The sequence below is a fragment of the Trachypithecus francoisi genome, unplaced genomic scaffold (assembly GCF_009764315.1).
Source record: "Trachypithecus francoisi isolate TF-2019V2 unplaced genomic scaffold, Tfra_2.0 Lachesis_group6, whole genome shotgun sequence".
NCBI classification, from domain to species: Eukaryota; Metazoa; Chordata; class Mammalia; order Primates; family Cercopithecidae; genus Trachypithecus; species Trachypithecus francoisi.
The window spans coordinates 18274030-18394907 of NW_022681471.1; the positions used below are offsets into that span (position 1 = coordinate 18274030).

The 120878-nt window shown below is 38.1% G+C and overlaps 1 protein-coding gene, 1 non-coding gene and 1 pseudogene across 2 annotated transcripts; 1 reads left to right on the forward strand and 2 right to left on the reverse strand.

The window, feature by feature from the left end:
• Positions 1-22449: 22449 nt before the first annotated feature.
• On the reverse strand, positions 22450-22567 carry LOC117078572 (annotated as a pseudogene).
• A 9481-nt stretch (positions 22568-32048) lies between these two features.
• On the reverse strand, positions 32049-109484 carry SMARCA1 (SWI/SNF related, matrix associated, actin dependent regulator of chromatin, subfamily a, member 1). The gene is given in 26 exon segments (XM_033201288.1): positions 32049-32779; positions 33872-33982; positions 49772-49984; positions 50096-50214; positions 53672-53804; positions 56127-56143; positions 56146-56248; positions 65859-65972; positions 66231-66341; positions 71709-71828; positions 73959-74107; positions 75066-75198; positions 76977-77129; positions 78064-78099; positions 82078-82199; positions 83468-83694; positions 85380-85489; positions 90518-90586; positions 92182-92313; positions 94024-94179; positions 97858-98037; positions 101551-101651; positions 101758-101858; positions 102201-102367; positions 104234-104320; positions 109145-109484. Coding segments are annotated over 26 exon segments (3210 nt in total). The 5' UTR covers positions 109319-109484; the 3' UTR covers positions 32049-32707.
• LOC117078673 lies at positions 104449-104520 on the forward strand. Its single transcript, XR_004435106.1, has one exon. It is a non-coding gene; the product is annotated as a small nucleolar RNA SNORD112 (small nucleolar RNA).
• Positions 109485-120878: the final 11394 nt, after the last annotated feature.

Consider the following 120878-nt stretch of genomic DNA (forward strand, 5'->3'; position numbering starts at 1 on the left):
TTGGAGACATTTTTCAGAAGATCTACCATCCAAAGGCTAAGGTGACTATTGATCAACTATCTCAGTTTGCCTGGGACTGCCCTTATTTTAGCCCTGAAAGTCTCAGATACTGAGTATCCCTCCATCTCCAGAAAATCGGCATGGTTGATTGCTCTACCTAAGTGGGAAGGGAAGACAAGAAGGCAACCACCACAGTCAGTAACATCTTCAGCCCCAGCCACACCCAGACCCCAGTACATCCATCCTGCTCTCCTCTCAGAGAGCTTGGCCATCTTAACTTGGGCAGGTGGCTAGAGGCAAGGCAACTCACTAAGTCACTGACCCCCAGACTGAGATTCCACTGGACTGATTCCACTGCTCCATGGGGGCAGCTGCCAACAGCAGAGCCTCCAACAAGTAGAAGAAGACTATGAGTCCTGGGCAGCAGTGAGAAGTGGCTGCCATAAGGGGAGGCAAGCTCTGGGAACAAAGAGGAGAACACAGACAGACGAATATGACCAAGACTTGGCCTCCAACATTTATATTGCTAGCCTACTTGAGCAGCGCTTGTGGGCCAGATTTGACCTGAGGGATATAGTTCACTGACCCCTGAAATATATCAATGCTTCACATTAGAGTGCCCCAAAGCAGATGTACATACATATGGGAACTTGGTATATAACAGAAGTAGCATTATAAATTAGTTGGGGAAATAATGGAGCATTCAATAAATGGTGCTGGGACAATTTGTTATCTGCAAAAGTAAAGGGAAATAAAAATTGATCCCTACCTTATATCCTACACAAAAATAAATTCCAGATGAATTAAAGACTTAAATGTGAAAAACAAATTTTCAAAAAATCTAGAATTAAGAAAGGGAGAATATCTTAATGACATAAAGGTATAAAATAAGTTATTAAACAGGGCACAATAAGCACAAACAAGAAAGAGTATCAACAACTGGGACTACATTAAATAGAAAACTTCTATATGATAAGACATCTTTAAAAAGTAAAAAGATAATCTACAGACAGGAAGAAGATATTTTCAATGTATAAAATCAATAACAGATTAATATACAGTGTATATTTTTAACTTCTACAAATCCATAAGAAAAAACAACAAACAGCCCAAATGAAAAGAATTGGACATGGAATGAATAGGCAGTTCCCAGAAGAGGACATCCCAATGGTTAACATAGGAAATATAAACAAGGATATACAAAGATGTTGATCAGAATAAGCTGGACTATGCTACAATAACAAATCATCCCCAAATCTCAGTGGCTTAACACATAAACATTTCTTATCCATAAAAAGTCAACTATAAATCAGGCACCTCTCCAAGACAGTAGTTCTCCACGAGGTGACTCAGGAATTAAGGCTGCTATGATCATGTGGCTCCATTTTCTCCATAGCCAACTTCCATGCCCCTGATCCAAGGGCAGGATGGTGGAGGAATGAGAGAAGGGAAGGATAGGACAGCATAGCGTAGCGTAGCATAGCATAGCATAGCATAGACTGCCTCAACCAGGAGGTGACCCACATCACTTCTGCTCACAATTTTATGGGCCAGAACTAGTCATATGGCCCTGCAAGGGGACTAGAAAGTAGAGTTTTCTGTTGTTTAGGAAGGAGAATATGAAACAGAATTTGGTAAATGCATAGCATTGTCTCTAGCGTTGTCTCTGCTATAAATGATCATTACAGTTTCTAAGACAAAAACAATATAGTTTGTAATGTAAAAAATTGAGAACGATATACCTATCCATCAAAGTGTTAAATAAAGTAGCAAGTGTATTCATTAGAATACTACAGGGAAAATGAATTAACTAGATCCGTATGTCTAATATGGGTAAATCTCAAAAATAAAATGTTGAGAAAACACAAAACCATAGATAGGAGGGATAAGCACCAACCTCTAGGTAATGGCTACCTCTGAAGTAGAAAGGAGGGAGGGAAGTGGCATAGGGAGAGGAGGGGGGTGATGAATCTTCAGAGGTATGATGTGACATTTTGTTTCTTTTTAAAATGATACGTAGAGTAAAATGGTGGTTAACAGAGGCTGGAAGGTGGGGGGAATGGGGCAACACTGGTCAAAGGGTAGAAAGCTGCCATTAGACAGAAGGGATAAATAGTAGGTATTTAAGTTAATGGATAGCTAATTCATTTGATTCGATCATTCCACACTGTATATCATATATATCATAACATCATATATCATATCACTGTATATGCCATAATTATATATGATTATAAGATGTTTACAAATAGGAATAAATAAGTAATAAAAATGATCTGTAAAGGCAAATTTATAGAGAAAGGAAATTGATTAGTAGTTGCCTGGGGCTGAGTGTGAAAATTGGGGAGTGACTACAAATAGACACGAGAGATTTTAGGAAGGTGATGAACGTCTTCAAAAATTGGATCATGGTGATGGTTGCACAGCTCTGTAAACCACTGAACTGTATACACTTAAAAAAGTGAATTTTATGGTATTTAAACTGTACCTAAGTAAAGCTATTTTATATCCATAGTCATACAATAGAACATTTTTCTATATCTGTAATAAATCCATATTTATCTGTAATAAATATACAAAAATGTTCTATTGTATGCCTCCATTAACATAAAAATAGATGTTTACATATACAATAAAAGCTTTATTTTTTAATGAGGGGGCATAGTAGCTGGTTTCTGCCTTAAAGGTCTCATGGCTCAAGTAAATTGCTTTTTGGAAAGAAAAGGACGTGAGACCTAAAGATGACATTGCTAAAGCAATAATAACTACTTAATATTATTCAATTTATTAATTTAGATAAATGCATATTTAAATTTTAAGTCAGCCACGTTGATTATCCACTCTAATTTCATAAAGCCTAATCAGTGTTTTCATCTTACTAGATCACTTTTTGCATCATCTAACATAATTTTCCAGAGCACAAAATTTTCACTTCCAAATAGCAGAAAACACAACATTTTTTAAATGCTTCTATGATGCTCTCTCTAGAAAAAAATCTTACCAGGCAACAATACCTATAGGCATAACATGCATAACACTTAGACTATTTTTTCCATTAATGGTTTAATATAATGATTAAAAGTATAGCTCTGAAGCTTGACCAGTTAACATTTATTGAGGAATTTCTATGCACCAAGCCAATCACCTTTCAAAGTAAGGCTCTGGGATAAATATCGTTATTAAGCCCATTTTTTACATGGAAAAACAAGGCTCAGAGAACTTGAGTAACTAACAGCTAGTGAGAATCTGATAGCAAAGCCTGAGTGCCTCTACTTTAGCTGTTCCTATCAAAAGTCTTACCTAGGGATGTGTTATAACATTAACCACAAGGATCTAGTGGAAGGAGAGTGTTGTCCAGAGTCCTTGTCAATGTTGTCAGAGCAAAACTTTCTGTTTTGAGTTTATTCAATGACTTCAGGTAATTTTAATACAAGGGGTTGCAGAGAATTCAGATGTTTTTGCAAGAGTTTTTCAGATTTTTTATTGATACACAATGTTTGTACATATTTATGAGATACATTTGATATTTTATTACATGCATAGCATGCATAATGATCAAGTCAGGGTATTTAAGGTATCCATCACCTCGAATATTCATCATTTCCATGAGTTGGAAACATTTCAAGTCCTCTTTTCTAGCTGTTTTGAAATATACAACGCATTGTTGTTAACTACAGTCACTCTAACCTGCTTTGAACATTAGAACTTATTCCTTCCATCTAACTGTATATTTGTACCCATTAACCAACTTCTCTTTGTTGACTCTCCTACACAACCCACACATTCTTCCCAGATTTCTAGTATCCATCATTCTTCTCTCTGCCTCCATGAGATCAATTTTTTTTCTCCTATATGAGAACATGCGATATATGTCTTTCTGTGCCTGGCTGTCTTCATGTAACAGAATGACATTCAGTTTCATCCATGTTGCTGAAATGACATTATTTCATTCTTTTATATGGCCAAATAGTATTTAATTGCATACATATATATGCTATATATATATATATATATACCTTATTATACTTTAAGTTCTGGGATACATGTGCATAATGTGCAGGTTTGTTACATAGGTATACATGTGTCATGGTGGTTTGCTGTACCCATTAACCCATCATCTACTTTAGGTATTTCTCCTAATGCTATCCCTCCCCTACCCCCCAACCCCGACAGGCCCCAGTGTGTGATGTTCCCCTCTCTGTGTCCATGTGTTCTCATTATTCAACTCTCACTTATGAGTGAGAACATGTAGTGTTTGGTTTTCTGTCCTTGGGTTAGTTTGCTGAGAATGATGGTTTCCAGCTTCATCCATGTCCCTGCAAAGGACATGAACTCATCTTTTTTTATGGCTGCATAGTATTCCATGGGGTATATGTGCCACATTTTCTTTATCCAGTCTATCATCGATGGGCATTTGGGTTGGTTCCAAGTCTTTGCTATTGTGAACAGTGCTGCAATAAACATACATGTGCATGTGTCTTTATATTAGAATGATTTCTAATCCTTGGGATATATACCCAGTAATGGGATTGCTGGGTTAAATGGTATTTCTGGTTCTAGATCCTTGAGGAATTGCCACGCTGTCTTCCACAATGGTTGAACTAATTTACACTTCCACCAACAGTGTGAAAGTGTTCCTATTTCTCCACATCTTCTCCAGCATCTATTGTTTCCTGACTTTTTAATGATTGCCATTCTAACTGGGGTGAGATGGTATCTCGTTGTGATTTTGATTTGCATTTCTCTAATGACCAGTGATGTTGAGCTTTTTTTCATGTTTGTGGACCACATAAATGTCTTCTTTTGAGAAGTGTCTGTTCATACCCTTTGCCTACTTTTTAATGGGGTTGTTGGGTTGTTTGTTTTTTTCTTGTAAATTTGTTTAAGTTCCTTGTAGATTCTGGATATTAGCCCTTTATCAGATGGATAGATTGCAAAAGTTTTCTCCCATTATATAGGTTGCCTGTTCACTCTGATTATAGTTTCTTCTGGTGTGCAGAAGCTCTTTAGCTTAATTAGATCCTGTTTGTCAATTTTGGCTTTTGTTGCCATTGCTTTTGGTGTTTTACTCATGAAGTCTTTGCCCAGGCCTATATCCTGAATGGTATTGCCTAGGTTTTCTTCTAGGGTTTTTATGGTTTTAGGTCTTATGTTTAAGTCTTTAATCCATCTTGAGTTAATTTTTGTATAAGTTCTAAGGAAGGGGTCCCGTTTCAGTTTTCTGCATATGGCTAGCCAGTTTTCCCAACACCATTTATTAAATAGGGAATCCTTTCCCCATTGCTTGTTTTTGTCAGGTTTGTCAAAGATCAGATGGTTGTAGATGTGTGGCATTATTTCTGAGGCTTCTGTTCTGTTCCATTGGTCTATATATCTGTTTTGATACAAGTACCATGCTGCTTTGGTTACTGTAGCCTTGTAGCATAGTTTGAAGTCAGGTAGTGTAAGGCCTCCATCTTTATTCTTTTTGCTTAGGCTTGTCTTGGCTATGTGGGCTCTTTTTTGGTCCCATATGAAATTTAAAGTAGTTTTTCCTAATTCTGTGAAGAAAGTCAATGGTAGCTTGATAGAGATAGCATTGAATCTTTAAATTACTTTGGGCAGTATGGCCCTTTTCATGATATTGATTCTTCCTATCCATGAGCATGGAATTTTTTTCCATTTGTTTGGGTCCTCTCTTATTTCCTTGAGCAGTAGTTTGTAGTGCTCCTTGAAGAGGTCCTTGATATCCCTTGTAAGTTGGATTCCTAGGTATTTTATTCTCTTGGTAGCAATTGTGAATGGGAGTTCACTCATGATTTGGCTCTCTGTTTGGCTATTATTGGTGTATAGGAATGCTTGTGATTTTTGCACTCATTGATTTTATATCCTGAGAATTTGCTGAAGTTGCTTATCAGCTTAAGGAGATTTTGGGCTGAGACGATGGGGTTTTCTAAATATACCATCATGTCATCTGCAAACAGAGACAATTTGACTTCCTCTCTTCCTATGTGAAGGCCCTCTATTACCTTCTCTTGCCTGATTGCCCTGGCCAGAACTTCCAATACTGTGTTGAATAGGAGTGGTGACAGAGGGCATCCTTGTCTTGTGCCGGTTTTCAAAGGGAATGCTTCCAGCTTTTGCCCACTCATTATTATCTTGGCTGTGGGTTTGTCATAATTCGCTCTTATTATTTTGAGATATGTTCCATCAATACCTACTTTATTGAGGGTTTTTAGCATGGAGTGTTGAATTTTATCAAAGGCCTTTTCTGCATCTATTGAAATAATCATATTGTTTTTGTCATTGGTTCTGTTTATGTGATGGATTACGTTTATTGATTTGTATATGTTGAACCAGCCTTGCATCCCAGGAATTAAGCCAACTTGATCGTGGTGGATAAGCTTTTTGATGTGCTCCTGGATTCGGTTTGCCAGTATTTTATTGAGGATTTTCACATTGATGTACATCAGGAATATTGGCCTGAAATTTTCTTTTTGTTGTTGTTGTGTCTCTGCCAGGTTTTGGTATCAGGATGATGCTGCCTCATAAAATTAGTTAGGGAGGAGTCCCTCTTTTTCAATTGTTTGGAATAGTTTCAGAAGGAATGGTAGAAGTTCCTCTTGGTAGAATTCGGCTGTGAATCTGTCTGGTCCTGGGCTTTTTTTGGTTGGTAGGCTATTAATTGCTGCCTCAATTTCAGAACTTGTTATTGGTCTATTCAAGGATTCGACTTCTTCCTGGTTTAGCCTTGGGAGGGTGTATGTGTCCAGGAAGTTATCCATTTCTTCTAGATTTTCTAGTTTACTTGCATAGAGGTGTTTATAGTATTCTCTGATGGTAGTTTGTATTTCTGTGGTATCGGTGGTGATATTCCCTTTATCATTTTTTATTGTGTCTATTTGATTCTTCTCTCTTTTCTTCTTTATCAGTCGGGCTAGTGGTCTATTTTGTTAATCTTTTCAAAAAATCAGCTCCTGGATTCCTTGATTTTTTGAAGGGTTTTTTCGTGTCTCTGTCTCCTTCAGTCTGCTCTGATCTTAGTTATTTCTTGTCTTCTGCTAGCTTTTGAATTTGTTTGCTCTGGCTTCTCTAGTTCTTTTAATTGTGATGTTAGGGTGTTGATTTTAGATCTTTCCCACTTTCTCCTGTGGGAATTTAGTGCTAGAAATTTCCCTCTAAACACTGCTTTAGCTGTGCCCCCAGAGATTCGGGTACGTTGTGTCTTTGTTCTCATTGGTTTCAAAGAACTTATTTATTTCTGCCTTAATTTCGTTATTTACTCAGTAGTCACTCAGGAGCAGGTTGCTCAGTTTCCATGTAGTTGTGCAGTTTTGAGTGGGTTTCTTAATCCTGAGTTCTAATTTGATTTCACTGTGGTCTGAGAGACTGTTATGATTTCCATTCTTTTGCATTTGCTGAGGAGTGTTTTACTTCCAATTTTGTGGTCAATTTTAGAATAAGTGCAATGTGGTGCTGAGAAGAATGTATATTCTGTTGATTTGGGGTGGAGAGTTCTGTAGATGTCTATTAGGTCGCTTGGTCCAGAGCTGAGTTCAAGTCCTGAATATCCTTGTTAATTTTCTGTCTTATAGATCTAATATTGACAGTGAATAAATACCACAGTTTTTAATCATTCGTCCATTGATGGACACTTAGGTTGATTCCATATCTTGACTATCGTGAATAGTGCTGCAATAAACATGGCAGTGCAAGTATCTTTTTGATATACTGATTTATTTTCTTTTGGATAAATACCCTGTAGTGGGATTGCTGGATCATAAGGAGTTCTATTTTTAGTTTTCCGAGAAATCGCCATACTATTTTCCATACTGGCTGTATTAATTTACATTCCCACCAAGAGTGTATAAGACTTCCCTTTTTTCTGCATCCTCGCCACCATCTGCTATTTACCATATTTTTAGTAATAGCCATTCTAACTGAGGATGATATCTCACTGTGGTTTTGATTTGCATTTTCCTGATGATTAATGACGTTGAGCATTTTTAATATGCCTATTTACCATTTGAATGTCTTCTTTTGAGAAATGTCTATTCATGTCATATGGTCACTGCTTAATGAGACTATTAGGGTTTTTACTGTTGAGTTCCTTGTATATTCTAAATGTTAGTCCCTTGTCACACGAATAGTTGATATTTTCTTCCAGTCAACAGGTGGTCTCTTCACTCTGTTGATTGTTTCCTTTGCTGTTCAAAACCTTTTTTGCTTATTACAGTCTAGTTTGTCTAGTTTTGTTTTTGTTGCTGCCTGTGCTTTTGAGCTCTTGGCCATAAAATCTTTGCCTAGACCAATGTCCTAAGATGTTTTCCCTATGTTTTCTTTTAGTAGTTTTATACTTTGGAGTCTTATGTTTAAATATTTAATCCATCTTGAGTTAATATTTGTATATGGTGAGAGATAAGGGTCCAGGTTAATTCTTCTGCATATGAATATCCAATTTTCACAGCATCATTTATTGAAAAGTGTTCTTTCCCCAGTGTATGTTCTTGGTACCTTTGTAAAAATCAGTTGGCAACAAATAAGTCAATTTATTTCTGGGTTCTCTGTTCCGTTCCATTGGTCTATGTGTCTATTTTTATACCAATACCATGCTGTCTTGGTAACCATAGTTTTGTAATATATTTTGAAATCAGGTAGTGTGATGACTCCAGTTTTGTTATTTTTGTTCAGGATTGCTAACTATTTGGGTCCTTTTTTGTTCCCATATAAATTTTAAGACTGTTTTCTCTATTTCTGTGAAAAATGAAATTGGTATTTTGATAGGTATTGCATTAAATCTGTATATTTCTTTGGGTACTATGGTCATTTTAATAATGGTAATTCTTCTAATCCATGAGCATGTAATGCCTATGCATTTGTCTGTGTCCCCTTTAATTTCTTTCATCAGAGTTTTGTAGATTTCCTCGTAGAGGTCTTTCACATCTCCTTATTAAACCTATTCCTAGGTATTTTAATGTTTGTACCTATTGTAAATGGGATTGCCTTCTTGATTTTTTTCCTCAGCTAACTCATTATCAATGTAAAGAAACACTACTGATTTCTGTATGTTGATTTCGTACCCTGTAACTTTACTGAATTTATTTATCAGATCTCAATTTTTTTTTTTGTGGAGTCTTTAAGTTTTCTATCTATAAGATCATGTCATCTCCAAAGAGGGACAATTTGCCCTCCCCTTTTTCAGTTTGGATGCCTTTTTTTTTTTTTTTAATCTCTTGCCTGATTGCTCTGGCTAGAATTTCCAGTACTATTTTGAATAGGAGTGGTGAAAGTGGGCATCCTTGTCTTATTCCAGTTCTTAGAGGAAAGGCTTTCAGCTTTTCCCCATTTAGTATAATGTTGGCTGTGGATTTATCATATATGGCCTTTATTATGTTGAGGTATGTTTCTTCTATGCCTAGTATGTTCGGAGTTTTTATCATGAAGGGATGTTGAATTTTGTCAAGTGCTTTTTCTGCATCTATTGAGATGATCACATGGTTTTTGTTCTTTCTGTTGATCTGATGTATCACATTTACTGATTTGCATATGTTGAACCAGCCTTGCATCTCTGGGATAAATCCCACTTAATCATGGTGTGCTATATTTTTTGTTGTGCTGATTCAGTTTACTAGTATTTTGTTTAGGATTTTTGCATCTATGTTCATCAGGGATATTGGCCTATAGTTTTATTTATTGTTATTGTGTCCTTTTCTGATTTTGGTATCAGGATATAATGCTGGCCTCATATAATGAGCTAGAGAGAATTCCCTTGTCTTCAAGTATTTTGAAATATTTTGAGGAAAACTGGTGTTAGTTCTTCTTTGTGAGTTTTGTAGAATTCATCAGTGAAGCCATTCGGTCCTGGGCTTTTAACTGTTGGGAGATATTTTATTACTGCTTCAATCTCATTACTCATTAATGGTCTGTTCAGGTTTTCTATTTCTTCTTGGTTCAATCTTGGTAGGTTGTATGTGTCCAGGAGTTTATCCATTTCCTCTAAGTTTTCCAGTTTGTTGATGTACAGTTGTTCATAATAGTGTCTGATGATCTTCTATGTTTCCGTGGTATAAGTTATAATGTCTCCTTTTGCATTTCTTTTATTATTTATTTATTTATTTATTTATTTATTTATTTAGCTGGAGTTTTGCTCGTATCACCCAGGCTGGAGTGCAATGGCACAATCTCGGCTCACTGCAAACTCTGCCTCCCGGATTCAAGTGATTCTCCTGCCTCAGCCTCCCGAGTAGCTGGGATTACAGGCGTCCACCACCACACCCAGCTAATTTTTGTATTTTTAGTAGAGATGGAGTTTCATCATGTTGGCCAGGCTGGTCTAGAACTACTGACCTCAGGCGATCCACCAGCCTGCCTCAGCCTCTCAAAGTGCTGGGATTACAGGAGGTGCCTGCCCTCCTTTTTTACTTCTGATTTTGTTTATTTGGGCTGTCCCTCTTTTTTTCTTGGTTAGTCTAGCTAGTGGTTATCAATTTTGTTTATCTTTTCACAAAACCAATTTTTTATTTTGTTGATCTTTTTTATTTTTTTTAAGTCTTTTTATTTAGTTCTGCTCAGATCCTTGTTACTACTTTCCTTCTACTAATTTTAGGTTTGGGTTCTTCTTGCATTTCTTTTTTTTTTTTTTTTCTTATGCAGAGTTCAGTTTATTTTAATTCTTAAAAATTGATTGACTTGCACATAATAAAATTAACTGAACTGAAATATTTGGCTAATTGGTCTGTCACTGTAGGAAATACAATCTGGCTAATAGATAGCTGCAAAAACCCTGAGATCTGTAAGTTCATTTCCATTTTTGCAACTAGAGTAGGAAATCAAGCTGAATTGCAAAAATCAGGTCTTTTATGATTTGAACTTCCATTCTTTGTGTCGGAATCTCTCACTTGATCTGAAAATTCTGGTAAATCATTAAGTTACCCTTTTTCCCAGCAGAACATCCTTCTTTTTTTTTTTTTTAATTTTTTTTTTATTATACTTTAAGTTCTAGGGTACATGTGCATAACGTGCAGGTTTGTTACATATGTATACTTGTGCCATGTTGGTGTGCTGCAACCATCAACTCGTCAGCACCCATCAATTCGTCATTTATATCAGGTATAACTCCCAATGCAATCCCTCCCCCCTCCCCCCTCCCCATGATAGGCCCCGGTGTGTGATGTTCCCCTTCCCGAGTCCAAGTGATCTCATTGTTCAGTTCCCACCTATGAGCGAGAACATGCGGTGTTTGGTTTTCTGTTCTTGTGATAGTTTGCTAAGAATGATGGTTTCCAGCTGCATCCATGTCCCTACAAAGGACGCAAACTCATCCTTTTTTATGGCTGCATAATATTCCATGGTGTATATGTGCCACATTTTCTTAATCCAGTCTGTCACAGATGGACATCTGGGTTGATTCCAAGTCTTTGCTATTGTGAATAGTGCCGCAATAAACATACGTGTGCATGTGTCTTTATAGCAGCATGATTTATAATCCTTTGGGTATATACCCAGTAGTGGGATGGCTGGGTCATATGGTACATCTAGTTCTAGATCCTTGAGGAATCTAGATCTAGATCCTTGAGGAATCGCCATACTGTTTTCCATAATGGTTGAACTAGTTTACAATCCCACCAACAGTGTAAAAGTGTTCCTATTTCTCCACATCCTCTCCAGCACCTGTTGTTTCCTGACTTTTTTATGATTGCCATTCTAACTGGTGTGAGATGGTATCTCATTGTGGTTTTGATTTGCATTTCTCTGATGGCCAGTGATGCTGAGCATTTTTTCATGTGTCTGTTGGCTGTATGAATGTCTTCTTTTGAGAAATGTCTGTTCATATCCTTTGCCCACTTTTTGATGGGGTTGTTTGATTTTTTCTTGTAAATTTGTTAGAGTTCTTTGTAGATTGTGGATATTAGCCCTTTGTCAGATGAGTAGATAGCAAAAATTTTCTCCCATTCTGTAGGTTGCCTGTTCACTCTGATGGTAGTTTCTTTTGTTGTGCAGAAGCTCTTTAGTTTAATCATATCCCATTTGTCAATTTTGGCTTTTGCTGCCGTTGCTTTTGGTGTTTTAGACATGAAGTCCTTGCCCATGCCTATGTCCTGAATGGTACTACCTAGGTTTTCTTCTAGGGTTTTTATGGTATTAGGTCTAACATTTAAGTCTCTAATCCATCTTGAATTAATTTTCGTATAAGGAGTAAGTAAACCCCATTGTCTCAGCCCATAATCTCCTTAAGCTGAGAAGCAACTTCAGCAAAGTCTCAGGATACAAAATTAATGTGCAAAAATCACAAGCATTCTTATACACCAGTAACAGACAAACAGAGAGCCAAACCATGAATGAACTTCCATTCACAATTGCTTCAAAGAGAATAAAATACCTAGGAATCCAACTTACAAGGGATGTAAAGGACCTCTTCAAGGAGAACTACAAAACACTGCTCAGTGAAATCAAAGAGGACACAAACAAATGGAAGAACATACCATGCTCATGGATAGGAAGAATCAATATCGTGAAAATGGCCATACTGCCCAAGGTTATTTCTAGATTCAATGCCATCCCCATCAAGCTACCAATGACTTTCTTCACAGAATTGGAAAAAACGGCTTTAAAGTTCATATGGAACCAAAAAAGAGCCCGCATTGCCAAGACAATCCTAAGTCAAAAGAACAAAGCTGGAGGCATCACGCTACCTGACTTCAAACTATGCTACAAGGCTACAGTAACCAAAACAGCATGGTACTGGTACCAAAACAGAGATATAGACCAATGGAACAGAACAGAGTCCTCAGAAATAATACCACACATCTACAGCCATCTGATCTTTGACAAACCTGAGAGAAACAAGAAATGGGGAAAGGACTCCCTATTTAATAAATGGTGCTGGGAAAATTGGCTAGCCATAAGTAGAAAGCTGAAACTGGATCTTCTTGCATTTCTAATTCCTCGAGATGCAATGTTATATTGTTCCTTTGAAATTTTTCTACTTTTTTGATATAGGCATTCACTGCTATAAACGTCCCTTGTTAACACTGCTTTTGCTGTATCTCATACGTTTTGGTATGTTGTGTTTCAATTCTTGTTTCAAGACTTTTTTAAAATTTCCTCCTTAATTTCTTCCTTGACCCAATGGTCATTCAGGCTCATATTGTTTAATTTCTACATATTTTTAAAGTTCCTAAAGTTACTCTTATTAATTTCTAGTTTTATTCCATTGTGGTCTGAGAAGATACTTGATATGATTTCAATTTTTAAAAATGTGTTGACACTTGTTTTCTGTCCTAGCATATGATCTATCCTGTAGAATGTTCCATGTGCTGATGAGAAGAATGTGTATTCTAGCACTGTTGGATAAAATGTTCTGTAAATGTCTGTTAGGTCCATTTGGTCTAAAGTGCAGTTTAAATCCAATGTTTCTCTGTTAATTTTCTTTCCAGATAATCTGTCTAACGCTGAGAGTGGGGTGTCACTTCTTCCAGTTTTTTGGAATTTGCTTTCATAGGGGAGGACTTATTCCTGAAGATGCATTTGCGGTATTGGTTGGTAGGGCATTTTGGCTTTGATTCTGAGCATGCGCAGTAGTGTAATCTCTGTATAATTTCTTCAGATGTAAAGCGTGTCAGTAGTGTCTGTGGTTTCCTCAGCAGCTTAGGGTGTGGTTTTTAGTGGTGGCTTTGTTGAAGTTTCACTGGGGATAGGTTTGTCAGGTGGGCCAGTCCTTGGACCACTGTGGTGGCAGTGGTGGACTGCACATACCTGTCCTTGGGCCCCAGTGTGGCATATACTGGCACTAGTATTAGCAGGTCGATGCAGGCCAATCATTTGGCCTCCAGGCAGCTTGCTTGAGTGTCATCAGTGGCAGTGATAGACCAGATGGTAGGGTGGGTCCTTGGGCCCTTGGGCAGTGGGTGTGTTGTGACTGACAGCAGTAGCAATGGTATGACAATCTACTGGCGCCCAAGTGTCTGCACAGGTGTTGGTGGTGGCTACAACAGGCTAAGTGGGCCAGTTCCCAGGCCCACAGGTGACGCATGCTGATGGGTTCCAGCTGTGGTGGTAGCATCATGTTGGGTGGGCCTGTCCTCAGGCCCCTAGGAGGAGTGCTCAGATGCCAATGATGGTGGATGGGGTAGGGCAATCCTCAAGCCTATAGATGGCATGCTTGTGCACCAGGGGAAGTGGAGCCAGGCTGAGTGGACATGTCCTCAGGCCCCCTACTGGTGCATACAGGTGCTGGCTGTGATAGGCAGGAGCAGGGTGATCCCCATGCTCCCAGCAGAATGCTCAGTTGGGGGTGGCAGCTGCTGGGGAGGGTGGTGTTACTTTCAGTGGCAGCAGCCATGAAGAAGTGGCTGAGGAGCACACACTTCAGTCCCAGGTGGTGGCTACAAGCAGGATAGCCTTTCCTCAGGCCCACCCAACATGATGCTACCACCACAGCTGGAACCCATCAGCATGCATCACCTGTGGGCCTGGGAACTGGCCCACTTAGCCTGTTGTAGCCACCACCACCACCTGTGCAGACACTTGGGCGCCAGTAGATTGTCATACCATTGCTACTGCTGTCGGTCACAATGTAAATGTACAGTGGCCCTGCTACTGGGGCCAGCAGATTTGCTGCCAATGATTTGCACTTCAGCCCTGGAAGTGGCATCTGGCTGTGGTGGAGATGTCAATGGGACTCTAGGAATATGAAGATGCAGGGACTGTTGGGCCTGACGGCAGAATGCACTCTGGTGGGAGCTGGGCTCTTAAAATGACACTATGCTGCAGTTTCTTGGAACTGGAAAGGGGTGAGGCACAGCAAGGTTGAACTCAGTGTGAGCTCCCTCTCTGTAACAATGCTGTTGCACAATCTCCAGGCAGTTAGTTCCCTGGGTTAGTCTCTTGGCCCACATGGATCCAGGGCTCTTCTGGGGCTAGGACTGCGGGAGTCTGCAGTAGGAATGTGAACCACAGGAATCACTCACTTACCCTTTTCCCTCATTGGGGAGCCTCTTCAGGCTCCCTGCCAATCCTGATGAGCTGGGAAGGCTGCCTCTTTCCCTCTTTTTCCTTGCCTTAGGTGTTTCCTGTCACTTATCTGTTGTATTCCAGCATTCTCTCTTAGGTGATCTATTTGAAGTATGATTATCTACACACTATTTTGGTTCTTCTTTGTGGAGGAGGCAAGTACCCAATCACTAGTCAGCCACCTTGAAGCCCCTCTCGATAGTCTTTTTAGGAAGGTTCCAAATTTACTAATCATGAATAATCCTCTGGGTGCTTCAGCTCCATAGATGACCCGGGAGTGTTGCTGACTCAATGACCAAGAAGCAGGAAGACTGATGCTCTAGAAGCACTGGAATTTTTTTAAAAAGGTATAAACTCCAAAATGAGGACAACAGTAAAGAGACCATCAGTATACCAGAGAAATCGGTGCATTTCTGAAGATAGAAAGCAGATGCAGGCATGGTAACTAATGAAGAAGCAATAACCTAAAGAATGCATAGAGAAGTACAGCCAAGAAAAGAGTCAGTGTGCCCTTTAGGATCCCAGAAAAGCTCAGAGTTCAGAAGGACCAGGTACAGCAAAAAGTAGAAGTGAAGTGTGGAACTGACAACACTGAGATTAATTAAAAGTCTGTATATGGAACAGTTGTCTCTCCTCAACCTCCAATTCCCCATACAAAAGAATATAATTACCAGGCTTCTATCCTAGGCAAGAAGAAGGAGGATTATTCTCCAGGGGAATTAAATAGTCCTAGAGCAAAGGCCTCTGCCTTATGTTCCTTGAGGGATCCCTACCAGATCAGCCTAAAGTGAAACCCACTAGTTGACAAGCTTTACCCAAGCACAGCTCTCTCAAGCAGTTGTTTATATTTTACTGCATTATTGTTATATATGAAGACATGCAGGGATCACCAGGTATTTGAAAAAAAAATCTGTAATGTAAATGAGATCAATAATAAACAGAAAAATGGTCCCAAGAGCAACTGCAACAGTTCAGGGAATAAAGAGAACTTAAACAGCAGTAAAACAAAACAATTTTAAGTAGTGTTCTCAGAGAGATTCGTGATATTGCATCCCCAAAACATGGACGAAATGTAATGATAAAGGACCAATCAGAGAACAAGAAAGAGGTTGTGTAAATTTAAAATGTGATTTTCGAAATAAAACTTAGTGACAAGTTTGAGCATAAGGGTGGGGAAATTTCCCAGAAAATAGAAGGAAAAGACAAAGAGATGGGAAATCTGAGCAAAAAGATAAAAGACATAGAGGGTCAATCCAAAAATTCCAAATCTAATTAACAATAGTTTCAGAAAAGAGACAGAGAAAGCAGAGAGGGAGAAATTATTGGAACAAATTATACAAGATAATTTTATAGAACTGCATGAAGAATAGAGTTTCTATATCAAAGGGATCCCCCTCAGTGCTCAATGCCACAAATCAAAAACACCTAACAAGCCACATCACTATGAATTCCAGGACACCAAAAATAAAACAGTGTTAAAAGCTTCCAAAAAGAAAAAAAAATGGTGATCTATAAAGGTACGAGAATTGGATTGGCATATTTCTCATTTGCAACATTGGATACCAGACGACAATTAAGCCATTCCTTCAAGTTCTGAAAGAAAAGTATTCAAATGAGAATTCTGCACCCACAAACTTATCAATCAAGCCTGAGAACAGAAACAAAACATTTTTAGAAACTTAAAACTCAGAAAGTTTATCTCACATATTCTTTCTTCTGAAATTACTTGAGGCTCTATTCCAGCCAGAAAAACTAGTAAACCAAAAAAGAAAACAATGAGATTCAAGAAACAGTGGTTCTATCCAAGGACTGCAGTTAAGAGAAGTCCTAGGATGACTGGTATCTATTAGGACTAGAGTGCAATCACACCAGATTGCAGCAAGGTGATGGAGGGTTCCAGGAGTAAGGTACCCATAGAAAACAATAGGAATCAAGATCATCTCCACTATACTTTAAAAACTGGAACAACCTAAGGAGATGGTAAAGGCAGACAATTCCTGTGAATTAGGAAAGCAACCAAGTAAGCAATAATTTGGGTAATATAGTTCCCATGGAAGCCTCTGGAAAGAACTGCGTGCGTAAGGATAAAATCCATCCAGGAAAGAGATAAGCAAAATAAAAAAATTTATAAATAAAGATTCTTTGGTAAAATGGACTGTTTTTCCAGGCATTAAATCTATGCAAATATAAAATGAAAACTAAGCAACTACGGAATTGAGGTCACAGGATTTGCTCACCTTGGGCAATGTGCTCAGTGGAAAAACTATATTCTTCAATCTCCCCTACAGATGAGGGATGTAATGAAATACAAATAGCAGTTGGGGCTGCTGGAAGTCTTTCTGACCTTCTCCCCTTCCGTTTCTTGCCTAGAATGTAGACATGATGAGTAGAACTCTAGCAGCCACCTCATAACCTTTAAAATGAAAGTCACACACTTAGCCTGGGAAATATGGAAGCCAGAGGAAGCTGGATCCCTATTGAGTTCATGGAACCTTCACCATGACTGACTCCCACCTCCAGTCTTCCTTCAGGTGAGAGACTAGATTCTTATGTGTTTAAGTCATTACTGTCAGGTCTCTATTAACTGCCAAACACAATTTCTAACTGATTCCTAGAACAGAAAGTATATGTTATTGATCTTGACAATGTAAGATAGGGAAAACATGTATGATTTCCTCATCTTTCATAGCAAAGTCAATCAATTATCACTTAAAATCAGAAAAAGAAGAAAAAATACAAGAACACCACCTCAATGTTTTTTTCATCAATTTTTTTTCCCCTCAACCTTAGAAGGATCTGTTAGAAACTGATATTTTTATGAGGAATAAATATTTTTCCAAAGTTTACGACTCCTTCCACTTTACTTCATTTTCTCTTTGTTAAATTCTAGTAAACATAAATTGAATAATTTTGATTAAAATATATATAATATTGCCAGGTGCAGTGGCTCATGCCTGTAATCCAAGCACTTTGGGAGGCTGAGGCAGGTGGATCACTTGAGGTCAGGAGTTCAAGACCAGCCTGGCCAACATGGTGAAACCCCATCTCTACTAAAAATACAAAAAGTCACGGGGTGTGGTGGTGGGCACCTGTAATCCAGCTACCGGGGAAGCTGAGGCAGGAGAATCACTTGAAGCTGGGAAGCAGAGGTTGCAGTGAGCTGAGATCACACCATTGCACTTCAGCCTGGGCATCACAGTGAGACTCCATCTCAGAAAAAAAAAAAAATTATATATATATATATATATATATATTCATCTATCACATGCAATGAGATATCTGGAACACTATAAATCTCATGCTAATGGACATTTATCAGGGTGGTGAGATTTGAGATGGTTTTAGCTCCCAACTTTTTACTTTGAATTACTAGAATTTTTGTAATGAACTTGTATCATTTTTAGAAAAATAAAGTCCTTTTGAAATAAGATGATTAGAGTCAAAGATCTCCAAAGATCTTCAAGCTCTAATAGTTTTAATAGATTTAATATTCCATGAAGCAAATGCATATCCATAATTCAAAGGCTCCACATTCTTTTTTTAAAAAACAATAATATCTCACTAAGTCATCTGAGTCTCCTTTGATCACTGATCTTTGTTGAGGCTCAAGGCCTGTTAGAAAAGCACTAGATGACTTCAGATAACTTTAGAGGACAGTGTGTTCTCATTAACCAAAAGCAATTTTTTTAACACAATGGAAATGTTTTAAATGGGAAGCATGCTATCTAATTAATCTAAGAAAAATGAAAAAACATTAACTTACACATAAAGTAGTTTTTTGTTTGTTTGGGATTTTTTTTGAAACAGGGTCTCACACTGTCCCCTCCCCCGGGCTGGAGTGCAACGGCGCAATTTCAGCTCACTGCAACCTCTGCCTCCCGGGTTGAAGCAGTTCTCCTGCCTCAGCCTCCTGAGTAGCTGGGATTACAGGCTCCTACTACCACACCTGGCTATTTTTTGTATTTTCAGTAGAGACGACGTTTCGCTAAGTTGGTTAGGCTCATCTGGAACTCCTGACCTCGTGATCCACTGCCTGGCTAATATTTTTTGTATTTTTAGTAGAGACGAGGTTTCGCTAAGTTGGCCAGGCTGGTCTCGAACTCTTGACCTCGTGATCCACTGCACCCAGCCCACATAAAGCAGTTTTAATATTTAGATGTAATTATGGTAAACTGTATACTTAAAGAGGCTATAAATATAACTTACATTGTCATCACTTTCTTCAATACCAAGAGTCCAAATATATTGTCTGGTTGGAGAACCCACTATTCCTCTAATCTCTCCCAGTTCTTTCATACCTCTCTGTCTTTGCACACATGCTAAGGCTTTCTCCGTCATCTCTATTTGGTCAAATGTCATTTATCCTTCAAAACTCAGTACCTCTACCACTACAGGCCTATAGCACCTGGGGTATACATCAGTTATAACATTCTCAAGGCCTTGTGTAATTGTGTAGGTTGTGCACTGCACAGGGCACACAGATGAGGGAGTAAGGGTGAGTTAAAATCCAGCCTGAGCTCAGCTGCTAAGTGAGCTGTACCTGCCTAGAGGAAGACTCTACTAAATCTGCACAAATGTTGACCTTACAGGTTCATGTTGACTCTCAGGGTTGTTTGGATTGAAATCAGAAGTTTACTGCTCCTCCTAGACTGTGAATGCATAAAAGGCAGGGACAGTGCCATGTTCACCCTTTTACCCCCAGCATCCTCAATGCCTAGCATAAAGTAGGAACTTCATATTTGTTTAATAGATCCTGAATAAATATAAGATATAAACAGTTCCTTAACCTCTTAACATTACAGTGATAACAAGTGCCAGAAATTTTTCTCTCACCTTTAGGTTGAAAAACATTTTTTAAAACTCATACAGGAAAATAAATAAAACTAATATTAAGTCAGTCGCATTTGTATGCCAGGAATTTCACATATATCATTTCATTTTATGCTTCCAATAACCCTACCCATTAAGTCCTCTTAGTAGTGATCATACTTAACATACTTAATCAACATACTTAACAACCAGTACAACATAGGCACCCACCAATCAGAGTGGACACTGATAGAGCTCAGCTATAAACAACTGTTCCACCCATGCTGGTAAGTATCAACTCAATGTCAGCCCTGTGTATGTCATCCTCACGTCAGAGATAGGCAAATGCATGCTCGGGAAAGTTAGATAATGTGTCAAACTCACATAGCTAGTTAAGTGGAAAAACCAGGCCTACAACCTGGCTGATTCCCAAAACATGTGCTCTTTCCCCCATACCATGATACCACTACATCATCTGTATATAGCCTAGCAGGCGTGTGGCAGCTTCGCCTGTTTCCTGACATCTGGTGCAATGTCTATTCACTAGAGTACTTCACCTTCCCAAAGAGGAATAATCATAGTTTATAACTCTAAAGTGATTACCTTGATTCCACAAGTCACACACAACTACTCATGTGGCTTTATAGTAATGCTCCATATCTTAATAAATCTGAGTGGTACATTTTTATTACTTCATACATTGAAGGGGTTAGGAACAGGCGACAATTCTTGATTAAGGCTCCTGGTTCCCTTTAAATTTGCTAAAGTTAATTTTCTTTAAACTTGGACTAAATAATGTAGTTCCTTTCCACAATTATACCTCAACTGCTTAAGATTATACCCAATGTAATTTTGTTCTGTGAAAGTTCGGGGCAGTACTTTGCATCCTACACATTTTACTATTGGTTAATGAATTCTAGCTTGTTTCAAGAGATCATATGTTCTATGAACATATGTTCATTTGGGGACCCTGTTATTTACTCAATCCTTGGACCATCCACCATATAGCCCTATGGCCAGACACTATACATAATGCCAAATCCCTACTAGGAATGAAAACACTGAACAGTGCTTGGTTTGTTTTGAGTTTGTTTTCCATTACAGCCCTGCAGGGAATTCTAATAAACTAGTTTATACTATTAAATCAGTTCTTCTCTGTAAAATAAAGGGGATTTTTTTCCCTTAGTTTAGTTTTACTGGAATGTAGTACTAACCTACAGACAAACTAATCATTCTGATTTGTGACCAAAATTTATTTTACTTGCAAGAAGACAGTGAACCTAAGGAAAGATTATCAGTTTTAAAATGCTTTTTAAAAGACATGTGTTCCCTTTTTTTTAAGCAAGACATGTTGAAATTGCTTTAGAACAAATCAACCAAACTATGAAATGCTTTATTTACAACTACATTGATGCAAGTACACATAGAAAATGTTGTACACATGCCTTCTGTAATACAACTTTTGGATCCTCTTTCCATCCAAATCATGGGGTGGCATTCAAAATAATTAGCAACCAGAATGGCAAAGACACAAGCCAATCAAAATGGAGGAGGCCAACCCTAGCCCTGAAGCAGAAGCCTGGAGTCCTCTGCTATGCCACAAAATAACCCTTTAGTTGTTGGGTAGTAAGAAGGTGTTGGGGGTCTCAGGAAGGGATCAAGTCAGTTGGGGTAAGAACGCATTCAAGAGGTTCAGGGAAGGAACTATTTACCAATCACTAAGAAGTATCAGTATTTTAATAACAAGTTTAGCGGTTATTAAATAATTGCCAGTATTGTTATATTCTAATTTATATTTTAATATTACAGTAATAGCAGTATAATTTAAAACACTATGGTGAGTACCATCTAAAAATCAATCTGCCAGTCAATACACTGTACTCGAAATGTCCATCAATGCCTGCCAGACCCCAGGCCCTTTGTCCACCTACTCTACTCTTAGCCCCTACTGTCTAGCAGCCATGTTATGTATTATATTAGTGTGCCTTTCATTGGACACAGCCAGTGAGACTCAGGATGAATTCACAACTCAAGGTCCAAAAATCCACAAGCCAGTCAGCAACCTTTGACATAGCTGGCACAAAAATAAACTGGCCAACTAATCAGACTCCCAATCTTGGGAATTTTGAGTTGGGAAGCATGGAAAGATTCACGCATGGGGCATTAGTCCTTCCTGGCAGGAAATGAGAATTCAAGAGGTGATCACAGAAGTATCACTATATAAAAAGAGGATTGGAGGAGCTAGGGTTGGACACAAGTGGCAACAGTTAATCCCAGGTGAGTATGGACATCACAATCAGCATATGAGGAACAGTGGCAATCCAGGTGCCAGGAGGGATAACACAGGGAGACCTCTGTTTTGAGTTTACAAATCAAGGGCTTCCAAGGATCATAAATGTCAGATGACCTAGTGAAATTCTCCTGGATTGAAACTACCATAGAGTGAGACAACAAAGCCCACTTCAGCTCAACCACCAAAGGCCTGGATTCAAATTGGCACCCTAGAAACAGCAGTTTTCAAAGCGTGATTCCTGGACCAAGAGCATCAACGTAACCTGGGAACTTGTTAGAAATGCAAGTATCTACTGAATCAGAAACTCTGGAGATGGAGCTCAGCATTCTGGATTTTTTTTAATTAAATTTAAATAATGCCTACAGCACTCATGTTCCCAGGGGGTCTCCCATCCAAGTACTAACCAGGCCCAACCCTGCTTAGCTTCCAAGATCAGGCGAGATTGGGCATATTCAGTGTGATATGGCAATAGACCAGTTTGAGTTTTAACAAGTCTTCCAGGTGATTCCAATCCAAGTTCGAGTTTGAGAACCAACCCCTCAAGTTGCCTTTGCCCAGAGTGCCAACATTACCTAGAAGTGTACTGCTGCTGCCCTTAGATCATCTCAGGGATAATCCTCCCAGAGGCAGATTCCCCAGTTGGTCAGATTGCTGATGAAAGAACTCCTCTGCAATAGTTTATGCTTACTGGTTTCAGTATATAATTCATCATTCCCAAGCAGCTGCAAGGATGCAATATACACGCTGAACCAAAGACCATAAGCAGGCCCAGGAACTGAAGATTTAAGGATGTCCCCTAAAGGTTGCAGACAGAGACTGACAGGCAGCTTTTAATATGATTCTTTCATATGGCTTCTAGATGAAACTGAGTTGCGTCTCTCCTGGAAGCACGTGTTTGTGGTTGAGGCGTAATAGGTAGGTGGTTTTAGGCAGAGACATCTTTGGTATTGTATATAGAAGAAAGGTCAGCATACTAACGGGCAAGAAACAGACTATATGAAGATGTCAATTACTGCCTGTTAGTCCAGTGCCTGCTTGCAACCTCTTCTGCTCTTGCTGCCAAGTTTTATATCACATGACCTCACCCTTTAGCCACAGGGTGTACCCCTGACCCAGTTGTAGCCAAGTCAGTCGAGTCACTTACCTACAATGTGGCCTGATGCAGAAGATCTATGCCCATATGATTCTCCCATTCAAAAACGTGAAGGCGGCAGCAGTTAGAAATGATAGTTAGAGTTTACCAAAAATGTCCTGAGGAAGAGAGGGATCTACGAAGGATCATGGCAGGAAAAAGTAACAATAAAAGCAGAACTCATGCACAAAATCAGTAGGCCATTGATTAGAGCTATGGACACATACAGAGAGAAGCAGGGATGCTGAGAGAGAGAATGACAATGACAGAGACATTGAGAGACACATCATGTAGCCCCAGAGAGAGATGAAGAGCATAACTGCCTCGATTCCTGCTGGCTGATGTCCTTATAATAACACCTGTTCTTATTTAGGTAGTCAGCGAGTTACTAGAGTGCCTGAGGAAAGAGCTATTTATATTTGTTGAGTGTAAGAGCACGTGAGAGCAAGTAACAAGATGATAGAGACACAGAGCCAATGAGAGGCAAGGGCAATAAAAGAAAGAAACAGAGACAGACTGTCCCTATGGATACAAAGCTTGAAGGGTATTCTGTCAGAGAAGGGGTCATGGCCACAACCCCTTCTCCCTAGGGTTTAACCTGAGGTGCAATTAAAAATGAAGAATGAATGAACAAATGAATGCATGAATACACAAATGAGTAAATAATAAATAGACAAGTACATTTCAAATGAATAAAGTTAATGACATTTGTCAGAATGGACAGAGATGACGACGGCCAAGGTCCAGTGGCAGAAAGAGCAACAGAGCTTCTGAGATCAAACCACTATGAAACCAGAAAGATGACTCAAGCATTTGAATTTCAAACCATTTTTGCTGGAACATCTTTGCCCAATGGTGGACTGAGTAGGGATCTCACTTAGGGACCAGTGACATGGGAGTTGAGACATTTTGCCCCAGATACATTAATTTAGTCATAACAAGTAACAGGGCACAGTCAGTCCAGCCCCATCCATGGAAATAATGGCAATTATGGGATCACAAATCATGATAACTTTGGTGGCAGCAAAAGTGACAGGAAAGCCTGTTCTGAAGCAAACAGCTTAGGTAGCAAAGGTAAAGGTCTCCTGCCTCAAAAAAGCTTGTCTGAGTTCTGACCCAGTGACAGAATAGGGGTGGTAGGACCGTCCCTGAACCTCAATAAATATGTTGAACCTCAGGGTACTCTCAAACAATACAGGGCATTTTGATCTCACTGCCCAGTTTTGGCCCCACTATTTTGACCACAAGGCCGTTTTATTTTTTTCCTGCATGTTGCTTTCTTCTTCTCAGACTATGAACCATTCTGGTTATAAGAACTCAACTTTACTAGAAGTTTAATTTAATACCCCTATTTGAACTTATAAGGATTTCTTTGAATGTATAAATAGGAATTTGACAACTTGAAAGTAGCTGAGCCCATGAGATGCTGAGCCCAACCCAAACTGCTAATCCACAGAATTGTGAGTTGCAAGTGGTTGTTTTAAGCCACTGAGTTTTAGGGTAGATTTTTATGCAGCAAAAGGTAACTGACATGGACTAAAATAAAGCCAAACCAAGTGTAGTTGTCTTCAAAGCCTAAAGCTGAAAATTCTGAATGTGATTCTGAATGATTTCCTTCAGCACGGCAAATCCATATCCCCGCATCCTGAGAGATAAAATCACTAATTCCAGTTCTATGAGGTTTAAGCAGTGCAGCTTGGCATACCACAGCACCTACCTAGCATTGCAGAAGATCTCCACGTGAGGAAAATTATGGCATGCAAACTATTCACATATAGTCTACATTGCTTTTTTAAAAACTACAAAATAAAAACAAATCGTTCAAAAACATAGTCCATCCATATTCAAATTTCAGCGTATGTGCATTTATAACAGCATATGAAAGTATCACATTTTCTCCCAGTATCGTAAACAGCAGCAAGTTGCCATTTCCCAGAAGACTCAAAATACTGTGACACCATGGTATAATAAACCATTGTCTCAAGGATTCAAGTTCACTGATAAAGAATCTCACCAATAATCAAAAACTGTGTTAGAAAATAAGAAGTCCCACACAGGTGATGTGATTCTCATAGAAAGTTATTGAGTTTGCATTCTATAATGGTACCTCTTTTGATACCTTCTGTATTAGTCAATATTCCAGCCACAAATCAACACATAATCAAGCACACACTAAAGAATGTACCTGGTTGCCATAGCTAAACATCTAAACAAGCATAGTGTCCATACTGACTTCCAGGCAAAGGAGTTAAAAGTTTCTCTCTAGTCTGCTCCCCAGCCTCCTACCCAAGTAGTGGAGGAGTGCTGAATTGATGGGCAAGATTCCTGGGCGCTGTTGAACCACAGTTTTTACTGGGTGGAGCCCTGAGAATATAAACAATCCCATACAGGCAGAAAGCCCCTTTCTGGGTTCATTCTCTCTGGGGCTGGTGGCTGTAACGTTTTTTATTTTCTCATTTGAATGGCAAATTTGGAAATTTGACTTTGGCTTAAGGGAAATGCTATTCATCCTGTTTGGGTTCTGAGTTCCACACTATCTCTACTCTAAGCTTCCTTGTGGTCAGCTTAGTAGAGTGCTGAAATAGAGTCTGGGGGTCAATGCCCCCAATGTTATTTTACTTCCTTTGCCACTCTTTAATCACGTGTCTCTTGTGGAACACACCAGGGTGACAGGGCCAAGGCAGAATTTAAATATTCCCAAGTCACCCGGCCAATCACTACCATAATTCATCCCTTAATGGTGCCTGGATCTCACCTCTGTCCCTGTCACTGACATGATCTCAGAAGACAGGGCAACTGTATACCCCAGGGACTGACATTTGGGGAGTAAAGTCCCACAAGAGATTGAGGTTTAGTCCTCAAACTTGAAGCACTGCTGCTGTAGGGCCAGTGTATAATCTCCCATGTGTAACAGGCAGGTGCTGTTATTGGTGTAAATATTCATTTTAGGAGCTAGGATAACCTTGTCCATGACTTCAAACTGCAGGAGCCGCAAGGTTCTGCAGCTAGGTCTCCCTAAAATAAACAAAATTCCAGTGTGTGACATTTTTGGCCTATTGGATCATTAGATCCAAATACTCATACACCCAACTTAGATGACAGGCCTAGATTCTGTTCCTCTGAACTTTGTTTTAACTTGTATCCAGAGATAGAGAATGGTGGTCACATAAAATTCTGAGGTGTCATGGCCTTCTGTGAAGTTTTCTGAGTCCCTTCCCCACCATATGTTCTCATGTTGACTCTGATTTGGACACTGCATAAACCCTAATATAAGAATCTGTGGAGAAAAGATAGAGTTAAAAAAATAACCCTTAGTGATTTGCAAGGCCTAATCAAAAGACAAGACACACCCTGCAGTTGCTTTCCTGATCAGGAATCTTCAATAAACATCGGCCAAGAGTCTAATTATGGTTGTGGACTTTAGAGACCTCAGAGTGTGGATGCAATCACTGAAGGAAGGAAGAGTTCACTCATAAAAAGAGATTGAGACCTTCACTACATGGAGACAGTAGCTTACTCTCGGACTGAGGTGAAGAGTAAAAGTTAATGAAAGAAAAAAAGATCAAAAGTCAACAGGGCATTAAATAATAACTATATCCAGAATGCCATGGCTTTGAGAATTGGGTCGGCCTGGAAATAAAGGCCCTAGGTTAGGTTAGGTTACATTATAAGATAGGTTAGACTACAGGATAGGATGTGTTAGATTACAGGGTACTTTAAATGAACTAAAAACTCTTGCCCGGGAGATAGTTATTGCTTTGGAAGTGGTGGGAAGCAAGCCAGGAAAGAATCAGGAGACTGGGTGTGGGGCCTCACACCTGTAATCCCATCACTTTGGGGGGACCAAGGCGGGAGGATCGTTTGAACCCAGGGGTTCAAGACCCACCTAGGCAGCATGGCGAAACCCTGCCTCTACAAAAAATACAAAAAATTAGCCCGTCGTGGCAGTGCCCACCTGTAGTCCCAGCTACTCAGGAGGCTGAGGTGGGAGAATCCCCTGAGCCAGGGAAGTCAAGGCTGCAGTGAGCCAAAATTGCACAACGGCACTCCAGTCTCAGTGACAGAATGAGACCATGTCTCAATAAACAAAACTAGGAAAGGAAGAAAGCTTGAGATCTTAGAAACCAGGATAGACATATATGAAAGGAGAAAAGGATATACCTACACAGATACAGCACCCAGATCTCAGACCCAATTGCAATCATTTCTCATGAAGGCAAGGGAAACCATCTACCTAACTGTAAACAGTGTAGCTAACATACATTAGGAAATAGTAGACGAAATACCATGACAATCTTAGTAGAAAGGGGTAAGTTATCATATTTCAGCAGTGATCTTATTGCTAGTACAAAACTAAATGCCAGTACAAAAACAAATGGCATTTGGAAACTTACAGTTGATTTCAGGAAAGGGCTGAATAATCCTACATGATGATGATGATGGTCACATAATAAACACTCTAGCAAAGGTGAGACCTTATGCAAAGATCTTTTCTATCTTGGATATAGCAAATAGGCTTGAGCTCTACCACTGAAGGATATATGTTAATTCAAAACTATTCGTGAAGAGAGGTAGACAGTTGTGAGATGAATAGTGCTCACCATCAACCTCCCATAGATATATGGAGACTCGAAGACAGCCCACATAATTTGGTAATCCAATATATTGATGAATTCTAGTATCTATATCACAGGAAGATCAGAAATTAAGCAAGCATATCTTGGGGGCAATACAGACAGGGCTGAAAGTCAATGGAAAGATATAGCTTGGATCTGACTACAGTGGCCTAGATGAACGTTTCCTCAGCAGGAGAGCAATGTATCAGGAAAGGGACAAATGATCATCAAGTCACTAGGCCAACAAATGAAAAGAGCCTGTTATCAACAAGCTTTCGTAATGGTTGCATTACAGTAAGAAAGGCCAATGCTTGGTCCAAATATCTAAATGAGACACTGGTAGAGGGAAGGAATATCAGCTAGCATGGAGAACACTTAAAAAGACAATAGCTTGGGCACCATCTTTGGCCTTACCAAACACTTGAGAACCTTGTAACCTCTGCCTCATGATAATACCCAATAACATAGCTATTGGTGATACAAGAAAATTTCTTTTGTTAATTAGCTTCCAGAGGCCTGGAAGGCTTCGCTATCCTCTGTAAGGTAGCCTGGAAGAGCTCGGGGTTCCCAGTGCAGAATACTCTGATTCAGTCATACCACCCACTAGCTGTTCACAGAGGGAATAGAATTTATAAGAACAGATCAATAATATGCTATCCAGTCATTACTCTTATTAAACACCCTATGCTTTCTAAATGAATTACTAAGGGCTAAGAAGAGCTATGCACACAAGGCGAGTATCTTAATTTGAGTTCCCTCAGAAGCAAATGCTGATACAAAGATTCTAATTCAAGTAATTTATTCAGGAGCTGACATAAGGAAATACCTACAGGTGAGTAGGGAAGTGATACAGGGAAAAGAAAGCAGTTAATAGAGTGTGTTATCAAGACAGCCCCTACTGTGGGTGGTTGGAGCTTAATCTGGTGGGTAAACTCTGGGGAACCATAAATCACATACCTTAGTTACCTTGCTCAAGAGGTAAGAGAGTTGGGGTATTCCTACACCAACTCCCATCAGTTTTTTTATTCAGAGTCACTTCCAGAGGTGTTAATCCCTAGCTCTTCCAGCCTACCATGCGGAGGGTAGAGAAGCCTTCTAGGCCTCTGAAAAAGCCTTCAGAAAGAGACAGTAGCAAATAAAAATCAGTTGGAGCACACAGAAATGATAAGGCTGAGGGATAGGTGACAGGACAGTTAGTATTAGCTATGTGTATTTCAACCACAGAAAAATCTTACTCCTGTCTATTAGGCAGGATGGCTTGGGAGATGAAGGAAACATGAGATGGAATACTCAGAGAAGTTGGAAATTTGGTAACAACCTGAGGATTTCAGGAATTGGTAAGAACACCTGGAGAGAAAGACATGTGGTGGCCTTGAAGCTGGCCTGGACTCTTAGCTGCACTGGCTAATGCACCATAGAGGGGGAACAATAGACCACAGTGGGGACTTTTGCCAATAATTGGGAAATAACAGCATTTTATTTTGATGACAGTAGACAGATTCACCAGTTAGGTAGAGGCTTTTCAAACCAAACACCTAGCAACTTAGCAACTAAGATAGCTGCAAATATTTTAGTTCAAAAATTTCTCTTAACTGGGAGTCTTACACAAAGAACCAAATTTGGAAACACATTTCATGGGAAAACTGTGTAATCTGACAAGTATCCAAGTATAGCCTAACACTCGTAGGCTAGGTAGCCAGAGAAAAACACAGAATTATACAATAAAGCCATACCAATGGCTATGATAAAAACAAGAGATTACTGAGCTCACCACCCACCTTCTTTTCATTCTAAGGAAATTAGAGCCTGAGTAGCCAATGAATCAAGACAGAGCTTTACAAGGACCTCTGTGGAAGATCTAGGGTTGTTGGGAAATTCATTCACCCCTTATCTTTTACAGATAGAGGCCTTGAGTGAAGGAAGCCACTCAGGGTCTCTGTTTCTGTGCTCACTTTCCTCCTTGTACATTTTCCAAACAAGGAATCAGGTTGGGTCAGATTCCAATGTACCATTCCATTGGACCATTTTTGCTGGTGGGCAGAGTCATTATGCTTTATAAGACTGCATTCATGTATATATAGCACTCTCTTCTGCTTCCTCTGGCCTCCATACAGCTGACATAGTAAACTGACAATCCAGATTTATCTCCCCAACATGGCAGCCATGTCTAGGCCACTTGTTTGAAATGGGATTTCTTTGTTGGGACTTTTACATTTTCAATGGGAGTTGAATTTCTCTGAGGAAATTTCACAATAAGAGGGGTTTCATATTCAAACTTGAGGCATTTTGTATTTCCAAGATGTTACTATTTGGACTAAGCTATCATCTGGTGTTCACTGTATGGGTCTGTTTGGTAGGCTAGGTTCAACAATGTAGCTATACATACTTTAAGATGAGAAGTAGAATAGGTGATGAATTTTTCACTAAATATATAGTGTGGTCTTTAAGTTAAGTCCTGAATAAAACTATTTCACAAGTTTCTAAGGATGACATCAGAAGCATCCATTGAAGGCCTTGGGGAGCCCAATTTCACATCTCTTTGGTCCAAGACTCACAACAGCCATGATATGGAACAGGGAAATGGCTCCATGAAAAGAAGAACTTACCTGCAGATTTTTTCCCCTAAGGTAGAGAATCACATATTAGCTCAGCTACTGACCCCTTTGGATTACCAGAGAAAGAATGAGAATTAGAGATTATTAAATGTCTGTGTTGGGGTTCAAAGACCCTAACTGTGCCAGCTCCCACCCGCCATCTTCACTGCTCCCTAGGAAAAGAAAGGCTGAACTGACTGATCAGAGTCCAGGCCCTTATTAGGCTGTTTTCTACTGCATACAACTTGGGGTTATCAGTAAAAGTCTCTGGTATCATTTTCTCCAGCACAGATGACTAACTACAGCTATTCATATCATTGGAGTGGAAAATTCCAAGGTTAGATTTTGGGCTGAAGAGCTCTGGAGTTTGCAGCCAAAGCACCAGCTAGTGAAGTATTACTTTGCTCACCTTAACCTCCCTTCCTTACAGAAAAGGCAGTTAAGCCAAGGATAGATTTGGGTATACCTGGGTCCCCTGATATAATATCGTCCCAACCTTGTCTCTTAATAGAATCCCAATTTTACCCCAACCCCCAACAGGGTACAAGAGTCTAAGTGCTAATAGTGGAAACAGTAAAAATAATCCAACCAGAAACATGGCAGTGAGAGAGATAAAATCCGGACAATGAATGGAGACTTAGAAGAGTCCCACAGACAGTGGGTTGTTGTTCTAGAAGATCTACTCCTCTATTGGAGAACCTCTATGAAGACTGAGGATGTGAAGAATGCTGACTTACACTCAGGGGCTACCCAGAATTTGCTAGTAGTATACTAAAGAGAGTCTGATAGGAAATGCAGAAAGATCTTGGAAGGGGGAAGAGACAACTCTTTAGTGGTCCAAACCTTGTTTTGGTAACTAACATCATTATCCTGCATTCTCAGCTTTACTTATTTGTTGCGTATTTCACACTAGATTCAGATCCATTTTCCCTGCTCTCTTACAATCTGACCCAGACTCTGATTAATTCCACACTAAAAGTTTCATGTAATAGACCCAGGTTCATTCCTGAACTGACAGTCTCTGTGACAGAGGCAGTAATGTAAGACGTTCCATTTATTTCCCTACATTTGCCAGCCCTCTTTCAGGTATATAGGATGACAGGACTACTTTGGTGGCAATGAAATATAAGTGGATGTGACACACGTCACTTCTGGGCTGAGGCAGTAAAGAGCCTAAGTGCCACATGTTTCAGATGTTGCAGCCACAAAAGAGCAGAGCCTTAGTCATCCTGGAATCTTGAGTTACCATGTGGAGCAGATCCCTTCCCATTCCCACATCCCTCTGTCCTGCATGAGATATGTAGTGTGAGCAAGAAAAAAACTCTTGGTGTATAAAACCTCTGACACTTTTGAGATTGTTACCTGAGCATAACTGTATTCCTGACAAACACAGCCCCCCTTCTTCTGCATGCATAGTGCTTATTTCATACTCTAAACTTAATTGTTAATAATTCTACATGTTACACCCAGGCCCTTCTGAACTGGCTCTATGGGACAGAAGATCACACACAAGTCAGCAAGCAAAGCTTTAACTTTGAACCAAATACACAGTAGTAAACAATACAATTCAGTAAACACAACTACTTTCTACTGCACAAAAAAACAGGAAATAATTAAATTTCTTATAGACATTCTTTATTATATTTTCCCACTTGAATATTTAGAGAATAATTAAATGTAATGCATACTGACAGCAAGCACAGTATCAAATGTTAGTTTTTTTAATATTTTTCTTTCCTCACCTTTATTCCTTTGGAAAAAAATATTTAGATGACCTCAAAGAAACAAGTATTATGCTAATCACAGTATGCAGTAACACATACAAGCCCAGACTCAATAGAAAAGAAAGCAACAAAGAAGTGAAAAAGTCTTTCTCCTCAAATCATTTTAATTCATTTTTCCACAGCCATATAAATTTAAAGTATGAAACAACAATAATACAACTATAGAATCTAGGTTCTCTTTCAAAGCAGCGGCATATAAAACATAGAAAAGCTAAAACCTCAGCACAAGCTTCAAAAGAACAAGGACTGAGAGGATTTTGATGAAGACATGAAATGCACAAAATACAGTACACAAAATACTAGAATGCCATAAAATATAAAGCTACACATTTCAGGTAGAAAGCATTGTAAAATATATAAAATATGCAAGAAATCAAAACCAAGAGATTTTTCTTAGAGTACCATGAATACACTGGAACTGGCAATTAGCATTTGATGATGGGAACAAGAAAATAGCAGTTTCCCATTTAAAACTTTATTTCTAGGCTTTAGGATTTCACCTTCTTGACATCCTTCTTTCCAGAGCTCTCAGTAGCTGACTCTGCTTTTCTTTTCTGTGACTAAAATGGAAACAGATTTAATGTTCTGCTCCAATATGCACATTTTAAATGGCCCAACAATGTTAAATCTAGGATGCAAATGCATTAAAAAAAAATTTTAACATGAATATTCACTTAAATGTTATATTCACAGTTAATGTTCTATATAGCCCAACAAACTACATAACCCAATGTAAAATAACCTTCAAAGATGTTTCTCTTTATGAAAAGACATAAAATACGCATCAAAAATAGTAGTCAAGTATCTACTTACACACGGTATTATAAATGTACTCTTAAAGAACTACTTAATGTTTTCTGGGCAAAATTTTATTTGTGAGTATATATTTTTTAAAAACTTAGGTTTTAACATACCATATTTCATATCTTCTATGATACACATTTCTTTCACATTTTAGCATCTCTGAAATCAGGATGCATCTTACAACTGACGACAAATTACACCTGGCAGCATTTTTCCCTCAGTGGTACATAAAATAATGCTGTGTCTTACAATGGAAGGCATCTTAGATTCGATGAAATATGGCAGTTTACTTAACCACACTCAAATAATACGATCTATTAAAGAATATTTTAAATTACAGCTATACAAAGCAACCTGACCGGATTAAAATCAAGTTATCCTATCAATTCAACAGTTCACTTATTACCAAGCAATGCTTTGTTGTCTGCTCAGAGTTCCCATTTGTACTCATAGTTCCACAAACATCAGAAAACTTACTTGATCAAATCAGAACTCCTAGTTTCAACTTTAGCCCCATCCCATCCCACCCTTACCCCTCTGCTACCCCCATGATAGCTCTAGTCTCAATTCAGAAGATTTCGCTTGCATTATACTTCTGTTTAGATTGATGAGGAATTTTTTAAAATACTGAGCCTAGTTACTAGGGAGTTCCTAACCATATGTTCTACAAACAAATAAGAAACATGATAGTGATGTAATTCTTTTTCTGTCCAAAACAAATTAGCATTTCATAAAACCAGCTTTTACTTATAGGTATCACTATGGCATTAAACATAATATAGGCATTTTAATTATGTAAAAAAAAAATGGGATCTACCTAAAAGTTAGGAAAATGCTGAAAATTTTACCATTGGAGTTTTAGTTGCCCGTTTCTTCTTTTCTGCTCTCTCTCTTTCCTCAATTTCCATATTTTCTTTCTCAATCAATGAAATCAGAGTGTTACAGCGTCTCTGGAATTCCTAAATGAAGTAATAAAAAGATTTTTAATTTCTGCAACCCAATCATAATCTTTAAAAGGCTGACAACTATTTAAATGTATGATTTCTGTGGTACAGAATTTCCAAAATTGCCATTTTTCTGAAAAATATTCACACAGGGTATTAATAGATTGCACCAAAAATAAGGAGTGAGGGTAAATGTCATTTATGGATGACTGGCTAAACAAACCATGATACATCCATATCATGTAATATTACTCAGCAATAGAAAGGAAAGAACTATTAATATAGCTAACAATCTGAGTGAACCTCAAGGGAATTATGCCACGTAAAAAAAAAGCTAATTTCAAAAGGTTACATACCATATTATTGCATTTATATAACATCCTTAAATAACAAAATTATAGAAAAAGAGAACAGATCAATGGTTGCCAGGAGCTAAGGAGAGGAGAGATGGTGGGTGTGACTGTAAAGAGATAGCACAATGGAGTCTTACGGTGGTGGAGGTTACACCACTCTACACGTGACAAAACTGCATTGAACTGCACACACACACACACACACACACGCACATGTATAACTGATGAAATCTGAACAAGCTCTACAGATTATACGAATGTCAATTTCCTGGTGGTGGTATTTCACTATAGTTTTGCAAAATGTCACTATTAGGGAAAACTGGGTGAAGGGTGCATGGGACCTCTCTGTACATTTTCTTTACAACTTTTTGTGAATGTATAAATATTTCAAAATAAAAAGTTAACATAAATCACATAAACAAAAAAAAATAAGGGGATGTTCTATGGTCAAAATAAGTTTTGGAAGTACTCAGTTTACAAAAGTTAAACAGATTTACTTATTACATAGCTTCTCAGAGCCTTTCAGTTTCCTAAGTGCACTGTGAACCACTAGGAATACAGGATGCAGCAGTCGTCAAAAATACTTAACCAACAGACTTTCTTCTCACCGGGCATCTTGTGGGATCAGAGTTCTGGGGACCACATCACAGTAAACACTGCTGTATTTGTTAATTCAGAGCAAATAATACCTGAAAAGATTTCTACATTAACCTTGTCACTACCTATATTTCACTGTCAGCAAATCAATGCATGCAAATTATAAATACTTTTTATGAATGTATGGTGAGCATTAAACATGATTCATTAATATGGAATCTCATATATTATTAACCCTATATACTTTGCTATATTTTAAAGGTAAATAATGGTTTAATATCAAATGATAAATAATATTTTAAGATATTATTCCTTTTCTGTATAAGCAAAAATGTCTGCCAGAATAGCCAAACACTCAAGAGAAAATGTAGGTTTCCTGGCAATTAAGAACAACCCCAACACACACACACACAAATGGTCAAAGTGCAGGAATAGAAAACTCACCAAAAAAAAAAAAAAAAAAAGCCAAACATTAAAATCAAGTTTCACTGCAACTAATGACCAAAGAAATGCAAAGTAAAACAATGCCATCTTCATCAAATTAGCAATGATATGTACAATGCTTGTATGCATGTACACATATATGGTATACATATCTGGTATTGACAATAAGATGTTGAAATGGGAACTTTCATTCACTGATGATCAAATGTCAATGCTACTATCTGCTATGGATTGAGGTATGTCTCTGCAAAATTCATTTGAAGCCCTAACCTACAATGTGACTGCATTTGAAGATAGGGACTTTAAGGAGGTAATTAAGGTTAAATGAGGTCATATGGGCGGAGCCCTCATCAAATAGGACTAGTGTCCTTGTAAGAAGTGGAAGATACATCAAAGCTCTCCCTTTCTCTGCATGCACTCCAAGAACGGGCCACATGAGAACGTCATGTGCAGAAGGTGGCCATCCACAAGCCAGGAAGAGAAGCCACACCAGAAACCAGCCCTACTGGCACCTTGATCTTGAACTTTCAGTCTCCTTAACGATGAGAAAATAAATTCCTGTTGCTTAAGCCACCCAGTCTGTGGCATTCTGTTATGGCCGCCCAAGCTGACTAATACACTACCTTTCTCAAAAGCAAATTGGAAATTTCAATGAAGGATCTTAAAATTTTCATACCCTTTGACCTAAAAATTCCATTCCCAGAAATTCATTATAAGGAAATGAGATGTATACAAAGATTTACAAAATAATGTTTAGAGCAGTGTTAAACTGGGAACTAACTAAAATTTTGGTAATCTGGAAATAGAATACACAGACACAGATTATTATTATATATATATATATATATATACACAGAAAGAGCTAAAAGATATTAACAACATTACTAGTCGTTAACAGCGGCTATCTCTGAAAGTAGGACCATTGATAACTTTTATTTTTCTCTTGATACTAGCCTGAATTCTCCAAATTTTCTGCAGTGAACATTTAAGTCTTGGGCAATCTGTAACTTTTTAAGAACGAAAAATCGTTTAAAATTCAGTTTTATCTTTCCAAATAAAATCCAAAAAAAATGGCATACAACACAGGAAATGTAAGATACAAAATAAGATCAACTATCCAGGCAAATGAATTTTAGACTCTAAATGAAACCCCAAAGGAGGCAGAAAACCAGAGAGTCTAGCCAGAAAAAAATTACTCATTAATGAATTATTGTTTACCTATTAAAAATAATCTAACATAATACTGGCATGTTCAAGTTTCTTGTGTATCTTCAATTAACCTGGGTTAAATAATTTACCAACAGTAACTCTGAAATTTTCCTTACTTACCAAAACAATAGTGATATCTTTAGTATGCAGACCAAATATTCTTCATAGCTTCATTCAATAACACACATACAAATTAAACAGCATGTTATTCAATTTATCTATTATAGAAAGGGCTAAGTTGACCCTGATGAGATTTGATCGTTGGTTTCTAGGGAGACTAAATAGAGTCTTTATGTAAAGCTGATTCGTGAATCATTAAGCTATATCCTCTGGCTATTACTATTCTCAATAAGTAATAGTTGCTTGTGACTGGAGATATCTTTTTTTTTTTTTTTTTTTTTTTTTTTTTTTTTTTTTTTTTGAGGCGGAGTCTCGCTCTGTCGCCCGGACTGGAGTGCAGTGGCCGGATCTCAGCTCACTGCAAGCTCCACCTCCCGGGTTTACGCCATTCTCCTGCCTCAGCCTCCCGAGTAGCTGGGACTACAGGTGCCCGCCGCCTCGCCCGGCTAGTTTTTGTATTTTTAGTAGAGACGGGGTTTCACTGTGTTAGCCAGGATGGTCTCGATCTCCTGACCTCGTGATCCGCCCGTCTTGGCCTCCCAAAGTGCTGGGATTACAGGCTTGAGCCACCGCGCCCGGCCAGTGACTGGAGATATCTTTAGATACATATCCATGGTTCATGTGGGTGATTCGGAAAAAAAAACTAATACTTTTGAGACAGCCTCCTATGCAGGGAAGTAGAATACCTCAAAATGACTATAAATGGACTGTGTAATTAGTTCATACCTTAATTCCTTTTAACCTGTCAATAACTACTCCAGACAGAAAAATAATCTAAGACTCTAGAGAAAGACATCGAGGAATGGGCAGATATAGGTGTTACCTTCCTAGCATAGGTCATGTCATGTTCTCTATAGATAATAGCTCCATTTTTTTATTCACATGCTTCATGACCGCCTAATGTAACATATGTTATCATAAACAGAACACTAGCTAAAACTAGAAGTTAAAAGGAGAAAGGCTAGATTACCAATAAAAAATGACTCATTTATTGAATAAGTGACTATGAAATGACTATGAGAAATTTCATGATGTCAAAATCACTTCTTTTTCTATAATTTCTCCTTTCATATATTCTCCTAGACTCTTGTACATCTTTATCTTCCTATTCTGTCGGGGATTACAGGGAATTGTTCATAGGACCTCAAACTGTTTCCACAATTCTATAGTCTAATTATCTCTTTCTCTCACCATTTCCCCACACTGGATTTAAAAATGAAGTTGGAGAAAAACAGCACATAAGAGGAAAAGAGGAGATGCAAAAACAATAAAGACAACAGAAAAGAATAGGAAAATAACAAATAGAAAACTGCTCTGTAGTGTTAATAGCTGTGGCAAAAAATTCCTGTGTTCAAATGTATATGGGAAATGTTGGTTTTTTAAAATGTTAAACAAATGTCTTTATGATAGGACTTCTCAGAGCTTTTAGCATTCTAATGCAGAGTGGAAATGTGAATGGCAGGATTCAGTATCATCAGCATGTCCCAACTCTATCTGAACACAGAACTCTTGTTCTGCATGTCATCTATCTGCACACCCTGGAACGACGTTTGGTAGAAATCAACTTGGGAAACGTTGCACAGCATGAGTGACGAATACAGCTAAGTTAGGATCAAAGTACAGGCATAACTTGTTTTATCGCACTTCACTTTACTGAGCTTCATAGATATTGTGCTTTTACAAATTGAAAGTCTGTAGCAACCCTGCATTGAACAAGTCTATGGGTGCCATTTTTCCAAGAGGATATGTTTACTTCATGTCTCTGTGTCACATGTTGGTAATTCTCACAATATTTCAAAAATCATCATTATTGTATCTGTTACGGTGACCTGAGATCAGTGGTCTTTTATGTTACTATCATAATCATTTTGGGGTACCACGAATCACATCCACATTAGATGGCCAACTTTATTTATAAATGTTGTGTGTATTCTGACCACTCTAATGACTAGCCGTTCCCCCATCTCTCTCCCTCCCTCACACTTCTCTCTATTCCCTGAGACACAATGATATAGAAATAGGGCTAATTATAACTCTAAAATGGCCCCTAGGTGTTCAAACAAAGGAAAAGACTTACTTTAAATCAAAAGCTAGAAATGATTAAGCTTAGTGAGGAAGTTAGGCAGGCCAAAAGCTAGGCCTCTTGAGCTAAACAACTAGCCAAGTTGTGAATGCAAAGGAAACACTCTTGGAGGAAATTAAAACTGCTATTCCACTGGAAGTATTCCCTATGAAAACTGGCACAAGACAAGGATGTCCTCTCTCACCACTCCTATTCAACACAGTATTGGAAGTTCTGGCCAGGGCAATCAGGCAAGAGAAAGAAAGAAACGGTATTCAAATAGGAAGAGAGGAAGTCAAATTGTCTCTGTTTGCGGATGACATGATTGTATATTTAGAAAACCCCATTGTCTCAACCCAAAATCTCCTTAAGCTGATAAGCAACTCTGGCAAAGTCTCAGGATATAAAATCTATGTGCAATAATCACAAGCATACCTATACACCAATAATAGACAAACAGAGAGCCAAATCATGACTGAACTCCAACTCACAATTGCTACCATGAGAATAAAATATCTAGGAATACAACTTACAAGGGATGTGAAGGACCTCTTCAAAGAGAACTACAAACCACTGCTCAAGGAAATAAGAGAGGACACAAACATATAGAAAACATTCCATGCTCACGGATAGGAAGAATCAATATCGTGAAAATGGCAATACTGCCTAAAGTAATTTATAGATTAAATGCTATCCCCATCAAGCTACCCTTGACTTTCTTCATATAATTAGAAAAAACTACTTTAAATTTCATATGGAACCAAAAAATAGCCCGTAGAGCCAAGATAATCCTAAACAAAAAGAACAAAGCTGGAGGTATCACGCTACCTGACTTTAAACTACACTACAAGGCTACAGTAACCAAAACAGCATGGTATTGGTACCAAAGCAGATATACAGACCAATGGAACAAAACAGAAGCCTCAGAAATAACACCACACATCTAACCATCTGATCTTTGACAAACCTGACAAAAATAAGCAATGGGGAAAGGATTCCCTATTTAATAAATGGTGTTGGGAAAACTGGCTAGCCATATGCAGAAAACTGAAACTAGACCCCTTCCTTACACCTTATACAAAAATTAACTCAAGATGAATTAAAGACTTAAACATAAGACCTAAAACCATAAAAACCTTTGAAGAAAACCTAGGCAATACCATTCAGGACACAGGCCTGGGCAAAGACTTCATGAGTAAAACACCAAAAGCAATGACAACAAAAGCCAAAATTGACAAATGGGATCTACTTAAACTAAAGAGCTTCTACACAGCAAAATAACTATAATCAGAGTGAACAGGCAAACTAGAGAATGGGAGAAAATCTCTGCAATGTATCCATCTGATAAAGGGCTAATATCCAGAATCTACAAGGAACTTAAATGAATTTACAAGAAAAAAACCCAAACAACCCCATTAAACAGTGGGCAAAGGATATGAACACACGCTTTTCAAAACAAGACATTTATGCAGCCAACTAACATATGAAAAAAGCTCAACATCACTGGTCATTAGAGAAATGCAAATCAAAACCACAATGAGACACCATCTCACACCAGTTAGAATGGCAATCATTAAAAAGTCAGGAAACAACAGATGCTGGAGAGGATGTGGAGAAATAGGAATGCTTTTACACTGTTGGTGGGAGTGTAAATTAGGTCAACCAGTTCCTCCAGTGTGGAAGACAGCGTGGCAATTCCTCAAGGATCTAGAACCAGAAATACCATTTAACCCAGCAATCCCATTACTGGGTATATATCCAAAGGATTAGAAATCATTCTAATATAAAGACACACCCTACTCCTCAAAAAAAAGATTGCTTTTAAAATATTATTGCTCTTTGACATTGCACCTGGTCACCTAAGAGTTCCGATGGAGATAACATACAAGAATATTGATGGTTTTCATGCCTGTTAATACAACATTCATTTGCAGCCCATGGATCAAGGAGTAATTCTGACTTTCAAGTCATATTATTTAAGAAATATATTTTATAAGACTATAGCTGCCATAAATAGTGATTCCTCTGATGGATCTGGGCAAAATAAATTGAAAACCTTCTGGAAAGGATTCATCATTCTAGGTGCCATTAAGAACATTTGTGATTCATGGAAGGAAGTCAAAATGTCAATATTAACAAGAGTTTGGAAGAAAGTGATTCCAATCCTCATGGATGACTTTGAAGGATTCAAGACTTTAGTGGAGGAAGTCACTGCAGATGTGGTGGAAATAGCAAGAGAACTAGAATTAGAAGTGGAGCCTGAAGATGTGACTGAAATGCTGCAATTTCATGATAAAACTTGAATGGATGAGGAGTTGCTTCTTATGGATGAACAAAGAAAGTGGTTACTTGGGAAGGCATCTACTCCTGGTGAAGATGCTATGAACACTGTTGAGATGACAACAAAGGATTCAGAATTATACATAAAATTAGTTAATAAAGGATTGGCAAGATTTGAGAGGACTGACTCCAATTTTGAAAGAAGCTCTACTGTAACATGCTATAAAACAGCATCACAAGCCAAAGATAAATCTTTTGTGAAAAGAGGAGTCAATCAATGTGGCACACTTCATTGCTGTCTTCTCTGAAGAAACTGCCACAGCCACCCCAACCTTCAGCAACCACCACCCTGATCAGTCAGCAGCCATTCACACTGAGGCAAGACCCTCCACCAGCAAAAAGATTACAACTTGCTAAAGGCTCAGATGATTGTTAACATTTTTAAGCAATAAAGTATTTTTAATTAAAGTAAGTACTTTTTTAGACATAATGCTATTGCTCGCCTTATAGACAAAACTTGTATATGCACTGAGAAACCAAAAAATTCATGTGACTTGCTTTATTGTGATATTTGCTTTATTGTGGTGGTCTGGAACTGAACCTGCAATATCTCCAATGTGTGCCTGTGTAAAGAACCTGGGAACTAAGAACAAAGAACTTAAAATTTTTACCTAATTCCATTGACAAAAGGATCCTATAAACAATTTTTGAGCAGGAGGAGTGATGTAATCAAAAGTGTACTATGTACTCAGAAATCTTTTCTTGATACAGATTCTCACTAGTAGTTCATAAAATCATAAAGGAAATTTTAAAAGTCATTCAGGTTGACGTTTGAATCCCTACTACTAGGTCCTTGCTAATTAGTCGTACAGCCTGTCTGAATTATTCCAATGATGGGGTACTCACTACCTCACAAGGCTGGCTATTCCAACTCTGGACAAGTTAAAAATGTTCCTTTATGCAAAGCTATAATTTGCTACCTCATGGTTTCCAAAAATTGGTTCTAGGTCTAACTTTTGTAGACATTAGAGAACAAGCTGATTTCCTCTTCCACATGACAATCTTTCACATATTTCAAGGAAGTTCCCATGCCTCTATCACAGTCACCCCTAGGTCCCCAAATACTCCTCTTTAAGGCTAAATATCCTCTCCCTTTATACACCCATCCTTCACTTAACCCATTTCTTATAGAATTGTGTAACATTTATATCAACCCTTGCTTATAATTCTTTCCACCTTTCTTACACATACTTTTAAGCCAGGTGTTGGTACATTGTTTCTATAAAGAGCCTGACAGCAAATATTTTTGACTTTGCAGACCACACAATCTCTGTCACAACTATTCAGCTCTGCCATTGTAGCATGAAAACAGCCAAAGACAATACATAAACAAATGTGTGGCCATTTTCCAAAAAAAATCGTACTTATGAACCCTAGAATGTGAATTTTGTATCATTTTCACGTGTTGCAGCAAAATATCCTTCTTCTTTTGATTTTTTCAACCACTTAAAATATAAAAATCATTCTTTGCTTTCAGGCCACACAAAAACAGGTGGTGGGCCACAGTTTGCAAGTCCTGTTTTAAGCTACAGACTCAGCTTCACTTTAAACAAAATTGTGCTGCCTTGCTTCTCCATACCTTTTTAACGGTTTATGATTCTATTCAAAGCAAAGTCACTCAAGTTTCAATTTTTGAATACTAGGGTATGTATCTCCACCTTTAATAAATGATGTAATGTTTGCAGTGAGCGGCACTGCCCCTTAGTGTGTGGTGAATATCAATCATCCTGGGCACTAAGTTCAAATATCCTTTGCTCCAATACTCAGCTTCAAAGCATCAATTCAAAAGGCAGAGAAAGCATCAGTAGACTTGAAGTGACTTACTGAAAGAGATTAAAGAGGATCCACATTACATTTCCTATGTACTAAAATCCTAGACACTAAGCCTACCTAAGTCTGAATGACAGAAGGTCTGTGCCTGTTATGGTTGAAAGTCAAAAGCAGCTGAATGAGCAAGGGCACACAAAAAACTCCACTCCACATTTGTGCCTCTGAATTTGTAGGTAAAGTTCTATGAGGTCAGAATTTTCTTCTACAGCTCTTAGTAAAACAAAATGGACATTGTTTCACCTTTGCTCTTTTTTAATCGATGTCTTCACCTATACATTCTGCAGTATATTTCCCAAGTTCCTAGTCACTTTTGAATCTCTATCATACTAACAAAAAGCAATGGCAGTCTATACTAAAATGCACACAGGCAATTATATGAGAGGTAATATTCAAATAAACATGTCCTACATTTCACAAACAAGTATTAAATGTTATGATGGTTTTATGTAACTGCTGCTGCTTAAGCATTGCTATTTAGAAACTACTGTATTACTGGGCACAGTGGCTCACACCTGTAATCCCAGCACTTTAGGAGGCCGAGGTGGGCAGATCATGAGGTCAAGAAATCGAGACCATCCAGGCCAACATGGTGAAACCTCATCTCTACTAAAAATACAAAAAATTAGCTGGGTGTGGTGGCACAGGCCTGTAGTCCCAGCTACTCGGGAGGCTGAGGCAGGAGAATCACTTGATCCCGGGAGGCAGAGGTTGCAGTGAGCTGAGATTGCACCACTGCACTCCAGCCTGGCAACACAGCAAGACTCCGTCTCAAAAAAAAAGAAAAAGAAAAAAGAAAATGTTGTATCACTTCCTCACAAGGTAATGCGTAAGAATAAATACCTTAAATGAACCCCTGTTAGTGCATTAATTGTATCTCATGTCAGATTGTTACAACAGTTCAAGGTACCAAATCGAACACTATTGTTGCATAATAAAACACATTTATAACTGGCTATTCAAGCTTATGAATAAATAAAAGCTGCAGGGATGATAGCCAAATAAAGTCTAACCTTAGAAAAAGTTAGATTAAAGGAAAAGTAAAATGAACTCCAACCCACTGGCATATCTGCTTGCATTCTATCCAAATGTGGTCCAACTGTAGGAGTCTATGGGATGGAAGTAAACTTAAATACAACAGTTCTATGCCCATTTATTCACTGAACACCTACTCTGAGTCAAGTGCTATGCTGGTCTCTTTAAATATAACTATTAATAATTGTGGCCAGGCACAGTGGCTCATGCCTGTAATCCTGATACTTTGGGAGGCCGAGGCAGGAGGACTGCTTGAACCCAGGAGTTCAAGACCAGCCTGGCAACACAGTGAGACCCCATCTTCACAAAAACTGAAAAAGCCAGCTGTGTGCAGTGACATGCGCCTGTAGTCCCAGGTACTTCGGAGGCTGAAGTGGGAGGTTTGCTTGCGTGCAGGAGTTTTAGGTTGCAGTGACCCATGATCATGCCACTGCACTCCAGCTGGGCAAGAGAGATAAAGACCCTGTTGTTAAAAAATAAAAAAAAATTTAATAAGAAAAGAACATTTTAGTCTTTTAAGTGCATGAGGAAGTAATAAATTCCTAAGTGCATAAATATATGTAGTTTCAAATATTTTAATTCTATAGTCAAGAACCCATCGGTACATTTTACAGTTAATCAGTTTTACCAATGATGTATTAATTCATATTTTTCATACTCTACTAAGAATGTAATGCTCTAAAATATCAATATTAGGCCGGGCGCGGTGGCTCATGCCTATTATCCCAGCACTTTGGGAGACCAAGGTGGGTGGATCACTTGAGGTCAGGAGTTCAAGACCAGCCTGGGCAATATGGTGAAATCCCATCTCTACCAAAAACATTAAAAATTCGCCGGTCATAGTGGTGTGCACCTGTAATCCCAGCTACTTGGGAGGCTGAGGCACAAGAATCACTTGAACCCAGGAGGCGGAGGTTGCAGTAAGTCGAGAAAAAAAAAATTAGCTGTTATCACACAACTAAGTACTAACATGGAAATTAAAAATCATGAGTAGCTGTCTTTCCTTATGAAATTTTCCTAGACTACACTCCATAAGCAGCAAAAAGAAGTGCTACTGTGACTATAGAACAAGTTGGCAATTTTTTAATTTGACTGTCATTTTTCTAAAGTATCTGTAAAGAAAATCCATTTCTGACTGGACTGATAATTTTAAAATATCCTGTGCTGAACCAATAACCTAATTAATATTTAATACCTCCTGATAAGCCAAAAACAGGGAAGTTAATAAAGAGCCAAAGCAGTATTTTCTAAAAAGTATTTTTTTCCTACAATTCTAATGGAGAACGTCATTTTCTTACCTTTTAAATAGAAAACACTTTCATTTATAATAAAGCTGTGATTTGAAGACAAGCAGTAATAACAAAATTTTTATTACATTGTATACCACAGTATGTGATTCTCTTTCTGAGATGCTATCAGAAAAATGCATTGAAACTACTACAACAGACTGGGTAACTGTAATGACTAATTACTAATACTCGGATTCAACTCTAATATATACAAGGCCACAGGCAATGTACACACAGGCTCTTGAGCTGGCTGGAAAAGGAAAAAGCTCCCCAGAGGTTAAAAGGTAAGTTTTTTTTTTTTAAACTAAAATTAAGAGTCAAAGCAACCCTGCAAATAATACAATAAATGGTTCTATCAAGAAAAGTTCCTTATTTCAGAGAGTTAAATTCTGCTTTTTCTACTTTAAGTACTTAGAAGGACCTAAGAAGGTACAAAGAATTACTGATTGAATTTTGGGTACTCTTTCCACATGTCCTTTGCAGTAAACTGACTAATGTGCTAGACCTTTTGGACCTCTCAGATTCTTCTCGAATCTCCCAGTCACGTTTAGTCTGTCACTAAATGAACAGAGATACTGTCCTGACATTCATTTCCTAAAAGAAGTGGCAAGAAAATTAAGCTAATGTTGGTAAAGGAATTGGCAAGCATTATATAAAAGGTACCATATAAATACTAAGTATTACTTCCTCTTACGGTTATTTGGTAAAGGTCCTTTTAACTCTGATAGTTTTTGACTATCCTAAGACTATGACCTCATTCTAAGATGGTTTTCTTAGAAAGAAAATGGTAGGGCAATTCATATGCTCTGAGCTTAAAAGCTAAGTTGATCATATCCTTCCTACTTGTTTATGTAGTTCAAGAGAGACTGATTACTTACTTAAAGACCACAAAAATTCTCAGAGAAAGAAATCACAATCCTTTTAGTACAGAGAAATTGAACTGAAACTCATTTTCTCTTTTGTATAGCTAGCATTTTTTAATGAAAAAGAGCCTCAAAGAAATCTGCAACCTTTAGCTGAAGGCTTTCAAAGTGAGTCATATTTAGAAGCGGAAGTTCGTGCCTTTAAGCATGAATTCAGTACTTTGAGATCTCTGAATAAAATACAACTATCAAGGTTTCTACTTTTTATAAGATGCATTTCAGACTATTCATGTCTCTGAGAAAGAAAAGGGTCATCTTCAAGCAAGATCATTTTTAAAGGTATCTTTAGTAAGCTAAGTTCAATCATTAGTAAGATTTTCATTTGAACACAGTGACACACTCACATAATGAATCAAATTACATTCTCTGTAGTTCTAAGATGGGATTTTTCAGTGAAATAACTTCTTTGTATTTCAGAAATCATAAGTGCCTCTTTCAAAGGGGGCAGTTTCTCTTCCCAGATTGTGAATGTGATTCACTATACAGAACAGTTGTTAAAAATGAAAGGGGAAAAGAAGATCATCAAGGACCATCAATCCATTTCTATAATTTCCTAATTGTTGATATTATCACGAAATATTCTAAAAAGAAGTTCCAAATGTATGTGTATTTTAAAATATATTATTTATACTCTAAATCCAGAATTATAAGCAAAAATTATCCATTAACTAGAAGGGAAATAAAAATTTAATAGAAAAAAATAAATAAAACTTTTCAATTAAAATATTTAAATACAAAATAAACTACTGCATGTTTTTGAAGATTGTTCAGAAATAATAAATTCCACTTTCTAGAAGGTAATTGAAGACGGAAATGTCTTCATTTTTAACAGACAAAAAAGATTTCATTTTATGATCATTTAAATAGTTAATATGTGCTTTTTAGAAAATATACTTGAGATTTAAATTTCTCGGTAAAGAAAGAGTACAGAGGTAAATGTTTTGTAAAAAGAAGATGGAGGAAAAACAGATTTTTTACAAGGGAGTTCAGAGACATCTAGTGGTTGGTAATATTATACTGGATTTTTTTCTTAGAAAATAAAATAAGGTTATGTAGTTCCACAGTTGTGTTCACATTATAAATAGTATAAGATTTTCCTTGCAGTTTGAATGCGTCTCGTCCTACTGGTTTAATGATTCCAGAAACTGAAAACAGCATTAAGCTCTCAACCTTTTTAAAAAATAGCAAAATATCACTGAAATAAAAACTCAAAATTCAATAACTATTCTATCACAGAAAAGGGTATGTTTGTTCTAAAACATGATTAACTGACAAATGCAACTAGGCATTTGTCTTTTACAAGCTGTTAGTGGTGCTCTAAATTAAATCATTACATGTGTAAAACCCCAAATGGCTAAAAGATTTATCCCGCATGGCTTTTAAAAGGAGTTCTCTGCTAACATAGTCATAGATTCACCGTGCTAAAGGGGACCTTAAAAGCCCAAGTAACTCACTGCCAATGTCTTCAGAGAGTCAAAATAGAATTCCACTTTCAAAGGCTGATGAAAAGCTATTCTACATTGTTCTTCAATATCTATTTCAATGACACAAAGAACCCTATAAAACAACTCTCCCCTATATCTAACCTCAGTCCTTCATGCTACAGATTACCTATTCTTTTCTTAATTCTTTTCTTAATTTCTTAATTCTTCCTACTATATCTTACTAACATATATATCTTTTCATAGTCTTTTGTACAAGTATAGCACTTTACACTTATCCCCATTAAATGTCATGTTTGCTAGGCACAATGGCTCACGCCTATAATCCCAGCACTTTGGGAGGCCGAGGCGGGTGGATCACATGAGATCAGGAGTTTGAGATCAGCCTGGCCAACATGGTGAAACCCCATCTCTACTAAAAATACAAAAGTTAGCTGGACGTGGTGGCAGGCGCCTGTAATCCCAGCTACTCGGGAGGCTGAGACAGGAGAACTGCTTGAACCTGGGAGGTGGAGGTTGCAGTGAGCCAAGACTGCACCACTACACTCCAGCCTGGGTGACAAGAGTGAAACTCCGTCTCAAAATAAATAAATAAATGCCTACATACATATAAAAATAAATTAAATAAATAAATAAATAAATAAATATTGCGCTGCTCGATTCAACTGACCCATCATTCCAACTGCTCTAGTTCCTTCTGGATCATACCTTGGTCTAAAATGTCTGCTAGCTCTCCAAGCATACGCCATTCATAAATTTGATGGACATATTCCACACACTCTAAATTTTTGTTAAAGTTTTAACAAATGTGATCTTCTAAAGCATCTGCCAAAATTAATGTCTTCACTACAGTAACCCAAATTTTTCCTTTTTATTCAACTTGAACTGAAAATATAAAGTGAGTCAAGCAAAATATTAAGCATTGTTTCACACTCAGTCCCAACTTTTAGACAAAATGATATTTATAATAGGTAGCAGCTAAGAAAAACGTATCCTATTTTATGACTAGTCACAAAAATATTGTTTGGATTGTTAGTTTCTGGTTGCTTTTAATTTTTAGGCTGCATAAATCTACTTTTGTCTTAATTACCTTGGCTGACAAAAGATTAACGTCAACATTAAAAATGTGTTACATGTATTTCAAAATCATCATGAACACCACTGCTAAGTAGGACTAGAATAGGAACACAATTCACATTACAAAGTAATGGAGGATATCACATAAGCTAAAATAAAATATCTCTTCAACTTAAATATTCTGTTTCCTAAAAAAAAACTCAACTTAGGCAACAACTCCTTTTCATTGAGAGTCCATCTTTAAGTCATTCACATAGTCTCAAGTATAATCTGCTTAATTACAAATGGGAAAATATACCTCTAAAGTGGAGAGCTCTGAAGATCAGCACATTAACAAGTGACCAAACTTAGCATCACCAACAGTGTGACAACATGACATAATGTGCCTTCTGATGGGATGCAATAAAAAATACATAACATCACTTCCATAGCACTCTTGCCAAATATGTTGAACCTAAATCTTACAATGAGTAATGAGGCAAATCCACAATGTGGGACATTCTACAAGACAGCTAGCCTGGACACCTTTAAAAAGTCATGATCACGAAAACCAAAAAGTTGTGGATTAAAAGAGATTAAAGAGACCCAACAACGAAATGCAATGTGTGAAACTTGTAGGATCATCAATTTTAAAAAACAGCTATAAGAGCATTTTGGGGTCCACTGGAAAAGCTTATACATGGACTGCATACTAAATGACATTACTGAATCAATGTTTTCAGGTGGGACTGTGGTTATGTAAGAAAATGTCATTATTCTTAGGAGATACATGCTTAAGTATTTAGAGGTGAACACTCACATTGTCTGTAATTTTCAAATGGTTCAGAATATAGTTAAGTATACTTATAAATATAAAATATAGATATGCATTTCAGAATATAGATGCCCCCATATTTTTAATACAAAGTATAGATTCTACAGGTATGTATAGGTGCTGCATATGTATAGATATATATACAGAGAGAGAGAAAGAGAGAGCACCAATGTGCCAAAATGTTAATTGGAGAATCTAGGTGAAGGATATACGGCGTCTGAAATTTTTCAAAATAAAAAGTTGGAGGAAATCGGTAAGAAAGGAATACATACCATGGCAGTCCTAGACTTGATAAACCAGTCAAATCTAAACTGGGGAGCATTTCGTACACACTGTCTTAATTCTTCATATACATTTTCTCTATCAAAGCCCATTTTGTGTAACATACAAATCAAGAATCTATCTTCTTCCTCAGTATAGTTCTTTCCTTTGCTGGTTCCATATTGAATGCGCAACTGATGAAATGGAGCCTTGTATCTTGCAATCTGTGTATTTAAACAAAATAGTGCTTTTAGTTGAACGTGCAGTAAGAAGTCAAAGCTGACCACCATACCAATTAAAACGATCTAATAATAATTTGACATAAAATATAGTACTTTGGCATCCAGGGCTTTCTTGATACTGATCCTTCGTTGAATTCTTGCTTCTCCACGTTCAATTTGAGCCATAATTTTCTCAATGTCCTGTAATTCATTGCAACGTTCCCAAAATACAGCTGAAAAACAGAGTTATTTCTTTAAAATCCTATCATTTAAGCAAATAAATCCAAAGAATTGTAGAATAACGAATTAATGGGAAAGAATGCAGTGAGTTTGTACTTCTTAAAATTAAGATTCACATTCATCTTATACATATAATATGTTCAATTATTAAATACTACTAACTTTTCACTTAAAAATAAGACCTCAACAAGGTTTTAGGCTAGCAATGTTCCCTTCATGAAATAGTATGGAATCTTATGATCCATCCCAAATGACTAGGATTTCAAAAGATGGTGCAGATACTGATGTAAGATAGGCTTTTTACTCAAACATGATAGAAAAGGGACCAAACACATAAAGTGACACAGGAGAGAGCAATATATAAACAGTGAATATAGCTTCCTAGCATGCAAAAACAAACTACTATGGGCCGGGTGCAGTGGCTCACACTGTAATCCCAGCACTTTGGGAGGCCAAGGTGGGCAGATTGCCTGAGGTTGGGAGTTTGAGACCAGCCTGGTCAACATGGTGAAACCTCGTCTCTACTAAAAATATGAAAATTAGCTGCGCATGGTGGTGCATGCCTGTAATCCCAGCTACTCAGGAAGCTGAGGCGGGAGAATTGCTTGAACCCAGAAAGTGGAGGCTGCAGTGAGCCAAGATTACGCCATTGCACTCCAGCCTGGGTGACTGAGTGACACTCTGTCTCAAAAACAAACAAACAAACAAAAAAACCAAGCTATTATGAACAGATTGTTCAAATTTTTTCTATGGAGCAGCCATTTCTCCTGAAATTGTCATTTGCTTTTGGAATCACTCACTAATCATCTTACGGTATTTCCAATGACCAATAGTGTGTTTTTAAACTTACTTGCAATACCCTTTTCTCATTATATAAAAAGAAAAAAAAAACCTCATTGGGATTTTAATTGCATACACACTGAAAAATACTTCAAGTCACTCAACCAGATTTTATAGATGAGCCAAATAATCTGGCTGTATTAATATGTCACATCTTATGACTTCAATGAAAGGCCTTTTAATGATATACTCCACATCCTCAAGCTTTTCATTTTTAGAGCCTATCAAGAAAGGTATGTGAGCACTCTGATTTTTATAAGCACCTGTGTTCATTTATTCATTCACTCACTTATTCATTCAACAAATATTTAAACAACTGCTATGTACAAGATACTGTATATTCAAGGGTGGCCAATTGTATACATTTCTTCTCTTACTGTAACCAACTACAACAAACTCATTGCAATGTCCCCACCCTGTGACATGGCCCCCAACCTGGCAGGCAGCAATTAAATAGTCCTGAGCTAGTCATGCCACCTGGCCTGGTGTCAAATTTGAAAGAATGTCTGACAGGACAATCTTTTTAAATCACATTTTTTCTTGCAACTTCACACACACTGATGTTATCTCCCTGCCTATCTTCTGAAGAAAATTCTTCTTAAAAATCTCTCTGCACATACTCTTTTACATTCTTTTCATTCAACTCTTGACGCTAAAATTTCTCTCTTCAATCTATTTTTTCCCCTAAGCCTCCAAATGCCCTAAATTTATGTGCTAAATGTTCAGAGTAATAGTAATGTCATGCTGGTATCAAGGAAAAGGAAGTTCATAAACTTAATGTTATATGTAATAAAAACTCAATACAACTGACCTCTAAAGTCCCCCCAGAAGACCCTTTTAGATTTCCAGAAGAAAAAAATCTCTACTTAAATCTGGATTTCTTCAAGCACTAGCATGCTAGATAAATTAAAAGCTGTTCCAAGCCATTATTAATCTTTAGTATATTTATTGTTACTGTAATATTTCTTTCCTACTATTGCAAAAACAGAATTTCAGTGGTTAGGTTAAATAGATTTGGGGCAGGGGCTATCATAGAAACTTAAACCTACTTTGTAAACTTAAACCTAATTTGCCATTGTTTCAATGACAAAAAATGCTCTAGATTCTAAACATCTTGTTTCAAATTATAATTTTAAGAGCTGAACCTATTTGGAAGTTAGAAAAGTCCTATATACTACATATAGAAAACTTGCTAGACATATTTACCTATTTTTTTTTTTTTATGTTGATTGTTACATATATTTATTATTGTTATTTATTTTTCCAAATATTTTTTTTTCTTTTTTTATTTTTTATTATACTTTAAGTTCTAGGGTACATGTGCATAACGTTTATATCATGTATAACTCCCCAATGCAATCCCTCCCTCCTCCCCCTCCCCATGATAGGCCCCAGTGTGTGATGTTCCCCTTCCCGAGTCCAAGTGATCTCATTGTTCAGTTCCCACCTATGAGTGAGAACATGCGGTGTTTGGTTTTCTCTTCTTGTGATAGTTTGCTAAGAATGATGGTTTCCAGCTGCATCCATGTCCCTACAAAGGACGCAAACTCATCCTTTTGATGGCTGCATAGTATTCCATGGTGTATATGTGCCACATTTTCTTAATCCAGTCTGTCACAGATGGACATTTGGGTTGATTCCAAGTCTTTGCTATTGTGAATAGTGCCGCAATAAACATACGTGTGCATGTGTCTTTGTAGTAGAGTAATTATAATCCTTTGGGTATATACCCAGTAGTGGGATGGCTGGGTCATATGGTACATCTAGTTCTAGATCCTTGAGGAATCGCCATACTGTTTTCCATAATGGTTGAACTAGTTTACAATCCCACCAACAGTGTAAAAGTGTTCCTATTTTTAATAAGATTTCTGGATAGCTAAGCACGAGGAGGTTTCTGGAGGGTGGCTTGCCCAGGGAGGGCACTGAAGCGCTGCGTCCCTTGGCCCATACCCTGCTCTACACGCTTCATCTGTGTCCTTTGCAATATCCTTTATAATAAACCAGTAAGTGTAAAAAAATCCATATGCTTCAGCAGCTAAACTGATTCTGGTCGAGCTCAACAACACAGGTGAGTAAGAGAAGGAGAGGATTCGAGGACCAGTTAACAGATTGATTAAAGCAACCTTTTCAGCTCTATGCCCGCTAGCCTCAAGTTAATGGGACCCACAGGAACTCTCTGGAAAAGGTTGGAACTCTGAGGGTGTTTGAGCATCTAAATGGGCCTGACGGAAACTCTCTACTTTAAGGACAACCTAGAAAGAAAGGCACAAATTCAGTCCACTGAATACGAATCTCAGAACTGAACCAGAAGAGGACCAAATTCCAGAGGTGGGAAGGTGGGAAACTAATTTTGTCAATGCTTATCCAATAGCCACCTTTGTTTTATTGAGCTTTATTTGGCTCTTTTAGCTAGGTGATAGAAACAATAGCAGTCAGTTTGTTAGGATAAATCTTATAATCTTTTCATAGAAATACAAGTACAGTTTATACTCTCATCTATGTCTTATTCATAAAAGTTTAAAACATCTCTGAACAAAGGTACAATTAAATTGGTGCTAAATAAATGAATAACGTTAAAATATAACACCATGTTTCAAATTATATACAAACCTGAATACTCCATGACCTCCTCAGGGGATTTGCCCTCTACCTCTCGAGCTATGTTATCAATGTCATCTCTTCCATATTTCTCATTAGCTTTAATAAACTGGTTAAAATCTCGTTTAGTCCAGTTTGTGAAACCCTGTGAACAAAAAGTTAAGCATTATCAATAGAGGTTAAATTAATAAATCCATTTATTGTCCTATTTACTTCTATACAATGATACATTTAAAAACACTTTAAAAGACTTAAAATGTTTCTCCTCATAAAATTGCACATATTTTTTGTTGGAATCAAAAGTTGAGTGAGAGTTGTTACAGAAATAACTGCTTTTCTATTACAAAGAGAATGTAATCCTCTCCAAGTACTTAAAGTTGATATATAGTTCTAAGATCTTCTGTAGTTTTTAATTTCATATTTTATAGATGCCTACTACGTTAAAATACAAATGCATGAAAATAAAAACGCTAATATAAATGCTGAAGTCGTGATATTCTAGTACTTCAATGATTTTTTTCACAGATCTGTTCCCATGTAAATTAAGAGAGAGAAATGTGGATACACTAAATCAAAAGAACACTAAGAATAACCAAAAGAGAATGCAAAAAAAAAAAAAAATTCTAACTCTTTACATCATTCTGAAATAGTGGGAATAAATAATTTCTGTTCTAAATTATGTTCCTAAATAGAACTTCTACAAGCAGAATGTTATTGGAGCCACTCAATTTCTTTACTAAAACATAAAACACTTTAGCCAGTGTTTTAAATTCCCTTGGCATTATCAGCATGTCTGTGAAGTCACAAGACCAAGAATTTGTCTTCCACTCCTCGAGCCCCAACTCACATAAATGTGATACTCTAGACATTGCAAAACTCTATCCCTGGCTTTTAGTCGATAAAGATTTCAGATGACCCCACATTTTGTTCCTATGTACTGCCATGGTTTTTGAAAAAGATTAATTATTTAAGGTAGCAGAGAAGGACAAAAATGAATTCATCTACTAGGAGGGGCAGAAAACTGATTATATTTCTAATCATAAACTAAAATATTATCTCAGTTGAGACTGTATATTCATGTTATATCATACATTCACAATATACTCCAAGCCATGTAACATTCTAAAGCCGTAACTTCACTTTTGCATTCAGGAAATACATTTTGAAAATAGAAGATGAATATTTAAATGTTTTATTTTATCCTGCGGTAAGTTCTAATATTCAGCCATCTGCAATTATATTTTCAAACTAAACTTTATTACTTCCAGGCATTTGGTTCAAAAACTTATGAATGTAATTTGTGAAAATCCAATACACATACAATAAAATTACGTGTTACAGCAAAGACCTATATAATAAATAACATATAAATATAAAAACTATCTTTCAATAATTAATGTGGAGAATTACCTGCTATTATGCATTGCACATTGTTCAAAATTTGTTGAATAAATAAATCTTGCTGGCAACCGTCTATACTAAAGTAATGTCTTACAGTACACATTTTGCTTACATTGCAAGCCTTCTGTGCTGAAATTCTTTTTACCTTCTATAGTTTATTTTAGAAGTAGAACACTCGTAAAACTCATTATAGCAATAATAACTTGAAAGCATTAATATTTTGTTCAAATGGAAACCTTTCTAATTTAATAATTGTTATACAATGATCACCTTAAAAAGCTTCAGAAATATCTCATCATTGCATGAAAATTCTAAAAAGAAATAAAATTAATTTTGAAAATTACAAAACTATTCCATTAATAAAAAATTAGTAGAATATAACTTCAGGAGACAATTCACATCTATAAACAAAAGAAATTTAAATTTTCAAGAATATGCTAATAACAGGCTTGGGGCGGTGGCTCACACCTGTAATATCAGCTGCACTTTGGAAGGCCGAGGTGGGCGGATCACTTGAGGTCAGGAGTTTGAGGCTAGCCTGGCCAACATGGCAAAACCCCATCTCTACTAAAAACACAAAAATTAGCCAGGCATGGTGGCGGGTGCCTGTAATCCCAGTTACTCGGGAGGCTGGGGCAGGAGAATCGCTTGAACCCGGGAGGTGAAGGATGCAGTGAGCTGAGATTGCACCACTGCACTCCGGCCTGAGTGACAGAGCAAGACTGTCTCAAAAAACAAAAAAGAATATGTTAATAACTACTGTCTATCAGAATTCAAATGTGGATTCACTGACCTTATTATAATTGGCAAAATGTGTGTCATATTGCTAATACTTTACACTTATATTTTGCATATACATACTACCCAGTATTTCCAAAAGGGCATATTCTATAAGATCAAGTTTTAAAAATAGGGATTTTGGTCTAAACATGTTTACAAAATAGCCCTGAGTTTTGTTGGTGTGTCAAACTAGGATACTAGGCCCATACAAAAAAAGTAAGTGTGATCTGTATTTTCTTTTTTTCTATCGATTGACTAAGTATTTCAGCCATTGAAAATATTTTACTTGGGTGAGAAGTTTTCCTTTTCTTCAGTCTCTTCTGGTGTAAGAGGTTCAGCTCCATCAATCTTTTTTTGCTCTTCTCTTTGAGCCAGAGCTGGATTTGGGATATCAGGATTCCGTGGGACCTATAAATCAAGAGACAAACTAAGAGTAAACTGATGAGAAAAATTAATTACTAAGGCTGTATATACACAGTCTTATCAATCTTTAGAGTTATTTCAAGAGTAAACAATATAAAATCATAGTCAGAATGACACATGGTCCTCTCCACATTTCTGCTACCATGATCCTATTGAAGTAAAAACCATTATTATGCCACATGATATTCCATAGTTAAAACTCATTAGTAAATGCCACATTAGATTTCAGATATGATTATACTCTGGAACAAATTCTATCCTTGTACTATTGTAATATACAGAACAAACAAAAAGTTTGGCAGTAAAAAGAAAAAAGAACCCATATTCCCCTGGTAACACAGAGCAGGATGGAGAAGTGGCAACGCACCTAAACACTACATCCAACAGTCTGATCAGTTCAATGTGCAAAAAGAAAGGAGTGCTTTTATTGCCTGCCAAGGTATGTAAGGGGAGAGAGGAATTTTACATAAAATCGAAAGTTTGGAAAACATAACAGGATAATGAAGAAAAAAGAAGAAACAGAGAATATAAGAGGGAAGGGTATAGTAGAGCACACAAATAGCTATAATAGGACCAGTGGTCAAGGGGGGAAAAGACTAACAACAGCAGTGACCAACAGAAATCATATATGGTGTTTTGGGCACAGAACTGCAAATACAGTGACAACTGAGAACAGAACTCGAGTTCAAAAGATGAGGAGAGAAGCTCAGCTCTCCAAGAAAGCAAGCTGCCACCTGTATCTCAAAACTGTAGCCTGCAGAGCCTCAGTGTATCACAGTGAGCATATACAACCAGTGTGGTTCAGCAGTATGGGGCTGAACCATACTGTGTGTATGGAGGAACAAATGAAGTCTCTCAGCCTAAAGCCCGTATCATCGCTATGTGCATCTACAGCTACAAGGAAGCACACTGATTTAAGAGGGCTAGTACATAACATGTGTACTACACTTTATAGCATTCCATTAAACATGAAAATAAAAGGGCTGGCAGTAAGTCTTCCACTGCTTGAAATGCACACATATCATAAATGACTCATTCCCTAGGGGCATCCGGTAGTCATGGTTTTACTACCCTGTAATTATAACATATTAGAGCGCATTTTTCTCATTGTATGTATTTCATAGAGTTTGGAACTATATCATTGCAACTTAAAAATAACCTTTAAAAAATAACTATTAAGTACAATAGTTCTTCAAGTATAAAACCTAACTGAGCATTAAAAAGAAATACTGAGAAAGTAGACTCACTTGTAATCATCAGTATCAGGCAATCAAATTAGCAGGTATTGACTAAATGTCTATTATGTTTATAGAACTATGATAAGTATTGATTGGAATATAACTATAGGTTTTATCCCTTATCCCAAATGTTTCAGACCAGAAGTGTTTCAGATTTCAGATTTTTGGGGGCTTTGGAATATTTGCATTACACTTACCTGTTGAGCATTTCCAATTTGAGAATCTGAAATCCAAAAAATGCTCCAATGAGCATTTCCTTTGGGTGCAATGTCAGAGCTCAAAAGGTTTTGGATTTTGGAGCATGTCAGATTTCAGATTTTTGAATTAGGGAAACTCTACCTATATAGATATGGTCCTTGCCCACAAGGAGCTCACAAACTAGTTGTGGAATTTTGAGCTGTACCTTAAGGACTCTAAGGATTTGGGGAGATGGAGAAGGAAGAAAGAATATTCTAGGCTAGGGCAGTATGAGCAAAAACATGAGGGCAGAAATGTGTGGAAGGCACACATGGGGTTTATGTCGAAAAGAGATAAGAAACAAGGCCAGCAGAGGCAGATTTACAGGGTCTTGAAACTACACAGAAGGTTCTGCAGACTTTTGAACAAGCAAGTGAAGTATCAAAATGTAGTGTTTTTACCTGTAAGCCTTCTGCTGAATGGACTGAAGTGGGGAAGCGACTGACAGGTAAGAGAACCTGCTGAACTATCATAATCTAGAAATGAGGCATGATCATCTGGACTACGATGGTGGCATACGGAAATGGAAAAGAAGGTGTACATTTAAAATAAAATGTAGCTTAGTCATAGCATGATTAAAAACAACTTCTCTTCAGTAGCTAAACCCAATGTTAAAATTACAGGCATACCAGCAATTCCATTCCTAAGTATTTACGCAAAGAAAGGAAAATGTTATCTATGCAAAGACTTTTGACAAGATTCTTCACAGCAGCTTTACTCATCATAGCCAAAAGCCAGAAAACAGCCCAGATGACCATCAAGAGAATGGATAAGCAAACTGTGGCCTATCCATACAATGGAATAGGTGTTCTACAATCAAAAGGAAAGAGCCACACAGATACATGGGACAACATGGCTGAATCTCTAAAACATTATGCTAAGTGAAACAAGCCTTATACATACAGTATGATTCTATTTATGTGAAATTCTAGAACAAAATTTAAAAATCTAATCTATGGAGGGAAAGATCAGAACAGTGGTTGCATCTGAGGTGTGCACATGGTCACTGGGAAGAGGCACTTTCTGGGGTGACAGTAATGGTCTATATCTTTGTAGGAGGAGTTCAAGTTACATAAGAGTATGCATTTGTGAAAAAACAATGAATGGTACACTTAAGGTTTATATATTTCACTCATGTAAATGTTACTTTAAAAAATCATAAACAAAATATGACTGGCTAATGACATGCATGCTGAAGTGTTTCTGGGTAAAATGTACTTATGTCTGCAACTCTGAGATGCATAATGATAAGATAAACACCCATATGATAGAGGGCCAGATAAATGGAAAAATAGGTGAAAAAGCAAATACGATAAGATGTAAACTGTCGAATGTATGTGGTGTATATATGGGTGTTCACTATACAATTATTTCAACATTTTTCTATTTTTAAAAATCCTTCCTAATTTTTTTTTAAAAAGTAGAGATACAGCTTTAAAAGTTAATAGACCCCTTAAATTCCTGGTATTTGAAATTACTTTGATTTCAAATTTTAATTTTAATTGAAAGAAACCTCTTTGATCTTAAGATATTCTTCTCTTAAATATTTTCAAAATTTCCATGTCCAACAAACTATATTTTTAACAAAATGAAAATATTTTATAAACATCTAATTTATGACAGAAAATAGATAATATACTCACATAAAATAAAATAAAAATGTTTATTCCCATGCAGACATCCCCATACTAAAAACTTCCCCTTTCAACTTCTAATACAAGCAAAATCAGAATATTTTATAAAACCATTGGATTTTAGGATCCACTGCAATTTATGCTATATCCAGTGGTCATATTAATTAACATAGCAAAACAAGAATAACTTCATGAAAGCTTTGTTTGCTATTTTAATTCTAGGAAACACTCAAATAGCTGCTAAAATGTTTAGAATTAGAAAAGGCTCAAATTTTCTAAATTCCTGTATCTCCCGCTGATATGGTTTGGCTGTGTCCCCACCCAAATTTCATCTTGAATTGTAGCTCCCACAATTCCCACGTGTCAGGGGAAGGACCCAACTGGAGGTAATTGAAGCATGGGGGCAGGTCTTTCCCATGCTGTTCTCGTGATAGTGAATAATTCTCATGAGATCTGATGGTATTATAAAGAGTAATTCCCCTGCACAAGTTCTCTCTTCCCTTCTAACATGGAGGATGTGACTTACTCCTCCTTGTCTTCTGCCATGATTGGGATGCCCACCGAGTCATGTGGAACTGTGAGTCAATTAAACCTCTTTTCTTTATAAACTACCCAGTCCCGGGTATGTCCTTATCAGCAGTGTGAAAACAGACTAACACACCTCCTATAAAAAAATCTTAATAGTCATCATTTTAATAAGACATACTTTTTTTGCCTCATGAGGTTCATATCAGCATTAAGCTTCCTGCAATGATTTCAAAGTGCTACATTATAATTAAGCAGATAGGCCAGGCGTGGTGGCTCACACCTGTAATCCAGCACTTTGGGAGGTCAAGGAGGGTGGATCACTTGAGGTTAGGAGTTTGAGACCAGTCTGGCCAACATGGTGAAACCTCGTCTCCACTAAAATTATAAAAACTAGCCGGGCGTGGTGATGGATGCCTGTAATCCCAGCTACTCGGGAGGCTGAGGCAGGAGAATTGCTTGAACGCAGGAGATGGAGGTTGCAGTGAGCTGACACAGTGCCGCTGCACTCCAGCCTCAGTGAGACAATGAGACTCTGTCTCAAAAAAAAAAAAAAAAAAAAAAAATAAGCAGTCAAATTACAGACCAATAGTACTGAATAGGTAACTAGGAGGTATTTAAAGTCTTCATACTCTATGTCTCATTATGATCTCCAGCAACACAATATATAAAAAGTTTTCTTTCTAAAGGAAAAATCTCAATTATTATTTGGATTTCTAGTCAGATGCTAAGGAATTTGTGATTAAGAACTGTATTCCATGAAGTAGTGAAAAATTTTTTTGGCCTTGTTTCTTAGGAGGAGTTTAGCAAGCACTGCATAGAAAATATGGAATACTGAATTAAATGTGACACCACACAAAATAAAAGCAGTAACCTGAAATCAGCTCACATTTTAGTTCTACCACTGAAAAAATAGGTGGCCCACAATGACACATTACCAAAACTCACAAAGATTATGGAACTTTCTCCATTTATCAAATGTTTATATTTGTCCCTAAAGAATTTTTTATTGGGGATAAATGTTAGGATGTTCTACAGCTTTCTTAAGCTTCAAATGTGGCAAAACTCTTGCATTCCAGGTGTTAAGACTCAATGGAACGTCCAGATATTCTGGATTTTTTATGTTGCAATTGAAAGTTCAATTAAGTCATCCTCTTCCAATATAAAGGTTTTAGTGACCAAGTGATTGTATGCATTAAATAACAACTCCTTTAAGTCGAAAGAGCAACGAAGCTTTTGAATATGCCTAAGGTCAAAGCCTAGATAACAGCAAGAATGGGCACATCATGTACTGCTGTCCACCAAGTGGTTAGGGCAAAACAAATACTTCTCTCACCTTCAAATAAAACAAAACTCTTTAACTCCAGATCTTATTATCAGCAATATTGCTGTGACCTTGTGCTGAATATGAGGGTGGGAAAGGGGGAGCAAAATAGAAAATAAAAATGCAAATAACCAGGAAGTACAAGGAAATCACTCTCTACCAACTGCTTCAAAACTTGTGAGCCCTTCACTAGCCCCACTCCAAATCACAACAGAATAAGCCTTTGGGGACTCAACACAGATAAAACGTAACCATGAACCACAGTGCCCATAGCTGTGGGCATCATCTATCTCCCCTTGGCTAACAATCCTTCAGGCAGAAAACGGGGAAAGAGTCCCTTTTGAGAATCTGTATATACAGAATACCAGGTAACTTCACTAAAGCAGTTTTGTTTTGTTCATTTGAGGATAAACTAGTGTTCCATTCACTTTGTGGTCCTGATGAGTTTTCTGAAGGTATGATAGGAAATAAAGCAATGTTAGCTATGCCTTGAGAAGATATGTCTAATGGTTACATATCACACCATCCTTAAAAGGGAGCTTTTTAAGATGATTAACATGCCTGCTAATCTGTCTATTCTCTGAACTCAAACAAAAAACCACCTGGCCGGGCGCAGTGGCTCAAGCCTGTAATCCCAGCATTTTGGGAGGTCGAGACGGGCGGATCACGAGGTCAGGAGATCGAGACCATCCTGGCTAACACGGTGAAACCCTGTCTCTACTAAAAAATACAAAAAACTAGCCGGGCGAGGTGGCGGGCGCCTGTAGTCCCAGCTACTCGGGAGGCTGAGGCAGGAGAATGGCGTAAACCCGGGAGGCGGAGCTTGCAGTGAGCTGAGATCCGGCCACTGCACTCCAGCCTGGGCGACAGAGCGAGACTCCGTCTCAAAAAAAAAAAAAAAGAATGGAAGAGACAAGGTCCAGAAAGAACCAATATCCAGAAGGTATTCTTATTTGTCTCGTAAATCCTCAGCTAAGCATGCATAGGGAGGATCAAGGCAAGTCTTAAGACAATACGGAAGCAATCTAGGATGCGGCTGAAGAGAGCAAAAGGTTAGGAGTAGAGGAGTAGGGGACTGGTTCTCCTTCCACCACTACCACTGCAGTCCAAGTCACCACCATCTTCTCTCATTCTGATACTTCAACAGCCTCCTGGCTGGTTTCCTTGGATAAACCTGCCATTTTCTGCATCGCGGTCAAAGTGATCTTTTAAAAATGTAAATCTGGACCAGGTGCGGAGGCTCACACCTGTAATCCCAGCACTTTGGGAGGCTGAGGTGGGCAGATAAAGACATCAAGAAATCAAAACCATCCTGGCCAACACAGTGAAACCCCATTTCTACTAAAAATACAAAAATTAGCTGGGCATGCTGGCATGCGCCTGTAGTCCCAGCTACTTGGGAGGCTGAGGCAGGAGAATCCCTTGAACCCGGGAGGCAGAGGTTGCAATGAGCCAAGATCGCGCCACTGCATTCCAGCCTGGTGACAGAGCCAGACTCCGTCTCAAAAAAAAAAAAAAAAAAAAATGTAAATCTGATCATAATTGACCATTTATAAGTTGTATGACCTTAAGCAAATTATTCAGGACAAATTACTCAACTTTTCTATGCTTCAGTTTCCTCATCTGTAAAATAAGGATGTAGTTCAAGGGCCGTTAGAAGGATAATGAGCTAACATTTATAAATAACTTGGAACAATAAATAACACATGTAAGGACTAAGTATCTGCTATTAGTATTACTTTACCACCCGCCCACCCACTTCCCTGCCTTAAAAACATCTCAGTGGGTTTCCTTTACTCTAAAGCTAAAGTTCAACTACATTAATATGACCTACAAAGCCCTCCATATGATTTGACTCTACCCACTTAGCAGCCTCATCTCAAGTCACCCTCTTTCTAACAGTCCCTAACAACACTGGCTTTCTTAGAGCTCCCAGAAGGAGCCATCCTCCTTCCCACCTCAAGACCTTTGCATATGAGGTGCCACCTGCCTCAGCTTTTCTATCCCACACTTCACTTAGCTCATTCACATCTCTGGAAACTCAGCTTAAATGACACTTCCTTAGGGAACGCTTCCCTGATCTCCCAGTCCACATAAGATACCCATGTTATATTCCCTTCATTAGCACCCCTTGTAAGCACAGAACCACACAAATGCCACCACCATTATACTGTAGTATCTAATGCCTATCTCCTCTATTAGAATGTAAGCTCCACAAGGTGAAAGACTCTTATTCACTGCTTTATCCCAAGTGCTTGGCCCAGTACCTGGCACAGAGGAGTGCTCAATAAATAGGTATTAAACTCTGTAAAAAGGTCCTCCTTTTACTCTTTTTCCCTCTCCTCTTGCTTCTTTCAGGGAAGTGAGGAAGAGCAAACAGTAAGGTGCAATAGCACGAATTCCATGCCATCCATCTCCCCTCTCCCTATTCATCCCTTTCCTTTATAATACTTACACCTCCCCCTCCTCTTCCCCTTCCTTTCTACCACCCTTAATAGCTGTCCCTTCATTCCTCTATCTTCTGAGATTTCCTCTCTTCTCCATCTCCTTACAGCTGGCCACCACCCAAAGAGTCACTGTAAGACTTCACCCCTAACCACAAACTGCCTGTAAAGAAAGGCACTGTTTATATTCAAACCAGACCCGTGGCCAGAATGTGGTGGGAACTGTAAATTATCATGGGGAACAAAATTTCAGTATCTCCGAAGAAGGAGCATTAAAGTTATATCAGAGATGATTTTTTTAATTGTTGCTACTCGACTACCACTTGGCCCAACTCCCAAATGTCATGCCACACCAATGTAAACACAGTCCTTATTTAGGACTGCAGAAAGAAGCAGGGTTTCATCACATGCAGAAAGAGCCCAGAATGTCTGAGTGGAATGAACAGAACATCTGAATACTGAGAAACTGGTTGTGAGACCAGGACGCATGGCAACCCTGTTAGCTCCATGACCTTGAACAATGTCCTTTAACCTCACTGAACTTCAGTTTCCTCACCTATTAAATGGCGATGATAATAACACCTACTTCATGAGGTTGTAAGGAACACCTACTTCAAGAGGTTGTTAGACCTCAGTATGTGTTAAAGCACTTTGTAACTTATAAAATATTCTATGCAAATATTTGATTTGTTACTGAGGTCTAACATTTCAATTAATTCTCCTTTCAAGTCTCACTAATAACAGTTAATGAAAGTAACAGAAAATAATATTCCAAACCTATAATTATTATAACCTTAATGAGATATGTATCTGTTTACCTCATAAGGTAACTACTTCATTATTAAATAATAATTATTGTTAATAATTATTAATTTTCCTATTTTTATTTTGCATTTGAACCTATAACTTACCTGTTTCTTCTGGTGTATCACTGTTTTCACTTTCTTTGAAACTAGATTTATGTCTTATGTGAATGTTCACCCTAAAGATCTACTCTAGTTCCAAATATAAATGAGTTAAGATATAAGTATCTTATATACGTGGAGCTTTTCTAGGCACACTCCAGCTACTAATTAAAATAATGGGTCACAGTTCCAGTTGTGATAAAGGTTTACAAAATAAAATTAAAACACAGCTGTTAATTCATAAAACAGAACACTTCATAAAATTAAAATAGTGTTAATATTTTATTTATTTTATTTTATTTTATTTTTGAGACAGAGTCTCCCTCTGTCACCCAGGCTGGAGTGTAGTGGCGTGATTTCAGCTCACTGCAACCTTCACCTCCCAGGTTCAAGTGATTCTCCTGCCTCAGCCTCCCGAGTAGCTGGGATTACAGGCGCCTGCCACCACACCCAGCTAATTTTTGTATTTTTAGTAGATACAGGGTTTTGTCATGTTGGCAAGGCTGGTCTCATGCTCCTGACCTCAAGTGATCTTCCTGCCAGCCTCCCAAAGTGCTGGGATTACAGGCATGAGCCACTGCGCCCGGCCAGTATTTTATAATTTTTTAATATTAGTGATTATTATACCTTTGGTCATCTCTCTCCATTCACTAGGAAGTCAATTTCACATACAGAAATTACCTGGTATGCTTACTCTCTCAATACGACAGATTTAGTGTGACATATTAAATTTCACTCATGAAAACTAGGATTCTATCTACCTATATAAATAAGAATTCCAAATACCAAACGATCATTTTAAAATTGTATAATTCACTGTCATGTTTATCATTATCTTTAACACCTAAGTGACTACAATCTACTACCCACCAGCAAGGCTTTCAGCAACCTATAAGCAATAAAGACAGAAATACTATTTCTTGGACCTATTAAGGAAATGATCAAAAATTTCCTATCATATATTAATATTTGCTTTTAACTGCATACCTACTGTTCTCTCTACATATTCTTTAACTATTCAAAGACTGGCATTATAAAAATAATATGTTGTTATTACTATTTTGAAATATTGCATAATTCTTCATTAATCTCATTTAGTGATGACTGTACTGGTGATTGAGTAGTTAGATGTTTTACATCTAGTTAAACTTCCTCTTTGGTTTTAAAAACATCACTGTTGTGATTTACTGTTACAGTCTCTCAAATTAAAATGCAACACCTTCTAGTCTAGATTAACAGATTAAATTATTTTTAAATATTATATTAATCTAAAAAATGGAAAAAATACCTTATAGCCTATTGTCTTCCGATAATAAAGAATTTCCTTTTCCAGGAGCTCAAATAAGCGTGGTGGGAAAAATTGAAAATCCTGAACATTTGGCTGTTTTGGAGGCCGCGGAGCCTATGAGAGGAAAATATATTATATATAGTTCTTTTCAGTACAGGAAGTAAACTTACTTATCTTTTGCTATTTCTGTTATATATGTAACAATAAATACAATAAAATCCATTTATATGGCTGGACCAAATCAAATACTTTTTTGCACTGTTATATTTTAGAGACTATGATTTGGCAATGATATAAGTAAACCTGACCCATAGATCATGTTGCAAGAGAAATCTACTTTAGGACATAAAAACTGGCCTTGTACAGTTTTACCTTTGGAATCTTTGGCTCGCTGACACGCAAAGCCTCTCTAAAGTAGGCATCCACTGCATAGTTTGCTTTGCGTTCTCGTTTAGGAGGTTCAATCCATTCCACCATGCCAAGCTATACACAACAAACAACAACAAGGGGTTTAATGACTCCAAACAGTTTTATCAAAATCAAGTACATCAAGGCTGCAGAAACATAAGAAAGCAAAAGCCACCAGGAAGAATCAAAACTTGCCTTATAAATCACAATTTACCTCCAAAGTTCCAAAACATAGTGGTACACCAAGTTTAGACACAAAGACAGTTTTCTTTATTTTTATTTGAAAGTAGGTTTAAAAATTAGTTCTTCCTTGGTGATTGAGAAGAATCTGTACAATCTGCTTGTTTTTTGTTTTGTTTTGTTTTGTTTTGTTTTGTTAAATGAAATAAAGGTAGCTAATATAGAAGGAAGAGTAACATTGACTATGGTAACTGTAGTTAAGTGTATGAATTAGAAACAGATGAAAAGGGTAAACAATAAATATCAACATGACAAGCATATATCCCTTCAAATAAAGAGAAATGTTCAAATGAGACCTTCTGGAAATGTAGGTATGGCAGAGTTGGAAAAGTTGGTGCAAACAGAAAGACCTAGATTCTGCTACTTTACTAGTCATATAACTTTGGGGAAATTATGTTTTTCCATCTGCAAAATGAGAATAATAATACCTACCTTAAGGATTACATATGATCATATATGTGAAAGCATTAAGTAAACTGCCAAGAGTTAAATACAAGATATTATTAAACATCCAAAGTAGCATAAACCAGGATTTGGCAGCATTATCAATTTTACCCTATTATCAGCTAGAAAATATAATTTAACAGTCAACAGACAAAACTGACACTACAATGTTCTGGAGTCTGAGAAACGGCTTCCTAATCCATATTTTTCTTTATTTCAGTCCTTAGCCTAGAGTCTTTACATAAAAAGGGGCATTAATCCACCATTAGTTGTCTCACTCTACTTGATCTAATATAAGGGCTGAATTCCAACCTTGGCATCATATTTTAAGAGTGGATAATAAACCAAGATGACCAGGGTGGTTAGAGATCTACAAATTCTCACAGTGCCTAGAGAAGCAATGGCTAAAGACAGACACAATGGTGACATCTGCATATGCGAAAGTCTATCAAATAGAAAAGAACACAGTTATTTGTTGATCTGTAAGATTAAAACCAATGTGGAAAGTTAGAGAAAGTAAATGGCTACTCAATATAACTTAACTATTAATTAAGTACCTACTGTACTGTGTGCAAGTCAGTGTCAGGGATATACAGATGAATAAAATAATCTCTTTCATCAAGGAACTTGTAACTCAAATAAAAAGTTTTCTGAGAACCAGAGAACATGAAACAGTGAAACAAAGTGCCCTGAGAGGGGTAAGATTCCCAACACTACAGTGTTCAGAGGCTGCATGTCTGTCTTAGATGCTAAAGATGAGATTTCTTAATTACAAGAAACTTAGCATAAACGACCTTCTAAGAGCCTATGAGATATCGATACTATAATGAGATTATTAGATAAAATGAGAAATTCCCACAGCAATGAAACAAATTTCGCTTTTCTTTCAGATGGATTAATGTGAAGTGACAGTATTGAAAGAGCTATTTTATAAATAACCTCTCTCTCTCTCTCTCTCTCTCTCTATATATATATATATATATATATATATATATAATTTTTTTTTTTTTTTCCGAGACAGAGTCTTGCTCTGTCGCCCAGGGTGGAGTGCAGTAGCGCGATCTCAGCTCACTGCAAACTCCGCCTCCCAGGTTCACACCATTTTCCTGCCTCAGCCTCTCGAGCAGTGGGGACTACAGGCGCCCGCCACCGTGCCCTGCTAATTTTTGCATTTTTAGTAGAGACAGGTTTTCACCATGGTCTCGATCTCCTGACCTCGTGATCCACCCTCCTCAGACTCCCAAAGTGCTGGGATTACAGGCGTGAGCCCTCACACCCGGCCATAAATAACCATTATCTTATCTTTCTCAATTGGAGTAAAACTAAATTAATAATAGTTTAAACTAACATTCTACAAGTGATGTATTTAGCTATTTAACCTATACTTGTTTGATGGTCTAGGCATTCAAATTTGAAACAAACATTAAAGGCCAATTCCTCAACTTTCAAAAAAAGAATAAATCATACTGAGTTAGTTTATTTCACATAAGAGTACATTAATGCTAACTTATCTGGGTTAATTTATTCAGGATCACAGCCATCATGACTTAATTTACCAGGTATGGTTGTAAAAGTAATGCAACTGATTCAACATACCATATATGAAAATCTACCTCAATGTATACTTTCCATGATTTATAAATGATATTCTTTCAAGTTTTCACTTCTCCTCAAAAGATAATTTAAACCTATTTTAAGAACCTATCTAGAAAATACAGAGGCAGAAATAAAATATAATCTCAGCTTAGAATATTCAGAAAAAATGTGATTCTGGACATCACTGTTACTGTCAGACATTTAATTATAAAAATACAAGCCATCATAGTTATTAAAATTCTCTTTATCTATGCATCATTACTTTGCTAAAATTAGAAGCACAAGGAAACCAGTTAGAGATAGACAAGTATTTTACTAACTTTTCTCTAAAAATGCGGATAAGAAGCTCCACTGGTATTTAGACTTCATTGTTTAAAATTTTTCCACTTTATAAAACACTCCTAGTACCCATAAGTCTGTAGGAATAATTGTAAAATTAATAAAATTTATATCACATAATGAGATCTCAAAAGCATATTAGGAAGGCAATTTCCACCCTGTGCAGATAGGCCATCACCTCCATCTCAGCAGGATAAAATATAAGCAGTCTAAGTGAAGATTAGAGATAGGACAATCTGACAAATACAAGTCAAGAAACTAAAAGCTATCAGAAGCAATAACAGAAACAAAGCATTATCAGCATACTAGCTAAAATGCAAAACCAAAATGGCTCTTCTCATTTTTCAGTAAAATAAGTACCTAAGAATGAGCTTTTTTATTTTAAGAAAATTCATTTCCGTCAGTTCAAAAATATAACAGCATTATGGAGCAATTTGAGCAACAAAATATGTAAAGATAGAACTGGATTGTAACTCAAAACATCCATGGGTCCATACTGATATAAATAAATAACTGAAGATACAAACAAATTGGGGAGAAGGGGTAGATCTTCCACACAGAAAAGTATCAATTAATAAATACATATAGGTGGAATGAAGAAAAAACAAAATTACCATTAGGGAAACACCACAATAACTACTTCAGGCAAGCTCCACCAATACATGCTAAAATCAGTGAGTAAGAGTTTGAGAAAGATCTCCCCACAAGGTATTTATCAATTACAGAGGAAAAAATGGCAGAGGATGTATTAGAAAGCCTGGATTTCCAGGCAGAAGCCTGTCACAGGGGCGCTGCCCTGTGGAGCGACTCTACTAAGGCAATGCTGAGTGGAAATGTGAGGTTGGAATTCCTACAGAAAGTCCCCAACAAAGGCACTGCCTAGTGGAATTGGGGTTGTTACAGGGACCCTAGAATTATAGAGCCACCAGCATCCAGCAACTCCTATCTGGAAAAGCTGCAGGCACCATACTCCAATTCATGAGAGCAGCCACGTGGGCTGTACCCAGCAAAGCCCTGGAGGCAGGGCTGCTCAAGTGCTTGGGATCCCATCTCTCACACTAGTGTGCCCAGCATGTGGGACACAGAGTCAAGGGAGATCATTTTGGAGCTTTCAGATTTAATATCTACCCTGCTGGGTTTTGGACTTGCATGGGGCTTGGTTCTCCCTTTCAGAATGGAAATGTTTACCCAATGCCTATATAACCATTGTATCTCAGAAATAAATATCTTGTTTTTCGTTTTACAGGCTCACAGCTGTAAGGAACTTGCATTGAGACTGAGATGAGACTTTGGACTTTTTAGCTGATGCTGGAACAAGCTAAGACTTTTGAGGACCATTGGGATGGAATGATTATAATTTGCAATGTGGGAAGGACATGAGATGTGGGAGGCCAGGGGCAGAATGCTATAGTTTGGATATATTTGTCCCCCAAATCTCACATGGCAATTTGATCCCCAGTGTTGGAGGTGGGGCCCAATAGGAAGTGTTTGGGTCACGGGGGCAGATCTCTCATGAAGGGCTTGGTGTAGTCCTCGAGGTAATGAGTGAGTTCTCTCACTCTATTAGCTCCTGACAAAGAGCCTAGCATTTCCCTCTTCTCTCTGGCACTGTCTCTCTCTCTGTCTCGACCATGTGGTCTTTACATACGCCGGCTCTCCTTTGCCTTCATCCATAAGTGAAAGCAGGCTGAGCCCCTCACCAGAAGCAGATGCTGATGCCATGCTTCTCTTACAGCCTGTAGAACCATGAGCCTCAGGTATCCCTTTACAGCAACACAAATGTGCAGTAGATATACCAATTACCCTGACAGTAGATATACCTGATATCTACCCTGATATCTACCCTGACAGTAGATATACCAATTACCCTGATTTGATCATTACACATTGTATATATGTAACAAAATATCACTCTGCATCCCATAAATATGTACAATTAACATGTGTCAACTAAAAATAAAGGAAAAAATAATAAAGTCTATTTTTAAAGAAATGCAATGTGGGATACTAGATTAGATCCCCTGGAATCTAGCACCAGTTAATTAGATAATTAACCAATATCTTTTCCTGGTACAGGAAAGGACATTAGGAGAAAAAATGGTGTTAATTTCCCGGTTGTGATCGTTATACTAACATGTAAACTGTTATATTAGGGGAAGCTGAGTGAAGGATATAGGTTAGCTCTGTACTATTTTTACAACTATTCTGTAAGTCTAAAGTAATTTAAAAATAAAAAATTTTTAAAATGCAGCCTTAATTTCAGTTTAAAAAACAAGATAAATAAAACCCCCGTTTCTTCAACAGACCACATGTAACAAAGTCCTTCTGCATTTAAGTAACTAAATGTTACTAATATTATTATTCATATAGTTAACATTAAGTGCCAGGCACTATTCGAATAACTTTATGAGTATTAACTCATTTCATCATCAGAATCCCTCTATGATGTAACTATTATAACCTCCATTTGATAAGTGAGAAAACTGAGAATACCCACAGTCACTTAATTAGTGACAAAAGTTGAGATTTCAGCTCCAGAATTCAGGAATTCAACCTCAATCCTACTCTGCTTCTCAATAACAAAAGTAGTACTAGCAGTAGTAGTAGTAGCAGCAGCAGCAGCAACAGCAAAAATGATGATGATGATGATGACGGTAAACCAGTAAAATATATGAAAGATAAACCTTGCATGAGATCTCTAGACCTGTATCAAATTTCACTGTAGAGCAGGGTATTATAATAGGTAAATGCCAGGGTTATTTTATAATTCTTATAGGGAGAAATGCTCATTTGAGGTTCTAATGGTTGAGAGTAAAAAGTTACCTTCTGTTTTTCTCTATAATCTTCTCCTTCAAACTTGTATAAACTTTGTTCGATGTCCATTCTAAAATTTCTTAGAGAAGACTCTCCCATTTTTTGCAGGCGCTCATTCATCTCTGCAGTCTAAAGATGAATACATTGAAATGAGAAAATAATCACTGAATTACTTGTAAAAGTCTGTGGAATCTCTACCTTTTTAATAGTCAGGTTTTGACATGAAATATCCAGTCTGCTAATTTACAAGGTATGAATGCAATGCTAACATCAAACTTGAAGTGTAAATTTTACTTGCCCAAGTATTTCAAATATTTAAATGGTGCTTCCTAAGTACTCTCACTCAGGCTTTCTTTAAAATCTTTTATCAGTGAAGTTGTAGCCACATTATAATCGCTCTTGCATAATTTAAATGGGACAAATAGCTAAAGCTAACAGAAAGACAAAGATGGACTAAAATAACACATTTTGCATACCAATATGAAACGCATTAACACAAGATTATTCAAAATGCAGGTTATTACCTGAACTACAAAATTCTTCTGAAAAGCAAATTCAACCAGTTTACAAAATATGTAACAAACATAGTAAAATACACCAGAGAGATGAAATCAGCAAAATCCACACTGTGATTAAGTCAAAAGGCAAACAACCTAGTCTTTTCACCAAATAAATTATAAGCAATACAATATATGGCAGGAGAAGGGGCCTATAGATTTTAAAAGATAGGGATGAAATCTCAACCAATGGCAATTTGTATTCTGATTTGCATTCTGATTTAAAAACAAAAAGAAAATTTTTTAAGTATAAATATTTATGAAACAATTGTAAATCTGAATACTAACTGGATATTTGGTGTTATTAAAGAATTATTGGTGTTGGCCGGGCGCGGTGGCTCAAGACTGTAATCCCAGCACTTTGGGAGGCCGAGACGGGCGAATCACGAGGTCAGGAGATAGAGACCACCCTGGCTGGCACGGTGAAATCCCGTCTCTACTAAAAAATACAAAAAAACTAGCCGGGCGAGGTGGTGGGCGCCTGTAGTCCCAGCTACTCTGGAGGCTGAGGCAGGAGGATGGCGTAAACCCGGGAGGCGGAGCTTGCAGTGAGCCGAGATCCGGCCACTGCACTCCAGCCTGGGCGACAGAGCGAGACGCTGTCTCAAAAAAAAAAAAAAAAAAAAAGAAGTATTGGGGTTTTTCAGGTAAGACAATGTTATAATGACTATCTTTAAAGAGTCTTTCTATTTTAGAAATACACAGTGAATTATTTACAGCTGAAGTATGTCTGAGATTTGCTTCAAAATAATCCAAGGAGGGGAAAAGATAACGAGGCATATAAGCAGAACGGGACTGGTTGATGGTTGTTAGAAACAGGTGATAAGTACTTCGGGGCTCAATATACTTCTCTGTCTACTTTTACTTATGTTTAAAATTATCCATAATGCGTGGAGAGGGGAAGGTGAATTAAACACAAAATTACAATATTCTGAAACAACTTATGCTTTAACAAATAGTGATTTAGTATTTCTTGAAATGTTTTATAAAAGATTTTCAATTAACCAATGTATCAGTAGATGATTTCTAGTCCACGGCAACATATATATATATATATATATAATATATATATATATATATACACATACATAAAAATATATAGTCCTGGTCAGGCATGATGGCTCATGCCTATAATGTCAGTGCTTTGAGAGGCAGAGATGGGAGGCTCACTTGGGGCCAGAGGTTCAAGATCAGCCTGGGCAACAAAGCAAGACACTGTCTCTAAAAAAGAAAATTAATAGAATGTGCATGCTGGTACATGCCTGTGGTCCCAGCTACTCTGGAGGCTGAGGTGGGAGGATCACATGAGACCAGGAGGTAGAGGCTACAGTGAGTTATGATTGCACCACTGCACTCCAGCCTGGGTGACAGAGCAAAACTCTGTCTCTAATAAAAAAAAAAGTATTCCTTATACATGTGATTAAACACAAAATTTACTTGGCTTTTAGGTAGAGTATTTTCAATAAAGCATTAGATATAAGGTCACTCAATTTTAAACCCTGCTTCTTAGTCTTTCTCACCAAAAAAAAAGTTTTTAAGCCTTAATCTACCCCTGGAAATAGATCTACAAGTTGTTGGAGACAATATGAGTTATCTGAAACATGTAGATAATGTAGACAAACATGTACAATGAAAACATAAGTATGCTGAAGTATGCTGATATTAAAATCCAGCATGAAAATAAAATGCTATTTTAACTAACCTTCTTTTCCCCTCTCTCCAGAATAGTTGTAATGTCTTCATCTGTCAACTCACTCTCTTTAGAAGCAAAAACATGGGTGGCTCCATGCCGTATCATTTGTAACATTTCCTCTTTCGCCAGCTTGTTAGACTGTTGGTCAATGAGTCTTCCTAATGATAAAAATTGAAATTGTACATATTCAATCAATTATATTCCAAAGAAGGCATAATCATTCTAATCAGACATTACCACATTTAGCCATCCATAAAGCTTTAAAAGAACAAAAAATTAGTGAGCATTAAGGTTATTTGTTTAATGAACAACCCTACAAGTTTTTCTTCTAGCATACTTTCTATTTCTATATGAATTCCCTTCTGTAAAACTCAGTTAAAACCCAGAAGGACAGAAACTTTTTTCATGTTCAAACGCTGTTTTCAGATCAAACTTCTCTATATGAAAAGGTACCCTCTAACGTGTTTTCAAAAAATTAAAAGTAGCCATTTTATCTGCTAAATAATCTCAGGTACTTCAAAAAGCATGCTACTGACATTGAAGAATAAGCTAGTGATGTTCAACTACTCCATATATTAAATGCTAGGGTTTCAATTCAGAAGATTTCAATTCACATTTTTTGTTTGTTTGTTTTGAGACAGAGTCTTGCTCTGTCGCCCAAGGTGGAGTGCAGTGGCGCGATCTCAGCTCACTGCAACCTCCACCTCCCAGGTTCAAGCAATTCTCCTGCCTCAGTCTCCTGAGTAGCTGGGACTACTGGCGCACGCCACCACACCTGGCTAATTTTTTGTATTTTTAGTAGAGACAAGGTTTCACCATGTTGGCCAGGCTGGTCTCAAACTCCTGATCTCAGGTGATCTGCCCGCCTCGGCCTCCCAAAGTGCTGGGATTACAGGCATGACCCACCTTACCCGGCCTCAATTAGCATTTTTAAATTTTTTCCTTTTATTTTTAGGTGATACATAACAATTGTACAGACTCATGGGATACACAGTGATGTTTCAATTTTTCCTCTAAGTTTTCAAATTTTGATCACCTTTTATTAAAAGTAATCTCCTTTGAAGAAAATCACGTGTTTTATAAAAAACACCTAATTAAGTTTCTATGTATAAATACCTTGTTGTATAACAATTGAATCAAGTCTCAGCTTTATCTCAGCTCTCTCTACAATCCTCTCTTCAACAGTGTTGTCAGTGATGAGACGGAATACACGTACTGGCTTCTTCTGACCAATACGATGTGCTCGATCCTAGTAGAAAAAGTCCTAATATAAGATATTGGATATTCTGGATAAAATTTAGAGTATAGCCATCATATGCTGTAAAATTCTAAAAATAAAATTAGTTCTTTATCTCCCAATCTGACACTTTGAAAAAGAACATGATGAATATTGAGAATATCTAAAGACCACTGGGAACAAAGAAATCTGCAAATATTATATTGTACCATTAATGGGAAATTTCCAGGACAAAGGGCAAAGCACCTGTAAGATAAGTAAAAGAGGGAGCCGAAAGTTTCTGGATTGAGTTACTAAGTAACTTTAAGCCACTAAATATAAACATCTTCCAAACTAGTAAGGAATTTTATTAAGTAGTTAGTAAGGGTTGCTATGGTGGCAAAAATCTGCTTTATCTCATCATCAGGCACTTCTTTCTGCTTATTGAGGGATATGCAGTAGAGCTATAAAAATTAATGGGATATTAATATCCTTACTATTCAGTAGTCTAGAACTGGTGCTATGGTTTATAGTTTGTACAGGTGACAAGTGGCAAACTTCTAGTGGTATAAAACCATCTAGGGATTTTTAAAACACAGAAGCTACTAGAGCAAATAGGTAAAGGGAGGAGGGTGGTAGAGAAAAAAATTTAAGTTCAAAACAGGCCTTGTTTTGAACTTAAATTTAAGTTCAAGTTCAAAACAGGCCTTGTTTGAACTAAATACAAAAACACTAGAGCCTAGTAACAAAGTTTCAACACAGCACATTTTTAAAACAGAATACCCTACACATATTCACATTAAACCTGAACCAACAAATCCTGAAAGACTGGATGCACACTAAGACGTCTACAGAAATGAAGTGCTATCGCTATTAAATTTTTCAGTTCAGTAACACTGTAACTTACTGGTGCTTACTCCTAGTTAGTCATATCAAACAGGTAGTTCAATACCATTGTAATGTAATAATTACGCCAAAGCATATTGATTTTGGAATGTCCCAGTGGTCAATCCCTTTCAATTCTCTATCATAAAAGGAAAGCCTTCTAAGTTATACCTCATTGGCATATGACTTTTCATTGCTCCCAAAAAGACAATTATCCCATAGCTATATATTCAAAATCGTAAGAAGTTATTTTGTATCTTTTTACTTCTAAATTATATTTATTTATCTGAAAATGTCAGTCAAATTGAGAGAAGCTGTAGCTCTAGTTCAATAAATGACACCAAAATATCAAAGGGGTTACTTGTAGTGTCATGATGCAAGGTCGGAGAAATTGCTCCCTAAAAAAGATTTTAAGTGTAGAATAGCTTTTGCATGGTATCATTATTAAGTAGCAAGTGTTTTTCTGGAATATATTCCTTTCTTGCCTTTTTGCCTTCTCTCCCAAAATTTTTTTATGAAAGTTAAAAATCCTACCTCTCCTAATTTCACTACTAAGGACTTTAATATATTAGTTGTTAAGCAGAATAATAACAAGAGATTGTTTTTTAATCCTTTTCATTAAAACAAATGTATGTGCCCTCTTCAATCTGTAGGAATGGGAAAAAACTGATATTTCTATTTCATGATAAAAACCAAAATCAACACAAAAATGGCATAGTTGGATCTGGGGTGTGTTTGTTGTTTGCTTTCATTTCTTTTGTCTTTGCAATTAGCATAACAACTGTGTTTTCCAGGATAATCGAATGTAACTTCTACAAAATCTCTCAAAAATTGTTACCTTTTTATCATGAATGACCTTTACATGTATAAATAGCAATAGTATTCAGAGCTATGATAAATTTCTGACACCATTAAAGATTACTAACCATAGCTTGTAGATCAACCTGTGGGTTCCAGTCTGAATCATATAGTATAACCACATCAGCACTTGCCAGGTTAATTCCGAGACCTCCAGCCCTGGTACTTAGCATAAAGATGAATTTGCTACTATTAGGAGCATTAAAAGCCTCTATTGCTTCCTTTATTTTTAATTGATAAAGGGATAGAAGAAAAAGAGAAAAATAAAATTAGACTATCAGGGTCCTTAAGAAACAAATAAAATAATTAAAATACATATGGAAAATCTTCACACACTTTATAATATTCCTTATAAATATACTTTATAATATTCTTCCATCTTCAAAAATATTTGTGTCTATACTTATACTGTACTGTGTGAATTTCTGTAGAAAGTATATTATATAAATGAAGTTCCTAATCTTTAAAAGCTTACATCAATAGAGACAATTCAGAGCAATTACATAGACAAATTTAACTAAGCAAGTAATAATTCATTTACATTATTTAAAAAATAATAATGAAAACATTTTAATTGAGAGCTGAAATATATCTGGGGAATGAAGTATCAGAAAGCTCAACTTCATTTCCATTAGCTTATGAATGATTAGTTTAGAAGATTAACCAACAGAGAAAATGGTTTACAAATGGGAATGAGGGCAATGGATAAAGGGGAAAGTAAGATTTCTATCAGTATGGTAACAAGAAACAAGCAAGTAAGTAATGAAGAAAATCAGGATGACAATCCAGGGGTATTTAGTAAAGAATCTTAAAATTAATATGAATATTCTTACTATATAAATATCTCATACAAATTAATTAGAAAAACAGAGTCCAGTAGAAAAATGAGCAGAAAAAAAGAACAGACAATTCACAGAACAAATACAAATGGTTAGAAAACACAACAATAATGTTCATTCTTGCTAGTAATCAAATAAATGCAAACTAAAACAACATAATAACATTTTTGAAGATTAAAAAAAGATAATACTCAATGTTGACGAGGGGGCGGTGAGACGGGCACTCTCATACATTGCTGCTGGGAGTATAAATTGGTACAACCTTTCTGGAAAGCAATTTGGCAATATGCATCAAGAGCCTTAAAAATGTTCATACCCTTTGACCCAGAAATTCCACTTCTAGGAATTTATCCTAAGGAAATAATCAGAGATGTGCACAAAGATTTATGTATAAGGACTTTCACTATAGCATTATTTATAATAGTGAAAATTTTGAAACAACCTAAATGATCAACAATGGGGGATGAATTATTTACAGTACATCCATAGGGTGAAATATTACCCTAAAATTACTTTTACAATTATTTTTTACGGACATTAAAAAGTACAATATAATATCAAGAAAAAAGTATCAGCATACTGTACTTTACATATAGTATATGAAGTATATACCAATTACTTATACATATTACATATACCTAAAAAGATTGGCCAGAAATACTTGTATTTAATTTCAAAACTTCCTTCAGCAGTCACATATTACTTGCACAATCACAAAGTATGGGCAATCTTTTTTAAAATAAATAGATGGCATGGTCAAAGTTTTAGGCAGAGAAGGTGACTCCCACTGTCACAGTCAGCAGAGCAGGTAAAGGGGGCAGTATAGAAAGCAGCGTGGTGTAGTGAGAGGCACCTTGGTGTAGAGGAAATAGCAAAAACTTGGGCATGAATCACAACTTCACCACTGATTACATCTGTGATTCTGGGCAAGTATTTAATCTCTCTGAGACACAGTTTCAAATGGAGAAAATTATACCAATACTTTACCGGGCTGCTGGGAGAATTCAATTGGAACTTTAAGTTGCCTAGCTTATAGTAGTTGCTTGACAAATGTTAGTTCCTTTCCCTACAAAAGTGAGGAGGCCAATTAAGCAGAGGTTACAGGAACTGAGTCAGACGATGACCACTGGCTTTGTTAGCTGAATTTAGCTGCAGTAATGGAGAAAGGGAAAATCTGAGAGCTGTTGAGAAAGAATTACTTATTCACAGCTGGCACACAATCAAAGTAAGGAATCAAACGTGGTCTTCTTACTGGGAAAATAGATGAAATGATGGTGTGGACAACATAATGGGAAAGCAGGGCATTTCCAAGAAAAAAGGAACAGCTCTGACTTTGCTATATTTAAAGTCAATACATGAAATTCAGAGTCTCTGAGGGGATAACATTGTTTGGAATTTTAAAAAACCAGAACAATTTGGACATAAATAGGTAAACAGTAGAGAGCTCAGTGAGAAATGCAAATTGGCTATTTGAGGTCAGAAAGCACGTACTGCTCTGCCATGATATTCTCTTTGTCCTAGGAACAAGGATCATCCTGAATGGTACCATAGGGCCTATATTTAGTATGGATTTGGGGAAACCAATCCTCAGCAATAAGTCAGCAAAAGCTCAGTAACGCTTCAAGTTGCCATCTCAGAGAAGTGAAAAAACTATAGGACAGGGAATAGTGTAAGCCTTGAAATGTCCTCAAATATATAAATGTTATTGCAACTGTTTCCCCATAGAGGTAGCAGTAAAACCTTTAATATGAAAAGGGTCTGTGCGCTTGCTGTGAACACTACAGTATGCTAGAACCAGATTCAATGAGGAGGCACACAAGGAACGGAGTGCCCATTGCAGCTACAGAAGGAGAGGGATGCTGGCTAAGAGAGAGTCCTTGTAGCCTGAGATGGGGCCCTAAAGTGTAACGGAGAAAGCCCTGTGTGCAATTTCATGACATGCAGTACGTACTGCAATATGCCATTTAAAACTGTGCTCATACCTATTACATCCACTTATCCTCACAACAACAACGTCAGAGAAAGAAGCCTAGGTGTTATTATCCTTATAATAGAATTAAATGTACTGAGGCTCAGAGAATTAAATGGCTTGCACACGCTGCAAAGTGGTGAAGTTGGTGCTAAAATTCAGGTCTTCTGAAACCAAGTTCAGTGCATTTTCCACTACCATAAAATCATGATCTTTACCCAAAGCATGAGTACAGCAGGTCCTCGAGTAACATCGTTTCATTATAAAACTGATGACAAAAAAAAAAACAATCAATTCCTGGCCAGGGCCACTGTCCATATGGGTTTTGCATGTGCTCCCCATGTCTGTATGAGTTTTCTCTGTGCACTCCCACAGCCCAAAGCTGTGCACAAAAAGCAAACTGGCATGTCTACACAGTCCCAGCGTGAGTGGTGTGTGTATGAGCATGCCCTGTGATGGAATGGCATTCTGTCCAGGGCTAGTTCCTCCCTGGGGTCCTGAGCTGCCAGAAGAGGCTCCAACCACTGTAATCCTGAACTGGAATAAGCAGGTAAATAATTATCTTGTTTTTATTAATCTTTTTTTTTTTTTTGAGATGGAGTCTCGCTCGGTCGCCCAGGCTGGAGTGCAGTGGCCGGATCTCAGCTCACTGCAAGCTCCGCCTCCCGGGTTTACGCCATTCTCCTGCCTCAGCCTCCCGAGTAGCTGGGACTACAGACGCCCGCCACCTCGCCCAGCTAGTTTTTTGCATTTTTTAGTAGAGACGGGGTTTCACCGTGTTCGCCAGGATGGTCTCGATCTCCTGACCTCGTGATCCGCCCGTCTCGGCCTCCCAAAGTGCTGGGATTACAGGCTTGAGCCACCGCGCCCAGCCTTATTAATCTTTCTTAAATGTATGTCTGGCTCACATTTATTTCCATGTTTAATATTGTAAGTGTTTTGGTCTTTATTTAGAAGTTTGGTGATGTCTTTGTGACCAGAAATATGCCATAGGAATTGGGGTCTTGTCCTGTCACATAGTTTGAAGTGCAGTGGCACAATCACATCTCACTGTGGCCTCAAACTCCTGGGCTCAAGCCATTTTCCTGCCTCGGCCTCCCGAGTAGCAGGGACTACAGGTGCGTGCCACCATGCCTGGCTAACGCTTTTTAAATTTTAATTTAATTTTATTTGTAGAGACCGGGTCTCGCTATGTTGCTCAGGCTAGTCTTTACTGGGCTCAAGCAATCCCCCTGCCTCAGCCTCCCAATCCCAAACACTGGTATCACAGGCATGAGTCAACACACCTGGCCAGAACTTAAATCTTGTTTGTATCAATTAGCCTAAGATAGAACTGATTTCATCATACATTGTTTTGCTTGACGTCGCAGTTTCTAAGAACCTATTTTTTTTTTTTTTTTTAGACAGAGTCTCATTATGTCGCCCAGGCTGGAGTGGTGCAATGGCATGATCTTGGCTCACTGCAACCTCCGCCTCCTGGGGTTCAAGCGATTCTCCTGCCTCAGTCTCCTGAGTAGCTGGGATTACAGGGGCGTGCCACCACGCTTGGCTAATTTTTTTTTGCAACGACATTAAGTGAGGACTTACTGTACGGACTTAAAACAGAAGCCAAAGACAGAGCTCTGAAGGATCACAGAAAACAGAAGATAAATTAGCAAAGCCTTCCAAGAACAAGTGCTTTAAAGGGTATTAAACGCATTAGACCCATGACATTTGTGAGGAATAATCTAAAGACCTGCAAGAATTTCCATGTTTGAGAAAAATACCACATACTAGATAAGCTTAATCACTAAGTGACTCATTCCTGCACGCCAACCTTTTAGTGTCCCAAGGTCTAAATTCATGATAAATACCTATACGTATGTTGTCACATTTAGTTTTTACAAGAGCTCCATAAGAACCAAGATCATTCCCTTTACGAATTACCATGCTTCGTGAGTCTTTAGGGTTGCTTATAAACTGGCAAAATCTCAACTATTAAACTCCACAAATGGCAAAGGTCTGCTATAGCTGGCAAATCAGGAAAAGAAAATGACATAAAATTGGAGGTCAGAGAGTAAGGTGAGAAACTGTTAGTAATTTAAAAGGTCAGAGATAGGCATGGTTAGAGAAGATAAGGATGGGATGGTGTAGTGCCCTTTAGATAAGTGATGATGTATTTGAAGACCTTGAAAAAGATGATTTGTAAAGAGTCAGTGGAATGGAAGCCACATTGAAGACTGAAGAGAGAAAGAGATGGTAATGAGAAATTCAACGCACCCATCAAAAGAAAAGGCAAAAGTTCAAAACTACCTAATGTTGATACACATTGCTTAATTGAACTCTGATTTCTGAAGTCTTATTTTATTTTCTCTTCCTCACCTCTCTTTCTTCATGCGGGGTTTGTCCATCCAGTCGACAATACTCATAACCACGCCACATGCAATAATCTTCCAAAATATCCAGCAAGCGAGTCATCTGGCTGAAAATGAGAACCCTTGAACCTAAAACATTTCGCCAAGAAAAAGTGAGTTGTACAACTTGTGTAAAACTAACTGAAAAGCTACGAAATAAACATATGCAACATAAATGTAGAGCACATGAACACTCCACTAAACACACACACACACATACACACACGTGCACACACACCCGCACACACCTGCAAGAGATGCTATATACAGAATTACGCATTTGTTGAGTTAGGCATTTTTTTTTTGAGACAGAGTCTGGCTCTGTCGCCCAGGCTGGAGTGCAGTGGCCGGATCTCAGCTCACTGCAAGCTCCGCTTCCCGGGTTTACGCCATTCTCCTGCCTCAGCCTCCCGAGTAGCTGGGACTACAGGCGCCTGCCACCTCGCCCGGCTAGTTTTTTTGTATTTTTTAGTAGAGACGGGGTTTCACTATGTTAACCAGGATGGTCTCGATCTCCTGACCTCGTGATCCGCCCGTCTCGGCCTCCCAAAGTGCTGGGATTACAGGCTTGAGCCACCGCGCCCGGCCGAGTTAGGCATTTTTTAAGGTCTTCAAAATCCTCCACACATACTGCAATGACTTAAAAGACTGCCTTTACTTTTTAAGGATGAATGATGGATCCACAGGCTCTCTCACTGGACTACAGCAATAGCCTCCCAACTAGTCTCCTGTTCCTAGTCTCTCATCCTCAATAGACCCCCATACTGCTTTCAAGGTTCTCTTCCTAACATGTAAGAGTGACATACTCTGATTGTCACTCTTCACAGCCAGTCTTCTCTGACGTTCCCTCTGCCTTCAAAATAAAAGTCCTAACTCCTTAACGCATGGTTTAAAATACCTTTCATAATTTGGTTGCATCCATCTTTCCAGATTCAACAACTGCCACTCTACCCCAAGTACCATATGCTCTCTCTGTTCCCTTGTTTCACACCTCTGTTTCATTGCCCTGGAAAACCCTTCCTCTCCTTTTCCCCACGGTTTACTCGTACACATTCTCCAGTGCTCTCCTCAAAGGTTATCTCTGTGAAGACTTTCCCAACTCCCAGTTTCTCAACATATCATAGCACTTATCACAATGAATTGCAACTATTCCTCCTCACGACACTGAGCTTATCCAAGGCAAAGATTGTTGTCTTATTCATCTTTGTACACCCAGCCCGTAGGACAATTCCTGGCAAATGGTAAGTACTCAACAATGTCTGCTGAATAACTGAATGAATGAATATGGAAAAATTTTATTTATATACAAGTCATTAATATAAATTTATTCCATGCTAATTTAAAAATTTATTACTTACCCTGTTCTTTGAGTTTGGCCAATAGTTTATCCAGAACTACCATTTTACCACTGTTGCTGACAATATGCTCATCAGTGGTATAAGGTGGACCAGGTTCAGCACCATCAAACAGATATGGATGATTACAACACTTTCGAAGCTGCATCAGAATGTTTAAGAGTCGCATCTTGTCCATCTTGCCAGAAGAGTTTAAAACATCAATATCTTTCATCAGGATTTTTGTATACCTAAAAATTTAAACTACAATTACTCATCAATTACTACAAAGTTAATGTCATAAAGAAATGTTCCTTTGGCCATCAGATTAGATTCCTGTTTAAAGATAAACAAGATTTGATTTGAGATTAAATCTGATGGGCAAAACCAACAAAGTAATGACTATTTGAACATGTGAACTTATGTGCTGCTTATAAACCTGTTTCCTCCTGCTTTATCCATGACCAGAAATTGCCATCAGTTGATAATTATTTAGAGAATTCTATCTGCTAATTATTAGTAACTACAGCATGTGCCTGAATTTGACATCCAACATTTACTTGTTTGAACTAGAAACAATTTCAATTTCTTATACCTGTCTTCACAGGTCATTTTTTTCTGATCCTACAAACATTTTTCATTCTCTTTTCTACAATTCCACCCCTACAAACAGAGACTTGTGTGTGTGTGTGTAGATAGACAGATAGATGGATAGATAGATAGATAGATACCTGATCAATGATATATGTAATTATAATAATCATCAACTTTTACTGAGTACAAGTGCCAAGTACCATGTCAAGGGCTTTATATGAATTATGCCACTAAATCTTCATAACAATTCTGAGTATTTACTAGTATCATCCCCATTTTACAGATGGAAATTAAGGCAGCTAAAAGAAGTTAAACAACTTACTCAGGGTCACAGAAGGGACAAAACCAAGCTGTGATCTTATTTATGTCTGAGTCCAAAGAATATACTCTTAATCTCTAGCCTATACTGGCTTGTGTAGTAAAGAAATCATATACTTTATACATGATCTAACTGTATTTATATACATAACATTTTGCTCCTATTAGCAGCACTATTACATTAACACTTCCCATTTATGATTCCTTGTGACTTCCCTTGTCAATTTCCTGCTTTAATTGCATTTATCTAACCATTCCAGATTCTATTTTTGTAATATCCACAACCACCAACATTTTCATCATCATTAGTAAATGGTTATAACCATTTTCACTGAAGGAAAAAGCAAGAATGCTTTTTTTTTGAGACAGGGTCTCACTCTGTCGCCTACCCTGGAGTGCAATGGCACAAACATAGCTCACTGCAGCCTTGACTTCCTGGGCTCCAGTAATCCTCCTGCCTCGGCCTCTCATGTAGCGGTGTGTGCCACAATGCTCAGCTAATTTTATTTTTTATTTTTTGTAGAGATGGGGTCTCACTTTGTTGCCCAGGCTAGTCTTGAACTCCTAGGCTCAAACGATCCTCCTGCCTTGGCCTCCCAAAGTGCTGGGATTACAGATGTGAGCCACTGCACCTGGCCAAGGAATGCTTTAAAAGAATGCTTTTTAACTAACAAGCATGCCACTGACATTACCCCCCTTTAATCCTAACATCATCCTCACAAGTATTATTATCCCCATTTTACAGAATGGAAATTTAGGCTATGTAACTTGCCCAAGATAACTATCTATTAAGTGGTAATGCATGGAATTCAAACACAGATCTATAGACTCCAAAACCTATACTCTTTTCAAAAGGTTAAATAAAATACTTACAAACTTTCTCTGAGAATATCTGAACTACTTAACTTGCCATTTAAATATAAAATGTAATTTTTGAACTAACGGCATAACTGAACAACTACAAAGCTAATTTTTAGTAAATCCTTGCATACAAATAAGTTTTAATGGAAATGAAATAGCTCACCATTCTCGTTGCATCTTACTCAGCCCCAAGTAAATCTTTATTTCCTTTTTAGGTGGCAGACTCTTCTCTACATCAGTTTTTATACGGCGTAACAAAAATGGTTTTAAAACCTAAAAGGTGATCATTTTTATAAAAGTTTATGAAACATTTAATACGATTAATAATGTATTTCATTAACAACATTAATGTGAAATTTACTTCCCACTGCAAAGTCTGACAAACACTACCAATACCAGTTGCCAACTTTCTTGGTAAAGAACCACCAAGCAAGAGTCCATTAGAAAATCAGAATAGGGGACCTAAAGTAGGCATTCATGACTTCATGGCACAAAATACATGAAAAATTAAGACAAGACTATTGGTTGCTGAATAAGCACTAAAGAACCCTTAAAAAAAAAAAAAGCTGCTGTAACACAAGATTTTTTTTTTTTTTTTTTTTTGGAGACAGAGTCTCACTCTTTCACCCAGGCTGGAGTGCAACGGCACAATCTTGGCTCATTGCAACCTCCGCCTCCTGGGTTCAAGCAATTCCCCTGCCTCAGTCTCCTGAGTAGCTGGAATTACATGCATGCGCCACCATGCCTGGCTCATTTTTGTATCTTTAGTAGAGACAGGGTTTCACCATGTTAGCCAGGCTGGTCTCAAACTCCTGACCTTGTGATCTACCCGCCTTGGCCTCCCAAAGTACTGGGATTACAGGTACAAGCCACTGCGCCCAGCCCACAACAAGATTTTTAAACCTGAGAGGAAATCTGAAGTCAGAGTATCGATCAGGGAGTCTTCAAAAATGAAATAAAAATGCAGGTCATTTCAAAGTACCATCATGTGCCACTTAATGATGGGGATATGTTCTAAGAAATGTGTTGTTAAGTGATTTCATCATTGTGTTAAGATCATAGAGTGTTCTTACACAAACCTATATGTCATATGTATTTATTTGTTTTTTCACATAGAAAACCAAGTGTTCCAGCACCATTACTCACTATCAATCATTTCCCCTACTTGATCTGCAATGCCAGTATCAAGTGTCATATATCAGGTCTCTATATATGCTCCATTATAATCTGATGGGACCACCATCATCTATGCGGTCCATCGTTGACCATAACGTTGTTATGCCAGTGCATGACTGTAGTTAAATATATAAATGAGGAGAAAATATTCATTGTGAAGGAAAATACAGATGAATAGAGAAAACAAGATAAAAATAATCAGTGTATACCTGGAAGACAGATTCTATCACAAGAAAATAGTGCTACAATCTACAGAGTACCTACCTACAATGTGCCAGACACTATACTATGAACTTTACATGTATTATTTAATCCTTACAATAAATTAAATAAACTTAATCCTTATAATAAATAAATTAAATAAATATTGTAAATCCTTATAATAAATCCTTACATGTATTATTTAATCCTTACAAAAATCTGTACTTTTAGTAGAGATGTGGTTTCACCATGTTGGCCAGGATGGTCTCAAGGAAATGTTATCAGTTCTATTTTAGTAAGTTCATCAAAGGAACTTTGCTAGCAAGTGGTAGATGTGGAATTCAAACCCAGATCAAGCTAATTCTAAAATCAGCTCAGTCCTGACTAGCTGTTGTGAGCCTAGGAAAGTACTCTAATTTTTCCAAGCCTATTTCCTCATCGGTTCATCCAAAAACAAATATATGATATGTGTATATGCCAAACTTTTTTTTTTTTTTTTTTGAGACAGAGTCTCTCTCTGTCACCCAGGCTGGAGTGCAGTGGGGCAATTTCGGCTCACTGCCACCTCCGCCTCCCAGGTTCAAGCAATTCTGCCTCAGCCTCCCAAGTAGCTGGGACTACAGGCGCACACCACCATGCCTGGCTAAGTTTTCATATTTTAGTAGAGATAAGGTTTCACCATGTTGCCCAACTCCTGAGCTCAGGTAATCTGCCCATCTCGACCTCCCAAAGAGCTAGGATTACAGGCGTGAGCCACCATGCCCAGCCCGCCAAACTTTTTGAGGGTGGGGGCGAGGGGGGACAGAGTCTTGCTCTGTCACCAGGCTGGAATGCAGTGGCGAGATCTCGGCTCACTACAACCTCCGTCTCGTCTCCCAGGTTCAAGCCATTCTCCTACCTCAGCCTCCCGAGTAGCTGGGACTACAGGCGCCCACCACCACGTCCAACTATTTTTTTGTATTTTTAGTAGAGATGTGGTTTCACCATGTTGGCCAGGATGGTCTCAATCTCTGGACCTAGTGATCCACCCACCTCAGCCTCCCAAAGTGCTGGGATTACAGGCGTGAGCCACCGTGCCTGGTCAAACATTTTTAAATGGGGATAATGATATCTATTTCCAAGTCTGCTGTGGAAATTTGTGGTAGTACATGTGTAGAACTTAAGTATACAGTAGACAATAAACTATAGCTATTATTATTAGAGATCTATGGGAGGTAAGGAAAAGGGAAGAGTAAAAGAAGACTTCTGGTTTCTGGTGTGAGCCTCAAAGATTTCTAAAAGATATCCTTAAGAGTTTAAACTGCCTGTGAGATACTTAAGCAAAAAGACTCCGAAGGCAAGGGGATATGAAAGTATAGTGCTTAGGAGGAGGATACAGAGAGGTCAGTTCAGGAGGTATCAGTATATAGGTGGTAGGTAAAACCATGGGTGGGGATCCCCAGGGAGAGCATGTATGAAAATCAAAGACAAAGCCCTATAAAACACTAAACTTTATAAGAGACAGTCAAGGAAAGAAAGCCCACAAAAGGGACTGATAGGGGTGGACAAAGGGTGAAAGAAAATCCAAAAGAGAACAGTATCGTAGAAACCAAGCAGGAAAGAGTTTTCAGCAGGAAGAGATAGTTAGCAGCTTCAAAGCAATAGCCAAGATACTGACCAAAAAGCATACCCTGAATTCAGCAACTGGAAAGTCATTGAAGATACTGTGAGATAAGTTTCAGTTGTATGGAATGGATAGAAGCCAGTGGTCAATGGATTCAAGAGTAAACAGGAGACTAGGGAGTAGATATGGAGAGGATAAACTACTCTTTCAAGAAGTTTAGCTATCAAGGGAAGAAATGGAATCACAGCCAGAGGCACACAGTGTTGAGGGAGCACTGTTTTGCATACGTGTGAGGGTGGATGGGTACGTGTTTGGGTTTGGAGTTAATAAGGGAGATACCTGAGCATGTTTACACTTAGGGTAAAGAATCTGGATGGAGAGGTAGAAAACATAGTCGGTTAAAAAGATAGAAAATATAGTCAATTAAAAATAAGTAAAAAATATAGTCAACTAAAAAGATAAATCATGGGGGAAAGTCCATAAAGAATAGGAAGAGATGAGATAAAGGATTCACATGGGAGAATTAGCCACTGACCAGAGAAAAGACACCTCTTCCACTCAAACAGAAGGTAACACAGATGCAGGTCTCCTTGGAAGGTAGACATCCTTGAAGGACTTCCTACCTAATGTCTTCTTTTTTCTCTTTGAGAAAGGAATGATGTTACCTGCTGAGGGAGAAGGAGGGCAGAGATACCTGGGATAGAAGTCTTGAGGAGACTGGGGAAGGTCTGAAATAGTTGTTACAGGAAACAGGGAAGAATACTGTAGAAGGTCATGTTGAAGGATCACCAGTATCACAACATCTCAGCTTATGTTAGAGAACATGGAATCATAGTGGTTCCAACCTGGGCAGTTGTGAAATCTTCTTTATCAGTGTTGGGCAGCCCCAATACAGAGATGTCCACTCTGCTAGTAAGTGGCAGAAGCAAAATTGAAACCCAGAAGACAGAGAGACAGTTACATTACATTATTCCAGGTTATGGTTTTTAGGCAGGTATGGCAGACGGAGAAGGGAGCAAGGGAGCTTAGGAGTACTGGCCAAAGATGGTTTGAGTGATAGAAAATGAGTTAACTGCTGGATAGAAAAAAAAAGTCACAACAGGAATAAGCTAATACATGGGGAGAAAAATGCAGAGGTCTGGGGATTAGAGGTCTCTGTGAGGTAACAGGACAAGTACAGAATGATTAACATGAACGAAAGTACTAGAAAGAGATGAGAAGTTGTGATCAAAGAATAGAAAGTTGGGGCCAGGCACAGTGGTTCACGCCTGAAATCCCAGCACTTTGGGGGGCCAAGATGGGTGGATTATAAAGTCAGGAGTTCGAGACCAGCCTGGTCAAAATGGTGAAAACCCGTCTCTACTAAAAATACAAAAATTAGCCAGGGGTGGTGGCATGAGCCGTTAGTCCCAGCTGCTTGAGAGGCTGAGGCAAGAGAACCGCTTGAACACAGGAAGTGGAAGTTGCAGTGAGCCGAGATCATGCCACTGCACTCCAGCAGTCTGGGCTATAGAGCGAGACTCTCTGAAAAAAAAAAAAAAAAGGGTTGCGCGCAGTGGCTCACGCCTGTAATCCCAGCACTTTGGGAGTCCCAGGCGGGTGGATTACCTGAGGTCGGGAGCTCGAGACCAGCCTGGCCAGCATGGTGAAACCCCATTTCTACTAAAAATACAAAAATTAGCCAGGTGAGGTGGCACATGCCTGTAATCCCAGCTACTCAGGAGGCTGAGGCAGGAGAATTGCTTGAGCCCGGGAGGCGGAGGTTGCAGTGAGCCGAAATCATGCCACTGCACTCCAGCCTGGCCGACAGAGCGAGACTCTGTCTCTCAAAGAAAAAAAAAAGAATATAAAACTGGCATACAATGAACGTTAAGGAGCCACCCGATGATGAACAGATTAACAGAAAAGAGAATGGGTGGAGGGTAAAACTGCAAGACAGCTTAGGCCTCAAAGGAAGAGCTTTATACATGACAGTGGAGAAGCAGTGGCTTAGAAGTGGCAGCGGGGGAACTAGGAGAATACTGATACCATCCTGAGGAACTGTGGGGTGTGGGATCAGGAACAGCCTCTCTGTTGGAGAGGACCACATTGTTCACAGGGGAGAGCCAATGCAAAAAAGCTGTTCTAGAGAGAGGCTGAGGACATAGAGGAAAAAAAAAAAAAATACACAAAAGAGGCTGTCAGAAAGGTTGGGAGGGAGAAACAGTGACATTGAGCCAAGAGGCAAACACAAGTTCAAACAGATTCTATAGCATTTTGTTTGCTGGGTCAATCTGTATACACTATTTAATTACTGAATGTTCTTGTCTGCTATTACTTACTGCATGAAGTCTTTCCACGAGTTTTTGATCACCAAGACAATTTTTAGTGTCAAACCAAGAATCAAAGTCCTGTAGGGGGTGGAAATTCTCCAATGAGTGCACAGTTTTTTTAAATATACCTGATATTCTATAGATTCTTACACAACCAATATGGAAATAATGCATTTAAAAAGTACTTTCAAAAATATTATCGGCTGTGATGGCTACTATTATTTACTTCTGAAAATAGGTAAAATACTGGAGCAGTTAACAAAATTTGAGCCCCATTGTGTAAGAATTCCATCAACTTTTTCCTTAAAAGATATTTATTAGGCTTCCCCATACTGTAGTAATATTATGTCCAGTTTAAAAAGTAGAATATAAAATCAAAGACATAATGTTAATAAAAGTGTTAATTTTACCAAACAATAAAACAAACAAAAGCAAGATAAAGTGTGCAAACCAACTTATGGTTGAACTTGCAACTTTTTATAATCAATTAATAATCATAATGGGGCTGAGTGCAGTGGCTCACACCTGTAATCCCAGCACTTTGGGAGGCCGAGGCGGGCAGACCACTTGAGGTCAGGAGTTCGAGACCAGCCTGGCCAACATGGCAAAACCCTGTCTCTACTAAAAATACAAAAAATTAGCCAGGTGTGGTGATGGGGACCAGTAATCCCAGCTACTGGGGAGGCTGAGGCACGAGAATCACTTGAACCCGGGAGGCAGAGGTTGCAGGGAGCTGAGATTGCACCACGGTACTCCAGCCTGGGCAACAGAGTGAGACTCCCTCTTAAAATAATAATAATAATAACAATAATGGGAAAAATCAAGCACCAAAGTTCTTAAATCTTTCAATTTAGTTTGGTGTCCTAGCATAACTCTGTGTTAATGATAAAAAATATATAGCCGGGCGCGGTGGCTCAAGCCTGTAATCCCAGCACTTTGGGAGGCCGAGACGGGCGGATCACGAGGTCAGGAGATCGAGACCATCGTGGCTAACACGGTGAAACCCCGTCTCTACTAAAAAAATACAAAAACTAGCCGGGCGAGGTGGCGGGCGCCTATAGTCCCAGCTACTCGGGAGACTGAGGCAGGAGAATGGCGTAAACCTGGGAGACGGAGCTTGCAGTGAGCTGAGATCCAGCCACAGCACTCCAGTCCGGGCGACAGAGCAAGACTCCGCCTCAAAAAAAAAAAAAAAAAAAAAAAAAAAAATATATATATATATATATAAATCACACATTTACACAATATGCTGTCTTTCACATACTCTGAGCTCTTTAGCACTCACCAAATGTCAACGCCTACAATAATCAAAGATCATTTTATAGCTTCCACCTGCCAAACTAGTATACAGAAATACGTTTCAAACCACTTCAACTTAATGAAAATAAAATGTTGAACGCACTACTATAGACTCAGCCTCACATCATAAGTTTTAGGAGCAATGTGATAGAGGCAAAGTTGAACAGGCAGGTTAATCTCAAAGACAAGAAGCATACTATTTCTCAAAAGATCCCCATTTTAAAACTTTTAAAGAACTCTTTCCTAAGAAAACCAAAACATGCAGATAAAAAACTACAAATTAAAAAGTACCATAAATTTCAATCTATAGTGTTTTAAAACACATGCCAGTGAACATAAGAAAGTTATACTTAAAACTTATGGCTTAAACTTACATCTGCAGAATTAAAGACATCAGGCAATAAAAAGTTGAGTAAGGCCCACAGTTCATGCAGGTTATTCTGCAAAGGTGTTCCAGTTAGGAGCAAGCGGTTAGTCGACTTGAACTCACGAACAATCTCTGAAAGCTGCAAAAATAATACTCATATGAAGATTATTTTACTTATTAGAACGCTCAACATTCAGTTATACTGTAATTTATCCAACCAATACATTTTTTACTACAATATAACTTGAAAATTTTCTATGGAAAAATACCCCAGTTCAAGTGACAAAGCTGCAGTAAGGCAAAACTGAACATTTCTATACTTAAAAGAATGCAGGCCAGTCACAGTGGCTCACACCTGTAATCCCAGCACTTTGGGAGGTCAAAGCAGGTGGATCACCTCAGGTCAGGAGTTTGAGACCAGCCTCGTCAACATGGTGAAACCCCATTTCTACTAAAAATACAAATAAAAAAAAAAAAAATAGCTGGGCATGGTGGTGCACGCCTGTAATCCCAGCTACTCAGGAGGCTGAGGCAGGAGAATCACTTGAACCCAGGAGGCGGAGGTTGCAGTGAGCCGAAATCATGCCACTGCACTCCACCCTGGGCAACGGAGTGAGACTCTGTCTCACAAAAAAAAAAAAAAAAATGCAGATCATATTTATACCTGAGACCCTCCCCCGAACTTCAATATTTCAGTTTCTCCATTTTGGGCTCACAGAAAACAGTCAAAACTTCTCCATGGAATCCAGGTTAGCCATTTTACACAATAAAATCTCCATCTCCCCACCAACCACATTCATCTACATGCCTAGACATGTTCTAACTTGGCCTGGTCACAATTTTTAAGCCCCAGAATTGAGCTGATTTTCCCAGTAACTTATATTAACTTTCTAAACACAAGACCACAAAAATTAAGACACAAAAAGCACAAAAAAATGGTAATCATATGAACAAAAATGCATTTTTATAATGCTCTTAAATATAAAATTATCTCTAACATGCATCCTCTTGTCAGATATTAGTTCCAATTTGAAATTAGTATAATCCACCTGGTGGTTTTGCTCCAGTTCTGTCCCTGTTTCTCCCAAATTAGCCCAGTGATCCAAAGAGAGGTTCACCATAATTAAAGCTTTTCCTACTGTTGATGGAGTTGAATGCCAAGAAATACTGATATTTTTCAATGTTAACACCACACTCTAATTCACACAAGTCAGATAATTCCAGGAAATTATTTTCTCTCATCCATATAAATACATATAAGGTAGCCCCTCAATAAAAAATAAATCAATACAAATGACATTTGTACACTAAATATTCTCAATAAAATTAAAATACTACAGCATAACCAAGTTAGACACAGGAGGTAGAGCAAAGGAACACTTAATTGTCTTTACATTAAAAACTGTGCTCAATTTTAATGTGTCTTATACTCAATAATTTAGATTTGCATTCACATTCCATGAACAAAATCACAATGTTCCATTTTGAGACAGAGTGTCGCTCTGTTGCCAGGCTGGAGTGCAGTGGTGCAATCTCAGCTCACTGCAATCTCCGCCTCCCGGGGTTCAAGCTATTCTTCTGCCTCAGCCTCCCAAGTAGCTGGGACTACAGGTGCGCACCACCACGCCCTGCCAATTTTTGTATTTTTAGTAGAGATGGGGTTTCACCGTGTTGGCCAGAATCATCTCGATCTCTTGACCTTGTGATCCGCCCACCTCGGCCTCCCAAACTGCTGCTGGGTGAGCCAGCACACCCGACTGTTCCATCATTTTTTATTCTGAATACAGAAACGTGAACAAACAAATCTGGTAATTAAATGAAAACTTTAATAAAGATATTGATAACTTACCTTAGATTTTTCATTCTTTATTCTGTGAGCTTCATCAATGACTAGGTATCGCCAGTGAAACTTTTTGAATACAGATTTTTCTTTAATTACCATCTCATAAGAAGTAACGCAAACATCCCACTCTCCTGGCATCATTTCATCACGAATAAAAGCAGCCTAACGCAAAATAAAATACTTCATATTAGAATATATTTATATTTAGAAGATGTTACAAGATGATCACAGAATTAAAGTATCAAGAAAATATTAAGAATTGTAAGAGACTCTGAGGATCATTTAGTTTCATCTGTTTTAGAGATGGGAAAACTGAGGCCCAAAGATAGCTGTGTGGTCAATTATCTGGATGACCTGCTAATATATTCATTAGCAGAAGAGAAACAAAGGCTTCCCTTACAGAAGTACCACATATTCAATGACCTAGAAAAGTTCGTATGACCAGAAATCACAAAGGTACTAGGCTTGTCTTCATATCATGGGGCATCCAAAAGAACATAGACAAAGTAACTCTTTCTGAACAACATATTCTTGCCAAGATCCAAGAGTTACCAAGATAATACAGTTTAAACAAATAGAAAGAACTCAATGTGCATGAATGATTCCAACCTTTTGAGAACTCTCGTATGTCCCTTCTTCATTTTCTAGCTGGGCTGAGTCATACACTTTGTTAAAAGGTCATGGAAGCCCATTAATGTTTTTGTGAAGTTCCAGATGTTGCTATGAGGTTTACAAATGTGATTTCATAAAGGAGACTTGCTCTGTCTAGTACAGGAGGCTATGGAAAACAGTGAGACTATTTAAAACTATTTTTAAGTCTTCACAGGCAGTGGCCAACATGGTAGGTAAGTTGACAGAGCATTTTTAACTTGTATGAGCTGAATTCCAGATGTTATCGGTCAAAATAAAACCACAAAAGTTAATGGGAAGCAGCAAAATCTATATTAAGAAGGGGATGATCTGGCTGGGCACGGTGGCTCACGCCTGTAATGTCAGCACTTTGGGAGGCCGAGGCGGATAGATCACGAGGTCAGGAGTTCAAGAACAGCCTGGCCAACATGGTGAAATCCCGTCTCTACTAAAAATTATAAAAATTAGCTGGGCATGGTGGCTTACACCTGTAATCCCAGCCACTTGGGAGGCTGAGGCAGGAGAATTGCTTGAGCCCAGAACGCGGGGAGGTTGCAGTGAGTTGAGATGTCACCACTGCACTCAAGCCTTGTGACAGAACGAGACTCCGCCTCAAAAAAAACAGTTTTATAAATCTGAAGTTACAGTGCATAAACAAAAGTAACTGTTCCCTGCAAAGTCTTTATTTCATAATTCACAACTATGCACTAAACACACTGCAGACTCATTCAACAGATATTTACTGAGTGTCTACTATGTATAAGAGAATCACCTGGACTGAAGAGGACAGGAAAAAAAAAAAGGCCTTTTCAGAGATCTCAGTTGCACCCTGGGAAGTGATCACATTTATAAATTTAATTAAGACATTAGGGAATAGGAGACAAAATAAAGAGAAGTAGAGTGCCAGACCCCATTCAGTCATGCTAACACCTATCCTTATTTGATTTTGTGAAGCTCTCAGTCTGATGGTTTCACCTACAAGTTTCGTGGAACAAATGCATATTTTTAATTTAAATTAGCTCTGCTTTGAATTTTTTGTAACTATTGGATAAATTTAGAGTTAAACATCTTGAAAAAACATTAAAGGTGTCACATAATCAAAAAGCTCTCATTTTAGAGTTGAAAAAATTAAGGCCCTTCAAGACACTCAACCCCATACAATCAGTAGCAAAGCCATAACTGAAATCAAACCCATTTCCATGTCTACTACCTTTGATACCTCTGGCGTGGAAAAGGAAGGGGCCACAAAGCACACTGGTATCAATCAGACAGGATCAAGAGTATCTCTAATAATCTCCCAACTCAATTAAATGCCTATTATAACCTACATCAAATTTTTATTATTAAAATATTACCTTCATAAAATGTTTACAGAAGACCAGGAAAATACAAAGACCCAACATATCTATCCTATGTTGTACGAAGATTCAAATCTGTCTATATATAATGATCTGGACTTCCTCTATTCATATCCACATCAATCTCTAAGTGCTGAACATGGTACATTTATTATTTATGTAATTAGTAATTATTGGTTTTCAAACTCTTTTGACCATGGCCCACAGTAAAATTACCTTTTGAATTGCAATCCAGTATAAACATATATGTTTGAGTGTGTGTACACAGAAAGAGGCAACTTAAGAGTTTCTCAAAGCAATATTTATCCTTATTATAGTATGAAACACTCTGCAATTTGCTATTCCATTCTCTCTCAATGTTGTAGAAAATTGTTGTCACCAAGTACTAAGCTGAATTCACAACCCACTAATGGGTAGCAACTCACAATTTGAAAAACACTAACTTTGAAGACTGGTTTTCAAGATTAAGAAATTTTTCAAAGCCAGGCACAGTGGTGTAGTCCCAGCAACTCAGGAACCCGAGGTGAGAGGATCGCTTGAGCCCAGGAGTTCAAGGCTGCAGTGAGCTATGATTGCGTCACTGCACTCCGGCCTGGGCGACAGAGCGAGACTCCACCTCTGGAAAAAGAAACAAAGAAATTTTTCAAGCCACCAGAATCCAGCCTCCCCAGGAAGCAGAGATAGGGCAGTCATAAAATAAATATACTGAGACATTATGAAAACACAAACCTAGATATGTATCTTTTGCTTTTAATCTTTAAGAAATAATTTCAGCAAAAGTTCAATACTTTAGAAATGCAAAGTTTATATGGAGTGGTATTACATTAGCTAACAGTGGTGACCAGAAAGAGTTCTAAGTGACTAATTTGCTTTGGGGAAATATTAGGCATAGGGAAGAATCTGGCCTGTAATTGCAAACTTATGAGCTCAATATTTCAATATTTAAATTATTTATGTTAAATTTAAACAAATTTAAGTAATTTTTCTTCAAGCAAAATGATGAGGATAAAATTATGTAATTCATTAGGCTACCATTCTTTTGAGGATATCTTTAGATAATCTTTCTAAATATGGAAAACAGAATACATCTCTAAACTGTGTTCTCTGGAGGCAAAATGAAGACAAAGTTTAATAATATGCTTTCTAAGCTGATTATTTTAGTATTTTTGCATAATGTATTAGTTTTAGATTAATTCTACAGTCCTAAAATGATTGGAGCCTACTAGATTGACAAATGGCTAATTTAAACACCCCCCCCAAAAAATGCCCAGTTTCTAATATTACCTGAGAACATATATAGACATATATTTTTCTATTCAAAGACCAAAACTGAAAGCTGTGTCTATGCATAAACACAAAACACGAGGGTCTCTGTACATACAGAAGAGGTTCCAGTTGTGTACATGCATATGCATGTGTGTATACCAAGTCAAAAGTCAAAAACTTAAATATAAAATTTTAGGTCATGCAAATTTATATATTGTTGGCTTCAAAATAGCACAAATGAGAGTCACCAGTAAGATATACTGTCAATAAAATAAGATGTTTTTAATGAAAAGTCACTCAAAGTACAATTCAAAACTGCTTAGGTTAATTAACTAGTTAAAGCAAAAGTAGACGAAGCATAATAATGGATTGTCTATTATTAATAGGTGATATATCTACCTCATGGGAGTGTTGTGAGAATTAAATAGATGCAAAACACTTAAAACAGAGCCTAGCTTAGGGTACGTACAACTTAAGTCTTACTTAGTAGTAGTCAACTCAGATGTTTTTAACAGCAATAATATGTAACTAAACTCCAGAAATGTTGTTATTCTTGACTGTCTTTTTACACTTGTTTCTCACTTACTCTGGCATCCTTGTCTCCAACAAAACAAATGACACGCAGAGATGGGACCCATCGTTTAAATTCATTCATCCAGTTGTGTAAAGTAGACTTTGGAACTAAAACCATGTGAGGTCCAGGAATATTTCGGTAGTGTTTCAGGTAACCAAGCAAAGCAATTGTTTGTAAAGTTTTCCCAAGACCCTGCATTATCATCACAAGGAAAAAAATACATGAACATTTTTTCTGTATGGAAACATTTTGTTAGCAACAACATAATAAAATATCTTTGTCCACTATCTCGCAAAGGTAATTATGTTTCTACCAATGAAAAGTAAAAATACCAAATACTTTTTTTAAAGAAGATAATCAAATCATTCCAATTCAGTATCGTACTTACCGTGAGCACAAACTGAAACCAGTAACTTGCAGTCAGAATGTTGCTCAACAAAGCAACTTTCTATTTAGAACATTTTTCCTCCTAAAGGAGCAAGCAATCTACTATATAATTTTTCTACTTGTTCTGAAGTTAGGAATTTTCTGTATGTTTGTTTTACAAAGACACGCTTCCTTTGCCAGCCTGCTTAGATACTGGTCTTTCTTTCCTATTGTTCCTAACATTATTACAGCCCAGACATTAAATATTCAGACTATGTGTCTCAAGGGGCTTGTGGCTCTGTACTTGCATCTCACACTCTTAAAAACCTTAGGAACCACAAAAGAACAGAACTTTGCAGCCAGAAAGAACCTTAGAGAGATCACCAATTCCAGAAGAGTTTTTAAAAAATAACATATTCAATACCTATGAACGGATACCTAACCCATAAGAAAGGGAACTAAGCCTTTTTTGGCCTCTTAAAACTGCTTTGGTTTTATCTCTGAGCAAGATACATACTTCTTTTTATAAATGTCTGCTTAAAGCTATTTTTTTTAGATTGTATCCTATCTGATACGTCACTTAACGAGACATTTTTATGAATACTGTACATCAAAACCTCAAAATGTTTATATTCCTTAATCAAGTAATTCTACTTCCAGGAATCCTACGGAAATAATCTGAGAGGTACAGAAAAACTAAATTACAAGATTCTTATAGTGGCATTATTTACACTATACATCAGGCAATCCAAATGAACAGCAATAAGAGAGAAGTTGAATAAAATTATGGTACCTTCCTAGGATTATTATGTAATAATTATGTTCAGAAAATGTCTTAATTACATGGAAAATACGTGTGAATGTAAATAAATCAGAATGCCAAATTATACATACAATATGATTTTAACTATACAAAATAAGTACAACCAGAAGAAAAAGACTAAAAAGAAATATGCCAAAATGTTAGCTGTGGTTACTTCTAAGTAGCACAAGTATAATTTAATTTTAATGATTTATTTATTTTTTTCCAAATTTTCTATACTTCTTAAAGTGTCTATTTTTTAGGAATTAAAACATATCTAGTATTGGCTGGGTGCAATGGCTCACACCTGTAATCCCAGCACTTTGGGAGACCAAGGCAGGTGGATCACCTGAAGTCAGGAGTTTGAGACCAGCCTGACCAACATGGTGAAACCCCCATCTCTACTAAAAATACAAAATTAGCCAGATGTGGTGGCGGGCGCCTGTAATCCCAGCTACCTGGGAGGCTGGGGCAGGAGAACTGCTTGAACCCGGGAGGCAGAGGCTGCAGTAAGCCAAGATCACGCCATTGCACTCCAGCCTGGGCAACAAGAGCAAAACTCCATCTCAAAAAATATATATACATATAAATATGCATGTCATATATACTTAGATATTATATCTAAGTATATATGACATGCATATTATATATTATATAAACATATATTATATATAATATATATTTATGCTGATACCAGATATATATTATAGTTTTTATATATTTTATATATCATATATTATATATAATATATCTGGTATCAGCATAAATACATCACTAAAGATCAGATCCTTCATGTTTAGACAGGCTGCAGCCGAGAGCTGCTTGGGGCAAATAATCCTGGTCCTTCCATTGTCCAATTTACCAAGCTCCTCCCCCTCTGAACTGACAATAGTCTTCAAATCAGAATACCTAAATATAAGGAGCTACAGACCCTTTCTTTAAGGGATCCTCTGCCACATACCCAACAGTTGCTCAACCAGGGATGAGTACTTATGTGACTGACTACTAACTATACTAGACACCATAGGGCACATATCATCATGTGGCTCTTCTGGATAATAGTGGTTACAAGGATGGTTTCAGAGTCACATAAATACGAATATCATTGAGTTATATGGATTTAGAACTTTCCTTGCCCTCTCTTAAATCCCATTTTATTAATTTGGTCTTAAAATACAAATATAGGCCTTCATATATTCCCCCTTTAGCTGATGAATTAGCATCTTATGTGCCTTACTTTTTCCTGTTCGGTTATTTTATTTACACATTTATAACTCCTTCACTGATTTCCAAAGCCCCACCATGCACTGTACCGTATCAAGATTCAGCATTACTCTTTATTCGTTCCTTATTCCACCTATGCACTTTTTGATTGTTCACAAGTCAAAATATTGATATTCATTCACACATGCATATATTCAGTCAGTCATTTATGTATTGCTTGGTTTGTATACCCCGCCTTATTCCCAAAAGGATTTCAGGTAGCCTACAATGAAAACATGGAACATAAATTGATGGCAAAATAGAAATAAAGAGACGACAAGGAAAGTAAGAAAGACAAGTAGATAAAGAATAGGAAAAGACAGAAGGACACATGGGGCAGACCATTAAAGGTTACATAAAGTCAGGGTGGGGGTGGTTCACACCTGTAATCCCAGCACTTTGGGAGGCCGAGGCGGGTGGACCACGAGGTCAGGAGTTCAAGACCAGCCTGGCCAAAATGGTGAACCCCCATCTCTACAAAAAATACAAAAAAAGTTAGCCAGATGTGGTGGCAGGTGCCTGTAATCCCAGCTACTCAGGAGGCTGAGACAGAGAACTGCTTGAACCCGGGAGGTGGAGGCTGCAGTGAGCTGAGATCTGCACTCCAGTCTGGGTGACAGAGCAAGACTCCATCTCAAAAAAATTTTTTTTAAAAAGTTACATAAAGGCATCATTTGGGCATCCATCTTGACTCTGTGCTTCCTGGAAGCCAAACTGCAAACAAAAACAAAAGTACAGGGAAGGTTTTTGGACCATTTGAGGAAAGCAGACTTTTATGGCCTGTGAAAGTCTGTGTTCTAGCAGTTACTTAACGAAACAATTCTAGCCAGGCGCTATGGCTCACACCTGTAATCCTAACACTTTGGGAAGTCGAGGTGGGAGGACTGCTTGAGCCCAGGAGTTCAAAATCAGTCTGGTTGACATGGCGAGACCTGTCTCTACTAAAAATAAAAATAAAAATTAGCCCAGTGTGGTGGGCACATGCCTGGAGTCGCAGCTTCTCAGGAGGCTGAGGCAGGAGGATCGCTTGAACCCTGGAAGTCGAGGGCGCAGTGAGCCGAGATTGTACCACTGCACTCAAGCCTGGACAACACAGAGAGACCCTCTCTCAAAAAAATAATAATAATTCTAAGACTACAAAATACCTTTTACATGGTAATAACTTTAAAAAAGCCTCCAGGCATCGGGGAGCGGGGCAGGTAAGCTCAGGTTTTTCAAATTTACATAAAAATCAATGATAACTGAGAATGTGGTTTTAGCTACCAATTCCTTACCATTTCATCAGCCAAAATGCCATTGATGCCATTTTCATATAAAGAGATCAACCAATTCAGTCCTCGAATCTGATAATCTCTCAGTGGCCCCCCTTTCACATCTGGGGAAAAAATGCAAGGACGTTTCATACTTTCATTAACATACTCAAGTAAAATTTTTCTAAAACTAAATTGAAAAAGGACTCACCAATGTGTTGAAGTACTTACATGAAGGTGACACCTCAAATCTAATACACACATTAGATGTTTTCCGACTCTCCGACAGTAGCTCTTCATCTTCTTCTTGCTCTGTGCGCCTGTGGCGGTAGCTGAAATTAAAAAAGGAAATCCTTTCATATTCGACCCAAATGCTAAGGTATCAATTAAATCAGTGTACATGGCTATTATCTTTTACAGAAAAAGAATGAGTTGTCCAAGGTATTGCTTAGAAATCGGTAGAACCAGCCTACATTTTTACTGATCAGCCTCTAGTGAGAAAAAAATATAGTTGTCTTCAAAACATAATTATAATGGCAATACCCTTATTTTTTGTCACATGAAGGTATACTGAACAATAAAGAGGGAAGGGGTGCATGAAGGGATCAAGGGAGGACAGGAGGAAGAAAAGGCAGAAGAAAGGAAAGAAAGTAGAGAGAGAGGTGCCAACATACTCTCCAGCAGAAATTAAGCTCTGCTTTTCATCTTTCTTTATTCGAGGACGTCCCAACTTCATGTTCAGTGGAGATGTTGGAGATTTCTGCGCTGAAGGCTGAATGAAATGTGCAAAAAGTTCTGTCTGCTTCAGTAAAAATTCAAATCTCTTTGCTCGGTCGGCTTTCTAATTTGCAAAACAAAAGTGAGGACTTTGCTTTTCATTCCTTCAAAGTCATTTAAAAAATACTTGTATTGCATTTACTTTGTACAACACTCTTAGCACTTTAAACATATTAATCCATTCAATTATCTTAAGAAACCTATGACGTAGTTACAGGTATCATCTCCACTGTAACTACATGATACTGAAGTACAGAGAGGGTAAGTAATTTGCCCAACCTTGCAGAGCTAATAAATAGCAGAATTTGAAAATATATTTTCAAATAGTTTGAAGGGAAGAAAAATGATCTAACAGACAGTAAATTCCCCAGTAACAAATATCCTTCTTAAAGAGTCATAATCATAAAGCAAACCCTCTTTCCAAAACATTATTTTATTAAATAAAATAGTAACAAAATTAAGCATCAAATATGTAACATATCCCAAATACTGAAATATAAATTAACTATTATATATATATACCATAAACTGAACTCTTAAGAATTTTCAAGTTGTATCCAGAAATAAATCTTAAAATACAGTATCATCTTGTCTCAAAATATTTTCAATGTCATGGTATAATAATGTAACAAACATTCCTCTCTTCACTCACAGGGATCTAGAAAACTGTATTTTATGCTAGTAGCATATAAACTTTCTCCCCAAAGTAAGCAGAATTTGGGAAAAATATATAAACACACACATATATGTGAAATAGTAATATATATTAACTATTAAAAGTTGATATGTATTCTAATTTCTCAATAAATTGTAAAAGGTCAGGGAACATGTATCATATACAGGCAATAAAACTTTGTTTCACTAAAAAATCTTAAAAGATCAAAAGACATATACATCATTCTAGATAAAGGAAAGAATAGACTATTTATTTATTCAAAGTCACTTTCTAACCACAGAGTAGAGAATACTTGATTGCTAATGAAGGATGCATAATTAATAACCCAGAAAACTTACAGAAGAGTTCATTAACATAAATATAAGAGTTAGATAAATTCAGACCATGAGCTGGAAGGAGGCCAAAAACTTTCCATTTTATGTTATCCTCACTGGAATGTTATTTTTAGAGTTGCTAAAACATTGCCTACCTACATTAGATGTGGCCTTAAACATAAAGTCTTATAAAATAGCTATCAACAACCAAAAAAAATTTATTTCATCTCTACTTATTTTTATAATATTATTGCAAAAACAATCCCTCAGAGAAAAAAAAATCCATTTCAACCACCTGTCAAATTGTTGAAAGATCCAAGGTTATAAGGGTTTAGTTAAAATTAAGGCTAAAATATGGATTTTAGTGACTAAAAATTAAATAATTAAATGTATTACAGCAAGCAATATGTAAGTATAACTAAGATTATGCTGCTTAAATATGTGATATTTTCATGCACTGGACAAATATTCTTCCCTTTAAAGTGTACTGACATATTACATATTTCATTAATGTGTAGCATTTATTCATATGTCCAAAGAAGGAGAAAGAAAGAAAAATATGAAAATCTGGCTTTGTGACTAGATTTCTCTCAGGTCACAAAGCCACAATGGTATTACCACTGATATTTTCACCTCATAAATAAATATTTCTAACTTAAAGTATTTTATTATGGGACAGAGAGTACTGAACAAAAATGAGATGTGACTTCTAGTCCCAACTATGACATAGAGCTTCCCTGATCCTTTAATTCCTCATCTGAAAATGAGGTTAATTTATTCAACATAAAATATTGTGACACACTGTATATTAAATTACTTTCCAATTCTAAAATCGATGATTCTCTATGCATTATACATACATACATATTTTTTCATCTTTAACATCTCAACTATAAAAATTAACTACAGCATTCACTATCCTATCCAAGAGTACATTTACCATTTTCTCTTCATATTCCGGGTCCATTTCCTTTTCAGATTTAGGAGCTTTAGCAGCAAGTTTGAGTTGAAATGAAGAAACGTTTTTCTAGAATTTCAAAGAAAATAAATGTCATCAAATTGCAAAGCAAGGTTCTTAAATTGGTCAATGTTCTCATTACAAGAAGGCGGAAAGCAATTACATAACTAAATATATAAATCAATGTGGGACATGCATGGACTGATGATGAGAGCATGTCACAAAGAAAGGCTTATGATTAATCCAGTTCTGTACACCTGAGGTCCAATAAAAACATCTGAAAAATTGTGAATGCCAGAGAAATATTAATTGGAATAAAACCCAAAAGACGAAACATTGAGCTTTCTCATCCATTCTTTAATTTACAGTGTAAGAAAATGTGTAAACATTAAATAAGAGATTTTAAAATCTAGAAAAGGCTAATATCAACCACAAACCAAAGAATTCAAAGAAAGTAAATATTAATTCTCAGAAACACTCCTTCATGTCATGGAAATATGCCACACTTTCAGAAGAAAAACTGTGGTTTCTGTTCCTAAAACAATGCTTTTTAAATTGTTTTCATAGCATTATAAGAATATTTAATTTTTTATGTAATGCAATGTCATCATATATACTTAATATAATAGTGCAGTTTTAAACTTTTGGCTTATGTTAATTTTCTCTAACTGGAAAGAAAACTAAACTATTTATATTGCATAAATATTTTGTAGAAGCAATTTATCAAGGCTATTTAACTATTAACGTTTGCTATTTCAAAATTGTAATTTAGCAAAAACTAACATCAATCAATAACTTAATACAGAGATTATCTGGGGAAGGGGGTTATCTCATGCACCCTATCCTTTGTAAAGACAAGCCTGTACTGGCAAATATAAACACATATATAGAATAAGCCTCCTTCCCTATAAGAAATCAAGAAATAAAACAATAAAAACACAAATCTACCCATCAGAACCAAAGATGAGAGTATTTCATTTTTAACACAGACTTTGCGTTAAGTGAAAACACAAATTTGTTGGTGAAAACTATCATGGCTTTTGCCAAACTATTTCTGAAAACTTAGGTCAAAAATCAACAGAAAGTGACCTTAAACATAAGAAAGATATGGCCCCAATATGTCTTCTAATATTTACTAAAATTTCTATTTTGAGGAAATCCAAACTGAGATTATAGAATTTGACCTTGTCCAGACTCTTACTTTGTAGCACTGATCAGATATCATTCAGTTACACTAACCCAAATAATAACCATCTTGATTTACAGCATCCGACATGTACATATCTATGTGGAACGTTTTGAAGGTAATCCTGGATGGATGAGAATAGAAAACTGCTGAAAAGCCCCTCAAATTCACACTTTCAGACTGCCATATATAATATAAATCGTATTTATTTTCAAAGCAACAAGAAAAATTGGGTATCAAATCCATACCTTTACCATTCATTCCTTGAAAGGCTATATGACGTGTAGTTTTCCAGTTTCAAAACAGTGAAAATAACTTCGTCATATACACAAGTGTATATAATAATGTGGGAAGTACACTTACAGAAAATTAAAGCTTTAATCCTAGAAAAACATTTTACCCACTACTTTTTTGCTTACCTTGCGGTAGACTACCATCAAAATCTAATTATATGCTAATTAAAATTTCTAATCTTGAGCAGGGCTATTAAAAGCTGTGGGTAATTACTTAATTGGCACTATCTTCCACAACAAATTTTAAAATACCTATCTTCTAAACCTTCTCATTTGTGTGTGTGTGTGTGTGTGTGTGTGTGTGTGCATTCTCAAAACTACATTTTTTCATACAAGAAAAGATGAAAGGTGACTAAGAGACTCTAATGAATTCCTTTGGATTTTGTTATCTGAGTCTAGGTGCCATGAGAACGCAGCACAAGGTCAACAAAACGGCTTGTTTTAAAGACCATAACCTTTTTCTTGACGTTTTCATTACCAAAGATACCATCTCCAATTTCTACAGTGTTGGGTAATCCAACCGTCACTTAAACCAAGTAAGTTCAACAACCAGAAGGTAAGCAAAAATACCTTTGAGTAGATAAATGCCACAGGTAAATTCACTAAATCTCATCTACTGTATTCATCATGAAAGCGCTCTCATTCAGAAACCTATTTTCTTTTATTTGGTAGACAATTCCACCAAGTTTGAAAATCTGGCTTCCCATGTCACCGAGAATACAAGCAACAGTAAAAGACATGGGAAAGATGGCTAGAGGAACGCACTCTACAAGAAGGCACAGCAGGAACCCAAGACGAAAATGTCTTCCACTGCAGTAGCATCCCTCATCCTTGGGATGCACGTGTCATTAATTCCCTTTCTCCGCTTTATCACTGACACTTTTGTATTTTACAGCTGTTTTCAAACGAGTTTATGGTTTTGTTACACCTATATTCTTTTATCATAAACTAACATATTATTTCTGGTGAAACTAGATGAGGTGTTTAAAAAGTGATAGCTAACAGTCTGGCAATTAAGAAAGAAGACAGAAAAATTTTATTTATTTATTTATTTATTTACTTATTTATTTTGAGACGGAGTCTCAGTCTGTCGCTCAGGTCGGAGTGCAGTGGTGTGATCTCGGCTCACTGCAACCTCAGCCTTCTGGGTTCAAGCGATTCTCCTGCCTCAACCTCTCAAGTAGCTGTGATTACAGGTGCCCGCCACCACACTCATCTAATTTTTTTTTTTGGTATTTTTAGTAGAGATGGGGCTTCACCATACTGGCCAGGCCGGTTTTGAACTCCTGACCTCAAGTAATCCACCTGCCTCGGCTTCCCAAAGTGCTAGCATTACAGGCGTGAGCCACCGCGCCCGGTCAGAAAAATTATTTTTAAAAATCAACACAATAATGGAAGAGTCTGGCAGGTGGTTACTTAATTGAGAGGGAACAACCTGCAGGATTTCAGGTGCCTTTGTGTCACTGTTTGAGTACACTAACTGATGACCATGAAGAAGAGGTTAATCTGCACTTTTAGTACACAATTTAAAGTGTCAGGGTAGTATGTAATGTATTTCAATTGTTAAGGAAAAATTAAAAATAAAAATGATGCAGTGGCTAAACTTCAGCTATCCAGGAAGTTCCTGACATACAGCGCCTCATTCCCCTACCCTGGGTGGACAAATGAAGTACTGGTAGGGCTATTTCTGATGAGGCAACAGAGTTGACAAATATGTAGGCATCAATTCAGTGTTTATATTATACAGTTTTTTTTATTGGTCCCTTGTTTTTACACAATTCAAAATTTTATTAAAAATTTTATACAAAATTCAAAAATTTATACAATCTGGAAATTCGACAACCTTTCCTGCCATAAAAAAGGCAGTTTGGCACTCACATTTGCCCAGTCTAGGGAATAAAAGGCACAGAGACATTTCCGAATTTCCCAACATTTGATTTATATTGATGCTTGGTATTATGCCCACTTTTAATCAACAATATTGTCTTACTAATCCAAGTACCGCGTAGATCTTACAATGTGTATATTTTCTACGGTTTTCATTTAGCACTACAATTGTCCTTCTGTTTAGTCAACCTTTTAACAGTAAAATATGTCACATAAGCAACTGCTAAATTTAAAATTACTCTTCTCATTTAAGGCGAAAGGTGTTAATTTTCCTCAAAAGCTTTTCATTTGGTCGTATAGTATCATATAATGATTCAGACAAAGCCACTTGAGATCTCTAAAGCATAATTACCCACCTTTTTAAAACTGCGATATGACTACTCGTAAATGGGGAAAAAATCCACCTATAAACGATTAGTTGTGCAATTTTATCATACATCAAAAATACTTATGCCCCATCCTATTTTTATGTCAATTTTTCAATGTTCTATAGTTTTATCTGCATGTCTCGGGCCACACGAAATGTGCCTTATGGAGATAATATATATCTGGATTGGCTTTAATATGTGTCAGAGCGGTTCCCTTACGTTAGAAGCAGCTCATCTTGGCGACGCTGAGTTTTTTAAAAATTAAAGGAAAAAAAAAAAAAAAAACCTGTGTGTGTCCAGGAGCCAGCAGCGCCCACTAGGAGAGGGAGGCGGAAGCCTGGAAAGCTTGGGGCCGGATTGAGGGACCATTGGGGTGGCCCTGGAGTGAAACCCTATACCGTCGGGGGCGGGGCAGAAGAGGGTGAGGGTGCAGATGTTGGAAATTTTCCTAAGCCAGCGTCCGCGGTTCCTCAGTTTGGGGGGGTGGGGGGGTGCGACGCAGAGAGCTCCTTTCCTCGGGGTGACACCCCCACCTCGGCAGGCGGGGTTCATACGAACAAGGGATGGTTTTTTTTCCTGCCATCCAAAAGACTGACATTGCCAATGAAAGAAAGAAATGTCTTCCCTGTCACCCTCCACCCAGCAACCACCAGCAGCACCTTGAAATTCGAATTACAAAAAAAAAAAAGCCCCAGCAAAACCCCTTTAGCGCGAGTGTGGGATTGAAGGGCCCAGATTTCCCAGGCAGAGGCCGACGGGAAAGGGGGGGAGAGGGAGCGAGCGAGAGGAGAGGGAGAGGCGGAGGCTTTTTCCTGCACAGCCCCATCCCCCACTCCGTTACCCGAGTTCCGGGAAGGTGGAGGGGGTCGAGGGTTGTCGAGGGGCTCCCGAGCCCCCAGGCCTCGGGAGAGCGAGCACCCCTCCACCCCGCGCCGCTCCCGCCCGCGCCCAGCCCCGCCCCCGTCCTCCAGGCGGCGAGAAGGAAAGGGGGAGGGGAGCGAACGCCAGGCGGTTCCGCCGCCGACCCCCGCACCCGCCGCCCCCAGCCCCGCAAAGCTCCGCGGGTACCTGTCGGCGCCGAAAGGTTAGGCTTTGGGCCCCTCAGAGGGGCCAGGCACAGGATTTGTCCACCACACACACACACCCCCTTCCTATTTACCTCCTTCTTCTTCTCGCCCTTCTCCGTGGCCGCGGTGGCTTCGGTGGCCGCGGCGGCCGCTCCCTCCTCCTGAGAGGTGGACGGCCCGGGCTGCTCGTCCTCTATGACCACGATAGTGGCGGTCGCATCCGCGGCTGCCACGGTGGCTGCCACTGCGGCGGTGTCCTGCTCCATGCCGTGGGAGCGGGAACGAGGAGGGGGACGAGACAGGGGACGAGGGCTCCTGGGCGGCGGCAGTGCCTGCACTGGAAAGAGCTAGATGGAGCAGGGGTGGGGAATCACTCCGCTTCCAACCCCTTCGCTCAGGCCCCCCCTTCTTTAAATAACCCTCAACCCTGCCCCACTTCCGTCCACCCACCCTACGTCATGGCCTCCCCCCGTCACTCTCCCCCCTTCCTCCACCCCCCTCAACGATCGCGAGACTCCCTTCCCCACCCAGAGCCCGGGCCGGCCCCGCACGACCAACTGTTGCCTGAGTGTGGGGCGCGGACAGGGGTGGAGGCGGGAACCCACAACTCGCGGTCCCCTAAAAATCCCCTTTCCCACACGCCCCCAACAGTGAGCCTGAGCTCCCCTCGCAGATGCGTGCAAAACGAATCCTCTTTCCCTTAAATCTGCTCTTTGTACCTCGGGGCGCTCTCCCCTTGCACAAAGAACTTTTCCTCTGCTCATAACTGTACTGTAGAAGGTCTTTTTCACCATTTGCAAAGCGCGGAACACCTCTGGGACTGCCCTTTCCCAGGTCGCTAAAGAGATAGGATTAGCGGTGCTGTTTCCACCTTCCTAAATTCTGCACAAAGAGAAGCATTCCTTGAATCTCTTGATTGCAACTGCAAACATTCACTTTCAAGGCAGTCTGACTCTCAAGTTTTAGGTTTATTTGTTCTATTTTCACCTCTGGTACCTCTCAGGTGGCCAATGTGCAGTAACCCTTCTCTTGCCTTCACCACTACATTTTTAAATTCCTAGGGGACAAGGTCAAGATTCCCCACCGAACTTGGGGCAACATGTGGTAGGCACTCAATATTAGTAATTGAAATGAATTACTGTGATTTTTTGGCACAGGTCTTATTTGCACCTCCATTATTATTTGGTAATAATACACTGATAGTATGAACGATCATGGACATAAAATCATTTCATGATACAGAATCAATCAGAGTCCATCAGCAGATGAATGGTTAAGGAAAATGTGGTCTATATACACAATGAAATACTATTTAGCCATAAAAAAGAATGAAATTTCATTTGCAGCAACATAAATGAAACTGAAGGTTATGTTGCACAAAATAAGCCAGGCACATGTTCTCACTCCTACCTGGGAGCTAAAAAGTAGATCTCATGGAGGGAGAGAGTAGAATGATAGGTACCAGAAATCTGAGAAGGGTGTGTGGGGTTGAGGCGGATCACCGAAGAGAGGTTGGTTAATGAGTACAAATATACAGTTAGATGGAAGGAATAAGTTCTAATGTTCAAAGTAGAGTAGGATGACTCTAGTGAACAAACAATGCAATGTATATTTCGAAATAGCTAGAAGAGAGGACATGAAATGTTCCCAACACATAGAAATGATAAATACTTGAGGCGATGGACACCCTAAATACCCTGACTTGAGAAGGACCCTTAAGGACAGCAACAGTGGAGGATTTATTTTTCACCAAATTGCAGCTATTGGAAGATAGAATTCCTCTTTCATTGCATGGGACTGCAAAGGAGAAAAGTTCAAGAAATATTTGTTGTGTATTGGTGTGTCCCTACTTTCAAGTCAGTTTTGTTCCACTGTATTTCTCATTGTCAGTGTACATTATTTCAGTTACATCGTGGGTTAAATGCACTTTTGTGAGGAAATCTGGGAAACTCACATCCCTTTTTAACACCTTTTTTTGTGTGTGGGGACATGTGTTCCAAGTTCCAAAAAAAGAATTTAGAAATTTATTTGGGGGCAGAACATATTTGTACGTTGGCAATTTTCCATGCATGTATAATGCAATCCTTCCTTTTCGAGATGACGCGGCTGAAAGTGCTATCAAGTATATGAATTTGGCTGGAAAGGTCGATGCTTGGTCAACAGACCTTGCCACAGGATTCATGTAAATATTGCCCTTTGGCTTGTGGCAACAGCTGCTGTTTACAGAGCATGTGCTATCCTTATTTGTAAATCTGCCTAAAATTCATGATCTGTAGACTTTGTTCAACAAGAGTCATCTCATTTCTGAGCCTACTCAACACCTTGCTCTATCTGCTACTACTTTCCCCAATTATGTCTTTTCATTTGAAATGGTCTTGGATTGCTCTATTCCATTGGGGTTGGAGGATAGAGCAAACTTTTATAAAGAACTGGCTCACGCCTGTAATCCCAGCACTTTGGGAGGCCGAAGCAGGCAGATCACAAGGAGATCCAGACCATCCTGGCCAACATGGTGAAACCCCATCTCTACCACTAAAAATACAAAAATTAGCTGGGTATGGTGGTGCACGCCTGTAATCCCAGCTGCTCGGGAGGCTGAGGCAGGAGAATCGCTTGAACCTGGGAGACAGAGATTGCAGTGAGCCGAGATCAAGCCACTGCACTCCAGCCTGGCAACAGAACGAGACTCTGTATCAAAAAATAAAATAAAAATAAAAATAAAAATAAAAATAAACTGGGAACCTCAGAACTAATCCCGGTCTACCGGTCAATATGTCCATTTTGGTAGATTATAGAGGTTGTTCAACAATCATTCTCGAATAGTCAAACTTGTTTAGTAGCTACTAGAACATGTGTCCACTGGTGAAATTAAATGTTTTATAAAGTTCATAAAGGAAAAGCCAAAGGTTTCGTGTTCCTTCTCTTATTTTGTGTCTGAAATTTGTCATTGAAACCACAGTATGACTTAAAACCACATTGTGATCCGACTGATTAATGTTCTTCAGAAAGTGGCACAAAAGATTCTGGACACACTGTCTTGCTTACAGCTACGGTAACCATTCTGTTCATATCAGTAAGCTTTCTCACTATTTTTTAAAAGACATTTATGATAGTGGCATTTTTGAAAATGTGATATTTCCTTGGTGATCCGTATTTTAAGGAAAAGGTCATGGTAAAAACTAGTATACATCTACCATTTCTTGAGCACCCGCTATTGTATTAGGCACCGTGCTAGATTCTTTACATATGATATTGCTAATCCTCCAAATACTTCTATGAAATAAACATTATTATCCCTATTTTACAGATGAGAAAATGGAGATTTAGGCTAAATAACTGATCTAACGTTCCACAGCTAGTGACAGGAGACAGATTCAAACCCCAGACTGTCTAGTCCAAACCTCATTTTTCCACTTCATCTTTATTAAGTTCACTGGTCTTCACAGGGCTTCCTGCTTGACAGTAGAAATTATGAGAAAATAACTGAAAAATATTTCTGCCATCTGTCTCCACGGTGTTCCCTCTAAAGCAGCTGTGTCCGACCCTTTGAATGCAAGAACATTTTTTGCCTATGTGGGGGCAGATAATCACGAAAATTAGGCATGGACCTTTTTTTTTAATTATCAGCTATCATTGGCATTAGTATTTTATGTGTGGCCCAAGACAATTCTTCTTCCAGTATGACCCAGGGAAGCCAAAAGATTGGACACCCATGCTCTAAAGTAAATTCTCAAAACAGTAATGAGACTCAGGACAGTTTGCACAAAGAAGGGGAGAGCGTAATAGAAACAACTGAGATGTCCAAGAAGAAAGGATTGCCAAAACATTGTATAGTACATTAATAAATGTAATGCTATGCAAGCATTAAAAATGATTATGTGTTGACCAGGCGCAGTGGCTCATGCCTGTAATCCCAGAACTTTGGGAGGCCAAGGCGGGTGAATCACAAGGTCAGGAGTTCGAGACCAGCCTGGCCAACATGATGAAAGCCCATCTCTACTAAAAATACAAAAAATTACCTATGCGTAGGGGCGGGTGCCTGTAATCCCAGCTACTCAGGAGGCTGAGGCAGGAGAATCGCTTGAACCCTGGAGGTGGAGGTTGCAGTGAGGCGAGATCGCGCCACTGCACCCCAGCCTGGGTGACAGAGTGAGACTCTGTTTCAAAAAAAAAAAAGAAAAAAGGAAAAAGAAAAAAAAAAATGATTATGTAATCTGATATCTGTTGACATGCAAATATATTCCTGTATATTGTTAAATGAAAACATACAGGCAAAAAGAATGATCCCATTTTAGCCACACACACACTGAAAAACACTATTTACATAAATGTATTTCCACAAAGGAAAAACCCTGGAAGGTTCTACTCCAAATGTTAAACCAGTGGTTACAGCAAGGTGGTGGGATTGTGGGTTATTTTTTTCTTATTTTGCTTTTCTATTCTAGTTTTCCTCAATGAAGGTGTTTCTTTATATAATAGATAAATACCATTTTATAGATGAATCAAAACGTATTACTCAAAACTGGACAAGTTTAAATTAATCCTTAACAGAAGGAGTATGACCTAGTAGATAGGGTGAGTCAAAAAAAAAGAACAGGCCAGGTGCAGTGGCTCACGCCTGTAATCCCAGCATTTTGAGAGGCCGAGGCGGGTAGATCATGAAGTCAGGAGTTCGAGACCAGCCTGGCCAAGATGGGGAAACCCCATCTCTACCAAAAATTAAAAAATTAGCTGGGTGCGGTGGCGGGCACCTGTAATCTCAGCTACTCTGGAGGCTGAGGCAGGAGAATCACTTGAACCCAGGAGGTGGAGGTTGCAGCGAGCTGAGATCACGCCACTGCACTCTAGCCTGGGTGACAGAACAAGACTCCATCTCAAAAAAAAATTGAACAGAACAATTTCACACAGAAGAGACAATGCAGTAGTAATGTGTAATGTAACAGAAGCAATGTGAGTATTATACTGTTCACAATAACGTTACTTCATTGAGGAATGATTTTTGACATTATTTTAAGTGGTATATAAAATGATTTTCTACTGTTAAGCAATTTTCAAAAGTAGCTCAGGAAAAAAAATACAAGATTTTCTTTTTTTTTTTTTTTTTTTTTTATTGAGACAGAGTCTCATTCTGTCACCCAGGCTGTAGTTCAGTGGTACAGTCCCAGCTCACTGCAACCACCACCTCCTGGATTCAAGCAATTCTCCTGCCTCCGCCTCCCGAGTAGCTGGGACTACAGGCACGTGCCACCACGACTGGCTAATTTTTGTATTTTTAGTAGAGATGGGGTTTCACCATGTTGGTCAGACTGGTCTCGAACTCCTGACCTCTTGATCTGCCCACCTTGGCCTCCTGAAGTCCTGGGATTACAGGTATGAGTCACTGCGCCCAGCAAGATTTTCTTAAATGCTCCCAACCCTGAAATTCTACCCACCCATGCATGCCCTAAAACACGAAACACATGCTAAATAATCTGAATTGGGTTTGCGAAAGGCACAATATTTTTTTCACTATTTAATACATTTTATTTCCATTTAAATAAATCAGTTAGTTTCTATTACATGCAAGTAAAAATTCTCATGGATGCACACGTTACCACTGATGTCCATGTATTTACTATGTATGTAAAGGCACAATATTATCCATGGCGATATTATTAGAGGCAGAATAGTACAATTATTAACAGCTTTGGCTGTAGAGTCAGAAAGACTTGGGGTTCAGATTCTACCAAATTGTTTAACCTCTCTCTCCTCCGATTTGCATCTGTAAAATGGGTATAATGATACCTAATTCAAAGTGATTTCATGAGGATTTAATGTAAAATATATGTATAAAACATTTAACATGATCCCGGCATATAACAGATACTCAGTGGATGGTAGTTAACAAAAAGGAAAAGCAGGGTGCTGCTTTGAGTTTTGGCTGAGCCAAGGAAAAAGACAGAATATGGTAAAGTAAGTCTGAAAGTCAGTGCTAAACTAAAACAGGAATAAGGCGGAAGTGCTGTTTGCCAAGTTCATTTTCTCTGTTCATTATCATTTACCAGGGTCAGCAATTTGGTGCAGTTACACTTCCTCAAAGGTAAGTTCTGAAGAAAGGCAGTAATGAGGGAGAAGAGGGTTAGGCTACTTCTCTACTTAGACTGTGACTTTTTTGAGGACAGAAGTCACACTCGATTCACCTTTGGTTAAAAAGAGGGGCCAGGCGCGGTGGCTCACACCTATAATCCCAGCACTTTGGGAGGCCGAGGCAAGAGAATCACCTGAGGTCAGGAGTTTGAGGCCAGCCTGACCAATGTGGAGAAATCCCGTCTCTACTAAAAATACAAAATTAGCCGGGTATGGTGGCGCATGCCCGTAATCCCAGCTACTCGGGAGGCTGAGGCAGGAGAATCGCTTGAACCCAGGAGGCGGAGGTTGCAGTGAGCTGAAATCATACCATTGCACTCCAGCCTGGGCGACAGAGTGAGACTCCATCTCAAAAAATATATATAATAATAATAAGAGGTAGGAGGGAAGGCAGTTCAGGGACTGGCTCCCTAGCTACATCACGCCCTCCCCACTCCACACATACCCTTCAGCTTCTGTGTTGCCCTCTTGTTTCTCCCATTTTTCTTCCTTCAGTCGTGTCCTGAGTGTCCGTTCTTGCCAGATTTCAAATGCGTAATAACACACTTATACAACATTTTTCAGGGCTCTCCCCCAGCTTACCCACTACATGTAGAACAAGATACTAAAAGACAATGATGTCTACACACACACACACACACACACACACTCACTCTCTCTCTCAAAAAAAAAAAAAAAAAAAAAAAAAGGGTTGAGTCCTTGTCCTGGGCCTAGACCAGTGGTTTTCAAACTTTAGCGCATCAGCATCATCTGGAGAGCTTGTTAAAACAAAGATGGTTGGCCCCACTCCCAGAGTTTCTGAATTGGTAAGTTTGGAGTGGGGCCAAGAATTTGTCTATCTAACAAGTTCCCCACTGATGCTGATGCTGATGCTGTTGGTCCAGGGACCACACTTTGAGACTAGTGACCTAGAACAGGGACCAGCAAACTTTTTCTGTAAAGGGCCAGGTAGTAAGTATTTGAGGCTTTACAGATTATAAAGTCTTTGTCACAACCACTAAACTCTGCTGTTGTGACATGGAAGCAGCCATAGACTATAGGTAACCACGTGAACGTGGCTGGTTCCAATGAAACTGTTTTTGTGTACACTGGAATTTGAATTTCATATAACTAAATATTATTATTATTATTTTGATTTTTAAAAACAATTTTAAATGTAAAAACATTCTTAGTTCAAGGGCCATACAAAAATGGGCTTCAGGCTGTGTTTGCTGACCTTTGCCTGAAAGAGACTCATTCTTTGTGGAAGACAAACACAAGTGGATGAAAGAAGACTTAACAAAGCAATTAATATATGAGAATGTGTTTAACCTCAGTAGTCATCAGGGAAATGCAAGTTAAAACCACAATGAGGCCCAGCACAGTGGCTCATGCTTGTATCCCCAGCACTTTGGGAGGCCAAGGTGGGTGTATTGCTTGAGCCCAGGAGTTCGAGACCAGCGTAGGCAACATGGTGAAATCCTGTCTCTACAAAAATGAAAAATAAATTAGTCTGGCATGGTGGCATGCACCTGTAGTGCCAGCTACTCAGGAGGCTAAGGCAGGAGGTTCACATATCCCTGGGAGGTCGAGGCTACAGTGGGTCATGGTCATGCCACTACACTCCAGCCTGGGGTGACATAATGAGACTCTGTCTCAAAACAAAACAAAAACAATAAGATACTGCTGCACATCCATTAGAATGGCTAAAATATTTAAAGACTGACAATAGTAAGAGTTTGTGAGGATGGGGACTCTCATAGAGTGCAAGTGAAGATGTAAATTGTACAACCACTTTGGAAACCAGTTTGACAGTATTTACTAGAGTTGAGCACATATGTACCCTTTTGTAGTAGCAACACAGAGATGTGCCACCTAGATTCTGCTTCGAGGAAGAACATTCTACTCAGGTATGCAGGAGAGGTACAGTCAGCAGATAGCCTCCAGCTGTCAGCTCCTTGAGACTCTGCCTTAGCTGCAAAGAGCTGCTTCACGCAAAGTCACACTCTTCCTAAGGTGACCATTTCAACCTGACAAAGTACTCACCAACGGGCTTTACTTTTTCCAAAACTCAGTGCCAAGTTAGCTCAAGCTTCGTCAGCCTTGTATCATAGTTCATCTCTCCTGCCCAATACTACTCCCTCTGCCTTCCTTCCACTGGTATTGATCCCTAATAAACATCTTGCACCCAACATTTCATCTCAGCTTTTGCTTCTAGAGAGCCCAACCTGTGACATCTTTCACCCCACTAGGATAATACATCCCAGAGGTAATCATTCATATATGCACCAAAAACCATGTACAAGAATGTTCTAGGCTGGGTGCAATGGCTCACAACTGTAATCCTAGCACTCTGGGAAGCCGAGGTGGGTGGATCACCTAAGGTTAGGAGTTCGAGTCCAGCCTGACTAGCATGATGAAACTCCATCTCTACTAAAACAAAAACAAACAAAAAAAATAGCTGGGTGCGATGGCACACACCTGTAGTCCCAGCTACTCGGGAGACTGAGGCAGGAGAATCGCTTGAACCCTGGAGGCGGAGGTTGCAGTCAGCAGAGATTGCGCCACTGCACTCCAGCCTGAGTGACAGAGTGAGACTCTGTTTCAGGAAAAAAAAAAAAAAAAAAAAAAGAATGCTCTTATCAGCTTTTGTTTGTAATAGCCAAATGCTGGAAATCACCTAATGTGCATCAACAACAGAATGAATTAATTCCAATATAGTCACACAATAGAATATTGTACCTCAATTAAACTGCAGGGCATCTATATATGACCGCATGCATGACATACTATTAGCTGAAATAAGCAAGATATAAAGAATATATACCATACAATGCCATTCATATAAAGTTCAAAAGCAGGCAAAAGTTTTAATGACTGCATTCATAAGCGATAAAACTATAAAGAAAAGCAAGGAAATGATTATCACAGAACTCAAGATAGTGGTTATGTCCAGGGATGACCTTCAAAAATTTTAACGACCACTATGGCATGGACTTTGACCATTCCAAACAGACAGAATTTTTCATACCTCACCAGGGAATGCTGGCTCAATACTACCCTTGATTTAATTCCGGGTGGGAGAAGAAGGAATGATCAGAGAAAACTACCTGTTTTGGGTGACCAGCCCAGAAGCAAATTTGGAAGCTGGAGTCTTGCATTGTTTGCACTTTCAAAGGGCTAACAATGTCCAGTTTTTTAACCTAGGTAGAGGTTACATGGACATTCACTTTATAATTATTTGTTAAACTGTACATATATGTCTTATGCACACTAAAAGAAGAAAAATTAGACACACCAAAGAAAAATATAAAGAAGTACTTTATAAATGTTTCTTTCAAAACATGTGACTATAAAGCACTGAGGAGATGGTGCTGAGTAGCGATAAGAATGATCAGAGTTTATCATGTGCTTGTTCATTCTGTTACAATATTGTACAAAACAGACCTTGAAAAGTTCCAAGAACTTCCCTAAGAGGTACACAGAGACACTGTTATTCAGGAGGGAGCATTCTTTTCCAACTGAGAGGAGACAGGAGAAAAGCTTCAAAGAAGGAAAAGCTTCACTTGAGGTGAGCATTGAAGAATAGGGAATTCCAGCAGGTACAGTTGCAGAGGATGTTGGGGAAAAGATGTAGCATTAGCACTGAGATGGAGTGAAGATTAAGTGGCGTGTGATCAAGAGATTAAATAGTTACATTGGTTAGAGCAAAACTTCCCAATTTGTTTTGATGCTTAACACACTTAGAATAATTCTAAATCACTCATTATTTTCTGTAAGGGACAGTTATACACTCCACATACCTATCGAAATGCTACTGTGCCAGTTACTAGGTGCTAGGTATACAGCCATAAGCAAGACAGACAAGGTTCTGGAGCTTATGCTGCTTATGTCTGGATTTAATGCCTTTCTAGAAGCATCATTCTTTCTGATAGCAGAAACCAATCCTCCACTTAAACTCAGTCAATTCATGTTTAAACCCAATCAGATTTAGGATTCACCCCTCCCGCCTTCACGCCCCACATGTTGATTTTGAACTCGAGTTTATGCAAGACTGAAATAACAGTGGTGGGGAGGAGGAACCCACTTCTCAGGTTCTTGGTATATTCTGCACTGGGCTTCCCTGAGATGTGCAGTTATCCTGTCTTCCAACCCTGCTGCCATCCATTAGGGTGGCCAACTGCCCATCAGGCCTCTAGTGACATGGTCTTTACTTCTCCCAAACATGGCTTCTTCTCATCATGACCACAAGATTCCAGCTTCCAAATTCTCTTCTGGGCTGGGCGTGATGGCTCATACCTTTAATCCCAGCACTTTAGGAGGCCAAGAGAGGGTGAATCACTTGATCCCAGAAGTTCAAGACCAACCTGGGTAACATGGGAAGACACTGTCTCTTAATTTTATTTTTAATTACCTAGATGTGGCAGTGCACATCTGTAGTCCCAGAGGATCACTTGAGCTCAGGAGTTCAAGGCTGCAGTGAGCTATGATTATGCCACTGCATTCCAGCCTGGGCAACAAAGTGAGACTCTGTCTCTAAATAAACAAAAGCATTCTCTTACTTTCCTGCTCTACTCCTTCTCAGTTCTGAGGCTCTTGTCTACTGAGGGTGGAGGTATGGGTTGAGGAATGTAACACATCTTTCTCAACAGAGCCTCTTTCCAAATCTTCCTGTCTTACACCCTGGACTGAGACTTAAAATGATAACCTAAAAACCAATAATATATTTTCCCCTTCCTTTGTGACACCTGCATTAGGGATAAGATCAGCCTCATCCCTATCTGCATCCAGAAGGGTCACATGATTGAGAGTAGCAGGGAGCTCAGGCAGCCTTCATAGATCATCCCACTATATCCATCACAGTATGGTTAAATGTTACTAGGCCTTGCAGCATTTACAAATAGACAAAACCCCTTTTCAAGACCTGAAATTGGAATTATTGAATTTCGTGCTTTAAAAAATATCAACCTGCTTACTTTAATAATTTTTGCATTTTGTTTCTAAATGATGATATTAGAGATCTCATCATTTGACTTTGCAGATGTGGATAATTTTTTATTCCCAATAAGTGAGAAAACAAATTGAATTTAGCCATAACTCAATTTTCTTTTTAAGGATTTCTGAAGTGCTTGAGAAATTTTTATGAGCTATATAAGAATTTTGATCAGATAAATGCAGCTTCTGGGTCTGATGAGTGTTATCTTGGGAATTTTTAGAATTGTAATATTTTATGCTCTGTATTTCAATCATCAGCATCTCTTCGATTCTTTATGGATATATATTAAACAGCTTATGGATCATTTTTTATAATTTAACACTCTATAAAGGTCAAGACCAAGATGGCAAGCCAGCAGTGTTCAGCTAAATGATCGACTGAGTATTTGAGTCACAGACACATCCATTTGATCGCCACTAACTGCTGCACATGTTCAAATCTGAAGGGAAATCATGGGCAGAGCATAAAGTTTATAAAGAGTTTCCTTGGGAGATAACTCCGGAATGATGCATTCAGGACAGATCCTTGGAGCTTTAATGCCAGGCTGACGCCATATTCTTTCAGTTCAGCATCTCCAATATCTGAGAAGAGGCAAGTAGGCCTGGGCAATGCTGACCTGCCTATGGGATTCACTAAGCAGAAAGGAGAGCCTAGCCTTGGTGAATGTGATAGGGGTAGAGAATGAAGGGAATTAAGAAACTAGCCTGTGTAGGAATAAAGTAGCA